This window comes from Schistocerca nitens, chromosome 3 (genome assembly GCF_023898315.1).
Source record: "Schistocerca nitens isolate TAMUIC-IGC-003100 chromosome 3, iqSchNite1.1, whole genome shotgun sequence".
Classification (NCBI taxonomy): domain Eukaryota; kingdom Metazoa; phylum Arthropoda; class Insecta; order Orthoptera; family Acrididae; genus Schistocerca; species Schistocerca nitens.
In genome coordinates this window covers 708,432,282-708,576,460 of record NC_064616.1, presented here as the reverse complement: position 1 = coordinate 708,576,460, position 144,179 = coordinate 708,432,282, and the positions used below count along the sequence as shown (strand labels likewise).

The 144,179-nt window shown below is 42.7% G+C and overlaps 1 protein-coding gene across 1 annotated transcript; it reads right to left on the bottom strand.

The window, feature by feature from the left end:
- Nucleotides 1–42,861: 42,861 nt before the first annotated feature.
- On the bottom strand, nt 42,862–120,714 carry LOC126249726 (uncharacterized). Its single transcript, XM_049951407.1, has 3 exons — nt 120,648–120,714; nt 64,332–64,475; nt 42,862–43,185 (listed from the first exon to the last, which is right to left on the bottom strand). Exons 2-3 carry the CDS (start codon nt 64,473–64,475, stop codon nt 43,090–43,092), a joined length of 240 nt encoding a protein of 79 aa, XP_049807364.1. The 5' UTR covers nt 120,648–120,714; the 3' UTR covers nt 42,862–43,089.
- Between the last annotated feature and the right edge of the window lie 23,465 nt (nt 120,715–144,179).

Below are 144,179 nucleotides of genomic sequence, written 5' to 3'. Positions count from 1 at the left end.
ACCTCTGACTTAAGCTTCCATTATCGCTGATTTTCCCTCCAGTTATTTCCGAATACTTCCCGTGGTGACAATGTTGACGTTATCCATTTCTACACATTCTTAAAATTCTGCATTCTGTTAATTATTTCATCATTGTAGAAGGGTGGGGGGAGAGCATACGATATTCTTTCCTCTTGTCTGATAGTTGTGCCTGGAGACCTAGTGGAAAAATGTGTGCTTGGAAAACGAGAGGTCGCAGGAACAAAACCCGATAGGACCACGGAAATTTTCAGTCAGCCTTTAATGTAGCCTTCATCTCTTAACAATGTGAAGAGTCCACGTTAAAGTGCAGGGCACTTTACACCGGTTGGACGACTGGTATAGATTAGGGACACACGAGTCACCGACGAGACGTTCAATTGAAATAGTTGGAGTCGGCCATTCAGTCACTCGATTATTAGCCTTGACGGAAATATGTTCCATTTACGATGTGTTCTGAGGTTGTACCTATGATTTTTACTTGTCTGATTATTCTAGTGGTGGTTCCCATAACTATATCAGTAGTTTTATCATAAATTCCAACTGAAGTGGCGCAGGTTAATTCACTGGACTCGTATTCTGGGGGACGATGGCTAAAATCCCCGTCCGACCATTCAAATCTAGGATTTTTGTGATTTACCTAAATCGCTTAAGTAGAATGCCCGGATGGTTCCTTTGAAAAGGTAAGGCCGTTTCTTCTCCTCATCCTTCCCTAAACTAGGCTTGCGCTCCGTCTCTGATGACTTCGTTATCGGCGGGATGTTAAATATTAATCTACCTTCCAAATTACTGTAACGCTGTGGTGTCCAACCTTTTGGCTTACGTGGGCCACGTTGTAAGATGAAGAGTATTTTTGGGCTTCACATAATATACTTAACACTAACAATAACTGCTGAAAGAAGAATAAAAAAAGGTGAAGTACCGTCGGAGGAATAGAGTCAACGCATGTAAGTAGTTTAGAATTAATAAATTTATGAGTCTTTATTATAAAAACATGGAAATAATTTGACGTTTTATGTATAAGATTGCATTAATAATTTCAGATATAATACTTCGAATTGTGGAAACCAATGCGTCAGTATCATGTTCAGTCGAAGTGATTACAATTCTCAGGGTGTTCTCAAAGTGTTCATCTCATATTTTTATTCTATTTTTACTCTCTGTGTGCTTTGCTCTTGAAAATATGTGTTCACAAACGTATGTGTTTCTAAACAAAACAGGCATATATAAAGCAGGACTGTGCAGCAAGGTACTCGTATAATTGTCTCTGGGCAGGTATGATTTGTAAATGTCCAACAAAATTATATGATTACATTTTTCTTTTAGTTTGTTGTCAGACTGCAACTTCAATACTATGCATTCCATCCGAAAATCCTCTGGCAACGTATCTATATTTTTTGTAAAAGGTGTCACATACCGTAAATACAAAAATTTTGATTATTTTTCGAAATCTTGAAATCAATGTTCAAATTCTTGCATCAAATCTAAAAGCATAGCTCCGTATTTCATCACATCTTTAGGATTACGTGTTGAACAGAAAAAAATTGTTTGCCTTAGTTGTGCTTCCCATAATTTCAGTTTCATTTGGAACACGTTTACTGTTTGAAACAATGTACTGACAAGTAGATTTCTACCTAGAAGACGTGTGTTTAAGTCACCTAAATGAGCAGTAAAATCTAGCAAATATGCTAAACGTCCCACCTAGCTGGCATCTTCCAGTTCTGACATAAATTTTGTTTTTGATATCACGAACAATTTGATTTCATTGATTATACAATAAAATCTTTTTAACATCTGGCCTCGACTGCGCCACCTTACTTCTGCCAAATATACAATATCACCATACTTAGTACCCAAACTTCTAAGGAATTCCTAGAACTGACGACGATTCAATTCCATAGGAAGCTGGCTCGTGGGGTGTCGAATGAAGAAATTGAATTCAATTAAAGCTCGTCCCTCTGTGCCGAGAATATACTATGGTAGAAATTGCACACGAAAGTAAGAAGATTTTTATGAAAGCCCATTATAAAGATGTTCATGTTCAAATGTGGTAGCCGGCCGCGGTGGTCTAGCGGCTCTAGGCGCTCAGTCCGGAACCGCGCGACTGCTACGGTCGCAGGTTCGAATCCTGCCTCGGGCATGGATGTGTGTGATGTCCTTAGGTTAGTTAGGTTTAAGTAGTTCTAAGTTCTAGGGGACTGATGACCACAGATGTTAAGTCCCATAGTGCTCAGAACCATACGAGCCATTTTTTTCAAATGTGGTTCTTATTTGTAGCAAAAGATATGATATCAAGTTAAATCTTTTACGAGGGCTATTCAGAAAGTAAGGAACTATAGGTCGCGAAATGGAAACCACAGTGAAAATCAAAATTGTTTTATTTGCAAGAGTTAGCTACACCTTCCAGCTACTTCTCTACACAATCGCCGCCAAGACTTAACCATCTGTCGTAGCGTTGTAGCAACTGTTCAAATCCCTCGTTATAGAAGACAGCTGCCAGTGCTGTTCGACAATTTTCTACTATGGACTGCAGCTTGTTGTCTGTGACAAAATATTGTCTTCATAGCCAGCGGTTCATTTGAGCAGAGATGAACCTCAGGGGTAGCCAATTAAGGGCTCTGTTGCGGGTGATCAAATACTTCCCATCGAAAACGCTGCAGGAGCATCTTCATTGCTCCTGCAGAGTGCGGCCGAGAATTGTCTTGTAGAACAAACCGCATGACAGTTATGTTATGTGGATTGCATAGCTTCAGGCGAAATCTTTCGCCAGGCCCTCACACTTCGCGGGAGACGCTAATTTCTAGCCATCTTTACGTTCTCACTGTGAGCTCAGAACTAAAAAGAGCGACATGATGCGATCGACGAGCGACCTAGACACAGTGGCCAACGCATGTGTGCAAAGCTTCATCAGATTTTCAATGTATTTTCCATTTCGCGGCCGATCTTTCCTAGCTTTCTGAATAATCCTCGTGTAAAAGAACTATGGTACTGTTAGCAGACATTGGTAATAGTTGCAATCCACATGAAGATTTTTAACTTCTACCGACTCATAGCGATCTGAACTATGATGGAAAAGGTTGTTTATCACAATTGTAGAGAAATAACACAGAATTTTCTTGTATTTTCCTAAATTAATTTCATGATACGCCTCTAAAGCTCTAGTTTCGCATTTGCAACTGAAATAGCAGTAAGATAACAGACCAGCGCCTCTGAGAGATTAGCCGTTTATAAGAACGAGACTCTGGAGGTTCAAGTACAGAACTGGTGGCTTTCCTTTTACTTTTTTTTTTACCGGTCGTGTGATGGACTCTTACTTCTTGGGCCGCTCTCACTCTTGCTAGTGGGCCGCTGGTTGGACATCCCTGCTCTAACGTCTTGATTAATAATGTACAGTATGGGCCGTCATCTTTAGACACAATCTGCTACATTATTACTCTTCATAATTTTAGGTACGCAGTTGGCGGTCCTTAGACAAAGCACACGCGGTGCGATCAAGGACGCTAAGTGTAGACCCAGAGGAAAGCTGAGGTACTGATGCTGAATCAGCTTTACGCCTCCAGTCCAGCGGAAAGATGAGACATGACAGATCGCCACTATAGGCGGGCACGACGCGTGGAGGTCTCCCTCTTTCACTTCCGGCCCTCTTAGAGACCGGGGTCTTTACTTGTCCCTTGCGAGTTTTGAAACACATCCCTGCTGGGATTCTGTCACCCTCGTCCGTATGCCGCAGCACCATTAGCTACTGAATATTCTCCCTCTCGTACCGTTTTCTGTCGTCGGGCTGACGCCTTGGGTAGGCACATTCTAGAGTGTCTTTGGACGAGTTTCCTTCTACTTCGTTTTAATATCGGGAAATTGATTTAATTCTTCCCAAATCTTTATAACTCACATGGTCTCTTTCATGTTGCTGACGTCAAATGCTTACAAAGGGTCAGTGTTTTGACCAGGTAGCCTCCTATTTTCGCATTTAGTATCAAAAGTGGCACTGTGCGTATATTAGCTGTTTGTGCTAGCCTGCGCAGTGTGACAGCCAGGGCAGGCAGTAGAAGAGAAGTCGCAACTTGTTAGGCAAGCGTCGTGGCTACGCATCAGCAGCGACCAGCAGCGCGGACGAGAGCCTTCTTTAAGGCGTGGACTGCGTTTTCGGTGCTCTGCCCCCAGCCATCTGTCTGAAAGCCGAGCGGAAGTCTGCCGCATTGCATCTCGACGCGTCGCTTCTCTCCGCCGAGCGGCTGAGCGTTGGAGTCCGTTCCGTAACGCCCTCACCATAATCTCTAGACTAGGTTGCTGTGCGGGGTTTCCCTCTGACAGTCTTCGCACTCGAGGTGCATTATTTCACTGGAAAGTCAGCTTACCACGTACAGTTTATTTTGATGTTTTCGGATACCAAAGGCGATGTGTTTTATTGTTAATTTTACTATTTTTATTTCAGTTTGAATGCTTTGTTTTGCTGTTTTCTTTTACGTGTTAATGCGACTTTCCTTTGAGAATTTTTAATTTCGGTAAAATACCTCAGAGACACTCCCATAAAGTAAACATTTAGGAAGCGCTGAGTATACTTTACGTTTCCGCGCGATCAGATAGGCGCATTCTCTGTACAAAACCTTCAACTGCAGGAACCACTACTAGATGCGAACGACAAACTTCTGTCGAAAAGTCCGGTTTAACCATCCAACCAACTGAGAAAGCCAATGTGTCCATATCTTATCTCATACAGAATGAACGAGTTCTGCTTTCAGTAGATTTGGGTGCTGCGTATGATTTTTTCCTGGGTTGCTTTATTCCGTAATTTGTGCTAAAACAGAAAATGTAAGAAGGTTTCTGCAGAACACCAACGATGGGAGTAAGACATGATCCTGGTTTGATCAGTTTCAGTTAAACATTGTCCGCTGCTCGTGGTCACGCGGTAGCGTTCTGGCTTCCCGCGCACGGGGTCCTGGGTTCGGCTGCCGGCGGGGTCAGGGATTTTCCCTCCCTCGAGATGACTGGGTGCTGTTGTGTCGTCTTCATCCTCATTATTCATCCCCATTACGGTCTGAGGAAGGCAATGGCAAACCACCTCCACTAGGACCTTGCCTAGTACGGGATTGCGGGTCTCCCGCATCGTTCCCCTACGCTTTGTTACGGAATACGGGACTTATTAAATATTGCATTCCTGAAATATACAGATGATGTAAAAGGACTTCTGGGTTCCATCCTATCCTTCAGGCACGCTCCGACGTCATGGGTGCTTGCCAGAAGGCAAGGGGGAATGATACACTGATAAAAAAAAAAAAAAGGTACGATATCTACACTGAAACAAAAATCAGCGGAAGAGCCCTATAATTTTTCAGATGGTATTTTTTAAGTAACTTGTCTGTCTTATGTTATGAGACCAATAAATAACAATACGAAATTGTAGGTCTGCTTAGCGATATGAAAGCTCGTAAGTTTAGCGTTTTTGTTAATCAGACCCACTAGAATATCTGCAGTACGCTGTTAGATTAGCGCTCATACGCGAAGAAGTGAACCAGTTTGTATCGGTGCCTGAGGGAGGCTCTATATTCACTTCGTGTTTTCATTTTGAGAGCACATGAAGCGATTCCTGGCCTGAAAGCCAGCATGTGCACGAATGTTGCATTAGAACTTGTGGCTGTTGTAAGACGCTCAGTAACCAGAAGACTTTTGGCAACAATGTGAAACTGGAAGAAAAATTTCGGAGCCCCACAGTGTACAAGGAATATATGTGATGAATTTCTTTGTCATTAAAATCATGGAAAATGGGGTGCAGTCCTTTTAGCAACTTTTCCGAACTTCCAAAAAAGTAGGCGAACTCGATTACATTCAGATACTTGGCAATTTTATTCAATGTAATTTTCTGACAAAGCCGAATGATAAACTAGTGAATCTACTAAAAGATGGTCAACAACAGCCGTTTTATGTCAACGTTGTATAAAATATTCATTTAGGCTTTTTCATACATTAAGTCATTTAGATAAACGTACCCATGTCGCTTCTGAATGTCGTCAACACACTTCCCGTTAGGTCGAAGTCTCGATCTTGTTTTATCTCTTGAAATCCAGGCAAGAACTTCCGTCTACGATCCATTCGCCACGCTACATGTCCCACCCGCCTCCACTTTCATTGCGCTCATAACTACGTATTACAGTTCAGTCTGGTTCCTGATACGTTTGTTCCTTATCCTGTGCCTCCTACTAATTACATATATAAATCTCAACATCGCTCATTGAGCATCTCTCAGTATTCAAACGCTTTTCGCATGAAAAGTCCCTGACTCACTGCCGTAAAAAACACAGAAATTGTAAACATGAAAGTGGTCTACTACAAATGCCTTATATGTTAAGCATCTCAGTGCTAGTTGTGAATCACTCACATGACTCAAAGACTCTATAGTCCCTGTTTTCGCTGCTAGAGAAATCTTATCTTTGGTTCAGTAGTGAAAAAGCATGTCTTCAAGCTGTACTTTGAGTGCGGAGCCTAGTCAGCCAATCAGGTTGCTTGGTATGGAGTTTCAAGTTCAAATAGAGCCACGTGGAGACACTCTTCCTCTTCCCCTGATCATCACCTGGAGCTGTTAACATCGTTCTGCTTGCCGGAGATTTGTCAACTGCAGACGTTTTGTCTTTCTTTATTACTTATATGCTAATTTCTAAGCTGTTTCACAGTTTGCATATCCATGTGACCAAGGTTAGCTTTCTTTAAATCGCATCTTTGTTTTAAATGTGTAAGGATTAATACTGGTTTTTCCTTGAGTCATCTGAGGCTGAGATCACTCTCCTACTGTCTAAATAGCACAACGGGGATTGAAAAACATATGGGATCAATTTCCTGCTTTTGTAAATAATTGGTATTGTACAACCACGTGGTTCGTTTGGAGGCGTTTATATACACTGAAGCGCCAAAGAAACTGGTATAGGCATTCGTATTCAAATACAGAGATATGTAAATAGGCAGAATACGGCGCTGCTGTCGGCAACGCCTATATAAGACAACAAGTGTCTGGCGCAGTTTTTACGTCGGTTACTGCTGTCACAATGGCAGGTTATCAAGATTTAAGTGAGTTTTAACGTGGTTTATAGTCGGCGCCGACCGATGGGACACAGCATCTCCGAGGTAGCGATGAAGTGGTGATTTTCCCGTACGAACATTTCAGCAGTGTACCGTGAACATCAGGAATCATGTAATACATCAAATCTCCGACATCGCTCAAGCCGGAAAAAGATCCTCCAAGAACGGGACCAACGAAGACTGAAGAGAATCGTTTAACGTGACAGGAGCGCAATCATTCCGCAAATTGTTGCAGATTTCAATGCTGGGACATCAACAAGGGTTAGCATGCGAACCATTCAACGAAACATCAACGAAATGGGCTTTCGGAGCCGAAGGCTCACTCGTGTACCCTTGATGACTGCACGACACAAAGCTTTACGCCTCGCCTGGGCCAGTCAACACCGACATTCTAGTCATTCTACGTGGAACAGTGATAGCATTCGCAAACAATGTCGGAAAACGAATAACTTAGACTGAATTAAGAGGCAAAATAAGAGAATATTTGAGCTCAGAAAGAAAAACAGATGAAAATTCCGTCGATGAACATGAAGCTGAGGCAGTAACTGAGAAAGAGTGAGACAGGGTTGTAGCCTATCACCATTTTATTCAATTTGTATTTTGAGTGAGCAGTAAAGGAATCAAGGAGCAAATCAGAAAGGGATTTCAAGTTCAAGGAGAAGAGATAAAACCTTTAAAGGTTGCCGTCGACATTGTAAATTCAGCAGAGTCGCCAAAGAACTTGGAAGATCAGTTGAGCGGAATGGACAGTGTCCTGAAATGATGTAAGTTGAACAGCAAAATAAGTAGTGATTGCAGCATGCAAACTAGCAATAGGAAGAAAAAATTTCTGAAACAGAGAAACTTGTTAGTAACCAATATAACTTTAAATGATAGTATGTCTTTTCTGAAGGCATTTGTCTGGAGTGCAAACTTGTACAGAAGTGAATTGTGAAAATGGACTGGGCAGTCAAGAAGAGAACAGAAGCATTAGAAATTTGGCTCTACAGAAGAATGCTAAAGATTAGATGGTTGATCAGATAACTAATGAAGAGGTACTGAATAGAACTGGGGGGAAAAGAAATTTATGGCAGAATTTGATAGAAACAAGGAACCGGTTGACAGGACAAATTCTGAGGTAATTTGGTAGTGGAGGATAAAAGGGGACATAAAATCTGTAGAACGATACCAAGGTTCGAATGAAGTAAGCAGGGTGAAATGGGCTTAGGTTGCAGCAGATATGCAGACTACATATGATAGACTACCGTGGATGCTACATCAAACCAGTCTTTGGACTGAAGACCATAACAACAGGACGATAGGTTCAATGTCGCTTTGCGTGGGACGGTATGACGGTAGTCAGGCATTCTGCGGTGTTGCTTTGGGTGGGGTGTTCCGGCTTGGGGGGTGGCACTATCAACAAACTGGTCTCCCGTTGCGAGAAATGTCCGTGGACACTACATCAAACCAGTCTTTGGACCGAAGACCATAACAATAGGACGATACCATCTGCGCTATCGTCATCTACATAATTTTCAATTACGCGATTAAAAAGGATGGTGCCTCACTAACTGATTATCTCATAACTGTGGTAATTTGTTTCTTTTTTAACTATTCAGCTATAAACTGATTTTGTTATGATGCCCTTTCACATGTACTTTTACCGATGTTTTATTTTTGAAATTTAATGCTATGTTCTGCTTCATGATATCTTCTGCAAAATTTAAAACTTTGTGCAAGAGGTGTTCCACTTTTTAAGGGAGGTGATAGTGTTAATCCGTATTTTTATGTCTTCTTGTTTTTCATGCCTTTTTTTATAAAAAAAAGAAGGGGTGTTTAGAAGTTTAAACGTCGTTCTACATTATTTTAAGATTGATTTCTCGTCATAGGTACCGGCACGGCACACCGGCACGTATCGTCACAAATCAGGCACTGTTAGTTCGGAAATTCTCGTTACATACTTCTAGGACTTGTAAAGTGGAATGGGTACATAATATTCTGAATAGGTATCCATGTCCGGAAACATTTCCGTTCTACGAAAGTTTGAATTCAGATGCTTAACTCATCCACTGCTGCCTGAGGAATTGAATTAGGCGTGACACGGTACAATTATTAGGTAACATTTCAAAAGGAAACATAACGAAACATCCATTTATCATATAAGCATATTTGTTTGTTGTTGTTGTGGTCTTCAGTCCTGAGACTGGTTTGATGCTACTCTATCCTGTGCAAGCTTCTTCATCTCCCAGTACCTACTGCAGCCTACATCCTTCTGAATCTGCTTACAAGGAAACCTCCCCATCGCACCCCCCTCAGACTTAGTTATAAGTTGGCACAGTGGATAGGCCTTGAAAAAGTGAACACAGATCAATCGAGAAAACAGGAAGAAGTTGTGTGGAACTATGAAAAAAATAAGCAAAATATACAAACTGAGTAGTCCATGTGCGAGGTACGCAACATCACAGGACAACGTGAGTTCAGGAGCGCTGTGGTTCCGTGGCTAGCGTGAGCAGCTCCGGAACGAGAGGTCCGTGGTTCAAATCTTCCCTCGAATGAACAGTTTAATTTTTTATTTTCAGACAATTATCAAAGTTCAGGCACTCACACATAATCAACTTCGCTCTCCAATATTCCAGGACATGTTCAGATTTGTTTGGACATATAAAGGATTTGACGGTCTACACACGGAAAAATTTGAAAACGTTGAAAACATATGTTTTGACACAGCACAGGGAAAACTGTGCGACTGTGAAACTGTTGCGTTCATTTGTTGCAGTTTATGGGACAAACTCTTACGTTTTCATCACTTTTTTGAGAGTGATTATCACATCCACAAGAGCCGGCCGCGGTGGTCTAGCGGTTCTGGCGCTGCAGTCCGGAACCGCGGGACTGCTACGGTCGCAGGTTCGAATCCTGCCTCGGGCATGGGTGTGTGTGGTGTCCTTAGGTTAGTTAGGTTTAAGTAGTTCTAAGTTCTAGGGGACTTATGACCTAAGATGTTGAGTCCCATAGTGCTCAGAGCCATTTTTTGAATCACATCCACAAGAAAACCTAAATCGGGCAAGGTAGAAGAATCTTTTTACCCATTCGTCAAGTGTACAGTTTAGGTGGGTCGACAACATATTCCGGTCATGTGACGCACATGCCGTCACCAGTGTCGTATAGAATATAACAGACGTGTTTTCCTGTGGAGGAATCGGTTGACCTATGACCTTGCGATCAAATGTTTTCTGTTCCCATTGGAGAGGCACGTCCTTTCGTCTACTAATCGCACGGTTTTGCGGCACGGTCGCAAAACACAGACACTGAACTTATTACAGTGAACAGAGACGTCAATGAACCAACGCACAGATCATAACTTTAGGAAAATAAAGAAAGTAAAATTTTCACTCGAGGGAAGACTTGAACCAAGGACCTCTCGTCCCGCAGTTGCTCACGCTAACCACGGGACCACGGCACTCCTGCGCTCACGTTCTCCTTGATGTTATATACGTTGTACATGGACTACTCAACTTGCATATTTTGCTTATTTTTTCATAGTTCCACACGACTTCTTCCTGTTTTCTCGATTGATCTGTGTTCAGTTTTTCAAGGCCTATCCACTGTGCCAACTTATAACTAAATCAGAGGGGGGTGTGATGGGGAGGTTCCCTTGTTAGTGTATTTATCTCTTGGTCTCCCTCTACGATTTTTACCCTCCACGCTGCCCTCCAGTACCAAATTGGTGATCCCTTGATGCCTCAGAACATGTCCTACCAACCGATCCCTTCTTCTAGTCAAGTTGCGCCACGAACTCCTCCCCAGTTCTATTCAATACCTCTTCATTAGTTATGTGATCTACCCATCTAATCTTCAGCATTCTTCTGTAGCACCATATTTCGAAAGCTTCTATTCTCTTCTTGTCTAAACTACTTATCGTCCATGTTTCACTTCCATACATGGATGGCTACACTCCATACAAATACTTTCAGAAACGACTTCCTGACACTTAAACCTATACTCGATGTTAACAAATTTCTCTTCTTCAGAAACGCTTTCCTTGCCATTGCCAGTCTACATTTTATATCCTCTCTACTTCGACCATCATCGGTTATTTTGCTCCCCAAATAGCAAAACTCCTTTACTACTTTAAGTGTCTCATTTCCTAATCTAATTCCCTCAGCATCACCCGATTTAATTCGACCACATTTCATTATCCTCGTTTTGCTTTTATTGATGTTCATCTTATACCCTCCTTTCAAGACACTGTCCATTCCATTCAGCTGCTCTTCCAAGTCCTTTGCTGTCTCTGACAGAATTACAATGTCATCGGCGAATCTCAGTTTCTTTTGTTCTCCATGGATTTTAATACCTACTCCGAACTTTTCTTTTGTTTCCTTTACTGCTTGCTCAATATAAAGATTGAATACCATCGGGGAGAGGCTACAACCCTGTCTCACTCCCTTCCCAACCACTGCTTCCCTTTCATACCCCTCGACTCGTATGACTGCCATCTGCTTTCTGTACAAATTGTAAATAGCCTTTCGCTCCCTGTATTTTACCCCTGCCACCTTCAGAATTTGAAAGAGAGTATTCCAGTCAACATTGTCAAAAGCTTTCTCTAAGTCTACAAACGCTAGAAACGTAGGTTTGCCTTTCCTTAATCTTTCTTCTAAGATAAGTCGTAGGATCAGTATTGCCTCACGTGTTCCAACATTTCTACGGAATTCAAACTGATCTTGCCCAAGGTCGGCTTCTACCAGTTTTTCCATTCGTCTGTAAATAATTCGCATTAGTATTTTGTAGCTGTGACTTATTAAACTGATCGTTCGGCAATTTTCACATCAGTCAACACCTACTTTCTTTGGGATTGGAATTACTATATTCTTCTTGAAGTCTGAGGGAATTTCGCCTGTCTCATACATCTTGCTCACCAGGTGGTAGAGTTTTGTTAGGCCTGGCTCTCCCAAGGCCATCAGTAGTTCTAATGAAATGCTGTCTACTCCCGGGGCCTTGTTTCGACTTGGGTTTTTCAGTGTTCTGTCAAACTCTTCACGCAGTATCATATATTCCATTCCATCTTTATCTACCACCTCTTCCATTTCCATAATATTGTCCTCAAGAACGTCGTCCCTGTATAGACCCTCTATATACTCCTTCCACCTTTCTGCTTTCCCTTCTTTGCTTAGAACTGGGTTTCCATCTGAGCTCTTGATATTCATAGAAGTGGTTCACTTTTCTCCAAAGGTCTCTCTAATTTTCCTGTAGGCGGTATCTATCTTACCCCTAGTGAGATAAGCCTCTACATCCTTACATTTGTCCTCTAGCCATCCCTGCTTAGCCAGTTTGCACTTCCTGTCGATCTCATTTTTGAGACGTTTGTATTCCTTTTTGCTTGCTTCATTTACTGCATTTTTATATTTTCTCCTTTCATCAATTAAATTCAGTATCTCTTCTGTTACCCAAGGATTTCTACTTGTCCTCGTCTTTTTACCTACTTGATCCTCTGCTGTCTTCACTATTTCATTCCTCAAAGCTACCCATTCTTCTTATACTGTACTTCATTCCCCCACTGCTGTCAATTGTTCCCTTATGCTCTCCCTGAAACTCAGTGCAACCTCTGGTTCTTTCAGTTTATCCAGGTCCCATCTCCTAAATTCCAACCTTTTTGCAGTTCCTTCAGTTTTAATCTACAGTTCATAACGAATAGATTGCGGTCAGAGTCCACATCTGCCCCTGTAAATGTCTTACAAATTAAAATCTGGTTCCTAAATCTCTGTCTTACCATTATACAATCTATTTGAAACCTTTTAGTATCTGCAGGGTTCTTCCATGTATACAACCTTCTTTCATGATTCTTGAACCAAGTGTTAGCTATGATTAACTTATGCTCTGTGCAAAATTCTACCAGGCGGCTTCCGCTTTCATTTCTTAGCTCCAATCCATATGCACCTACTATGTTTCCTCCTCTTCCTTTTCCTACTGTCGAATTCCAGTCATCCATGACTATTAAATTTTCGTCTCCCTTCACTACCTGAATAATTTCTTTTATCTCATCATACATTTCATCAATTTCTTCATCTGCAGAGCTAGTTGGCATATAAACTTGTACTACTGTAGTAGGCGTGGGCTTCGTGTCTATCTTGGCCACAATAATGCGTTCACTATGCTGTTTGTAGTAGCTTATCCGCACTCATATTTTTTTATTCATTACTAAACCTACTCCTGCATTACTCCTATTTGATTTTGTATTTATAACCCTGTATTCACCTGACCAAAAGTCTTGTTCCTCCTGCCACCGAACTTATATCTAACTTTAACCTATCCATTTCCCTTTTTAAATTTTCTAACCTACCTGCCCGATTAAGGGATCTGACATTCCACGCTCCGATCCGTAGAACGCCAGTTTTCTTTCTTTTGATAACGACGTCCTATTGAGTAGTCCCCGCCCGGAGATCCGAATGGGGGACTATTTTACCTCCGGAATATTTTACCCAAGAGGACGCCATCATCATTTAACCATACAGTAAAGCTGCATGCCCTCGGGAAAAATGTCCCCTGTAGTTTCCCCTTGCTTTCAGCCGTTCGCAGTACCAGCACAGCAAGGCCGTTTTGGTTAGTGTTACAAGGCCAGATCAGCCAATCATCCAGACTGTTGCCCCTGCAACTACTGAAAAGGCTGCTGCCCCTCTTCAGGAACCACACGATTTTCTGGCCTCTCAACAGATACCCCTCCGTTGTCGTTGCACCTACGGTACGGCTATCTGTATCGTTGAGGCACGCAAGCCTCCCCACCAACGGCAAGGTCCATGGTTCATTGTATTAACATGTTAACATATTATGTTGACATTATTCCAAAACAAAAAAGAACCCGGCATACTGTACGTACAGAACAGTATTGGTGCATTAAAACAGCGTCTCGATGTGGGGACCACCAACGTTGTTGCAGAGATTATACCTATGAAGGAAGTTCTGGTTCACATTCTCCATCGCACCTGGTGTCTCTTCACTCTCTAATGCAGCGGCCAGAACTCGTACCAGCAGATCTTTCTCTGTCTCTGCAGAAGTCTTTTAAATTAAACTTTGCATACGACTCCACAAAAAGTAGTGCATAAGAGTAAAATCCGACGAGCGTGGAGAGCACGCGGTTGGAACCACCTCGGCCTATCCATTGTTCACCATATCGTTTGTTGAGATGTTTCCGAACCGCACGTGTGAAGTGAGGTGGTTCACCATCACTCTGAAACCACATTTCCTGATGGACATTCAGTGGCACAGCTTCCAAGAGCGGATACAATACATTTTGTAGGAAGATCAAATATGCAGGACCATTAGCGTAAGTGGAAGCGGAAGTGGATGAGTTAAACATCCGAACTGAAACCGTCATAGAACGGAAACATTAGGTTTCTGGACATGGGTTCTTATTCAACATATTATGTACTCATTCCCATCTACAAGTCCCGGAAGTTTGTAGCGGGGTTTCCGAACACCCTATGCAGGGCGAACATTAATAAAAAAATGGTTCAAATGGCTCTGAGCACTATGGGACTTAACTTCTGAGGTCATCAGTCCCCTAGAACTTAGAACTACTTAAACCTAACTAACCTAAGGACATCACACACATCCCTGCCCGAGGCAGGATTCGAACCTGGGACCGTAGCGGTCACGTGGTTCCAGACTGCAGCGCCTAGAACCACTCGGCCACCTCGGGCGGCGAACATTAATAAAGCCGACAAACTTCAGGCTCGGATTGCTGACTGGAAATGGAGGTGGACGGTGTGCGCTCAACGACAACACATAGTCCCGTACACACAGTACAGAGCTGCATCGCATCCACGTCACAACAAATGTTCAAAGCGGCCTCCATGGGACTGCAGGTGATACGGATAGTAGCGGTTGTCATGCGGGATCATTATAATCGTGCTTTGGCTTACACTATGTTGGCTGACCACTTACCTGGAGCATACGCTAGGGTTCGTCTCAATATCCTGTAGAACTTGGTCCTTCAAATCTGTTGTACGCACAATCCGCCGCCTGCCTGTCGTTCGTTTTTCTAAGAGGACCCATCATCACACAAACACCAAAAAATGGCATCAAATGTTGTGTGATGTGGTTGTTGTTTGAGAGGGTACTTGTTTTGGCATAGCCGTGCTGCCTCTGGATCGTTTCCATCTGCTTGGCCGTACACAAACACCATCTCTGCTTGTTCCCGACATCAACACTGTACCATTCTGCTGCTTGCAGTACGCTGCATCGATCACACAGCCTGAAACACACAAGGAACACATGGCACATGGTCAGAGGAACTTTCATTCGTTAGCGCCATCTGCCGTGGGAACGATGCAACTTGGTTCAAATGGCTCTGAGCACTATGGGACTTAACATCTATGGTCATCAGTCCCCTAGAACTTAGAACTACTTAAACCTAACGACATCACACAACACCCAGCCATCACGAGGCAGAGAAAATCCCTGACCCCGCCGGGAATCGAACCCGGGAACCCGGGCGTGGGAAGCGAGAACGCTACCGCACGACCACGAGATGCGGGCAACGATGCAACTCCGGACACGTGTTCATAGGGTCTTTTTCCCACCATTTCCATTCAGGAATCCGTCCCTGCAGCCTGTCGGTTTTATTAACATTCATCCTATATATACAGGGTGTCTCACAATTCATGTTACACACTTCTAGAAGCTGTAGAGGGGACTTAGTAGATCAAGTTTTACATTGGAACCCATGTCCGGAAACGTCATCCAACGACGATACAGAGCTTTAGTTGTAGACGCTGGCACCTATAAATGTGCGTGTATACAGAGTGAGTCCGTGATTATATTACACTCTTTCAGTGGTGATGGAGAAGGACAAATGTGTCACTTTGAGGTAAGAGCCCTGTACCAGAAACGAACGAGTCGAAAGTTACAAGCGTTCACATACTTCTGACAGTGGAGTACATCCAGCGGTACTGTTGTTGCAAATGGTGTAGGGTAGGCAACTTTCATAGGTGGTAGTATGAACCAAAACCAGAAAAAATGTCTAGTAAACATGAGCTGTAAAATGCATACCTTAAGGGCTATGAGCACATGTTCAATAGAGGACATGTGTTACACATTAGCGAAGATGAACTAGTGCCCATAGCTCCTCAGGTATGTATTTTAGAGCCCTCTCTTACAAGACATTTTGTTTCTGCTTTGGTCCATATTACCAACTCTGAAAGTTGCTAGGCTACAATCTCAGCGACAACTGTACCGGTATATGTATTCTACTGTCAGAGGTATCAGAATAATTTTTGCTTGTAACTTCATCTCGTTCGTTTCCGGTACAGGGACCCTTTAAATGTTCAAATGTGTGTGAATTCTTAAGGGACCAAACTGCAGAGGTCATCGGTCCCTAAGCCTACACAGTACTTAACCTAAATTAAACTAACTTTCGATAAGGACAACCCACACACCCATGCGCGAGGGAGGACTCGAACCTCCTACGAGGGCAGCCGCCCGGACCGTGGCAAGATGTCAGAGACCGCGCGGCTATCCCACGCGGCACGGGGAACCTTACTTCAGACTGATAAATTTATCTTTCTCCAATACCTCTGAAAGCTTGTAACATCATCACGAAATCAACCTGTATATACAAAGTTCTAACAGCCTGTGTTTTTCAAAGCGCACAAGAGCAACTGGAAAACAAAATTGGTGAATACCAAGGTGGCTTTGGCCCCAGTAGACCCTGCACAAAAAAATTTTCACTCTAAAGACAGTGCTAAAATACAGTCAGAAACAGCCCAATAATTTGCATGTTTGTTGACTTTAAAAAGGCATACCCCTCAGCTGACCGAGAAGCACTTTTTGATGTCCTTGAAGAACAAGAGTTACATCCAAAAACCCTTAACCTCATCAAAGAAACATTGACCGTTACTACCTCCAAGGTGAAATTCATCGCTGAAATATCTGAGCCATTCCTGATCAACATTGGCGTCCGACAAGGTGATAGTCTGTCTCCTCTCCTATTCAACCTTGTGCGGAACAAGGTCATCCGCGAATGGAAAAAAGAACTGAAGAGTAAACACTGCTGGAAACCTATGCAGATGGAGCTGGTCAAGGATGACACAAGAATTTCATGTTTAGCTTTTGCTAATGAGTTAGCCTTACTAGAGATGAGATAACAGCAATCGAACTGGTTCAAACCCTTAAAGAATGTGCAGAAAAAGTTGGTCTGCAAATATCTTTCCCAAAGTCTGAGTTTATAGCCACAAAAACAGACTCCCAAAACTTGACTAGAAAATACGCTCATACCAATAGAGTCCCATATTTTAAATACTTAGATGAAGTCCTTGAACCTATGGGGCGAGTGAAAATAGCACGAAACATTCGCTTCCAGAAATTAAAGGGAGCCTAGGGAAGCACCTACAATGTCTACAATGAAAAATACTTGTCCAATAATACTAAAATTAGGCACTATAATACAGTATTAAAACCTGAAGTCCTGTATGCGAGTAAAACCCTGACATTCCACATGAAAGGTGACCTAGAAAACTTGTTAAAGGAAGAACGTAAAATCATCATAAAGATACTAGGGCCAAAGAAAACAGAAGAGGGTTTTAGAATTGACTCTCGCCAAACAACTGAGAAATTGACCAACCTTGCAGCACACATTAGAATAAGGCGATTAAAATTTTATGGGCATGTCTCTAGGCTTCCCAAAACAAGATTTACGCACAAAATTTTTAAATACATAGAAGGACTTAAAACTATACCCTGGATACAAGAGGTCAAAAAGGATCTATAAAAAGCTCAGATATATTATTCAGATATTTTGGACAGAAAGCTATTTGAGCAGAAAGTTGACAGATAGGGAGTTAAGTCAGAGAACGAAGCTTTGAAGAAAGCAGGAACAAAATGGACAGAGAAAAGGATGAGATCCCATGCAAAAACAATGAGAGCAGTGTGGAAAAAAGGAAAAAGAATCAAGAAGCTTTTCGTGATCCAGCGGGGTCTAATCGTACATAATAATAATGTTGTTGTTGTTGTGGTCTTCAGTCCTGAGACTGGTTTGATGCAGCTCTCCATGCTATTCTATCCTGTGCAAGCTTCTTCATCTCCCAGTACCTACTGCAACCTACATCCTTCTGAATCTGCTTAGTGTATTGATCTCTTGGTCTCCCTCTACGATTTTTACCCTCCACACTGCCCTCCAATGCTAAATTTGTGATCCCTTGATGCCTCAAAACATGTCCTACCAACCGATCCCTTCTTCTAGTCAAGTTGTGCCACAAACTTCTCTTCTCCCCAATCCTATTCAATACCTCCTCATTAGTTACGTGATCTACCCACCTAATCTTCAACATTCTTCTCTAGCACCACATTTCAAAAGCTTCTATTCTCTTCTTGTCCAAACTATTTATCGTCCATGTTTCACTTCCATACATGGCTACACTCCATACAAATACTTTCAGAAACGACTTCCTGACACTTAAATCTATACTCGATGTTAACAAATTTCTCTTCTTCAGAAACGCTTTCCTTGCCATTGCCAGTCTACATTTTATATCCTCTCTACTTCGACCATCATCAGTTATTTTACTCCCTAAATAGCAAAACTCCTTTACTACTTTAAGTGTCTCATTTCCTAATCTAATGCCCTCAGCATCACCCGACTTAATTTGACTACATTCCATTATCCTCGTTTTGCTTTTGTTGATGTTCATCTTATATCCTCCTTTCAAGACACTGTCCATTCCGTTCAACTGCTCTTCCAAGTCCTTTGCTGTCTCTGAGAGAATTACAATGTCATCGGCGAACCTCAAAGTTTTTACTTCTTCTCCATGAATTTTAATACCTACTCCGAATTTTTCTTTTGTTTCCTTTACTGCTTGCTCAATATACAGATTGAATAACATCGGGGAGAGGCTACAACCCTGTCTCACTCCTTTCCCAACCACTGCTTGTCTTTCATGCCCCTCGACTCTTATAACTGCCATTTGGTTTCTGTACAAATTGTAAATAGCCTTTCGCTCCTTGTATTTTACCCCTGCCACCTTCAGAATTTGAAAGAGAGTATTCCAGTTAACGTTGTCAAAAGCTTTCTCTAAGTCTACAAATGCTAGAAACGTAGGTTTGCCTTTTCTTAATCTTTCTTCTAAGATAAGTCGTAAGGTTAGTATTGCCTCACGTGTTCCAACATTTCTACGGAATCCAAATTGATCTTCCCCGAGGTCCGCTTCTACTAGTTTTTCCATTCGTCTGTAAAGAATTCGCATTAGTATTTTTTAGCTGTGACTTATTAAACTGATAGTTCGGTAATTTTCACATCTGTCAACACCTGCTTTCTTTGGGATTGGAATTATTATATTCTTCTTGAAGTCTGTGGGTATTTCGCCTGTCTCATACATCTTGCTCACCAGATGGTAGAGTTTTGTCATGACTGGCTCTCCCAAGGCCATCAGTAGTTCTAATGGAATGTTGTCTACTCCTGGGGCCTTGTTTCGGCTCAGGTCTTTCAGTGCTCTGTCAAACTCTTCACGCAGTATCTTATCTCCCATTTCATCTTCATCTACATCCTCTTCCATTTCCATAATATTGTCCTCAAGTACAGCGACCTTGTATAAACCCTTTATATACTCCTTCCACCTTTCTGCCTTCCCTTCTTTGCTTAGAACTGGGTTTCCATCTGAGCTCTTGATATTCATAGAAGTGGTTCTCTTCTCTCCAAAGATCTCTTTAATTTTACTGTAGGCAGTATCTATCTTACCCCTAGTGAGACAAGCCTCTACATCCTTACATTTGTCCTCCTGCCATCCCTGCTTAGCCATTTTGCACTTCCTGTCTATCTCATTTTTGAGACGTTTGTATTCCTTTTTGCCTGCTTCATTTACTGCATTTTTATATTTTCTCCTTTCATCAATTAAATTCAATATTTTTTCTGTTACCCAAGGATTTCTATTAGCCCTCGTCTTTTTACCTACTTGATCCTCTGCTGCCTTCACTACTTCATCCCTCAGAGCTACCCATTCTTCTTCTACTGTATTTCTTTCCCCCATTCCTGTCAATTGTTCCCTTATGCTCTCCCTGAAACTCTCTACAACCTGTGGTTCTTTCAGTTTATCCAGGTCCCATCTCCTTAAATTCCCACCTTTTTGCAGTTTCTTCAGTTTCAATCTGCAGTTCATAACCAATAGATTGTGGTCAGAATCCACATCTGCCCCTGGAAATGTCTTACAATTTAAAACCTGGTTCCTAAATCTACCATTATATAATCTATCTGATACCTTTTAGTATCTCCAGGATTCTTCCAGGTATACAACCTTCTTTTATGATTCTTGAACCAAGTGTTAGCTATGATTAAGTTGTGCTCTGTGCAAAATTCTACAAGGCGGCTTCCTCTTTCATTTCTTCCCCCCAATCCATATGCACCTACTATGTTTCCTTCTCTCCCCTTTCCTACTGACGAATTCCAGTCACCCATGACTATTAAATTTTCGTCTCCCTTCATTACCTGAATAATTTCTTTTATCTCGTCATACATTTCATCAATTTCTTCATCATCTGCAGAGCTAGTTGGCATATAAACTTGTACTACTGTAGTAGGCATGGGCTTTGTGTCTATCTTGGCCACAATAATGCGCTCACTATGCTGTTTGTAGTAGCTAACCCGCGCTCCTATTTTTTTATTCATTATTAAACCTACTCTTGCATTACCCCTATTTGATTTTGTATTTATAACCCTGTAATCACCTGACCAAAAGTCTTGTTCCTCCTGCCACCGAACTTCACTAATTCCCACTACATCTAACTTTAACCTATCCATTTCCCTTTTTAAATTTTCTAACCTACCTGCCCGATTAAGGGATCTGACATTCCACGCTCCGATCCGTAGAATGCCAGTTTTCTTTCTCTTGATAACGACGTCCTCTTGAGTAGTCCCCGCCCGGAGATCCGAATGGGGGACTATTTTACCTCCGGAATATTTTACCCAAGAGGACGCCATCATCATTTAATCATACAGTAAAGCTGCATGTCCTCGGGAAAAATTACGGCTGTAGTTTCAGCTTGCTTTCAGCCGTTCGCAGTACCAGCACAGCAAGGCCGTTTTGGTTATTGTTACAAGGCCAGATCAGTCAATCATCCAGACTGTTGCCCCTGCAACTACTGAAAAGGCTGCTGCCCCTCTTCAGGAACCACATGTTTGTCTGGCCTCTCAACAGATACCCCTCCGTTGCGGTTGCACCTGCGCTACGGCCATCTGTATCGCTGAGGCACGCAAGCCTCCCCACCAACGGCAAGGTCCATGGTTCATGGGGGAAGATAATAATAATAATGTAACAATTGTCTTCAGGTCAGACGTTTTTGGCTATAAAGATCAATGCTCTTTTCTGTGAGTCTGTGCTTCTGACGAGAAACTCAAGTGCACATTTACTTCGTGTCGATAGGCTAAATATCCTTTTGTGATTTTTCAGTGCGTTGTTAATTTTGCAGTGGTGTCTTGTGGCGTCAGACTTCTAACTTGGTTCTTTTCCCTCAAGTTTTAAAGGCAGTAACTATTTATTAGGTCCCGAAAGATGTTTTCATTATTTCTGCTATCTTCCAATGATTATGTGCCATTTTACAACGACTAGCATTTTTGCATAACAGTATTTGTTTGAATGAATTAATACTTCTCTAAACTAGTGATACATGCCACATCAACTAACTCTGTGGATTCATCTACACAGGTTTCACGGATTGTTAATTTGATTTGATTATTTCTTGGGTATGTTACGACACTATGGTTGTAAGTGCTTATCGATTTCCCATAACAATAATTGTGTTTCAACCATGATCGACTTCAATGTTTTTCTAATTATAGGTTGACATTGCTCAAATTGTGCCTAGCGAAGTTATTATTCTCCTACGGGCAAGTTTTACGTTGCCTTCGGTGTAGGTTGTTAACGGCACCTCCCGCTAACAAAGGCACCCATGTGCACGGTGCTTGGAGACCACAACTGGCTCGCTCGCTATGGGTTAATGCACCACTACTTCAATTGGACTGGCACGAAACGACTCCCTACCTTTTAGCATTCGCAATTTCTTCGCAGTAATATTACTAAAAGCGCTCGAATTTCAGCTGCTGTGTCGTTAACTTGGAACGTCTCCCACCTTTCACAGTACGACGAGGTACAATGGTTTTGACACTGGACCCGCATTTATATTTTCGCGCACTCTACTCGTGTATAGCATGTCTCCTGGCGAGCCACTCCCCTAGATTTTTTAATGACAAGGTTTCGTGCTGCTCCTGTAGTCCATCATTATGATATTTAATGCAAAAATCATTGGTTTTTCCTTCATTGATGGAGCATTTTCTGCAAGCACTTTCTGCTGAGTTAAACAGGCGAATGCGTCAGTAAGGGTGATAAACCTTTTTAATAGTGGCTGTTGAGGTTTTCTAAGGTGCCGTACACACATAGATGTCCTATAGTGCCGTTCGGTATTATATGATACGGTGGTTGTACACGCTGTGTGCTCTATCCGCTTATTTTTGTATTTTTAGGGGCTTTTATTTGTATTATCATCGATCCACCAATGCTATTTCGTATTTCCTTCTCATGCGCAGCATAGTAGCAACTCCATCAGGTATCCACGTTACACACAAAGCCCTGGATATCCCTTCTGTATTCAGTGAGGTTAATCCTCTACATCATACGGAGCATCTTTATGCACTACTCTGTCCTACAGGATCTCTAATACACACAAAAATAATAGCGATGAACCTACTTTCCCGTCGGCTAGTAGTTTATTTTCAGTCGTTTCTACATCAAAGATTTGGTACTTCATACCTAGTACGATTCAATCGGTTTATGTTATATATCCTCTATTAATAGACACCACGCTAATTGACGCTACTGATTCAGCTCAGCTGGTCATTAAATTAAAGGGGATAACGCAATACTTTATTTTTGTATAAATGGCGTTATTGAAAACCACAACTGTTCAGCTACATATGAACAGAGTCTGTCTGAACAAAACCGTGATTCTAATTATAATGTTCAGTATTTAATGTTCAGTATTTAATATTGCTAATATTCGCTCTCTTCTCAATTCCTTTCATATATAGGGTGCATTTGGTTGGTGGTAAGCGAGTGAAGTGGACTGTCTGGGAGACTACGTGAAGATTATTTATTTGTATTTCATTCGTCACAAAATTCATTATTAACTGACATGATCTTTTCTATACTATGTATATCGTTTTTCTGTTCTGATTTTTTGGTGAAATATTGGATTTAAGAAAGATGGGCACTTAAAATTCCCACTGCAGGTCATAGTTAACTTTTAAGTCAATACTGGTAATGACAGGGATCAATGTATTATTCACAGCTTTTCTACGGAAAAATAGGCCCACTTCATGTGATTCTAGTATTTTATATGTTTCAGGTAATATGTTACATATTTGTTTATACAGCTGATACTAATACCTGTTCATTTATTGCAGAGATACGTACATAATATTGTGTTATAGTAACTAAAAATGTGCAGACAAAGTGCAATGTTGCGTAACATTAGATGAACTTGATAATTAACTGTAATATTCGTACCATACACCTCCAAGAAGTGTTAAATGTATTAATATTTACTTATTTTAAATTATTTCTGTATTCAAGAGTTTCGTTACTTTTGATGAACTTTTGATTGGTGTACAAATATCTTTCCTTTCATTCTCTTTTATTTATGTTGCCATACTGTAGTTAAACACATTTATTTTACGTTTTTAAGAGGAATATTTAGTTATTCTTAAGCATCACAACAACATGTTCATCTTTTCAGTTAAGATCATACTGAAATCTGCAGCATTCGAAGTACACCCTGTGATCAAAAGTGTCCGGACACCATCAAAAACACTTCTTTCGTATTAGGTGCTTTGTGCTGCCACCTAATGCCAGGTAGTTTATATCTGCAACCTCAGTAGTCATTAGACATCGTGAGAGAGCAGAATGGGGCGCTACGCGGAACTCACGGACTTCGAATGTGGCTAGGTGATTGGGTGTCACTTGTATCATAAGTCTGTACGCGGGATTTCCACACTCCTAAACATCCCTAGGTCCACTGTTTCCGATGTGATTGTGAAGTGTAAACGTGAAGGGATACGTACAGCACAAAAGCGTACAGGTTGACCTCGCCTGTTGACTGACAGAGACCGCCGACTGTTGAAGAGGGTCGTAATGTGTAATAGGCAGACACCTATCCAGATCATCACACAGGAATTCCAAACTGCATCAGGATCCACTGCAAGTACTATGACAGTTAGGCGGGAGGTGAGGAAACCAGGATTTCATGATCGAGCGGCTGCTCATAAGCCTGTAAATGCCAAACGACGCATCGCTTGATGTAAGGACGATTGAACAGTGGAAAAACGTTGTGTGGAGTGACGAATCACGGTACTCAATGTGACGATCCGATGGCAGGGTGTGAGTATGGCGAATGACCGGTGAACGTCATCTGCCAGCGTGTGTAGTGTCAACAGTAAAATTCGGAGGCGGTGGTGTTACGGGGTGGTCGCGTTTTTCAAGGAGGAGGCTTGCACTCCTTGTTGTTTTGCGTGGCACTATCACAGCACAGGCCTACATTGACGTTTTAAGCACCTTCCTGCTTCCCACTGTTGAAGAGCGCTTCGGGGATGGCGATTGCATCTTTCAACACGATCGAGCACATGTTCATAATTCACGGCCTGTGTCGGAGTGGTTACACGACAATAACATCCCTGTAATGGACTGGCCTGCACGGAATGCTGACCTGAATCCCATAGAACACCTTTGAGATGTTTTCGAGCGCCGACTTCGTGCTAGGCTTCATCGACCGACATCGATACCTCTCCTGAGTGCAGCACTCCGTGAAGAATGGGCTGCCATTCCCCAAGAAATATTCCAGCACCTGATTGAACGCATGCCTCCGAGAGTGGAAGTTGTCATCAAGCCTAAGAGTGGGCCAACACCAAATTGAATTCCAGCATAACCGAAGAAGGGCACCACGAACTTATAAGTCATTTTCAGCCAGGTGTCCGGATTCTTTTGATCACATAGTATACGTGTCAGAACATTATATAGTCACGAATAACAGTATTATTATTTTTGACACTTATTTATTCGGTGGCTTCCTAGTCTGTCTGCCTGCTCGGTACAATTTTCCTAACTGATTTTAAATTAACTTCCCGACGAGCTTGAGACTTGAAATTTTAAACATAACTCAGAACTAGATGACAATGCAATACTCACCCGCTTTCTTGTCTGTCTGATCTTCCTAGCTCTCATAGCAAGACTACGGCGTCAACGTGAGCACTATACTTCTTAGGTAGCTGACGAGGGAGATTTTCACTTAAACCTAAACAATTTTTGTGAAACGTGGCTACGAAAAATTTCACACTCAAGACTAAAAAGCAGAAAATAATTATTTAAATAAAAATAAATTTTAAATATAACACGTTTTTTAAATTCGACGGGAAAATATAAAATAATTTCTCCTACCCCCACACAGGTTCCTGACCGCCACACAGGTAGTTTTGAAAATTTGTGATTGTTAATTTTTAATAATTATGAAAATCGTTGTAAGGTTTAAAACGAAAAAGCTGGGGTGCATGCAATACATAGCTGATGCAAGAGTAGTTCACCTCCTTAGTGTTAGCTATCGCATGTATCCCACGTTTGTCGTTTTCAACTTCAAAGTGTTTTCAGTATGGGGTTATGAATTTGGACTGAGATGGAAGAAATTATAGTGTAATGTTTAATCTGACTGAAAAAGTTTTATATTAAAATTGTATTTTTATTTAAATAATTATTCAAAAATTTACTCTACACTGTTGCCTGTCAGAAGAGATAGACGCTCAGCAGTCAAGGGTGTTGGATGTACAATCAGACGCCTATGCTGCTAAATAAGCTTTTCGACACGTTTGCCAGCTGCTAATCCGCCGGAAAGATTTTATCTACTCTGGTTTCTCCTTTATGCCCTTTAATTAAAAACACAGAGAAAGTAATTTAAATCTGACTTTTATTTTGTTCCCTGGCCTTATCCTTTGTCCTCACGGAGCCGCCTGCTAAACTGGATTTGGCAATGTTTGTGGTTGAGGGTGGCCGGGTGGCCTTCCTGCCGCCACCACCCCTCTGCCAGTACCAGCTTCCCCAAACGTTTAACATCGCCACTACACTCTGTGTTTGTGAAAAACATATTCACCACATCATTGGCAGATATTTCATTTGATCTTCCTGCACGTATGTGGCTCCAGCGTCATGGAACCTCAGTTCACTTTGCTCATCTTACTCGTGAACATCTGCGTCAGACACTGCTTGACAGGTGGATAGGATTGAGGAAGTCGTATTTCATGACTGGCTCGTTCACTTGATCTTACATCACTTGATTTCTTCTTGTGAAGTCATGTGACAAGTCTTGTGTGTGATGCACCTGTAGATGCTACAGAGCATCTGCTAGCAAGAATTGTCGTTACCTGCGACATAGTTCGACCTTCATCGGGGTTGTTTGAACGAATACGACAGAACTTTACGCGACGTCATACCGGCAAAGCCATTGGGAACACCACTTTGAACAATTATTGTGAATGTAACACGTTGTGTAGATAAACAAACTTATCATACAGTGATGTGTACTTGGACTTTCATCGTCGTCGGAATATCGACGATAAATTTGAATTTTCACATTTTCGTTTATAAAAAATGGTTCAAATAGCTCTGAGCACTATGGGACTTAACATCTGAGGTCATCAGTCCCCTAGAACTTAGAACTACTTAAACCAACTAACCTAAGGACATGACAAACATCCATGCCCGAGGCAGGATTCGAACCTGCGACCGTAGCGGTCGCGCGGTTCCAGACTGAAGTGCCTAGAACCGCTCGGCCACCCTGGCTGGCCTTTTCGTTTATAATTTTTTACTTAATCGTTTCCGGCCCTGCTTTCCGATCTCAGAATGATCCTTTCCCATCATCTATGGAAGTTTGGTTTATCAAATCTGAAAAACCTTATCTTTTATGTTTCTGATTTTCGCATAATTTCGAAAAAAAAAAGACGATTTCAATGTGAGTATTAGGTTGGTGCGTAAGATCGTAGAGGTTTTGTTTTGTATGTTGGTATTCCGGTTGCCACTGGTTCGTCTGTCGGTTGTTTGTAGTTCCCTATTGCTATCTGAGTTTACATATTGTCGTTTGGAGATAGTGAATGGAGCTGTGGACTAAAGAAAATAGAGTGCCAAGTATTTTCGATATATTCTTCAGTTGAATTTCAGTAGAGGGGTGGCAGCCACGGAGGCAGCCAGAAACATTCGTGCCGTTTATAAGGATAATGCCATTGGACAGAGCGCGGCAAGGAAAAGGCTTTCTCGTTTTAGGAGGGTCATTTTGATACTAGTGATTCTCCACGTTCGAGAAGACCTTCGGGGTTTGATGAAGACCATTTAAACGCATTAATCCGCAGTGATTCACGTAATTGTAGTCGACAACTCTGGCGATGTGATGAACTGCGATCATTCCACCTACGTGCGACATTTCCGTGCAGAGGGTAAGGGGGGGGGGGGGGGGGGGGTTTCAGAACTCGGATGTATGTGTACCGCAAGCGCGTGGCGTATGTGCATCTTTGCTTGCTCCTCATCTACTGGCTCTTGAACAACACCGAGCATTCTGTCCTGTATCGTTACAGGTGACGACGAGAAATGGTGTCTTTATGCTAACATAAGGAAAAGAAAGGAATGGTTGAGCACAAACAAAGCAGCAACTCCCCTTACAAAGACTTGCGTGCATCCACAAAAGATGTCATGCATCTGGTGGAACAGCGACGGTGTGGTGTACTACGAATTGCTTTCCCGGCATGAAACCATCACTGCTCAGTTTACTGTCAACACCTGAGACGTTTTGCAGACGCAATCCAAGAACGACGACCAGGAAGATTGAGTGAAGTGAGGCTGTTCCACGATAACACCCGCACGCATTCTGCTAGACTGGCAAAATACACTATACGGGAGTTGGGTTGGGAAGTCATTCCGCACACGCCTTACGCTTTTGATCTTGTGCCCTCAGATTTTCACCTCTTTCTCTCTCTCTCAAACAGCCTTCAATGAACTTCCTATCCGGATGAAAATGCACTCCAAACATGGCTCGACGAGTTCTTCACCTCAAAACTAAGTGATTTCTACAGTCATGAAATCGAAAAGTTATCCCAGCGTTTGTATACTATTTTAAATAGTGAAGCAGAATATATTATTGATGACTAGAGTCTCTGTTATGTGTATCTGTCGTGTTTACTACACTTGTAGGAAAACGCTACGAAGTTAGGCACCAATCCAATACTTAAGTCATGCCTTTATTCATCTACATCTACACACATACTCCGCAATCCACCATACGGTGCGTGGCGGAGGGTACCTCGTACCACAACAAGCATCTTCTCTCCCTGTTCCACTCCCAAACAGAACGATGGAAAAATGACTGCCTATATGCCTCTGTACGAGCCCTAATCTCTCTTATCTTATCTTTGTGGTCTTTCCGCGAAATATAAGTTGGCGGCAGTAAAATTGTACTGCAGTCAGCCTCAAATGCTGGTTCTCTAAATTTCCTCAGTAGCGATTCACGAAAAGAACGCCTCCTTTCCTCCAGAGCATTTCCTCCTGAAGCATTTCCGTAACACTCGCGTGATGATCAAACCTACTAGTAACAAAAGAATTGCTTCTATGTCCTCCCTCAATCCGACCTGATAGGGATCCCAAACGCTCGAGCAGTAGTCAAGAACAGGTCGTATTAGTGTTTTATAAGCGGTCTCCTTTACAGATGAACCACATCTTCCCAAAATTCTACCAATGAACCGAAGACGACTAGCCGCCTTCCCCACAACTGCCATTACATGCTTGTCCCACTTCATATCGATCTGCAATGTTACGCTCAAATATTTAATCGACGTGACTGTGTCAAGCGCTACACTATTAATGGGGTATTCAAACATTACGGGATTCTTTTTCCTATTCATCTGCATTAATTTACATTTATCTATATTTAGAGTTAGCTGCCATTCTTTACACCAATCACAAATCCTGTCCAAGTCATCTTGTATTATTATTCCTGGATATTCCTGGATTTTACCTTGTGAATAACAATGAGCTTCAGTTTCCTTATTAGCATTTATTAATTTTTTTTCTTCATATGGGGAACACAAACACAGAAACAAAAAAACAGACAAGTACGAGTAGGACTCGCACACTGAAGGTTCCGTACAAAGTTAATTATGTATATAAATAGTTCATATATAAGTTCTCATGAGTGAGGTTGCGGGTAACAAAATATGTGACGTAAATGGCCGTATTGCATCTACATCTACATCTACATGGATACTCTGCAAATCACATTCAAGCGCCTGACAGAGGGTTCATCAAACCACCTTCACAATTCTCTATTATTCCAATCTCGTATAGCGCGCGGAAAGAATGAACACCTATATCTTTTCGTACGTGCTCTGATTTCCCTTATTTTATCGTCGTGATCGTTCCTTCCTATGTAGGTCGGTGCCAACAAAATATTTTCACATTCGGAGGAGAAAGTTGGTGATTAGAATTTCGTGAGAAGATTCCGTCACTACGAAAAACGCCTTTCTTTTAATGATTTCCAGCCCAAATCCTGTATCTTTCTGTGACACTCTCTCCCATATTTCGCGATAATACAAAACGTGCTGCCTTTCTTTGAACTTTTTCGATGTAGCTGTATTACGATGCAGCAGTATTCTAAAAGAGGACGGACAAGCGTAGTGTAGGCAGTCTCCTTAGTAGGTCTGTTACATTTTCCAAGTGTCCTCCCAATAAAACGCAGTCTTTGGTTAGCCTTCCCCACAACATTTTCTATGTGTTCCTTCCAATTTAAGTTGTTCGTAATTGCAATACCTAGGTATTTAGTTGAATTTACGGCTTTTAGATTAGATTGATTTATCGTGTAACCGAAGTTTAACGAGTTCCTTTCAGCACTCATGTGGATGACCTCACACTTTTCGTTATTTAGGGTCAACTGCCACTTTTCACACCATTCAGTTAATTTTTTGCGAAATCGTTTTGCAGTTTGTTTTGATCTTCTGATGACTTTATTAGTCGATAAACGACAGCGTCATCTGCAAACAACCGAAGACAGCTGCTCAGATTGTCTCCAAAATCGTTTATATAGATAAGGAACAGCAAAGGGCCTATAACACTACCTTGGGGAACGCCAGAAGTCACTTCTGTTTTACTCGATGACTTTCCGCCACTTACTATGAACTGTGACCTCTCTGACAGGAAATCACAAATCCAGTCACATAACTGAGATGATATTCCATAAGCACGCAATTTCACTATGAGCCCGCTACGGTCGCAGGTTCGAATCCTGCCTCGGGCATGGATGTTTGTGATGTCCTTAGGTTAGTTAGGTTTAACTAGTTCTAAGTTCTAGGGCACTAATGACCTCAGCAGTTGAGTCCCATAGTGCTCAGAGCCATTTGAACCATTTTCACTATGAGCCGCTTATGTGGTACAGTGTCAAAAGCCTTCCGGAAATCCTGAAATACGGAATCCGTCTGAAATCCCTTGTCAATAGCACTCAACACTTCATGTGAATAAAGAGCTAGTTGTGTTTCACAGGTATAAGGCGCTGCAGTTATGGCTGTGCGGCTGGTCCCGGCGGAGGTTCCAGTCCTCCCTCGGGCATGGGCGTGTGTGTTTGTCCTTAGGATAATTTAACTTAATTAGTGCGTAAACGTAGGGACTGATAACCTTAGGAGTTAAGTCCCATAGGGTTTCACACACATTTGAACATTTGTATTTCACAGGAACGATGTTTTCTAAACCCATGTTCACTGTGTGTCAATAGACCATTTTTTTCGAGGTAATTCATAATGTTCGAACACAATATATGTTCTAAAATCCTGCTGCATATCGACGTTAACGATACGGGCCTGTAATGTAGCGGATTACTCCAACTACCTTTCTTGAATATTGGTGTGACCTGTGCAACTTTCCAGTCTTTGAGTACGGATCTTTCGTAGAGCGAACAGTTGTATATGATTGTTAGGTATGGAGCTAATGCATCAGCAGACTCCTAAAGGAACCTAACTGGTACAGAGTCTGGGCCAGAAGACTTGCATTTATTAAGTGATTTAAGTTGCTTCACTACTCCGAGGATATTTACTTCTAAGTTACTCATGTTGGCAGCTGTTCTCGATTCGAATTCTGGAATATTTACTTCGTCTTCTTTTGTGAAGGCTGTGTTTAGAAACTCTGCTTTGGCAGCACTGTCTTCGATAGTATCTCCATTGCCATCGAGCAGAGAAGACATTGATTGTTTCTTACCGCTAACATACTTCACATACGACCAGAATCTCTTTGGATTTTCTGCCAGCTTTGGAGATAAAGTTTCGCTGTGGGAACTGTTATAGACATCTCGCATTGAAGTCCGCGCTAAGTTTCGAGCTTCTGTAAAAGATCGCCAATCTTGGTGATTTTGCGTCTGTTTAAATTTGGCATGTTTGTTTCGTTGTTTCTGCAACAGTGTTGTAACGCGTTTTGTGTACCAAGGAGGATCAGCTCCGTCGTTTGTTAATTTATTTGGTATAAATCTCTCAATTGCTGCCGATACTATTTCTTTGAATTTAAGCCACATCTGGTCTACACTTATATTATTAATTTGGAATGAGTGGAGATTGTCTCTTAGGAAGGCGTCAAGTGAATTTTGACTTAGAAGCTTAAGTTTTTTATGCCGCCAGGGGATCGTAGACCTTTGTATCCGACATACATTTCAACGTCATACCTCTACCCGTTCGTGAGGAAAGAGGCTCTTAACAGACGGACAGGCGGACGGACAAAAATGTGATCCTATAAGGGTTCCGTTTTCACCGATCTCCCTAGAAATGGACAGAAAAACAATCACTGATAGCTTACATAGCTTGCAAGCGTCATGGCCGCTTCTGTACATAAACAGTTACAGTTAAGGACCATTAACTGCAATTAATATTGAAATAATTTCAAAAATGTATTAATTTTGTGGTTTGTAACTGTTTCTCAAATACCTTCACATAATAACAACCACTATCGCACTCAATAATCAATTGATTGAGATCAATCTAGTTGAGTTTCTTTGAAAACCACTAGGAAATCCAGTTTTAAAAATAGCACATGCATCTGAAAAGTGTTATATGTTTAACTCTGTTCAGAGAATATTTTGTTAGATACTTCCAGCAACTACCACAAGACTTCAGCTACAACCCGAGCTTCATTCAATTTCTGTGTCTTCCCATTGTTACGTTTAGTAAAGTACTCTATTAGGTTTTCTACACCTCATTCAATCCAGATCAAATCATCACGTAAGTCGTATAGGAGCTGAGGAGCCGGACCTGTGGGTTTACGTCTTTCTGGCGACACATTTTTCCCGGAAGAGACGCATTGTGTTAGTCTGCTTCGGTCTGTTTGTTATTCGACGCAGTAAAAGCAGAAACTGAAGTGTTAGCTATTTTTTCTTGCGATGGTGACACAATAGGTGAATGAAGAGACAGGCAGTACGGCAGGGGGCAGGAGAAGGGCGACGGTAACCGCTTTCTTGCACTTTCACTGGACCCCGAGTCACGTCTTCACGGCCGCCTCTTCCGCTCCCAGCCGCGAACAAAAGAATCGCACACAATTAACGCAGAAGTCGGCGGCCGCGCACTCCGTATTCTGCATTTGTAGAATACACGTACGTTCTCATGTTTTCTCTCTTACTCGTAGACAACGCCTGGAAAGTCCAAATTCAAAGAGCTGCGCTGCATACGGGGACTTCCGGGAGGCGAATGATTGACTGGGAAATCAAGGGTCAGTTTTAGTGTTTAGACGTTTATAAACACATACCAAACACTCAGTGTTGAGCGTATTTGATGGTGACTTCGCCAACGTAATCAGAAATGTCACACGGGTAAGATTAGTTGATTTTTCTGTATTTTTTTTCTTTTTTTGATTGACATTATGCCTGAAGAATCCATGATACTGGCTTTATGAAATACGATAAGTAAACATTTTGAGAACGAACGCCTTAGAGCACCAATGATCTTAAGTTACCTACAGTTTACAACAGTGCTCAGAGAGCTCATGCGTTGGAATTTCCACGGAATGAAACACAATGAAACAATTTTGTAGCTTATTGATAGGCCACCTAGAGTCGATAAGGTGCGCTGAGGACAGCTCACTGAATTCAAGGTAATTTCCTACATTAAAACTCTATTCAGTTCCGAACATTTCTGTTGCACACTTACTAAGTCACAAGAAATGTTCCAGGTTATGGTGATACGGTGTCTGACTCGCTGTAACCATGTTTATATGTTCAAGTGATGCCTAAGAATGAACGCTGTTCGTATCGATATTTATAAATGATCCGTTTCTACACGTCACAATGGGATGAAGGTGTAGTCCTCATTTTCAGTATAACTGTTGGTCATTTGTTGGTAAGTTTAATCCATTATTGTAATCAGGCTTTCATCGAAATGTATAAAATTTCGTCCTAAAATCAGATTATCAACGACTGATGGTGATTTTTCGTGTTGCTGCCGATATCAGCGATCGGTTTGTAATCACTGTGTCAGTCATACCCCATAAACAATAAGTTTACCAAAACATGTTTATGTACACTACTGGCCATTAAAATTGCTACACCACGAAGATGACGTGTTACAGACGCGAAATTTAACCGACAGGAAGAAGATGCTGTGATATGCAAATGATTAGTTGTTCAGAGCATTCACACAAGGTTGGCGCCGGTGGCGACACCTACAACGTGATGACATGAGGAAAGTTTCGAACCGATTTCTCATACACATACTGCAGTAGATCAGCGTTGCCTGGTGAAACGTTGTTGTGATGCCTCGTGTAAGGAGGAGAAATGTGTACCATCACGTTTCCGACTTTGATAAAAGGTCTGATTACAGCCTATCGCAATTACGGTTTATCGTATCGCGACATTGCTGCTCGCGTTGGTCGAGATCCAACGACTGTTAGCAGAATATGGAATCCGTGGGTTCAGGAGGGTAATACGGAACGCCGTGCTGGATCCTAACGGCCTCGTATCACTAGCAGTCGAGATGACAGGCAACTTATCCGCATGGCTGTAACCGATCGTGCAGCCACGTCTCGATCCCTGAGTCAACAGATGGGGACGTTTGCAAGACAACAACAATCAGCACGAACAGTTAGACGAAGTTTGCAGCAGCATGGACTATCAGCTCGGAGACTGTGGCTGCAGTTACCCTTGACGCTGCATCACAGACAGGAGCGCCTGCGATGGTGTACTCCAAGACGAACCTGGGTGCACGAATGGCAAAACGTCATTTTTTCGGATGAATTCTGTTTACCGCATCATGATGGTCGCATCCGTGTTTGGCGACATCGCGGTGAACCCACATTGGAAGCGTGTATTCGTCATCGCCATCCTGGCGTATCACCCGGCGTGATGGTATGGGGTGCCATTGGTTACACGTCTCGGTCACCTCTTGTTCGCATTGACGGCACTTTGAACAGTGGACGTTAAATTTCCGATGTGTTACGACTCGTGCCTCTACCCTTCATTCGATCCCTGCGAAACCCTACATTTCAGCAGGATAATGCACGACCGCATGTTGCAGGTCCTGTACGGGTCTTTCCGGATACAGAAAATGTTCGACTGTTGCCCTGGCCAGCACATTCTCCAGATCTCTCACCAATGGAAAACGTCTGGTCAATGGTGGCCGAGCAACTGGCTCGTCACAATACGCCAGTCACTACTCTTGATGAACTGTGGTATCGTGTTGAAGCTGCATGGGCAGCTGTACCTGTACACGCCATCCAAACTCTGTTTGACTCAATCCTCAGGCCTATCAAGCCCGTTATTACGGCCAGAGGTGGTGACGAACATCTGCATCCACGATGGTCTGGAACCACATTAGAGATTCAATTTCACAATGAAGCATGCACTAGGATTTATTCCTTCTTTTTAGGATAAAGCAGCACTGGACAAGTGATGCCGTTTTTAGGCTACGTTTGCTTTAGTATATCATGACCCGTTCGTTCACATTCTAATACCTGATGTTACTATGTAACGCCATTCAGCCTCATATTAAAAAATTGGGCTCGCATAATGAAAGACGGTAGTTCAAATCCTTATCCTGTCACCCAGATTTAGGTTTTGCGTTGTTTGCCTGTATTCTTAAAGTAGGTGCGTAGATGATTCTTCTGAAATGGACATGGCCGATTTACAGGGTGGTTATAATTAAACTTCCGCTACTTGATAGGGCCGCCCCCGAAAAATGACTGATCGTAGGACAACTAAACTACGTGGAAACATTTACAAGGACATGCGGAGGAGAAATAGCGAATAAATCATGGAATGAAACACATTTTAATTTTCATACGAGAAGGTAATATTTTTTAATTGTTTACCATGTTTACGTTCAAGATTAAAAACGTTGCTCAATGTGACGACCATCTGCATCCACAATGGCCTTGAACCTCACTAGAGATTCCATTCCACAATTGTTGGCAGCACTTTTCAAACGGTAAAATGTGCTAATCCCTGCTCATCTTGTCCAGAACCATGTTGATGTTTGCAACTGTAATACACACTGATACATATGTTTCAACCCTACGTCGCCGAACCACTACCGGTGCCTAACAGCAAGCCATGACACTAACACTACTAACAACGCAAATCCTGAAGTACACATTCTGAACATCATTCCTTAATGGTGGAAAAATGGCTCTGAGCACTATGCGACTTAACTTCTGAGGTCATCAGTTGCCTAGAACTTACAACTAATTAAACCTAAGGACATTACACACATCCATGCCCGAGGCAGGATTCGAACCTGCGACCATAGCGGTCGCTCGGTTCCAGACTGTAGCGCCTAGAAGCGCACGGCCACTCCGGCCGGCCTTAATGGCGGACGCCAATAGGGTAAATAGTGTCTGCACTGGCTCAAGTAGTGAAAGTGTAATTATAACCACCCTGTACTTCCTCATCCGAGTTTGTGCTCTGTCTCTAAGAGTCTCGTCGTCAACGGGACGTTTCTTCCTTCTTTGTTCCAACTTCAATATGAATGATCTGGCTATAATTTGGTAACAACAGCAAATGGAATCTTCTTTCCTCGAGTTTACTCTTCGAGTTATACCGAGGGTCTATGTAATAATAAGAATATTTGTGTTGAGAAAGACGTCAGCTTTGAATGAGGAACAGTAACGGTTCGTTTGGTGCTTAACTAGTAAGCTAAGTGCAAAGAGAAAGCGTTAAAGCTCATCTGAACAATGATTCTCTTCGTTCCACAGGAAACATCTCTGCTTTTTAATGTCACGTGTAGATATAAATGTCTATAGTGGGATGATGTAGGGTAAGAATACATCCGACAGTTATATAATATTTTAAATAAAGAATTACGAGGACGTCGTAAAAAACAAAAGTAGAAGAACATAGAAAAAGATACTATTTTGCCTTCAGATAGGTTACCTGCACTCAAATTCTCTCTTCAGTTTTCTCTTTGTGGTTCTTGTTTTAAATGGAGGATTCTAAGCTAACACTTGGTTCAAGAATCATGAAAGAAGGTTGTATACATGTAAGAACCCTGGAGATACTAGAAGATATCAGATAGATTATATAATGGTAAGACAGAGATTTAGGAACCAGGTTTTAAATTGTAAGACATTTCCGGGGGCAGATGTGGACTCTGACCACAATCTATTGGTTATGAAATGTAGATTAAAACTGAAGGAACTGCAAAAAGGTGGGAATTTAAGGAGATGGGACCTGGATAAACTGAAAGAACCACAGGTTGTAGAGAGTTTCAGGGAGAGCATAAGGGAACAATTGACAAGAATGGGGGAAAGAAATACAGTAGAAGAAGAATGGGTAGCTTTGAGAGATGAAGTAGTGAAGGCAGCAGAGGATCAAGTAGGTAAAAAGACGAGGGCTAGTAGAAATCCTTGGGTAACAGAAGAAATATTGAATTTAATTGATGAAAGGAGAAAACATAAAAATGCAGTAAATGAAGCAGGCAAAAAGGAATACAAACGTCTCAAAAATGAGATCGACAGGAAGTGCAAAATGGCTAAGCAGGGATGGCAGGAGGACAAATGTAAGGATGTAGAGGCTTATCTCACTAGGGGTAAGATAGATACTGCCTACAGGAAAATTAAAGAGACCTTTGGAGATAAGAGAAACACTTGTATGAACATCAAGAGCTCAGATGGAAACCCAGTTCTAAGCAAAGAAGGGAAGGCAGAAAGGTGGAAGGAGTATATAGAGGGTCTATACAAGGGCGATGTACTTGAGGACAATATTATGGAAATGGAAGAGGATGTAGATGAAGATGAAATGGGAGATATGACACTGCGTGAAGAGTCTGACAGAGCACTGAAAGACCTAAGTCGAAACAAAGCCCCGGGAGTAGACAACATTCCATTAGAACTACTGACAGCCTTGGGAGAGCCAGTCCTAACAAAACTCTACCATCTGCTGACCAAATGTATGAGACAGGCGAAATACCCTCAGACTTAAAGAAGAATATAATAATTCCAATCCCAAAGAAAGCAGGCGTTGACAGATGTGAAAATTACCGAACTGTCAGTTTAATAAGCCACGGCTGCAAAATACTAACGCGAATTCTGTACAGACGAATGGAAAAACTAGTAGAAGCCGACCTCGGGGAAGATGAGTTTGGATTCCGTAGAAATATGGGAACACGTGAGGAAATACTGACCCTACGACTTATCTTAGAAGCTAGATTAAGAAAAGGCAAACCTACGTTTCTAGCATTTGTAGACTTGGAGAAAGCTCTTGACAATGTTGACAGGAATAATCTCTTTCAAATTCTGAAGGTGGCAGGGTTAAAATACAGGGAGCGAAAGGATATTTACAATTTGTACAGAAACCAGATGGCAGTTATAAGAGTTGAGGGACATGAAAGGGAAGCAGTGGTTGGGAAGGGAGTGAGACAGGGTTGTAGCCTCTCCCCGATGTTATTCAATCTGTATATTGAGCAAGCAGTAAAGGAAACAAAAGAAAAATTTGGAGTAGGTATTAAAATCCATGGAGAAAAAATAAAAACTTTAAGGTTCGCCGATGACATTGTAATTGTCTGAGACAGCAAAGGACTTGGAAGAGCAGTTGAACGGAATGGACATTTTCTTGAAGGGAAGATATAATATGAACATCAACAAAAGCAAAACGAGAATAATGGAATGTAGTCGAATTAAGTCGGGCGATGCTGAGGGAATTAGATTAGGAAATGAGACACTTAAAGTAGTAAATGAGTTTTACTATTTGGGGAGCAAAATAACTGATGATGGTCGAAGTAGAGAGGATATAAAATGTAGACTGGCAATGGCAACGAAAGCGTTTCTGAAGAAGAAAATTTGTTAACATCGAGTATAGATTTAAATGTCAGGAAGTCGTTTCTGAAAGTAATTGTATGGAGTGTAGCCATGTATGGAAGTGAAACATTAACGATAAATAGTTTGGACGAGGAGAGAATAGAAGCCTTTGAAATGTGGTGCTACAGAAGAATGCTGAAGATTAGATGGGTAGATCACGTAACTAATGAGGAAGTATTGAATAGGATTGGGGAGAAGAGGAGTTTGTGGCACAACTTGACAAGAAGGGATCGGTTGGTAGGACATGTTCTGAGGCATCAAGGGATCACCAATTTAGTATTGGAGGGCATCGTGGAGGGTAAAAATCGTAGAGGGAGACCAAAAGATGAATACACTAAACAGATTCAGAAGGATGTAGGCTGCAGTACGTATTGACAGATGAAGAAGCTTGCACAGGATAGAGTAGCATGGAGAGCTGAATCAAACCAGTCTCAGGACTGAAGACCACAACAACAACAGCTAAATGTAATTTCTCAAAATGTAATAATACAGAAGATAGATACTCGCCCCGCTCGTTTCAGTTTCTTAACATTTATTTTTCAAAAAGCGCGGAAACATTCTTCTTTTTTGTCATAATTACAGTAGAGCTACATTGAAGCAAATGTTTTCGATGAATTTGGGAGAGGTATCAGAATTTGAGATCTATTACTTTACATAACGTTTCTAGGACCTCGTGCTCATTATAGTCTAACTATGTATTATGTATATAGCACAAAAAGTTGAGCGTGACTCTGTTGAAGGAACTGTCCCGGTAATTGTTTGAGATTATTTGGGCAATGATTTATCTTGGTGACCAAAAGGAGACGTAAACTCCATCGTCTACACTAATAATGTCAGTGTCACTATTCGCATACGATACACTGAAGAGAAACACCAAACAAATAACTATATCTGCATTTTGGGGAATCAATGTTAAGTGCGAGTCAGAGCATTTAAATTGTATCCCATGTAATCGTTGATGGATTTTTACTTGACTTTGCGTAACCTGTTGTTAGCCACTCTTTTCATCTTCACCGTCAAACTTAATGCAGGAAGCACAAGAAAATCCAAAGATACTCAATGAAAATCGATTTTTTTGAATTTTCTAGTCGTATTTTAGCAGCGTGCTCGACTATCTTCATGTTAATCTTTCAGTGTTGATTTTCAGGCTCTTCGACTATGCTCATTCACGTCACGCTTCTGTGTATACACTGGACGTTGCCTGTTCGGCAAATTCGTTAGCAATGCCCATTTTCTCAGAATTTTCCGTGTAAGGTTATTGTAATCAGTGTCCCTGCATCCTACAAATGAATCGAAACGTTTATCATCCAGACTGTAGCGCCTAGAACCGCTCGGCCACTCCGGCCGGCTGACCCTAAGTATTCGTTCCATTTCATATATTTAAGGTTGTTACTTCCACATGTTTGTTTCACATATCTGACTGCAGTTCTGACTCATTTTGTGAACAACTTCATATTTTTCTACATTAAGAGCAACTTACTAGTCTTAGCCTCAAGTAAGGAATGATCAAACATTATTATACTTTTTATCAGACACATTACGGCTTCATATGCGAAATTCTGACTTACAACTGACATTATTAGCGAATTTATTGAAATACACCATTGCCTGAGAAAAAAAGTGGAGCACCTAGAAGATACAGTTGGTTGTCTATGTAACTTCGTTCATGTACACACCATCATCGAGTATGTAAGTGATTACATTTCCATTTCTCTGTGACAGGTAGAACGGCTACCAGAGCGCATTAGTGTTGTTTGTGTTGAACGTGGTATCAGGATTGTATTGTGTATTGAACCGGGGACCTACAAGAGATGGAGAGGCTTCGTCCCCGCCATAGCCCTCAGTGGTTCACAACCTCACAACAGGCTACAGCAGTCCACTCAGCCCACCCCACCACCACCCCGCACGAAACCCAGGGTTATTGTGCGGTTCGGCCCCCAGCAGACCCCCCTCCCCGGAAACGTCTCATACCAGACGAGTGTAACCGAAATGGTTGCGTGGTAGAGTAATTATGGTGCATCCGTACGTGGAGACAGTGTTTGCACAGCAATCGCCGACATAGTGTAGCTGAGGCAGAATAAGGGGAACCAGCCCGCATTCGCCAAGGCAGATCGAAAACCGTCTTAAAAACTATCTACAGGCTGGCTGGCTCACCGGACCTTGACACTAATCCACCGAGCGGATTCGTGCGGGGGACCAGCATGTCCTCCTGTTCGGGAAGCAGCGCGTTAGACCGCGCGGCTAGCTGGGCGGGGTTTGTATCAGCCTTGGTAGGATATATTAGTCGACCACAATATTATTGCATCTGGGAGTGAGGGCGATCAGTCGGCTTCTCGTGAGTCAATGCGTAAAAATGGTTCAAATGGCTCTGAGCACTATGGGACTCAACTTGTGAGGTCATTAGTCCCCTAGAACTTAGAACTAGTTAAACCTAACTAACCTAAGGACATCACAAACATCCATGCCCGAGGCAGGATTCGAACCTGCGACCGTAGCGGTCTTGCGGTTCCAGACTGCAGCGCCTTTAACCGCACGGCCAGTCAATGCGTAATCAGGGTTGATAGTATATGGGCAAATGACCTGAAAGCATTGACAGTGCGATGCGTTTTGCATAGTCATCACTATAATTGTTGTGTAATGTCAACGCGCGTTTCTCATAGCACCAAGTGCAATAATATCGTCATTGTGTAGTATAAGGGGCGTGAAGAGCGTCAGATACTCAGTCTTCATTTATACAGGGATGTCGTGCACCCGTCCAAGACTGCGTTATCAGCACCTGACAATTTGAGAGAGCACCAAATTGTGGGTCGCTATTGGGCTGGCTGGACGAATCGTGCAATATCTAGATTTTTGGGGCGTTTGGACGTGACAGTGGTCCGACGTTGGAATTTGTGGGAGCGTTAGGGCGGATACACTCGTCGTCAAGGTTCGAGACGACCACGTCTGTCGACCACAAGGAGGGATCGCCATATTGTGCACCGAGCACCCTGTAACCCCTTCACATCTGTACCTGGCATCCGAGAGTCAGTAATGAACTCCCTGCAAGATTCTGTGTCATCACACACCATTGGTCGGAGACTTGCAGTAGCTGGACTAGGAAATTAGCCGCCTATGCGTAGGCTGTGGTTAACACCACAACACAAACAGCTGCGACTGAAGTGATGCCGTGACCGAGAAGCATGAACTGGGTATTTATGAGGTTGCATTGTGTTCAGTGATGGATCACAGTTCTGAACTAGCTGGATGACCATCATCAGGCGAGTATGGTGATGACCTCGTGAGAAGTCACATTCTTCCAGTGTTTAGGAGAGACAGACGTGTCACGTCGTGGGGAGCCACGGCTGATGGTGATCGATGTAGCTCTGACGGCCGAGTGGTACGTCACGGAGATCCTGCGTCTTCATGCGTTGACTCTCGTGCGACAGTATCGTGGTGCCATTTTTCAGCAGGACAAGGATCGTCCATATATGGCACATGTCTCTATGAACTATCTGCGTGATGTTGAGGTGTTCCTGTGCCCAGCAAGATGTCCTGATCTGTCCCTGATAGGACACTTTTGGGACCAGCTCAGACGACAGCTGCGTCCCTTGCCAGTATCCAGGATATCAAAGATCGGTTCATGCGTTAACTCCCATGCGGCAGTATCGTGGTGACATTTTTCAGTAAGATAAGGATCGTCCATATATGGCACGTGTCTCTATGAACTATCTGTGTGATGTTGAGGTGTTTATGTACCCAGCAAGATCTCCTGAGCTGTCCCTGATAGGCCATTTTTGGGACCAGCTCAGACGACAGCTGCGTCCCTTGCTAGTATCCAGGATATCAAAGATCAGTTGCAACAATTGTGAGCCAGCTCGCCCCAAGAGAGGATGCAACTGCTTCATGGTGCTCTTCCCAACCGCATCAGTGCAAGCATCCAGGCTAAAGGGAGTGCAACGTCATACTGGTAAGTGGGATCATACTCACAAATTCTTTTTAAATTTGACTAGATTGTAATCAGTGGAGTAACATCACATATCTTCTCAACCCCTTCTGCGTGCTACACTTTTTTGTCAGCCAGTGTTTAACACGGGCAGCAACTATCCTGTAGTACTTCAGTGGGGGCGCATTCAAAATTATGTCTGGATCTTAGGATGACACTCAAACCAGGATAGAAAACTTGCTAGATATCACATATAAAGGCGTCAGTAATCGGAAGCTCTTCGAAAATCCAGAAAATATCATTGTTCTTCACAAGTGTTTTGATATTACGTGTGAACAGGTGGAGCCTCAGTTATTTCATTTACGGTTACTTTGGAACCAAAATAGCTGTCATGGACGATGCGGTGTTTTCTTCAAGTAGATATTTCTTTTTTTAGCTCCAAACTTCGTCTAGAATCATGGGTAAAGGTATTACTACTTAATCAAACACAAAGAGTAAGTGCTGCGAAGATTAAAAATATGTTTTAGCATTTTAGCTTTAATAAATAAACCATACAGCACTGCTAAGTATTTTACAGGAAGCAATTCTGCAGTCAATCGCTGTCACGATTGTAAAGGGAGTAGGGGGAATACAATGGGTATATCATTACAAATCATAATGAGAAGGTTAAGGAAGAAGAGAGAGCGCGGCGGAAGTGGTGTGCCAACACTGGGGCGGCGGCGGCGGCGGCGGCAGGCGTCACTGCGCGTAGTCCAGCTCCGGCTCGCCGGCCAATATCCAGTCCAGGCGACGCGGGGGCGCCATGCGAGCACTCGGCCGCTCGCTCTCCACCAGCTGCAACACAACGAAATGGCCGCTGCTCTTACACAACCTGGACTAGGGCCAATCAGCGAACAATGGCGAAAACTCAGAATGTAACGCACCCTAAACAACTGAATCGATATCTGAGGAGCAACAACCAAAGCATATCTCAATAAGCTACTGTTTCGTAAAAAAAAGTCATCTTACAAATATTGTGTCTTGACAATTGTTTTATGATAAATACATGTTGAGGCAGCTAAGACAGGCCACTCCATATAAGTACACTACTGGCCATTAAAATTGCTACACCACGAAGATGGCGGGCTACAGACGCGAAATTTAACCGACAGGAAGAAGACGCTGTGATATGCAAATTATTACATTTTCAGAGCATTCACACAAGGTTGGCGCCGGTGGCGACACCTGCAACGTGCTGACATGAGGAAAGTTTCCAACCGATTTCTCATACACAAACAGCAGTTGACCGGTGTTGCCTGGTGAAACTTTCTTGTGTTGCCTCGTGTAAGGAGAAGAAATGCGTACCATCACGTTTCCGACTTTGATAAAGGTCGGATTGTAGCCTATCACGATTGCAGTTTATCGTATCGCGACATTGCTGCTCCCGTTGGTCGAGATCCAATGACTGTTAGCAGAATATGGAATCGGGGGGTTCAGGAGGGTAATACGGAACGCCGTGCTGGATCCCAACGGCCTCGTATCACTAGCAGTCGAGATGACAGGCATCTTATCCGCATGGCTGTAACGGATCGTTCCGCCACTTCCAGATCCCTGAGTCAACTGGGGACGTTTGTAAGACAACAACCATCTGCACGAACAGTTCGACGACGTTTGCAGCAGCATGGACTATCAGCTCGGATACCATTTCTGCGATTACCCTTGACGCTGCACCACAGACAGGAGCGCCTGCGATGGTGTACTCAACGACGAACCTTGGTGCACGAATGTCAAAACGTCATTTTTTCGGATGAATCCAGGTTCTGTTTACAGGATCATGATGATCGCATCCGTGTTTGGCGACATCGCGGTGAACGCACATTGGAAGCGTGTATTCGTCATCGCCATCCTGGCGTATCACCCGGCGTGATGGTATGGGGTGCATTTGGTTACACGTCTCGATCACCTCTTGTTCGAGTTGACGGCACTTTGAACAGTGGACGTTACATTTCAGATGTGTTAAGACCTGTAGCTGTACCCTTCATTGCCGGCCGTAGTGGCCGTGCGGTTCTAGGCGCTGCAGTCTGGAACAGCGAGACCGCTACAGTGGCAGGTTCGAATCCTGCCTCGGGCATGGATGTGTGTGATGTCCTTAGGTTAGTTAGGTTTAACTAGTTCTAAGTTCTAGGGGACTAATGACCTCAGAAGTTGAGTCCCATAGTGCTCAGAGCCATTTGAACCATTTTCTACCCTTCGTTCGATCCCTGCGAAACCCTACATTTCAGCAGGATAATGCACGACCACATGTTGCAGGTTCTGTACGGGCCTTTCTGGATACAGAAAATGTTCGACTACTGCCCTGGCCAGCACATTCTCCAGATCTCTCACCAATTGAAAAGTCTGGTCAATGGTGGCCGAGCAACTGCCTCGTCACAATACGCCAGTCACTACTCTTGATGAACTGTGGTATAGTGTTGAAGCTGCATGGGCAGCTGTGCCTGTACACGCCATCCAAGCTCTGTTTGACTCAATGTCCATGCGTATCAAGGCCGTTATTACGGCCATAGGTGGTTGTTCTGCGTACTGATTTCTCAGGATCTATGCACCCAAATTGCTTGAAAATGTAATCACATGTCAGTTCTAGTATAATATATTTGTCCAATGAACAACCGTTATCGCCGGCCGAAGTGGCCGCGCGGTTCTGGCGCTGCAGTCTGGAACCGCGAGACCACTACGGTCGCAGGTTCGAATCCTGCCTCGGGCATGGATGTGTGTGATGTCCTTAGGTTAGTTAGGTTTAACTAGTTCTAAGTTCTAGGGGACTAATGACCTCAGCAGTTGAGTCCCATAGTGCTCAGAGCCATTTGAACCATTTGAACCAACCGTTATCAATTGCATTTCTTCTTGGTGTAGCAATTTTAATGGCCAGTAGTGTATATCCAGAATGAGTAAATGCATCGAGATGCGGTTTTCGCAAGTTATAGTGGACAATATGACGAATTTCCCAATGTTCGCAAATAATTTTTATCGTTTACAGTCGCTGAATTATGGCACCGGCTTTTTTTTTCTAATTGAACCATACAGGGTGATTCAGTTCCCCCTAGCGATGGGTTTTACGCAACCCGCAACGTCTTCAAAAATTAGACACGAGATTTTTCATATTCTCTTGCCTGCTACATGTGAACTATTCGTCCCACAGAAAAAATGAACGGGACCTTTCTGCAGCATATTTAATGTCGTTAAATTTTATACTGAAATACGTTTTCACTGAAAGCCATGGTTTTCGAGTAATCAAGAAAAACGCGTTTGAGGGTCACATCTGTAAGTTTTTCTCGAATAATTCGAAAAATACGGCCTCTAGTGGAACTTATCGCAGTATAAAATTTGAGTACATTAAATTTGCTACAAACAGTTCCTGTTTATTTTTATTGTAGGAACAATGGTTTGCACATAGCGAGCGAGAGAATATGCAAATCTTGCATGTGGTATTTGAAGACGTTGCGGGTTGAATAAAATCCATCGGTACGAGCAGTTGAATCACCCTTCCGTGGAATTTGAAAGAAACTTCTAGGAGAAATTCTACGACATAACATATACGGGACTTGATCAAACAGTATCAAGATAACAGCGCCGAAAGCCATTGTCCCGCCATCAGGAGAAGAGGTTCCACAAACATACTAAATGTAAGCAAACACCTAACTCAGGTACGGTTCTCGTGTCTTCCAGTGCGCTAGAAGCCCACCAGTCTGTGTTCTGCTGTTGTAACAATCAGGTAACTTTAGACATTCACAATGTATGCGAAAAAGTGGATATAGTTTATGGCAAATGTCGCCGAACTATTAGAAAAGCTGTAATTCCGAAGATATGCCGCTGCCACAGTTATTGGAAGAAAATCCACTGGACATAAAGCAATCAGTGTGGTATCAACAACACGGATGTCCCTCCCATTCCACAGATGTAATGGCAGACCCTCTTAACAGAACATTTAGAGAGCATCGGAACGGTCGTTCAGAAAATCCAAAACGGTCTTCACATTCAGCAAACTTACCACTTCTATACTTTTATCTATGGCGAAATATAAAACAAGAGGTCCATTAGAAAGCACCGACGACTTCCGAAGGAATAAAATGCCTCTAACACGGGCTTGTGCTGCCGTTTTACTCCAGGTGAAAGTCAACGTGCAGTATTGTTTCTCCAGAATCACCTTACCGCGTGTAGCAATGCTCAAGGTCAACGTTTTGAACACTTAAATGACTACCGTGATAATAAACACACGAACCGTACCTTAGTTACGCGTTTGTTTACATTTAGTATAATAGGGCAGACGTTTGTAGAACCTCTTCTCCTGATGGTGGATAGTGGTTTGCGGCGTTATCATCTTAATATGTCGTTGAAATTCTCTAAGTAGCTTGTTTCAAATGCCACAGAAAAAAGTATATGGTTTCATTAGAAAATAAAGTCGGTGTCGTAATTTGGCGACTATAGACGATAAAAATTACTTGCACAAGTTTCGCCATATTGTCCGCTATAACTTGGTGAAAACCACATCTCGAAATATTTCTGATTCTGGATATATTTGAGGGGGGGGGGGGGCTGGACTCTGACCGAAATCACTTGTGCTGTTAAAAAGAAATATACAGCAGCTTCACGTGTCACAATATGCCATTTCTAAAAAAAATCATTATTAGTATCATCATTGTTATTAACACTACATGCGTGTTTATATAGTGGTTGGACAAAAATATAAAAACACCGCGAGAAAAGCATGTTTGCACATAAACGAAGAAGCTAGCCAAGCTTGCAGGTGGCGCTGTTGTATTTCACCACGAACGACACCTGCGCAATGCCCGCAATATGCTACAACTGTCAGTCGTGTTCATAATAGTGTTCTGTATAGTTATAAGTGCATTATTTCGGAACTAAGTGAATTCGAATGTGGACAAATTGTTGGTGTTCGTATGGTGCGTGCTTCCGTAACCAAGGGAGCCAAAGAGTTTGGTGTTTCAAGAGGCAACGTGTCGAACACCTATACTGCATACAGGAAAACGGAAAAACATCATCCGCTAAGTTAAAACGTGGACGAAAGTAAGTATTGAGTGAATGTGACAGACGGGCACTGAAGAGAGTTGTGACGAAAAGTAAGGAGGACGACAGCTGCAAGAACCACTGCAGAACTGACTGTCGCAGTCACGAACCCTGTCCAGCCCTAACACAGCACGAAGGAAGTTTCATAGGGTGGGAACTGAAGGACAAGCTGGAATTCCAAACCCACACATCCGTGAAATAAAAGGAAAACGTGGTGCCGAAGCAATAAATCCTGCACTATGGAACAGTAGAAAAAAGTAATATGGTCGAATTAGTCTTATGTCACACTATTTTCAAGTTATGGCCGAGTTTACGTCTGGTTACTTGAAATTGCCACTATTTTGGAGGAAGAATGGTACGAAATTTCGTTCAATACCATATAAGACCTGTATCATAGATTCTCAGACAACTGGAAGCTGTTTTGAACGCCAGCGGTTTTCCTACACCGTATTAGGCATGGTAATGTGTTGTGTTTTTTGTGTTTCCGTATTTCTGCCCATCCCCTGTAACTGCCATATGTATTCTTATTAACTACATACTATGTAAATTTTTTGTTTATCTGGTTGTATTCTATATATTACACATTTCACTACTTGTATTAATTACCTATGAATTTATTAGTTTTATACCGAAAAAGAAATACTATGGAAGTTGGATAAATGTTTATCAATATTCTTGCCACATCAGATTTGATTATAAAGACAATCTTCCAAGTAATTCCTCCGTAAAGAGTTAAATGTTCCACTAATAGACCATACGATACTGATCTTTATGTTAGTGCGCATATTTTCATCATTCATTCCGAAAGAGAGAGGTTTTAAACACGCTGACAAACTGCCTGTTAGCTTTTGCCTCTAGATATTCGACCGACGGTTGTTTGATGACTTTTGTGACTTTTCGAGAGCACAAGTGGCTGGAATTGTCAAAGTTTCACCCTCCACTGCTGAACACCAGAAAAATCATCAACAAACGTCGGCCGAAGAACCCAAGGCAGAAGCAACAGATAACTTGTCTGTAAGTGGCCACAAAAGCCTCAACGATTTTAAACACGCTGTTATTACATAGGGCTAAAACCATTTTGCAAATAAATTTGACACGACAAGAATACCGAGAAACATTTATCCAAGAATGTTGTTGTGAAAGTTGTTATATGAAATTCTATCTCAACTAGGTAATTATTTTTTTCTTTATTGTGATTTCATTCCGTGCCCCATATGGGGGAGGGGAAGGGCTGGCAGTGGCACAATCCGCCACTCTTCAACCGAGTGACATGACAGCTAATAAAAGGAGAAAACTATACATATAAAGGCGTTAAAAGGGGGACATAAAAACAGAGTAAGGGGAGACAATGGAGGAAAAATGTACACTGACACGGAGACATACATGATGGGGCAGTTAAAAAAAGTCGACACAAAGTAAAAAAATACAGTTGGCGATTCGTAGAGTACATAAAATATGCTGAAGTCACATGCATAGGTTAAAAGTTGGCCACAATACTAAAACACTCCGGAACAAAGAGACTTTAAAACCACTTTAAGAGACGACTATGTAATTACTGAAATTCTGTATAAGCTGATCTTGCTCCGAGGGTAAAAATGTTATCTCTATCACGAGGTACGAGATGTTCTAGCTTTCTGGCGCTTAACATCTTGGTGCGGGCAGGGAGTGCGTAGTCGGTCTCTGTTTAACCACCGCTTACGTTAGTCAGTTTTGAATGGTCTTAGCCGTAGGAAGCAGTAAAATGCACCTACGAATGTTAAAAATACCTCGAATGGAAGAATATGAATGCAAGCAAGCCACATTGATGTTCACTCCAAGGTCTGGTGATGAATGATTGAATTATATACGGTGGAGTGGATACGACATGGTACTCATTGTAAAGTCGTGTTGAGCTGCGACACGGCTTGCTTCGGACGATATAAAGATGCTTCAATCTGTTGACTGGAAGATACATTATATTTTTCAAGTATATTGAGGCGCGATCATTTATCGTTACTTTTGGTTTCAAAACGAGAGCTTAGTATTAGTTCTTTTTGATTGTCATATTTGGTGTAAAATGTATTTTGATCACACACTGCTTTATTTTTTCATACTTAATGTCTGCGATTGTGCTCTTTGGCAAAATCTTTATTTTCCAGGTTCATTTGCAGTATATTTGCATGCGTCTTCGTGTCACAGTAATACTTCAATTATCGCAGTTTCATTGTGGTGACTACAGTAAAGTTATTTTCGCGTAGTTAATCTTCTAACATGAGAGCCACAAACTACAGTAGCAGTTTCTTGAATGCTTCAATAGAAGGAATTCTCCTATTTGTTACCACTTCACGAAGGATCTTGATAGGAACACATAGTTATGAGTTTCTTTCTTCAGACCTTTGTAGAATGTTCTTTCAATAAAAACTGAAAAACGAATGATTTTCGGACGTATATTTGTCTAGACTTTTCTCGTTTTCTCGTTTTAAACTTCGAAAGTTCCCAAAAGTGTATTTCAGATACTGTATTTTCTTCTAGCAAATAATGGAATACAGAATGGCAAGCCATTGACATCCTCAATCAACTACGAACGATGGGACCACTACGTTAAGGAAATTGGCCTCTTATGACAATCGGCCTTCCAAGCTCAGATGATGTAATCGAATATATAGGGTGATTCCGCCAAATGGCGTTCAGCTGCAGAAACCCATCCCTGAGAGGATAAGGACTGTGGACAGACGGGAAACTCTAGTGGGTGGCACATATCCACAACTTCCCGGAAAATCTGAATGCGACCACTTTTACAATTGGAATGTCGTTCACAGTATCAGTTATACGATGAAAATGGTTTATTTCGCATACTTTTATACTTTGATGCCATTTGATATAATACGATATAACAACGAGGACTAAATGAGGTGTCCATTCCAGAATCTCATTGAAAACTATGCAACGAGCTGCAGATTATTATACTCGCATCGCTTGCTTATGAAACTTATACCCTGTACCTTGGTGGGCCCGTTATCCAAATTTGACGCTTTAGACTTTTTTCTGTGGGGAAATCTGAAAGACGCTGTGTACAACGACATACCAACTGCACCCGATGATATGCAACGACACACTACTGCAGCCTGCTCGGATATCTCTGCTGAAATGCTAGCACGTGTGCAGCAGTCGTTCCGTACCACACTGGAAGAGTGTATTGCCGCTGACGGTGGTCATTTAGAACACAACCTGTGATGGTCAGGTGTCTCGTTACTGGTCAGAATCCACATAACTTATGTTGTTCTTTAGCGCGTGCTATCACAGGTACTGAATAAGTGTCGGTGTGAGAGCTTTTCAAAATAAGATATCTCGCAAACGACTCACACCAAAAGACTACAATAAACACCATTGACATTCTAATTTACCCTACTTTTAGTTTGTTAATGTCAGTAAGCATTCTTCTGTTTAAAAACGTGTATGTTTGCACAAAAAATACACTTTAGAAGTATTATTACAATCTTGTGATTGACTAACAATACGAGCCCGTGACTACCACTCTATTCTGTGAAAACCGCACATAAGTAGCACTTTCAATTTCCGCAGTATTTGCGGTGAAAGTTTTAGGTGATCCACCTTGTATAACAGTTCAATGTTTTAATGTTTCCATTTCTTAAAAGTAAGGTTTAGATGTGGTTCATGACCTCGTCTCGTTGGTGCCGTGGTCTAATTGAACAGACAATAAAATAAATAAATGAAAATAACTTACTGCGAGTTTTGTAATTCGTAATTACGGTAGAAGTAGACTTTCCTTTCAAACCTACAAAAAGGAGCGGCTGTTACTTTCCTGATATCTCGGTTTATCGCAGACACACGTCACTAATAACAATGCTGTATAGTTCCTTAATTATATATGTGTCTCATTCTTTCTCAGACGTACACAGTTGACCTCTTGAAGCAATACGTTCAGGTTTTTATTCCAAAGACTTAAAAAAGAAGCACGGATTTTTTAGAAATCTGTCGTTTTAGGAGCCAGACAATTTTTAATCCTACTCAACGAATTGTTCTTCACAGAAACACAGAAACAAATTTCAGTGACTTGAGCCACATAGTGTTTCTGAAACTCCGACCTTTCGCTGTAAATACAGCTGCTATTGTAGCTTGCAATCACGTGGCAGAAAGGCATCCTCTCGACTACGTAATTCCCACATACGGCTGAATAGTGATTCGTATATAACTTTAGTAGGCAACCACATGTTATCAGTGAACTATGCTTTGGCGAATGTCGGCCAGCTGAAAGCGGCTGACGGTTGTAATCGCTATGTGAAAATGACTTTGCATATGCTCTTCTGTAGACAGTAAGTGTTATCACAGTTACGTTGTCATTTAACAGGTACAGGGGGCACGCTATTTCTTAACAGCAGCACAGCCTTCACTCCCCCCACTCTTCAGCAAATGATTGGCACGTGTCTGCAATACTGAGTTTAGTTTTCAGCGTCTCTGTGAGTGAACGAAATGACTCGTGTCGAATATCCCACACCTTTGTAGTCAAGGTCGCTAATGCACTGTACTTTAGTAACCGTCAACTCTGAGGTAGGAAGTAGACTTCTATTTGGTCATAACGGGTTTAAGATTTCATCCCTTAGTTCTTGATCTCTAAACTCTGTGCCAAATTTCTGGATTGGTTCAAATGGCTCTGAGCACTATGGGACTTAACATCAGAGGTCATCAGTCTCCTAGAACTTAGAACTACTTAAAACTAACTAACCTAAAGGCATCCCACACATCCATGCCCGAGGCAGGATTCGAACCTGCAACCGTAGCGGTCGCGCAGTTCCAGACTGAAGCGTCTAGAATCGCTCGGCCACACCGGCCGTCCAATTTCTGGATTAAATCATAAATAGCTCTGCAGTGTCTTATATAGAGAGTATGTGAGTGTGTGGTGTCTGTTCTTTCGGTCATGTCTTAAATAACAGACAACACGCATTCATATAACTGATTCGCCTGGATGGGCAATAGATCTGCATTCTTCACTGCGGATGCGGAAGTACGGCCAACCTCCTACGGGAATCTCAGAGTCGTAACCATGGACGAAGTGGAAAGGGGCTGCGGATAGGTTGCGCTCGGTGGGAGTGTAGGTTGGCCGTGAAGCGTGGCGAGATAGTCCGCGGAGTGGGCGCCGTAGTTAACGCACCTGCTTGATAAGCAAGAGATCCTGGGTTCGAATCCCAGTCCACTACATGTTTTCGCTGTTGCCGCTGATTCCGCCTAATGTCCTGGTGCAGCTGACACCAGAAATTCCTTTCCTTTCTTTTAATCCCCCCTCTACCCTCAATTTACATTATATAGAGACGGTCTATGTCATTATCGATGGCGAACCCACCGTCGGACGGAGACTCTTGGTGCTTTCAAGCGAATGAGAACGAAGGAATGATAAGTGTAGTTTAACGTCCCGTCGACAGCGTGGTCGTTAGAGACGGAACATAAGCTCTGATCACGAAAGGAAGGGGTAAGAAATCGACCATGACCTTTTCGAAGGAAACATCCATGCATTTGCATGGAGCGATTTGGTGGAACCACGGAAAACCTAAATGTGTAGGACTGGACGGGGATTTGAGCCGACTTCCTTCCGAATACGAGCCCAGTGTGCTCTCCACCCCATTCGGTTTGGAACAAATTGGCTACGAGCTATCGACGAGTAGCACCCCTACTCCGCATCATTAAAATAACAAGACAAAGAATACAATATATTTCGCAAGCGAGGGGCACTGAAAGAGCACCTGCATGTTCACGGACGTTCCCTGTGCAAAATCAAGACCAACACTACGAGAAATTCCTGTCTCATGGAAGGCGGTCGGCTGCTGAGGCTCCACAATCGCACTCACTCTTGCACTTTCTCGTCCGACTGACACCGACATCTACGCATATCTTTCTTCAGGTTATCAAAGATGTGAAAATTACACAGTGAAAGATCCGGGCTATAGGTAGGATGTTGCAGTGTTTCCAACCAAATCACGTAAGTGCAGTGATATCGTCCTCTGCGCGCAGGATATATCCAAACCATCGCAGACAGCTTTCTGGCATTTTCTTCTGGCTCGGTGCGACCCCGAAACGTTTCCCTGCAAATTTCTGAGTTGAAATAATTAATTAAACTTCAGAGACGCAGTACACCGGTGTCCAACATTAAAACAACAAACCACTGTTTCCCCGTCCTTGTGTCTAATTCACGATATAATCATACAAAGCGTCGATAGATGTCCGTACGTTCCTGTTCTGCACGGAAGATGGTGTTCTGCCCAACGGACAACCACGCCAACGATGACGTCAGGGCATCTGTCAAACGGGATAGTGTTTGCCGGGTAGTCTCACATCCACAATCGCTGTGTACACGGTTACAGGCGGTGAAGTACGGCACATTTATGACTCCTACCAGGTCCTCTGCGGTTGAGGGCAATGAGAAGAATGGAAGCAAGACAATGGGAAACTAATGTGGCCCTGTGACTTAATGTGAATCATTCTGTTGTTTTTCGGATGTGGCGACAGTTTATAGAGATCGAAACTGTATACCGAAGACCAGGGCGGGGCCGACCACGTGTAACATCAGAAAGATAGAACCGTTATTGGGCTGTAAGTGCACGACGGTACCGTCTTCGTACTGCACGGCAACTGGCATCTGGCCTCGCAGCAACCACTGTACGTGTTGTAGCGAGGCAATCGGTATACAGAAGGCTTCGGCAGAGTGGCCTTTATTGTCGGAGACCTGTGTGGTTCTGACGCGTCTTCACAGAAGGGAACGTCTAGATTGGAGCCATCAAAATGCTACCTAGCCGAAACATTGTGGAAAGAGACTGATATCGAGGACGATACCTAATGGTGTGCGCAGGGATTATGTTGACCACTCGAACACCTCTTCATGAAACTGTACTGTTAAATCGGCAAGGCTTAACTGATGTCTGGTGTCGTGACGAGATCTTGGGACCTCATGTGCGGTTTTTGCGAGGTGTTGTGGGCTCACACTTCGTACTGATGGACGATAATGCTCGACCTCATAGAGTAGGCATGGTTGATGTTTTCTTGGGAACGGAAGATGTTGCACGCATGGCATGGCCTGCTCTCTCTCCAGATTTGAATCCCATAGGGCACGCTGTATGCACTAGGGAGACGGGTTGCATCACGTCAGCATCCACCAACCACTCTCCAAGACTTGAGAACAGCGCTGCAGGAAGAATGGGCGTTATTGCCTCAACATGAGATCGATGGCATCATTCGCAGCATGCCCCGTCGTTTGTTAGGCCTGTATTGCTGCCAGAGAGGTCACACCCCATACTGAACGCATTAACCAGTTGTCATAATATGTGTATAAATCCATTAAGTTCGAAAAAAAGCGAAGAACATTTTTGTCTACCGCTATGCATACTGAAGTTGTTGCGTTCTGTGTTCTTTATATTGTTTCTACTTTACTATCATCTGATTATACTGTTTTGTGGCAAAATAAGCGCAACCTTGTAAAGTTTCCGTTTGTTGCCTTAATTTTGGACACCAGTGTAATACTGAAGTTTTAAATGTTAATTGTATTACTGCTGCGAACAGCTTTTCCTTAATGTAATTCTTGATGTTTTTCAAGCACAGGGTGTTTAAATACAAATTTATCCGGTTTCACAAAACTATATTGTAACATGAATAAGGATAGAAACTTAGAATGGATTTTAACTTCCGAGTCGAAACTAAAAGTTTACCCTGGCGCCAGTTGTAAACTGATAGTTGATGCGACTGCCGGTAGGGGTCTTCCAGTTGCAGCTTGCTCGCTCGCTCATTTACTGCCCAATGTGCGAGAACATGTTGAAAACTTCATTTTTCAACAGGACAGAGAAGCAGCGCACCTGCAGGTATATCATTTCGTAACAAGGAGCTGCCTCAACGATGTATCGTCAGACAGGGGCATGCGGATCTCGCTTTGCGCCATTGTCTTCCAAGGTTACATGACCCCACAGTATGTGATTTTTTCTGTTTCTCCTTCCAACAACTTTGTGTAAACGCTGACACCTCTTAGCTGCACCAGTGAATGCAGTGACTCCAGAAATGCTCGTATAAGAATGGGACTGGTTTGATTGTCGTCAGGATGTTTGCCACGCATCTGGTGACGAAAGTATGGACATTTGGGAAAGGTTAACTTTGATTCTGAACGGTTCAAATGGCTCTGAGCACTATGGGACTTAACATCTGAGGTCATCAGTCCCCTAGAACTTAGAACTAATTAAACCTAACTAACCTAAGGACATCATACACATCCATGCCCGAGGCAGGATTCGAACCCGCGACCGTAGCAGCAGCGCGGGGCCAGACTGAAGCGCCCAGAGCCGCTCGGCCACAGCGGCGGGCGATTCTGAACGCATTTGTAAAAAGTTCCCCAGCGATGTATGTATAGATATTTCCTTCTGAAACTGAATGGCTATTTTAAAAATAAGAACTCCGTAGTCCGATGCTTAATTTAAAATGGATCCCAAATTTAGATGGTCATTCATGCAGAAGAAACAGTTTTGTAAAATCGGGTGAAACAGTCCGTCCTCGTGTAAATCTATGATTTATAATTGCAGTTTTCCTTTTTTCTGTCATTATATAAATGCAATCTGTATGGATACTGTAGGCATCGCTTTTTACACGAATTAAATAAATAAAACTGTGCAAGAAATTATGAAAGTCACCCACACGACTTTCATTCACCACTTCACATGCTATGCTGAGGCGAATGATTGATTATGAATAGCGTACATAATATCATGGAAGTGAGATGTCAAGTTCGAACAAGAACTAATTATTAGCCATGGTATAGAATATTGGTCTTAATTTTAGCAGTTGCTTATATATGTGAGTGTAAGCCTTCTGTTCGACGTAAGTCCTACGTTAAGCAAATAATGAGGAAACTTCCTGTCATAACTGAAATGTAACAACGACACGCCGTTTAGCCGCCAGAAAGCTTGGAACTTACAGTTTCCACATAGCCTCTCCACAAAATACTACTCACAGTCTGACGGTAGTCCGAACAATGGGATCTACGTTTATATAGTCAGTCAGGTAACCAGTACCATATGGTATGTACTGATATATTCATCCTTCTATACTATATCAGTTTAAGGACAGACACATATGCAATCTTTGATCATGCTTATCTGTTTGCTGCCTATTCCCTGTCCTATGCGCTTTCAGAAACAAAGGAAGGATAAGGTTTAAATGGTTGACTACGAGATCACTAAAGACGGAGCACGACCTCGGATTGTATTAATATTTGGAAAGATATCGGCCGTGTTCTTTTCTAAGGAAGGATCGCAGCATTCGTTTTATTCAGTTTAAGGAAAGTACGGAATATGCAAACCTGAATGCCTGGAAGTTTGAACCCTGTCCCCTGCGAATGCGGTAGAGTATGCTAATCACTACAACAGCACACACGGAATGTGCAGTTTTATATGTCAAGCTTTCTCACTAGGTATGTAAGAAGATGTAGAAGTTTTATGTGTAACGAAAATATTGAAAAAATCAGAGATGTATCTTCAAGACTCGAGAGATAGAATCAATTTGTAAACTGCAGAACAAACGCACTGAAAGCGGAAGTGGTTCAACGTTGTGTAAGCCGACGGTAAGACATCTTGACCGGGTCGGTGCGTGTGAAGGGGGCGGGGAGGGGACGAGGGGGAGGAGCCTTCGCAGTGTGAATGTGAATTTGAGAGCAGCTCTTCCACTTGATGTCGTTGTTGCTCACATCATAACGAGAATTTATCTCAGGAAGTATGTACTATGCAGCTTTCACTGTCTCAGTAGTAATTTGTAATTCATATTTCCAAGGAGATGTCTACCAAAGCGTGAGTTGCTGCTCCGTGAGTTTCCCTTTGTTCACAGGATGACATCAAGTTCATTGTGACACTAAAGCGTTCACACACATCTGTAGGTGTAATGTGTGGTGTTGAAAATGCAGAAAGAATAAGCAGAATGCTACTGCAGGTCAAAAACCATTATTCTTTTTAGTTAGTACTCATTACTGATAGAGAAATGTAATTTAATGATACATTGCAGTCGTTGGGGCTGTTTCTTTGATCAGTCTCTAACATTGCCCATTTACCCACTATGTATTAACTCAGTTATTCTTTCTTTCTTTCTTTTTTTTTCTCTTCTGCCTACGACTCACTTGTAACCGAGTGATATGAAACATTGGCTAACACACTGGACTCGCATTGGAAAGAATCGGGGATTTAATCCCAGTCTGGTCGTCCTGAGTTAGATTTTCTGCAGTTTACAGACCTGTTCTTGCCCTATGAGTGCTTGTGGCCCTTCGGTATTGTCTTCGTCGTCCGCAGGACGTTAAAAACTAATCTTTGAACTTTCCTTCCTTCCGTAGGTAATACCGGTACTTATCTCATTGCTCTTCTCCGAATTTTCTCTATTTTTTCCAATAAACAAAACTCAGAGACAATTTCAAAATCAGGGACAGTATTCAGAAGCGTTAAGCGATGTGTTTCTTAGCCACTTCCTTCATGGATGAGTTACATTTCCTCAGTATTCTCACAACGCAGCTCAGTCTAGTATGTCGCTTCTCCTCGGAAAGAAATATGTGGACATTCCCTATGAATTCCTTCCGGATGGGTAACCCGTAATGTTTGACTGGTGTGTATGTTTTAATTACTTTACCGGTGACGATTTAGTTACACAAGAGCTTCAAGGGATTGGAAATAACAGCCAACTAGCTGTAAAATACAGGATTATTAAACCTTGACCATGGTTTCCACAGTTTCAAAACTGTCTTCTTCAAAAGGTATTGCAGTTAGAATCACATTAACTGTATCCAATGTGGGAGTCGCTGACTCTATCTAGTACATGTGCGTGTCATGCGCTTAATCACACAAGGTGGGGCCTTTTCATCCGTTTACGAGAATTGCATTCCGTTTGATGACAACGCCAATTAGATTACTTTTGGTTACATATATCGACAAACTATAGCCCTTAGACCATATGTTCATCATCTAGAGATGTTCCTTCATTTATTATACATTATTATTATTTATTAAAGTGCCATCGGCCTTGCAGCCGTGGTATCACCTGTTCCCGTCAGATTACGGAAGTTAAGCGCTGTCAGGTTTGGCTACCACTTGGATGGGTGATCGTCCGGGCTGCCAAGCGCTACTGGCAAGCGGGGTGCACTCAGTTCTCGTCATGCCAATTGAGGAGCTATTTGATTAACGAGTAGCGGTTCCGATCACAAAAGCTGACAACGGCTGGGAGAGCAGTGTGCTGACCACATGCCCCTCCATATCCGCACCCAGTGACGTCTATAATGTGAGAATGACACGGCGTTCGGTCGGTATCGTTGGCTCTTCCAAGGCCTGCTCGGATGAAGTTCAGCTGATGTGTTAATATAATCCTCCTGCATACTTGGTCATCTCTGAAATGCCCAAGACCCTTACTGGTATTGTTTAAGTGGTCGTTCATATATTTTGAAGACCAAATTAGGTACACAACAAATTCATGAGAATTGTTTACAATACGTCAAATAAAGTGTGCACTGTAGGATACCATGGTAACAATGAACTTACAATAAAATTGTTGAGCTATTTGCTCTTACATGGCATAGACCAGAGAGTTGGGCAACAGGTAACACCAAAGCTTACTTGCATTGGAAATACACTCCTGGAGACAACGCTGCAGTATATCTTACGCTGCAGTATATCTAGCATGGATCATACGCGAAATGACCCTGTACGTAGGTATGTGGATGTTGAGATGACAATAAAATAGATAATTAAAGCGAAACGTCTATTTCGGTAGGGACACCTACAAATGACGAACAGAAGTAGACGACTGAAAACCATATATGAGTGAGTACTTCCAGACAGGGGGAGTTGATTGCGTCCACCTAGAATCCAGTATGAGGGCTTTTGTGATGTGATGACTGAAACAGCAATACGAGAAGAAGAATGTAAGATAAGAGGATATACAAATTGTAAACGCTAACTGATACCTAGACATCTGGGCAGCAGAACTACGCTCTTAGTGTCTAAGAAATTTGCTGCTTAATAACTTTATCTTAAAATTTCGGATTCACTCAGTGAGCATAATATCATAATACAAACCGTCTAATTTTACAGAGTCGACGCCTTTTTGCATTAACTCCTTTCTCGCGACCATTTTCTTAACACAGAGAGATGCAGCTTTCTGCTTTTTCTGCTGTGCGCCAAGCACGTACACAACTTTCAGTGGGAATCTCTCCAGTTTTGCGGCGCACTTGCCATGGAAATTGCGATTAGTCACAAAAATGTTCAAACAGATCTTAAGACCTTTCTCTCGGGAGTAAGTGTCTAAAGCGTGCCGGCTGATTTTGCGTACGGTCTAATTCTACACTGATAAGAAAGGGGAAGGCAGTACTTTCGCAGGAGAAATTTCTTGCGCTGACTGCAGAGAAAAATGCTCAGGCAAGAACTGAGAGCGGGAGGTTAATCGGTTTTCCACATTAACTTCAAGGACACTGTGCCGGAAAGGAAAGGTGCGATTAAGGAAAACGAAAATAAACCATCCCATCTAATCAAAGGACAAGCGCATCGAGGTTATGGAATTGCTGTATGTTACGATGAAACTGACTGATTTTTCAGAAAATCTCATTTACAGGTTGTACTTCAAATGTACCTCTAACAAATAAAATTACACATACAAGTATCTCTGAAAGATTTTACTTATAGACTACAGGTTATACTAAAATATGAAAGTCTTGCATATTAAGAGAGTACGCCAGATTGAGCGTACGATTAAATGGCACAGCGACTGTTTTCATTTGTAGATCAAACTCCAGCACAAGCAAGGAGGAGACTGTGGTTTGTCTGAGGTGTTTTCCTTACTATCGAGGAGAAGTCGTGGGCATAACAATGATATTCGTATCGGAGCTTTGATTATGATGTGGACATGTATCAAGCCTTCTGAGTGTGAAGATCGGTGTTGGAGATGCAAGACACAGACATAAGATAATCTCGGGGGGACGTTTTGTAGCACTAAGTTTTTTACGTGTATCACGGGCACAGGTGTACCACCAAAGAATTTACGTAGGTAGGAGGACTAGAACGAAGTCACCTTGCCTTGTGAGGACTTATGGTTACAAAGGCTGATAGTAGCAGCCAGTAAAATAACATGCTTACTACACTGACCTCCAACACCTAACCTTTGAATGAAGTAGTGGTTCTTTCAAAGCATGACTCGCATAAGAAAGGAAAACTCTACCCCAAAATGTTGCAAACATGCTTTTAGTGCATCGAAATTCAATGATATTATTTTAGTGTTCTGCACTTGCACCACCTGAACGTTACCTTTAGGCGCTAATTTGAAGAATATAGTTAATATCGAAGCACGTTAATATACTGTGGACTACTAACTTCAGAGATGCGCTGAGTTCCTACGACTGAATTTCATAAATGTCATGACACTCCCATATGATAAAGAAAGACTCAATATTATATTGTAATGTTCAGTCAATACACACTGAAACTACAGATGACTGCACACGTAAATAAATTGTATAAAATTCAGAGCATACTTTAGACAGGCGATAAATTATCGTATCAGTTAGAGTTAAATCAGACGACATCAAGCTCCATCTCGTCACGAAACTCCTGGCTCTAATATATTAAAAGAGTCATGCCCTTTACTAACAAAATTTTAGAGTTCTCAGAAGAAAAGTGGTAATCATCCGGCAATGTTATTTTTAAACGACAAAGATGAAGTGTGGTATAGTCTCTAATGGGACGCTGATTCCAGAAGGGTAGGCAAGAATCGACCGCGTCCTTGAAGAAACCTTCCTAGCATGCGTCAGAAACGATTTTTAAGTAAACTACGAAATCAGCATGACCACTCTTGCTTAATACTTCGTTAACATTGGGTCACATTGCTCAGTTCCAGTTTTGGTTACGCATCCATGTATCAGCTAATATAACGGAAGCCCCGTAAACATCTACAGTGATAATGACGCTCTCGCCACAGCAGCGACAATGAAACTTCGTACCTGTTGGAGGCAGTCTAGAGGTTTGCTGGAGACAATAGGGTATTGATTTTACGAGGACTGGTATGATGTTGCTAATACGTCTTCGCCGTTAATGAAGCTGCAGTAATGAGCGACGCACATAGCTCAGGTTTCGGTTTTGCAAGAGGAAGAGATGTCTACAGCTAGCCAGAAAACCAGTAATAATCACTTCTCCTTCTTTTACATTTGTCCCGTTTCTACAGAGGCCCCAAATTCTCAACTGTTGCGTTTCTAAGATAAAATGTCCGCACCTTTTGAACTGCAAGCTTGCCAGCCTGTCTTTCTCTCTCAATCAGAGCTTAACTCTAACATAATCTATAGACAGGGACTACCACGTCTTGAATTTGTGTCTGCATACGACTTAAATCACTTAGCTACGTGGTTCTCTATTGTCATACACCTAGATGGTTATAGATGTGGCACAGAAGTGGACTGGCATTTGTTTAATGTGCTAGAGAAAATCTCCAAGCTACGTTTGTTCCACATTAACTTAGATAACGCAAAAAGAGATACTTCCAATAAACATGTAATTACCAAGCAAACATCCAATTGGCAAGATATATGTGAAGTAAAACAGAATATTCTCTACTTTACAACAAAGGAAATTATTTGGAGACCAATTAATAATGCATGGAAAGCAAGCGGATCCAAGGTGAAGAATACATAAACTATTCGTCGCAAGACACCATCACTGAATAGTAGTCGGGAACGGAAACTAGACCACAGTGAAGGGGAGTGACGAACAGTGACAGTGATTGTGACAAAGAACGGTAGAAATAATGCGAGATATGTGATTTCAGAACTCAGTGAGCATCTCGAACAGTGTGTTATTACAGTGGCAATCCTACGAAAGATATCTGAAGGAAGACAGGTGGTTGGCAGAAGCAAAGACAAGAACGTGATAATATGAAGAAAATAGCACCAAGAACATACGACATGGATTGTGGTGACATGGTCTGATGAAGTCATTCTTCACCTAGGGCTTCATATCTGTTCTCGGCTTACGGAAGTAAATTGAACACTACATCCACGAATTACGCAACATTCTCTAGTTGTGTTCGTTAGTTCCACACAGTTGCCCTCAAACTTGAGGGATATTTCTTTGCCATACTAATCAAACATAAGTGATTCAATTACTTTTAATGTCTGTGCGTTATCTGTATAGACGGATTACACAAAAAATATATATACTCATTAAAATTGTCTAGTACCCTGTTCGGCATTCACAATAAACTTAGCCTCTCTGGAGACCGATTCGTATAACTATTAAGTTGGTGTCAGTGGAATTTCATGCCTTTCCTCGCAAGAAGTTGCTCCAAGCCTGTGTGAGATGCTGGATGGGGACAACAGACTCTTAACTGTTCTGCCAGCGTAGTCAACAACTGTTAAATAATATAATACGGAAGATATTATTTGAAACCTGTTTAATACGTTGAATGCCACGAGGCAGACGGCGTCCACAGCAGAGCCTCATGCCTGACGTCTGGCGGTGAAACATCATCACAAAGCGTACGGCACTCAATATGTTAATGCCACGTGTCTCCACCAGTAGGTTCAAGTTTTATTCCACTGTTATGTTTGGCAGGCAATATTTTCATATGAAGTTTATACCCTGTCATGGCAGCAAAAACAGTAGCTCTGGATATCCCAAGGAGAATTTAATGTTCATATCAGGAGTGCACCAATTAAGGGGACACTAACAATTTGCCATTTCTCGAAGATTATAAGTTACGACGCGACGGTACAACAGTAAAACATTACCAAGATAACAGATGTTCTGGCAGCTTAGAAAACTTTTAGTGATGTGGTGTTTAGGGATGTTTTAGTGATGTTGGTTTGTAGAAAATAAAGTAACGCTCAATCACAGTAAGACACAATTTTTACAATTTCTAAAACACAATTCATCACAACCTGGCGTTCTAATTACACAGAATGGGCATATAAGTAGTGAGAACGAACAGTTCCAATTTTTAGGTGTTCAGATACATAGAAAACTGTCGTGGAAAGCCCATGTTCAGGATTTTGGCCAAAGTCTTAATGCTGCCATTTTTACTATTCGAACAGCATCTGAAGTAAGCGATAATTCGACACGAAAAGCAGTCTATTTTGCTTATCCTCATTCGCTCATGACGTATGATATTTTATTTTGAGGTAAGTCTTCCTATTCTCAAATGGTATTTTTGGCTCAGGAACGGGCGGTTCAGGCAATAAGTGGTGTAAGTTCGCGAATCTCTTGTCAAGCCCTGTTCATTAGTATGGATATTCTGACATTGGCCTCTTAGTGTATATATTCATTAACGTCACTTCTGGTGAACAATATGAGATTATTTCCAAGAATTAGCAGCTTGCACTCAGTTAATACTACGCAGAAATCCAATCTGCATTTGGATCGCACTTCCTTAGCTTTTGTGCAGAAAAGCGTGCAGTATTCTGCTGCATTCATTTTCAATAAAGCTACCACAAGAATTTAAAAATCTTAGCAGTAATCCACGCGCTTTCAAATCCAAACTGAAGAGTTTCCTCATGGGTCACTCCTTCTATTATGTCGAGAAGTTCCTTGAAAAATTAAGCTAATTCCTATATTACATTGTTGATTATGGTTGTATAAACTTATAACTTGTCGTCTTTTAGGAATCATAAACATTTTATTTTATCTATTATTACTTTTCTGTTGTAATTTCATGTACTGCCACGTTCTATGACCATGAATATTTGCTCCTATGGACGTAGACATGCATAATAAAAAATAAAAATACGAAGGGAAAATCAAGTACAAGACGACAACGTCAATGCGTTACCCGTTAGTAAGTAAATAGGCTACGAAAATTACCTGTTTGCTACATTTTTTTGTTCAGATTTGTTAGGTAAAAGTATGAAGATGGTCTTAAGTTGTTAGAAAATTCAGACTGCAACTTACATCGTTGATGAGGTCGCGTAGCCGATCGAGACGGTCTTCCAGGGAGGCGGAGCTCCTCCTAGTGGGCAGGTATCTGGCCTGCGCCACGCTCATCACCAGCATCACGACGACAATCAGCACCAAAGCCTTGCGCTGCGAAAACATCTGCAAACAACAAATACCGTCTAAGCTGTGGTACGCAACCTGAATGAGATTTTTCTATGAATGCTATAACAGACATTAACTACCGTCAAAGAAAGTACAAGAATTGCACAACACTGAGCAGCTGAGTCAGAGACAGCTCGCTAGTATCCCATGAGGTTTCAGTCTTGCAGTCGGATGACGTCGGCATCTTGCCACGATATTTCGGCTGATAACTATTCAGCCATCTTCAGGTGAGTTTTACTCTTTAACTCATTGTAAATCTTACATGAGGACTGCTGAATGGTTGTCAGCCGAAATACGGTAACAAGATTACGACGTTATCCGGCTGAAAGCCCGAAACGTCGTGGAATACTCATTATAACGGGAAAATGTTAAGAATCACAGCTTCCTAGTAGTGCGTAGTCTTCATTCATTCTAACATGGTGGCTGCTCGTATCGGCATCGATTCACAAGAGGTTGAAAGTGCTGTACTGATCCACGAGTGCTGAGCAGCCGTCAGCTACTCAAGGAAATTGGTAAAAGCAGGGTGCGAGGTGCAGGTACACCTCACAATAGTATATCAGTTGTGGTCATAATGATTGCGTTTACATGACCTACGAGTTTTAATCGAAATACTCTGATACAAACCGGGAGCTTGTGACGGTATATTGTTCCTTTTGCACTTGCGGGTACAAGCGAACAAACAGATGCACTTTACGTCTCAGAAGATGACGATAACGGTACTCTGCGACGAAAGTTGCAGGATGTATCATGAGTCCCAAATACGAGTAAGCTTCCTCCATGTGGTGATAACACGGCACTGCTCACCCGCTGCCACTAGAGATGTACAGGGTGGTCAGAATTAGTATGGAAAGCCTGTACGATGTTGCAGTGGAGGTTGTGCTGAGAAATAATTGTTAAGCAGAAAATTCGATACATTGCGCTGTTATTTAGCATTGAAGTTAGCCAATCAGGTCGTCGCGCGCAAATTCAAGCACCTTGCCAGAGACAGTGTCACCAAACTTGTTCTTCGTATGGTTTCCTCAAGCCGAACAAACGTTGCTCTGGCTCACGTAGCTTACATTTATCACTTTCAAAAAAGGCACATTTGCACAGGTAATGAGCGTCTGACAAGTGGTAACTCACAGGCCCACAGATGTCTTGGCATTACCGCATTTTAGTGCATGAAAATGCTTGAATTTGTCGCGCACAACGACCTGATTGGCTAACTTCAATGCTAAAAACTTCGGAAACAGCACAACGAATCAATTTTTTTTCTTAACAATTATTTATCATCACAGCCTCCCATGCAATACTCTTACAAGCTTTTCAGACTGTTTCTCACCTCTCTGTATAGCCGCATGTGCGTTTCTGTCCATCCTGGCGTCGTCGTGTACAAGTACGATTACTATGACTCGTTACTCTAGGTGACCTCTACCCATGCATTTAGGATGGAATGGTTGTTAATTATTACAGTACCAGTACTTCTTCCAGCACGCTTGACGGGAACAGGCTACTACCCGTTCACGCATATTTGGTCGCAGTACCGCTTGAACACAGCAACCTCTTTTTTCAGCAATACAAAATCTCAGCTCGTTTCAGTGTTGCTATGTGAAGACACAAAATTGTCGGCTTTGGTAAACATTGGGTAGGTCGTCCAGGACTTTTTGTTTGGAGAATTTGTTTTCCTGTATCAGGCACGAATAATGAGTCTCATAGTAAAGTGTTTATTGTTCATTCGAATGTATCATAATGGTGATGAGCCAGCAATTTAACGACGTAGAACCATAATCATCCACAACACTTAAGATGGCTTTAATAACCTATAACTAGAGTATGATTTATATTATGTACTCCCAAGACATTGCTGAAATCTCATATGTAACACGTGAAAAAGAATGTGACCATAAAGAAAATATATCTGATGTAAGTGACCTGTCAGTCTTCAAGGTATGTAAGGGAGGTCCTCAAACAACAAGTTTATTAATAGCATTGAGTTAGTCAACCAACAAGTTACAGAATTAATTCAGTTTAAATACGATAGTATGGTGATCATTTATGGATGAGTTCAGGTAAGAGGAAAAAATTATGTTTAATAATAATAATAATTTTGAACTATGTAAACTATACGTTTCAAACTAAATTTGTTCGGAAAAGAAAATGAGAAGCTGTCCAGAAGAAATTTTTGTCAATTTAGCTTTTAAATGTGATACATGTTTTATACATGGTCCAGTCACATAAATACGACCAGCGTTTATGTTCGACGTCAACGTGAAATAACCACGCACAAACAGCAGGTCGCAGCAATAGCAGTGGACGGCATATGCGAGGGGTGTTTGAAAAGTCCGTGCAAAACTAAAAACTACTTACGGGTTTGAGATAAAACTTTTTTATTTTTCGACATAGTCTCCTTTTAGACTTATACACTTCGTCCATCGCTTTTCTAATTTGTTGATCCATTCCGAGTAAGAGGAATTGTCCAAGTCTGCAAAATAGCTATTAGTTGCTACAATCTTCTCCTTGTTTGAATAAAATATTTGTCCCGCCAGCCATTTCTTCAAATTGGGGAACAAATAGTAGCCCGATTTTTTGCTGTGAATACTGTGAATCGTTCTGTTGTTTCTCGGCTGTGGCGACAATTTATAGAGACCGAAACTATATCCCGAAACAGGCACAGGGCCGATCTCGTGTGACATCAGAAAGAGAGGACCGTTATTTGGCTGTAAGGGCACAACAGTACCACCTTAGTACTGCACGGCAACTGGCATCTGACCTCGTAGCATCCACTGGAAGTGTTGTATTGAAACAAACGGTATACAGAATGCTCTGGCAGAATGGCCTTTATTGTCGGAGACCAGCTGTATGTCTACCTCTGTCGCGTCTTCACAGAAGAAAAAAATCTAGAGTGGAGTAGTCAACATGCCAACGATTTGGTGTGGAGAGTGCTTCTTGAGGGATTCGCATCTGGCGGGAACATGGAACACAATTTCGGGACCCAAACATTGTGGAAAGAGGCCGATTTCGAGGAGGATCCCTAATGGTTTGGGCAGGGATTACGATAACCACTCGGACACCTCTTCATATAATTGCACGGGTGAATTGGCAAGGTTCAACTACTCTCAGGCATCGTGATGAGATATTGGGGCCTCCTGTGTGGTTGTTGCGAGGTGCTGTAGGCTCAGACTTCGTACTCATGGACGATAATACTCGACCTCATACAGTGGAGGTGCTGTTTTCTTGGAAGACACGCACGCATGGCGTGGCTTGCTCGCTCTCCCGATTTGAATCGCATGGAGCATGTCTGAGATGCATTATGGAGATGGGTCGCATCACGTCAGAATCCACCAATCACTCTCCAAGACTTGCGATCAGTTATGCAGGAAGAATGGGCGTTTTTGCATCAATATGAGATTGATACCATGATCTACAGCATGCTCCGTCGTTGTCAGGCGTGTACTGCTGTCAGAGGTGGTCACACCCCATATTGAGCACATTAACCAGTTGTCGGAATGTGTGTGCAAATACGTTAACTTGGAAAAAACTAAGAACATTTTTGTCTAACGTTATGCACGTTGCAGTTGTTTACGTTCAGTATCCTTTACCTTGTTTCTACTTTACTATCACCTGTTTGTACTGTTTTGTGGCAAAATAAACGCAACCTTGCAAAATTCCAGTTTGTTGCTTTAATTTTGGACTCAGAGTATTTAGGTAAATCACGGAAAACCTAAATCTGGATGGCCAGATGGGGATTTGAAGAGTCGTCCTCCCGAACGTGAGTCTATTGTGGCGTTACTGATTCCAGTTATGCCACACCTGCCTGAGCCTTAATCTGAGAATGACTTGTATGTGTTATAATGTTGGAAGGCTATAAGATTTTTTGAACACATCTGCCATCTTTTGTTGCCGAAATTATCCTTCTCTCTGCTAACAGTTACATGCCTTCTTGCTCCCGGAAATATGTTACCTTCATAATTCTTTCTGTGACTTTTTGACTATTTCCGTTCCATTCTTAAATGCTAGAGATTTACGTAATTTAGCCGGCCGATGTGGCCGAGCGGTTCTAGGCGATACGGTCTGGAACCGCGCGACCGCTACGGTCGCAGGTTCGAATCCTGCGTCGGGCCTGGATGTGTGTGATGTCCTTAGGTTAGATAGGTTTAAGTAGTTCTAAGTTCTAGGGGACTAATGACCTCAGAAGTTAAGTCCCATAGTCCTCAGAGCCATTTACGTAATTTATACGAAAAGTATTTATGTATACAGGTGGTAACCTGCATTGTTGTCTTATAGAGAGCCGGCCGCTTTGGCCGAGCGGTTCTAGGCGCTTCAGTCTGGAACCGCGCGACTGCTGCGGTCGCAGGCTCGAATCCTGCCTCGGGCATGGACGTGTCTGATTTCCTTAGGTTAGTTAGGTTTAAGTAGTTCTAAGTTCTAGGGGACTGATGACCTCAGATGTAAAGTCCCATAGTGCTCAGAGCCATTTGAACCATTTTGTCTTATAGAGCGTACTTTTACCCATTCTTGTTCGATGACGACTACATTGTTTGTTAAATCAATGTTCATCTGCCTAAGTACCGGTATACTCTTGGCAGTTACATTTTTGAAATTGACGTATTCTTAATTTTTTATCGAATATGTTCTTCGCTATTACATATTATTATTAGATACTTTAAAATACTACAAACATTTTAGTATATATTGCTTCAAAGTTTATAATAAAATTATGCTGTTCAAAATTTAATTATTTACTCAGAAACAGCAAAGCAAGAAAAACAGCTCTCAGGATTGTTTTTAGTTCAGGTGGATACTCGTTAAATAAGCTATAGACGTCTAAAAACCTGTGGCATAAAACAGTTCTTGCTTTCATATTCAGCGTAATCTCTGCAATCACTTGGGGTAGTTTTAGCAATCAGAGAATATCTAAATGAAGCTAAATAGACCGGGACACGGATTGCAGTCCTCTCTAACAGGATTAAATTAGATTCCTTTATATTTATGAACAGTATTCGAGAGGAACAGATTGCAGTCACCACCCTACCAACCTGCTTTACATTTTTGTAGTTTTCCATGGGACTGCGGGTCTAGTTTCCTCAACAAGTCCAGGGTAGAGTCCTTCATACCCCTGTACCAGTGCTCCATTTCTAATGAACTCAAAGTATAACAGTAACCCTCATTTCTTTTCACGAAAGAAGACTACTATTCATTACCACGAAGCTCCTTTCCTGATGAAAATCCGCTTTGTGCGAAAAAGAAATCATTTCTGCACCATAGGTACCGTGAAGAAATAAAAGCGAATAGATAGTAATGAAAGAAATAGTTACTCTTCCTCAGATGAAATGTTCTGTAGGAAAGGTGATTAGAAAGCTTGGGAGACAGTAATCACGAGCCCATTCGCTTCGCGAGTTTCTGGTAGCTGGAGTCTGGAGAAGGCAGTGAGAGCGTCCGCAAGAAAATACGCCTGCCTCGAGCAGAGAATTTAGGTCTGCACTTAGCAACCTCCGGAAGATCCATTTCCTCTGCAAGCCGAGATTTTCCATAAAGTACTCCCGTTAAGTACGCTGCGCGCCTGGCACGTGTTTGCGAATGGACTACTACTGTTATCCGCTTCACTAAAGGGTTTTGACGAGTGTAATTAAGAGATGTAAGTGAATTAGGCAGCGTGCATGAGGAAGAGCAAATAACGTATAATGACGGATCTGCAGCACTGCTAGAAATTTAAGCTGTCCTCGAGCGAAGTGGCACGAAGCTGAAAAAGGGAACCACTAATGACAATGAATGCACTAGCTTCAGCCTCGTATTCTGCTTTACTACTGCATCCGGCATCTCTATAGGCTGACTAAATGTTTTAAGATAAGCTTTTTGCCATGAGTCCATGAAAAACTCTTTGATGATTTTGACCAACAACAATGGAATGTATGTTCTCATAATCCCAAATGTGCTTATTGCAACTTCTCATCACCGACAGAATTGAAGTAAGTCTTATGTTTGAATAACATATGCACGTAGAAGGCAGCATCATTAACATTCTGATGATGATTTTCATATTTCGTGTAGGGCTCAGCATCACACACGTAAACAACGAGGAACAATAAATGCTTGGAAGTAGAACAACAACTGATTACGTTTTGAGTACAGTGCATCACGTACTATTACCAATGTGCGTCACACATGACACAAATTCATTAATCACGAATTAAGAAGGTATGTTCCTTAATAAAAAATAGGCCCTGAGTACGATCTATCGGGATTCAAAATTTGTTGATGAGGTTACGAAAGACCTTGTGGATCGTGCAAATGATCCAGCGATAACTAAATAAATAACATTTTTTCAGACGCATACGCCTGGGTCAAGACGTACATGTTTCTGTATTATAGGGAACAGCCTACGTTTCATGACGAGGGTGGGAAGGAAATAGTGCGCGTGACGCCGGAACAACTGGTGCTTCATTACTACCGGAATGATAACGGTACCCTTATCACAAACGATAGATCTGAATAGATCTCCAAGGCACTAATTCTAAATGAAAGAATCTATGTTTGAATTTAATTATCAAATTACTTGAAAAAAAGAAAGAAATTTTTGGTAGTAGAATCAAAACAATTCTGACAGCATTGTTTCCATTAGAAAACATTTCCTGGAAATATCACACTTGTTCAAAGAGTTAAAGCTATTTAAAGCATTGTATAAAAAAACTGTCGCATAATGTAAGGTCTGAAAAAACAGAGAGTTAACAAGTTATATTCTGTAAATTGCTCCGAAGACTATATAATAAAATCTGGGAGAAGCTTCCTTCAGGGGCTCACGTGCGCCTGAAGGATTATTCACTTCGATGAGTATTGTAAAGCTACGCACAAGCACAAAAACTGCCACAAAAAGCTAGAAGAAAGTAATATTCTTCTATCTTTACGACCATAGTGAAAAATGAAATATATATTTAACAATGAAAACACAAAACTACTGATATTATAAAATATTTATTTATTTTGTGGAACGATAATCGGAATACAAGGCCATCATGACGCAAATGTTAAGAAGCTTTTGAACTACTCTGTGAAAGGTATTACGCACGTAACATGAATTGGGATTGTCACAGAGCAAAAATCAACTTTGACAGTCAAGTCATGATATAGTGAAAAACGCTGAAGTGTGAAGGGATGTGGGTGAAAAGATTGTTTGCGCTGGTGAGCCAAATTAGGTTACGGGTCCAAATTCTGTAAGAACTAAATAGAAACTTGCCGTTGATTCATATTATTAAAACATAAGACATCGCCTTGTGAAATATAATGTCTGCGAATCATATTGTGTTATCTATATCTCGATAGAATTTTGAATTTAGTTCTATACGAACAGTAAATCGTACAAAGCCTTTTACTACAACCTCTTAGACATTACAGCACCCTTAAAACTGTGAGATACACTAAGTAGGCTGAAAGAAACAAAAAGAATAAATCACGAAAATACTTGAAATAGAAAAACCAAAAATCAGAAACAATTTTCAACAGATGATACGCAAGATTCGTCAGTGTTATCTGAACATACTGACTACACGTTCTCATCTTTCAAAAACTTGCAGTATTACATCTCTCCCTTTAAGTGTGATTTTAAGTAGTAGTCTTGACGAAGTTGCCAGTTCACATTTGACCGAGCGAGGTGGCGCAGTGGTTAGCACACTGGACTCGCATTTGGGAGGACGATGGTTCAATTCCGTGTCCGGCCATCCTGATTTAGGTTTTCCGTGATTTCCCTAAATCGCTCCAGGCAATTGACTAGATGGTTCCTTTGAAAGGACCCTACTTCATTCCCCGTCCTTCCCTAATCCGATAAGACCGATTACCTCGCTGTTTGGTCTCTTCCCCCAAACAACCCAAACGCCCTGTTCACATTTATTTCTGATACACACATATCAAATATTTTGCAACATACACACATTCCTTCAAATGCCTCAGAAAATCGTGTGATTTACTCTGAGTTTGTAAATCCCCAAACAACGAAGCTCGAGTTTAATGTTTCTTCAAATACGAGGTCATCAGAAACGGATTGCCAGCTCAGTCGGGGAGGAGGAATCGGCTTTGTACGTATATATGGAACCTTGAAAATCAAATACTTGTACCAGGTCCTGCCAAATACGAATGCAGTGTCTTGACCACAAAGCGATTTTGCCAAGCCTAATGCGAGGCAGCGGCTAAACATTTCCAGTACACTATCTGATCATAAATATCCGGACATTAATATAGAGTGTGTCCATCCTCTGCCTTAATGGCGGCTTGAACTCTGCTGGGGACACTTCCAATGTTGTGTCCAAATGTGGAGAAATGGCAGCCCATCCCTCCAGCAGAGGCGAAACCAGAGACGGTAGTGATGTTGAGCGCTGGATTTTTGAGCGAAGTCAACGTTCTAACTCATCTCAAAGGTGTTCCATCTACATCTACATTTATACTCCGCAAACCACCCAACGGTGTGTGGCGGAGGGCACTTTACGTGCCACTGTCATTACCTCCCTTTCCTGTTCCAGTCGAGTATGGTTCGCGGGAAGAACGTCTGAAGGCCTCCGTGCGCGCTCTAATCTCTCTAATTTTACATTCGTGATCTCCTCGGGAGGTATAAGTAGGGGGAAGCAATATATTCGATACCTCATCCAGAAACGCACCCTCTCGAAACCTGGACAGCAAGCTACTCCGCGATGCAGAGCGCCTCTCTTGCAGAGTCTGCCACTTGAGTTTATTAAACATCTCCGTAACGCTATCACGGTAACCAAATAACCCTGTGACGAAACGCGCCGCTCTTCTTTGGATCTTCTCTATTTCTTCCGTCAACCCGATCTGGTACGGATCCCACACTGATGAGCAATACTCAAGTAAAGGTCGAACGAGTGTTTTGTAAGCCACCTCCTTTGTTGATGGACTACATTTTCTAAGCACTCTCCCAATGAATCTCAACCTGGTACCCGCCTTACCAACAATTAATTTTATATGATCATTCCACTTCAAATCGTTCCGCACGCATACTCCCAGATATTTTACAGAAGTAACTGCTACCAGTGTTTGTTCCGCTATCATATAATCATACAATAAAGGATCCTTCTTTCTATGTATTCGCAATACATTACATTTGTCTATGTTAAGGGACAGTTGCCACTCCCTGCACCAAGTGCCTATCCGCTGCAGATCTTCCTGCATTTCGCTACAATTTTCTAATGCTGCAACTTCTCTGTATACTACAGCATTATCCGCGAAAAGCCGCATGGAACTTCCGACACTATCTACTAGGTCATTTATATATATTGTAAAAAGCAATGGTCCCATAACACTCCCCTGTGGCACGCCAGAGGTTACTTTAACGTCTGTAGACGTCTCTCCATTGATAACAACATGCTGTGTTCTGTTTGCTAAAAACTCTTCAAACCAGCCACACAGCTGGTCTTATATTCCGTAGGCTCTTACTTTGTTTATCAGGCGATAGTGCGGAACTGTATCGAACGCCTTCCGGAAGTCAAGAAAAATAGCATCTACCTGGGAGCCTGTATCTAATATTTTCTGGGTCTCATGAACAAATAAAGCGAGTTGGGTGTCACACGATCGCTGTTACCGGAATCCATGTTGATTCCTACATAGTAGATTCTGGGTTTCCAAAAACGACATGATACTCGAACAAAAAACATGTTCTAAAATTCTACAACAGATCGACGTCAGTCTATAGTTTTGCGCATCTGCTAGACGACCCTGCTTGAAGACTGGGACTACCTGTGCTCTTTTCCAATCATTTGGAACCTTCCGTTCCTCTAGAGACTTGCGGTACACGGCTGTTGGAAGGGGGGCAAGTTCTTTCGCGTACTCTGTGTAGAATCGAATTGGTATCCCGTCAGGTCCAGTGGACTTTCCTCTGTTGAGTGATTCCAGTTGCTTTTCTATTCCTTGGACACTTATTTCGATGTCAGCCATTTTTTCGTTTGTGCGAGGATTTAGAGAAGGAACTTCAGTGCGGTCTTCCCCTGTGAAACAGCTTTGGAAAAAGGTGTTTAGTATTTCAGCTTTACGTGTGTCTTCCTCTGTTTCAATGCCATCATCATCCCGGAGTGGCTGGATATGCTGTTTCGAGCCACTTACTGATTTAACGTAAGACCAGAACTTCCTAGGATTTTCTGTCAAGTCGGTACATAGAATTTTACTTTCGAATTCACTGAACGCTTCACGCATAGCCCTCCTTACGCTAACTTTGACATCGCTTAGCTTCTGTTTGTCTGAGAGGTTTTGGCTGCGTTTAAACTTGGAGTGAAGCTCTCTTTGCTTTAGCAGTAGTTTCCTAACTTTGTTGTTGTACCACGGTGGGTTTTTCCCGTCCCTCACTGTTTTACTCGGCACGTACCTGTCTAAAACGCATTTTACGATTGCCTTGAACTTTTTCCATAAACACTCAACATTGTCAGTGTCGGAACAGAAATTTTCGTTTTGATCTGTTAGGTAGTCTGAAATCTGCCTTCTATTACTCTTGCTAAACAGATAAACCTTCATCCCTTTTTTTATATTCCTATTAACTTCCATATTCAGGGATGCTGCAACGGCCTTACGATCACTGATTCCCTGTTCTGCACATACAGAGTCGAAAAGTTCGGGTCTGTTTGTTATCAGTAGGTCCAAGATGTTATCTCCACGAGTCGGTTCTCTGTTTAATTGCTCGAGGTAATTTTCGGATAGTGCACTCACTATAATGTCACTCGATGCTCTGTCCCTACCACCCGTCCTAAACATCTGAGTGTCCCAGTCTATATCTGGTAAATTGAAATCTCCACCTAAGACTATAACATGCTGAGAAAATTTATGTGAAATGTATTCCAAATTTTCTCTCAGTTGTTCTGCCACTAATGCTCCTGAGTCGGGAGGTCGGTAAAAGGAGCCAATTATTAACCTAGCTCGGTTGTTGAGTGTAACCTCCACCCATAATAATTCACAGGAACTATCCACTTCTACTTCACTACAGGATAAACTACTACTAACAGCGACGAACACTCCACCACCGGTTGCATGCAATCTATCCTTTCTGAACACCGACTGTACCTTTGTAAAAATTTCGGCAGAATTTATCTCTGGCTTCAGCCAGCTTTCTGTACCTATAACGATTTCAGCTTCGGTGCTTTCTATCAGCGCTTGAAGTTCCGGTACTTTACCAACGCAGCTTCGACAGTTGACAATTACAATACCGATTGCTGCTTGGTCCCCGCATGTCCTGACTTTGCCCCGCACCCGTTGAGGCTGTTGCCCTTTCTGTACTTGCCCAAGGCCATCTAACCTGAAAAACCGCCCAGCCCACGCCACACAACCCCTGCTACCCGTGTAGCCGCTTGTTGCGTGTAGTGGACTCCTGACCTATCCAGCGGAACCCGAAACGCCACCACCCTATGGCGCAAGTCGAGGACTCTGCAGCCCACACGGTCGCAGAACCGTCTCAGCCTCTGATTCAGACCCTCCACTCGGCTCTGTACCAAAGGTCCGCAGTCAGTCCTGTCGACGATGCTGCAGATGGTGAGCTCTGCTTTCATCCCGCTAGCGAGACTGGCAGTCTTCACCAAATCAGATAGCCGCCGGAAGCCAGAGAGGATATCCTCCGATCCATAGCGACACTCATAATTGGTGCCAACATGAGCGACCACCTGCAGATGGGTGCACCCTGTACCCTTCATGGCATCCGGAAGGACCCTTTCCACATCTGGAATGACTCCCCCCGGTATGCACACGGAGTGCCCATTGGTTTTCTTCCCCTCTCTTGCTGCCATTTCCCTAAGGGGCCCCATTACGCGCCTGACGTTGGAGCTCCCAACTACCAGTAAGCCCACCCTCTGCGACCGCCCGGATCTTGCAGACTGAGGGGCAACCTCTGGAACAGGACAAGCAGCCATGTCAGGCCGAAGATCAGTATCAGCCTGAGACAGAGCCTGAAACCGGTTCGTCAGACAAACGGGAGAGGCCTTCCGTTCAGCCCTCCAGAATGTCTTTCGCCCCCTACCACACCTTGAGACGACCTCCCACTCTACCACAGGTGAGGGATCAGCCTCAATGCGGGCAGTATCCCGCCGGGCAACCACAGTCGTAGTCCGATCGGGGGATGCGTGGGACGAGCTGGCCGTCCCCGACAAACCCCCATCCGGACCCCCACAGTGCTGCCCATTGGCAACAGCCTCAAGCTGTGTGACCGAAGCCAACACTGCCTGAAGCTGGGAGCGAAGGGATGCCAACTCAGCCTGCATCCGAACACAGCAGTTGCAGTCCCTAACCATGCTAAAAACTGTTGTGCAAAGAACGTCTGAACTAATCTACAGAGAGCGCAAACAAATCGACACAAAATTTAAACGGTTATTAAAATACAAGATTGTCTAGTAAATGCAGTAATGCTGCTACTTGCGCACTGCTGACACACTGCTCGGCGGCGGAAGGAGACTACGCGATTTTACACTATTCAGGTACTAAAACGCGATGCTACAACTCTCAAATACTATAATACGCCCGAAATTTATGAATTAAACAATGCAAGTACCAAAAACACGCAAAGAAATTAAGAATTAAACTATGTAACAAATGAGTGAGCTAGGAGTATACGACTTGCTGCTGCAACTGCTTATCCAACGGCGGCAGGGAACACACTGGTTTCATCTCGGGACTCTTGGCAGATCAGTCCATTTCAGGAAGGTTTTTGTACAAAAACCATAGCTTCAGAGTTGCTGCTTTGTGACAGGGTGCATTGTCATATCGATACAAACCATAATCGTCTCCAAATTGTTCCTCTAGTGTAGACAGTACATAATACTGTAAAAGTGTTTATATCCTTCCGAATTTAGCGTTTTCTTGAGCACAATAAGGGGACAACATCCTAAACATGAAAAACACCCTCACACCTTAATACCACCTTCTTTATACGCCACTATACGGACTACATCTGAATACGGGTAACGTTGTCGAGAAATTTTCCAAACCGAGACGCTTCCATCGGATTGTCAGAGGGTGTAACGCGAGTCATAACTCCAAACCACTCATTATTCAATGATCCACTGTCCAGTGGCGTTGCTCTCTATACCACCCAAAGAGTTTCTTGGCTCTGATTACAGAAATGCGCGGCTTATGAAGGGGATCTCAATCATTGCACCCCATTCTTTTTAACTCCCTATGCACAGTCTTCGCGCTAGCTGCACTGCTGGTAACACTTTGGAACTCGCGAGTGATTCCTTCGGCTGATTCCATGCAATTTTTTATAAACACAATCCTCGACGATGCCTATCCGTCAGTACATGAGGTCTGGCTGATTTTTGGTTAGCTGTGGTTGTTCCTTTATGTTTCCATTTTACAGCACATCACCAACATTCGGCTTGGGCAGTTTTTGAAGATTTGAAATGTCCCTGATGAATTTGTTAGGCAGCTGAAATACAGTGACGAGTCCACGTTTGGAATCACTGATCTCTCCTGACCTACCAGTTCTGCTGTTACTGATTCTCTAGTGACACTAAAAGAGAAAAAAAAACCTCCCTGCCTCCTTTATGTTGGCTGGACCGCCTCTCGTGACATCTGGTGGGCAATTCGGCATTATATAGAGTCCTGATACTCTTGAGGTGGTTTACACTCAGCAAATGTAGAGTCAGGCCCTTGCAAGCTCTAGTTGATCTCATTTTCAGCTAATCTGTTTTTCTGCCTGAGTGACCAATGTAAAACTTACCACATTCAAGACGTGTAAATTCTACGCAATTTACTGTTGCCTAGTCCTCAGCTCGTGGTCTTGCGGTAGCGTTCTCACTGCCCGCGCCTGGGGTCCTGGGTTCGATTCCCGGCGGGGTCAGTGATTTTTCTCTGCCTCGTAATAACTGGATGTTGCGTGTCTTTCATCATCATTGACTCGCAAGTCGCCGAAGTGGCGTCAGCTGAAAAGGACTTGCAGTTTCGGCGGCCGAACACCTCGCATGGGGTCTCCCGGCCAACAAAGCCGTACTATCATTTCATTTATACTGTTGCCTAATAATTCAGCTTGTTAATTTCTGTAACGACGATAGTCACTTACTGCCTGATGATGAGCTCGAAAAACGAAAACCGGTTCATAAAATAAATAACGGCATTATATAACCACATTTTGCGATTTCATTGTCAATCATGAAATTTTCTACCAAGCATAGAGACAAGATTTCTTAAACTTCATAAAATACACAGTTTTGAAGATGAAGAGTCAAAAGTTTACTTGCATAGATCAAATATGTGCTCCAAACACTCTGTCTGAATGATAAACAAGAAACCGAAGCTGTCATCGAATTAGAGCACCTTTAGTCTCTGCACAGCGGTTCGGTTAAATCGTGCCTTTGGCTCAGTGCCAGGTGGAAATTTTTGCAGTTGCTACACGAGTGCTGAGAACGTAGGAAGTGAATTACGAAAATGGGTCGGCAAAGTACGAACAACGCTGTGCCATTTAATTTCATATTAAGCTTGACTGATTTATAAAAAGTTACAAAAGGTTTATTGAAAACATTCCCTACCCAGGACGCAATTGTTCAGATGGCACAAATCCTTAAAGGCAAACAGAAGAAGATGTGGTAGACGAACAGAAAGACGATAACCTCATGAAAGGATGATAATCTGGACAGAATGACGTGTCTTGTGATGTCAAGGTGTCGATTAACGGTAAGAATGATCAGAAGTGGTCACGCGTTTAACGTTCATAAAATTTCAGCACAGGGTTTGGACATGAGAAAAATGAGTGGGAAGATGATTTCCAAAGAAACTCTCCATCGAACAAAAGAACAACCGGACGAATGTGAGCCTTGATCTTTAGCAGGAATCAGAACTGTTCATTCGAGTTATTAAGATGAGGAATCAAGGGTTTTCGAATAAAGTTCCGAGACGAATGTCGGAGAGGACACTTCAAACTCCTCCCGTCCCAAGAAAGTGACAATCACCAAATCTAAAATCAAATCTACTTTTTTTTACAGTCGATAGACCGTCCACAAAGAATCTGTGCTTTCAGTGCGAAATATTAATAAAAAATTTTGAAAAACTCAGGAAAAGGGTGTCATTTGAGCGACTGGACGACGTCGTACGTACTTTCTCTGTTGACCATTCGTGAACATGGGACAGCGGCCGGTCAGATATTTAGCAAAGATAAATCACCAGACAGCCGTATGTTTTCAGAAGTTATTATTTTATTTACAAGACTAATTCCGGTATCTCATTAATATCATCTTCGGGCCTCTGTACATACCTTGTATAGAGAATCAGATGCATGCGTAACCGGAGCTATCAATACCTGGATTCCGTGAATTTTTTGCGGAGAGCGTACTTAGAAGACTTGTCAATAACTCCGCACTTGAATGCTGCACCAAGACAAGGCGTTCTGTGACACGGGAACTTTAGGTAAGAAGTAGCATTTCTGAAGCTTCTCAGCCCCCTTATTCGTTACCTCTCCGTACCTGTGTTCTCTCCTTGCTGCTCTAGCTGAAAAACAGGTTGAAATGGCGTCAAATAGGTACTTCTGGAAGTATCCGAAAGAGCGTAGTCAACGAGATGAAATGTATTCCAGCAGAAGCCTTGCGCAACTGATACGGAACCTAGAAACAACGCCTCCATCCCTATGTAAGTGTGAAAGAAACGATTTTAGGACAACAATCTTGATGTGTAAAAAGAATAAAATTCATCGTTACAAAACAACTGTCACATTAATCTTCTAATAAACTTCGTACTATGGCACATATGGTAATGACTTTAAATTACTCACTTTCGACAAGATACTGAGACATCCGTCTGTAGTCAGGCTCTAAAAGCAATGCAGGATACTGTTAATCGTTTCGTGAAAACTGAAGGATATGTCGGTATCGTATCCCTTATACTGACAAAATACACTCCTGGAAATGGAAAAAAGAACACATTGACACCGGTGTGTCAGACCCACCATACTTGCTCCGGACGCTGCGGGAGGGCTGTACAAGCAATGATCACACGCACGGCACAGCGGACACACCAGGAACCGCGGTGTTGGCCGTCGAATGGCGCTAGCTGCGCAGCATTTGTGCACCGCCGCCGTCAGTGTCAGCCAGTTTGCCGTGGCATACGGAGCTCCATCGCAGTCTTTAACACTGGTAGCATGCCGCGACAGCGTGGACGTCAACCGTATGTGCAGTTGACGGACTTTGAGCGAGGGCGTATAGTGGGCATGCGGGGGCTGGGTGGACGTACCGCCGAATTGCTCAACACGTGGGGCGTGAGGTCTCCACAGTACATCGATGTTGTCGCCAGTGGTCGGCGGAAGGTGCACGTGCCCGTCGACCTGGGACCGGACCGCAGCGACGCACGGATGCACGCCAAGACCGTAGGATCCTACGCAGTGCCGTAGGGAACCGCACCGCCACTTCCCAGCAAATTAGGGACACTGTTGCTCCTGGGGTATCGGCGAGGACCATTCGCAACCGTCTCCATGAAGCTGGGCTACGGTCCCGCACACCGTTAGGCCGTCTTCCGCTCACGCCCCAACATCGTGCAGCCCGCCTCCAGTGGTGTCGCGACAGGCGTGAATGGAGGGACGAATGGAGACGTGTCGTCTTCAGCGATGAGAGTCGCTTCTGCCTTGGTGCCAATGATGGTCGTATTCGTGTTTGGCGCCGTGCAGGTGAGCGCCACAATCAGGACTGCATACGACCGAGGCACACAGGGCCAACACCCGGCATCATGGTGTGGGGAGCGATCTCCTACACTGGCCGTACACCACTGGTGATCGTCGAGGGGACACTGAATAGTGCACGGTACATCCAAACCGTCATCGAACCCATCGTTCTACCATTCCTAGACCGGCAAGGGAACTTGCTGTTCCAACAGGACAATGCACGTCCGCATGTATCCCGTGCCACCCAATGTGCTCTAGAAGGTGTAAGTCAACTACCCTGGCCAGCAAGATCTCCGGATCTGTCCCCCATTGAGCATGTTTGGGACTGGATGAAGTGTCGTCTCACGCGGTCTGCACGTCCAGCACGAATGCTGGTCCAACTGAGGCGCCAGGTGGAAATGGCATGGCAAGCCGTTCCACAGGACTACATCCAGCATCTCTACGATCGTCTCCATGGGAGAATAGCAGCCTGCATTGCTGCGAAAGGTGGATATACACTGTACTAGTGTCGACATTGTGCATGCTCTGTTGCCTGTGTCTATGTGCCTGTGGTTCTGTCAGTGTGATCATGTGATGTATCTGACCCCAGGAATGTGTCAATAAAGTTTCCCCTTCCTGGGACAATGAATTCACGGTGTTCTTATTTCAATTTCCAGGAGTGTATTAACTATAGATTTCCCTTGTTGGCTGTTAATGTTATAAAAGGTAAACTGGGAAAGCGAATGTTGGTCTGAACAGAGCAGACCTTTTCTAGACGTCGCCCTGCTGGTGGAGGTATGCCATTCCCTTCATCGATCTCTGAACTCACCCAGCCAGTACAGAGGGACTTACGATTTAAGGTGGATACGAATGTGAAATTATTGCCAGAGCTGAAAGAAGCGATGTAAAAACTTAGGTCCTACAGATTTACAGTCTGGCCCCATCTCAATGAGCCATCTAACCTCACCGTAATGCTATACTAACAGATAAAAAACAAAGTTTCACCCTGAAGTTTAGAACTCAGTCGACTATGAAGTCATTATCATAATTTTGTGATCGATGAAAATGTTAAATTAATTGGTTGAAATTACCTTCACGTAATCCACGCGAGATGATTAGACTGAAAAGATGGTAAGGTTATGGAGAATTCTTTTTAATTAACAATCTGAAATGGACTTCGTCGTATTTCATTTGCTATGCGATAAAGCGCATAATGGAAATTATCTTGGTAATTTAAAATAGAGACTGTGAATTTGACTGACTAACATACGGCAAAAGACTCGAACATGTGTGGTTTTAAGTTACCTCTTATTTCACCCTGATTTGGAAGGATAAACAAATGTGAGTAGGTTTCAAAAAAGAAAAACAATCTCGCTGCTATTGTTCACATTTGTTCTTTCCTGGGGCGGCAGGGATACATGACGCAATAAGCTGACGAGACTCTGAGGAGGGGAAGCTGTCAGAAGACCGTTATACGCAAGATGGATGCGGGTCTCAGGGACGGGTCCAGCTGAATTACAGATTTGAGTTCTTTCGATCGATAAGCTGTACTGTCACCGTGGAGCTACTGCCAGCGAAGAAGCCTCACACCACACTCACGGATCTGAGGTGCCTCTCTTCTTCGAAAGCAATATCATTTCAAGTACAACGGACCTCGTAAACAATACAGAACTGCTGCCAGGGCTGATAATCTTGCTCGTTCGTCTCGAACCCTCCAGGACACGCTGCTGCGCACTCACTATAAAGGAATTCCGCTATTTTCCTAATTTCTAATTCAAAAGATTTTCTGGGGCGCAAATAGGTCGAAAAAATCTTCTGCATGGTTTCAAAGTAGCTTTGTTGCCTCGTAAAGCACAAGAGGCTAATTTGAATACCGCTTCGAGAAATCGTATGGGTTGAAAATGTGTTTAACGATGAAACCAATGACAGATTTGCGTATGTAGGTATATGATGACAATTGTAGATATGTAGAGGATAAGGAAACGCATGTGAACACACAGGATGGTTGTATGTAAAGTGCAGCTACTTAACGGCGGTCCAGTGTGGGTTGCAATTATTGTACGACAGCAAAACTTAGTAGATATGCTAATGCGTTAATGCGGAACCGATTCACGCTGGAAAAAAATTGCTTCCAATATCGGGCACCAGGTGCAAATCTGGCGCTGTACAGCATCTCGTCGGCGTCTGAGCACTATGGGACTTAGCATCTGAGGTCATCAGTCCCCTAGAACTTAGAACTACTTAAACCTAACTAACATAAGGACATCACACACATCCATGCCCGAGGCAGGATTCGAACCTGCGACCGTAGCGTTCGCGCGGTTCAAAACTGAAGCGCCTAGAACCGCTCGACCACAACGGCCGGCTCCGGTGGTCATATTGAACAAACTGTGTAAGCGGCGGTTAATGATAAAATCTTTTCTCATTTGCTTGACCTTCTCTGTCCACGTCCTGTTGCTAATCAAATACACATGGAAACATTTCTATATGTCTTTCATACATTCACAGCGCCAGCTTTGTACTTGGTGGCCAAAATCTTAACTATGTTTTTCTAGCGTAAATCGGTACCGCATTAATGCCTTAGAATATCTACAAAGTTTCTCTGCCACTCGATAATTTCAGCTTACACTAGATGTCTGTGAGTAGCTGCACGTTAATTATAGCCACCTGATGCGTATAACGCAGTTTGGTGTGGAAATTTTGGAAATTTGTGCTGCTGCTAAGGTCATCGGTCCCTGAACTTACACACTACTTAATCTAACTTAAACTAACTTAAGCTAAGGAACATCACATACACCCATGCCGAGGGAGGACTCGAGCCCACGACGGGGGTAGCCGAGCGAACCAAGACAAGGTGCCCCAGACCGCACGGCTACCCCGCGGTTTGGCGTGGAAGAGAGGAAGTATTGTGTGTTAAATGACGCCGGCAGTGAGGTCAGTGGACGTAAAAGTAGACCCTGACATGATTATAGACGATGCAATAATGCCGATGCTAAATACAAGTACAGTGTGCCATCTCTCCCGGTGCTGACACCAGAAACGGAGTATCAGCTCCTGTTGTAGCTCTAAATACTCTTGACTAAACCATCTTTTAAATTATTATAGTAATCGCAACTTGAAACGCTTGAGAACAGCACAAAGTTGTATATTAGTAATACAGGTACTGATAGACGCCTTCATTTTAGTAAGCCAGTAACTCTATAACACCAGACACCCTTACTGATATTCAAGGTATTTCTGTTTTAGCTGGAGTTGAATGTCCCACGAGACCAGAGTCTTTTTGAAGGAAGCATCCCAACATTCGACTGAAACGATTATTCAAAGCACGAATAAACAAGGTCTGGCATGGAATTAAGCCTTATCCTCCCAGAATGTGACTCGATTGTCGGAATGCTTGCCGATTACAAGAAATAATTTATATGTTTAAAAAGCAAATACGAAACGTCTCAAGTTGATCTTTAGAGACTACTCACCTTTAGGTGGGAAAAAGCATGAAGAAAGGAAACACGCGATGAGCAAATTTATAGGGTGAGTCATTTTAAATCGTGGTTTCTGGTAAGTCAGTATCTAAACGGTAAACAAGTACAATACAGACGGCTTTAAAAAGGTGGGAAGCGAGGTTTTTTATGAGGCCGCTGAGCCTTATATGAGATGTTGTGTGGATACGTACCCTTCTTTTTTCTTCGTACTTTAAATTAATTCCTTCTTCAGCCGAATAACAAATGAGAACATACGGGTACGATAACGTTGGTAAATTGTCTAACATTTTGTTGCCATTATTAGCAAGTCTGTTTTAAAAAATGGCGATTCAGCATCAGCTTGTCAGAACTGTGGCCTGTGGGATGTAATTCGTCCCTATCTGCGAATAACAACAACATTAGAACTATACAGTTTATTCTACAAGAGACAACCACAGTAAATTACAATTACGACGAAACAATTAATTATCATTACACAAGGTACAAAGCGATTCCTTAAACAAGCTCTGACAAATACTTCATTGGTTCCTATAATAAAATCTAGGGATTTCCTGACCGCTTTGTAAAGAAGACGGTGTACACTGCAACATTATTTTTTAATTGCAATTATTATTTTCTAGTGCACAAATTATTCACAAAATACAAAATAAAAATATACGGCCCTCTGTTTTAGTTGGGTAGTGCTGGAATGAAGTCCAGTTTTACCAAACGGTAGAAGACCACTTAAAGCACACGAACCGAATCTTACATGTTTATTGTCCAAACCCCACTGGTAATAATGATGATAACGGTGATAATAACAATAATAATGATAATAATAATACATATAAACCGATCTAGATGTTAGAGAGCAATAAAATATGATAAAGGAGAGGAAGGAGAAAAATGTGGGACTCGGAAGCTACATTTCAAGCAGCTGGGACACAGCTAAAACGTTAACAGGTTTCTGTCACTAGTTCCCTGACAACTTTTGCAACAATCATAGATCAATACAACATAGCAACAAATTTTTAAAAAGAGCTTCTTTGATCATACAAGAAAGTGAAACCAGTGGACTTTTCAGAAAGCAAGTTGCAGAAAAGAGACAACCGTTCTTTCTTCATTCGTTGCTTGGTCTCAATGAATCTAGGACGTTTACTCATTTTAAAAAGAACAACAAAGGAAGTACTTCAATTCTCATTAGAGGATCAATTTAATACTTGTCAGGAATGAATAAGAGTTGAAAAACAATACTAAGTAATGATAACTAAATTTAACAGAAGGGAACTTGTGTCCCGCGCGTCATCTTTGAGAATTCTAACCTGCTGCCTCCATCTATATCAACACATTCACCTTTTCGCACATCAGAAAACAACATATTATCTGGGTAAGTTTTATCTCCTTCACTTAACAGACCGTCATCAACTGTAACTTACCCTGCGCTCTTCATCCAAAACGAAAGTTGCAATCCACATCCCTACTGTCCAACTGTCGTCCTACCTACCTCTTAACATCTACATCGCATCTCTCAGTTCCTAGCCATATACATATGTATCCACCTTCGTTTCATATAACTTCCTCTTTAATCAAATCCGCGTCAACCTGCCAGGATTCCATTTGCCATGATTCATCATTATTGTTTTATATTCTAAAATTTGTTCGGCTTTTAATTATATTTAATCAGTGTCGGAGAGCGAAAGTCTGACAGCTGACACCTCATTCCAAAAAGCAAGAATGTAAATCACAAATAAATAATAAAAAAACAAAGCATTTTTTCTCCTGGTAATGTTCCAGTGCAGCTGATTTTCTGTTCTATTCCGCATCGATGAGGCGGCAAATATTGAACTGTTACGAGTGTAACGTGGTGCTACGTTTTTGTTGGTGCTTAATGAAGTAAAAGGATGGGCGACAGTGAGTACGTGCATCGCATGCACAGCATAAAAACATGGAAAAAAAATTTACGATGGTTCTAGTAATACTTCTAGCAGTTAAAGAATAGAATAGTCCTATTATGGCGCGAAGGAATGGTCGACTCGAATAAGCAATAAATTCTGTCTTTGCGCTTTTTGCTCCAGTTCGAAAAAGGAACCGTAGTTAGATGGAGACTGCTTCTGCATCAGTTGGTTACAGCTTGCAAGGCTGGTGTGTATGGGCCGTGACAAAGTTATAGCCAGTGTGATAGCGCGCTGCACTAATGTGCAACTAGCCGACCCAGTTCTCTAATGCGGCTATAGAAACGAGCATAAATTCCATCGCATCCAGTGAAATAGTGTTCTGCCAGTATAAAACACAGCTGATGCGATCATCAGGGGATAAGGGCTTCCACGTTTTAAGACGAATACATCCAGACGAAGAAAATACGTACTTAACTGTCTGCGTGTGCTGAATGACTCGAACGAATGGCTAATTCACCTCAGTTCATGAGTGTATAACTTTATGCGTCTGGAAAACTGCACTGCAACCGCGTTATGAAGAATGCTTTCTTTCTGTGCACAGTTATTTGTTCCTCTTTCTGTAGCTTTGTAAGCCGGCCGGGGTGGCCGAGCGGTTCTAGGCGCTACAGGCTGGAACCGCGCGACTGCTACGGTCGCAGGTTCGAATCCTCCCTCGGGCATAGATGTGTGTGATGTCCTTAGGTTAGTTAGGTTTAAGTAGTTCTAAATTCTAGGGGACTGATGACCTCAGCAGTTAAGTCCCATAGTGCTCAGAGCCATTTGAACCATTTGTAGCTTTGTAAACAGATTTACAGTGACATCCCTAGTTGCTTACATGGATGTCGGCACACTACATTCTGGAGTAATCAATTATCACTTTGCAGCATCTATCTGTACTGCCAATCAAAAGTATTTTTTTTGGAAATTTGTGGTAAGTTCCTATGGGACCAAACTGCTGAGGTCATCGGTCCCCAGGCTTACACACTACTTAATCTAACTTAAACTAACTACGCTGAAGACAACACACACACCCTCCTAGGGGGAAACCGCGCGGACCATGGCAAGGCGCCCCTGACCGTGAGGCTATCCCGCGCGGCTAATCAAAAGTATCCTGAAACTTACGCGATACGGAATTGACCATTAGATGTCACGAGAGGCGAAACCACCACCATAAAAGGAGGCAGGGAGTACTGTGTTGTCATGGGAGACGTAGCAACAGCGTAATGGGTCGGTCAGGAGATGTCAGCAACTCCGAACGTGGACTAGTCATAGAATGCTACCTGAGTAACAAATCCATTAGAGACATTTCAAATCTTCAAAAGCTACCCAAGTCGAATGTTGGTGATGACTAGAGACCGGGTCATATGCATTTGCATGCTGTATGTGCGTTTGCATATTTGGCTCCTTTGCACAGGGTATTGCGTATTTTAGCTAAAAACCAGTGACGATGCATATTTTCGCTCTACGTTTACAAAATTTTAGAAATTTTGACGTGCGGTCTCTAGCTCGATCTAATTTTAATGCCTCACAGATTGACTGCGACCTAGAACTGCCTGCAGTCACTATCCGAGAGGCCACTGCCTAACGAAATCATTACAGAAGAGGACAGGAACAGGCAGACATAGTCAATGCTCCTGTGCCCGCGCCCCTGGTTAATCACCTCCGCTGTAATACCGTACGCGTCGCAACAAATTAAACTACGCAAGCTTTTGTTCGCACGTCCATTGTTTCAGTTTAGCCTTTTATTTACTTGTAAACAGTTGAAAGTGTTTACGACGTGTAGTGTGTAAAGGGTTGTGCGCCATACTTCCCGAAAAATGAAACGTCGTTTCGTGAATAGCTGACTATCCTGGAACATTTACATATGACGGTATTGTTTTATACTGTCGAATTTGCGAGAAACACGTTCCGTGCAAAATAAAGTTTCAAATAGACCAGCATGTCAAGACAAGTCTTCATATCGCAGGGATGCAGAAGAAAGGACCACGACAACAACTTCTGACAACAGCAAGGTGCAGTAGCAAGGGTTTGTCCAAAGGTAACCAAAAAAGTCGGTTTAACATGGATGTATGTGAAGCATTCATTGCAAGCAATATTCCTCTTCACAAACCTACAAATACTATCCCCAAAGGCTTCCTACGCAAATATTGTTAAATCAAAATATACCAGATGAATCAACATTGCGTAAAAATTACATTCCGACAGTTTACGTAAATGTTCTGGAAGAAATACGCGATGAACTCAAGGACAGCATTATCTGGATTTCAGCTGACGAAACTACACACTTGTGGGTGGCTACATTGCAAATTCAATTGTTGGTGTTTTAAAAGAAGAGTCTCCTTGTAATTAGCGGTCTGCAAAGAACCTGAAAAAGTAAATCATTCTACGATCGCCAGATTTGTGAATGAGGGTATTAGAATAATATTTACAGAATCTTCTGCAGATGAAAGGGAGTTTGTGTTCATTTCAGATGCTGCTCCCTATATGATCTAAGCAGGAAAAGCCCTCCTAGTATTTTATCTCAATTTGATTCGTGTGACGTACTTTGCTCATGGGGTACATCGCCTTGCTGAAGAAGTACGTTCCACGTTTGTGAATGTAAATAAACTGATTTCATTCACAAAGAAAGTCTTTCTAAACTCTCCTTCTCGCATCAAGACCTACAAAGAAAAACTACCAAATGTGGCTTTACCTCCCGAAGCATTGATAACCTATTGGGGTACGTGGGTCGAAGCTGTTTTGTTTTACAATGAACATTTCGAGGACACTAGAGGGGTGGTAAATGACTTCAGTAGTGCAGAGTCTTTGGCAATTTGCCAGTGCAATGAAGCTTTTAATGATTCCGGTGTTAAAAAAGACATTTCTGTGATTAGCACTCATTTTTCCCATTTACCTGCAAGTATTAAAAAGCTTGAAACTCAAGGTTTGGCGTTGAATGACTCTATTCAGTTATAAAGCTATTCTAATGAACTCCTCATTGCCGGAGGTATTCCCAAGAAAACTTAAAGAAAAGTTTGAAAACATTTTAAACAATAACTCAGGCTTTGAACCCTTTTGCCAAATTTATTGTTTTATTAATGGGATGGGTGAACTTTTACCAGAAACATTAAGTGCCAACATAGCACTCAAAATCAAATACTGCCCAGTTACCTCAGTTAATGTAGAACGGTCCTTTTCTGCTTATAAAATTGTTTTGAGTGGTCGAAGACAGAATCTTACTACCGAACATTTGGATTAGTACTTGATGGTTTATGTTTACAATAGTAGAAAGATGTAAAATAAATTGTAAATGATGCTTTGGTCGAATAGTATTAATTAAAAGTTAATGTTGTTAAAAAATTCATGATTGTATGTTGTTTTTAAATAAAGTATTACAGAGTTGTTGAGCTTATCCCTCTGCGTGCGATATATCTCGAAGTTGGTCCTGTACGTATCGATTGTTAGGTTGCGACTGACTCACAGCGCATCCGCTTGTTACTGACAACAATAGCAAAGAAAGAACAATCCTTGAAACACGGTATGCGTCCCCATTTTGCAAATTTTTAGAAAATAATCCCAGAAATGCCCTATTCCTAAACGCTACCAGAAAGTATTCAGAAAATGATATCAGTGTTCTAAATGTACCGATTTTTCGAGTGGCCGGTACTCTTTCATGTAACTGATATGCACAGGTTCGACTGTGAGATATAATGCACGCAGTAACTACCATGTTTTTTTTATTATTTGATCTTGCATATTTCTATACTTTTCATGCATTTTTAAGCATTTTTCATGCATATTTGCATGCATATTTTAAGATTTTTATGATGCTTATAATTCGGTCTCTAGTGATGACATAGTGTGACACCCGACACCCATCTCCAGTCCCTGCCGGCTATGCTCTTTTTAAGACCAATGTTCTCACACGACGCTACATGGCTGCCACTAACGCACCATTCCTTGCAGCCACGTTGGACAGTTCACGCTAAACATTAACAAATCTAGAAACTTCATTCACGATGTCATCATGGCCACGTCCATAAACGATAGCCCTTTTCTGCCATTCTGTCACCACCTTACGTTGCTGACTCCATTCGATAGACCGGCACGTAAACATCGCTTCGCTACCATGACATTCGTGAGTGTCAGAGGGTCTCACGGTCCTTTGGTTTCAGATTTCTCAGATAAGCTAGCTCTCTTAACTTAGCGTAATATCATATGTATCCCGCAGTCTGGAGCAATATTCCACCACAGCTTGTAGATGATTTTTAGAGACAATCACTTTCATAGGTACTCTAAAGTTTTTCAGTATCTTAGCAACGAAGAGAAGCAAATTACTTACTTCAACTATAATTAAGTCTATGGGGAAGTCCCTTTTCATACTTATATGACAAGAGTAACTCTATTTGTGACGTATTACTCTTTCATAAAAGGCACGAGATATACAAAGACGGCTTGCAGCAAGTTTTAATACGAGACTTTTTACTAGCCAGACACATAAGCACTGTACAGGGTGGCCAGAAACAGCCCGAAAAGCTTGTAAGGGTGTTTCAGGGTAGATTGCGTTTATAAATAATTATTAAGACAAAAATTCGATACGTTGCGCCGTTGCTTAGTTAATTAGCATCGAATTTAGTCAATCAGACGCTGCGCGTTCAAGTGCAAGTGGTTGGCCAGATACAATTAGTGTCAGTTTTTCTCATAGCGTAGATGACAGCGCGCGAAACTGCTCAGCCTTTGGCTCGGATTCGATCCTTACTACCGTTCTATGTCCAATTTTTGTATCTCTCTCTTGTTCGGTCTTAGGAAACCAAACGAAGAACAAAAAATGGTTCAAATGGCTCTGAGCACTATGGGACTTAACTTCTGAGGTCATCAGTCCCCTAGAACTTAGAACTACTTAAACCTAACTAACCTAAGGACATCACACACATCCATGGCCCAGGCAGGATTTGAACCTGCGACCGTAGCGGTCGCGCGGTTTCAGGTTGTAGCGCCTAGAACCGCTAGGCCACACCGGACGGCAAACGAAGAACACGTTCTACGACAGTGTCTTTGGCTTGCCGCTTGAATTCGCACGCACACCAATCTGATTGGCTAACTTCAATGCTAGTTAGCTTGGAAAAGACGCAACATATCGAATTTTTTTCCTAATAACTATTTATCAGCACAGCTTACCCTGCAACACCCTGACAAGCTTTTCAGACAGCGCAGTTAATCTCGATAGATATGTAACATCTAATAGCGTGGATGTAACTACGCTGCGCCGTGCAGAATTCGCCGTCAAGTTTAGGATATCATTTACTATTTTTGCGAAAAGGTTCACTGCGAACTACGCTATATGCTGCATTATGGTACTCATTATTCCACGAACTATTGACTGCCGTTAAAAGAAGACATACAATTCCTTTAAAATACATAGATGCTTCTATATTTGTGTAGAAGAAAAGATTTGCGAGAATTAAACACAATAATATACCAGCCCCTTTTAGTGCTATCATTTGTAATTTTTTTCTTATCTCGAACCACTTTTAAACTATTAAGAGTGTCCATTTTACACGGGACGTTCTGAATAACTATGTCATCTGTAAAAAGTCTGAGTACCAACTAAGACTATCCACCAAGTCAATAGGATAAAAAAAGACCAATAGTCCGATCAGACTTTCCTGAGGCACACTCGAAATTGATTCTGTATCTTAAAGAGTCTGCATCAGGCACACAGAAAAATAAATTGCGTTCATTTTTATGGTAATACTTTCCTCGTGCGTAGATCATATAATCTGCTAAAATGCTGAGAATATTGTTCATGTTACTCGCCAAACTATTAGCATGAAAGTTTGGGGTGGTAGTTGAATCGTACATTCTTCTGTCACATTTTAATTTCTGTTGATGACTTCTATTATCCAATTTTTTATTTGTTTTTTACGATTACGTGTGGAGTTACCAGCGACATTCCTAATCACATGAAGTGTTAACTGGCCGAGGTGCAATACAAAGAATAATTCCCGCAGTGGAACCTAAAACGAGAAGATCGGACAGACTTCCAAGAACTGAAGCCATGTTCTAGCGCTGTGTCAGTTCAGTGCGTGCCGGTTTACGCAGGCGTGAGGCAGCAAGAAACGGGAGTGTGGTGTATCGTTGAGTTGTGGGCATCTGGCGGCGCGCCAGACGAAGGGGCAGAGAGAAGGATGTCGGCTGTCCGCCCATAACGCCGAGGGCTGCGCCGCGGAATCCTTTCTTCACCTTACCCAAAAAAAATGACGCTAGAAAAAACTGAAATGATGTTTCTCAGTTTATTCTAGGGACACATAAGGACGACTAACAACCGCATATTTAGAATAGAAATATAGTGGATGGAAAAAATTTACTTGACGGGAGAAAGAAATGAGGTTGCCTTCCACCGTGTGAAAGGACGTGCCACAACGATTGCAGAGAATCAGTAAATCGCAAAATGGGAGAGACTAACGGAAATGTGGGTTATTTCAATGCGTCACACAAGAGCATATCTCATCATAAAATTTGTTACTGTATATTGCGATCAACTTGTAAGTCTGCCCCGCATTAGGAGGTTAATGGCAAGGGTTCTGTATTTAACATCGAATACTATAGATAAAACTGGTAGGGTATACTTCGCCTGCTCGCTCTGGATTCAACTTCGACTCGCAACTGGGTTTTGAGTGCATGTAATACATCATTCCGAAGCCAGTGTTGAGGCCAATTATCATTACTACGGCACTAAATCCTTCGGAGACACTAACCGTTATCTGTTATTCGTTTTTGATAGTTTGAGAACACATGTCAGATGAAACAAACCGCCTGATTGTTAAAAATTCAGTCTTTAATAAAGCTTCAGTCTTTAATAAGCATGTTCTGCGGAATAGGTAATTGTTGAGCTTCAGGTATAATGTTGTTGTTGTTGTGGTCTTCAGTCCTGAGACTGGTTTAATGCAGCTCTCCATGCTACTCTATCCTGCGCAAGCTTCTTCATCTCCCAGTACCTACTGCAACCTACATCCTTCTGAATCTGCTTAGTGTATTCATCTCTTGGTCTCCCTCTACGATTTTTACCCTCCACGCTGCCCTCCAATACTAAATTGGTGATCCCTTGATGCCTCAGAACATGTCCTACCAACTGATCCCTTCTTCTGGTCAAGTTGTGCCACAAACTCCTCTTCTCCCCAATCCTACTCAGTACCTCCTCATTAGTTATGTGATCTACCCATCTTATCTTCAGCATTCTTCTGTAGCACCACATTTCGAAAGCTTCTATTCTCTTCTTGTCCAAACTATTTACCGTCCACGTTTCACTTCCATACATGGCTACACTCCATACAAATACTTTCAGAAATGACTTCCTGACACTTAAATCTATACTCGATGTTAACAAATTTCTCTTCTTCAGAAACTCTTTCCTTGCCATTGCCAGTCTACATTTTATATCCTCTCTACTTCGACCATCATCAGTTATTTTGCTCCCCAAATAGCAAAACTCCTTTACTACTTTAAGTGTCTCATTTCCTAATCTAATACCCTCAACATCACCCGACTTAATTCGAATACATTCCATTATCCTCGTTTTGCTTTTGTTGATGTTCATCTTATATCCTCCCTTTAAGACATCATCCATTCCGTTCAACTGCTCTTCCAAGTCGCTTGCTGTCTCTGACAGAATTACAATGTCATCGGCGAACCTCAAAGTTTTTATTTCTTCTCCATGAATTTTAATACCTACTCCGAATTTTTCTTTTGTTTCCTTTACTGCTTGCTCAATATACAGATTGAATAACATCGGGGAGAGGCTACAACACTGTCTTACTCCGTTCCCAACCACTGCTTCCCTTTCATGTCCCTCGACTCTTATAACTGCCATCTGGTTTCTGTACAAATTGTAAATAGCCTTTCGCTCCCTGTATTTTACCCCTGCCACCTTCAGAATTTGAAAGAGAGTATTCCAGTCAACATTGTCAAAAGCTTTCTCTAAGTCTACAAATGCTAGAAACGTAGGTTTGCCTTTTCTTAATCTTTCTTCTAAGATAAGTCGTAAGGTCAGTATTGCCTCACGTGTTACAGTATTTCTACGGAATCCAAACTGATCTTCCCCGAGGTCGGCTTCTACTAGTTTTTCCATTCATCTGTAAAGAATTCGTGTTAGTATTTTGCAGCTGTGGCTTATTAAACTGATTGTTCGGTAATTCTCACATCTGTCAACACCTACTTTCTTTGGGATTGGAATTATTATATTCTTCTTGAAGTCTGAGGGTATTTCGCCTGTTTCATACATCTTGCTCACCAGATGGTAGAGTTTTGTCATGACTGCCTCTCCCAAGGCCGTCAGTAGTTCCGATGGAATGTTGTCTACTCCGAGGGCCTTGTTTCGACTCAGGTCTTTCAGTGCTCTGTCAAACTCTTCACGCAGTATCGTATCTCCCATTTCATCTTCATCTACATCCTCTTCCATTTCCATAATATTGTCCTCAAGTACATCGCCCTTGTATAGACCCTCTATATACTACTTCCACCTTTCTGCTTTCCCTTCTTTGCTTAGAACTGGGTTTCCATCTGAGCTCTTGATGTTCATACAAGTGTTTCTCTTATCTCCAAAGGTCTCTTTAATTTTCCTGTAGGCAGTATCTATCTTACCCCTAGTGAGATAAGCCTCTACATCCTTACATTTGTCCTCTAGCCATCCCTGCTTAGCCATTTTGCACTTCCTGTCGATCTCATTTTTGAGACGTTTGTATTCCTTTTTGCCTGCTTCATTTACTGCATTTTTATATTTACTCCTTTCATCAATTAAATTCAATATTTCTTCTGTTACCCAAGGATTTCTACTAGCCCACATCTTTTTGCATACTTGATCCTCTGCTGCCTTCACTACTTCATCCCTCAAAGCTACCCATTCTTCTTCTACTGTATTTCTTTCCCCCATTCCTGTCACGTGTTCCCTTATGCTCTCCCTGAAACTCTGTACAACCTCTGGTTCTTTCAGTTTATCCAGGTCCCATCTCCTTAAATTCCCACCTTTTTGCAGTTTCTTCAGTTTTAATCTACAGGTCATAACCAATAGATTGTGGTCAGAGTCCACATCTGCCCCTGGAAATGTCTTACAATTTAAAACCTGGTTCCTAAATCTCTGTCTTACCATTATATAATCTATCTGATACCTCTTAGTATCTCCAGGGTTCTTCCATGTATACAACCTTCTATCATGATTCTTAAACCAAGTGTTAGCTATGATTAAGTTATGCTCTGTGCAAAATTCTACGAGGCGGATTCCTCTTTCACTTCTTAGCCCCAATCCATATTCACCTAGTATGTTTCCTTTTCTCCCTTTTCCTACACTCGAATTCCAGTCAACCATGACTATTAAATTTTCGGCTTCCTTCACTATCTGAATAATTTCTTTTATTTCATCATACATTTCTTCAATTTCTTCGTCATCTGCAGAGCTAGTTGGCATATAAACTTGTACTACTGTAGTAGGTGTGGGCTTCGTATCTATCTTGGCCACAATAATGCGTTCACTAAGCTGTTTGTAGTAGCTTACCCGCATTCCTATTTTCTTATTCATTATTAAACCTACTCCTGCATTACCCCTATTTGACTTTGTGTTTATAACCCTGTAGTCACCTGACCAGAAGTCTTGTTCCTCCTGCCACCGAACTTCACCAATTCCCACTATATCTAACTTTAACCTATCCATTTCCCTTTTCAAATTTTCTAACCTACCTGCCCGATTAAGGGATCTGACATTCCACGCTCCGATCCGTAGAACGCCAGTTTTCTTTCTCCTGATAACGACATCCTCTTGAGTAGTCCCCGCCCGGAGATCCGAATGGGGGACTATTTTACCTCCGGAATATTTTACCCAAGAGGACGCCATCATCATTTAACCATACAGTAGAGCTGCATGCCATCGGGAAAAATTACGGCCGTAGTTTCCCCTTGCTTTCAGCCGTTCGCAGTACCAGCACAGCAAGGCCGTTTTGGTTATTGTTACAAGGCCAGATCAGTCAATCATCCAGACTGTTGCCCTTGCAACTACTGAAAAGGCTGCTGCCCCTCTTCAGGAACCACACGTTTGTCTGGCCTCTCAACAGATAACCCTCCGTTGTGGTTGTACCTACGGTACGGCTATCTGTATCGCTGAGGCACGGAAGCCTCCCCACCAACGGCAAGGTCCATAGTTCATGGAGGTTGGTCAGGTATAATAGAAGGTGTATTATTCGATAAATGTGTGTGGGTGCAGTTTTTGCAGATGGATTCGGGTTACAATATACAGTTTACGTAAGAGGCGTTACTGAAGGATACAGTCTGACCCGCAGTATTGTTAAGTTGCTAAGTGACAGATATTTGTGAAATTCTTAACGAAATATCAGAGTGCTCGGAGAGAAAAGCTTATACGCTGACGGAAAAAAAATCACAACACCAAAAAATAGTTAATGAGAGTAATGAAATTTCGGGAATACATTTATGTAGGCAACATACATAAGTGATTACCATTGCAAGCTCACAGGTTAATATAAGTGCGAGATAAACAATAGCAAATCTGAAATTCTGGTACACTAATAACCGGTGTAATCGCCAGAATCTTGAATGCAAGCGTGGAAACGTGGATGCAATGTGTTGTGCAGGTGTCAGATGTTAGTTTGTTGGATGGAGTTCCATACCTGTTGCACATAGACGGTGAGTACAGGGACTGTTAATGCTGTTTGTGGATGGCGCTGGAATTGTCGTCCGATGATGTCTCATACACTGATCAGCTACACATTATGACCACCTACCTAATGGCCAGTATGTCCCCCTTTGGCACGGGTAACAGCGGCGACATGCCGTGGCATGGAAGCAATGAGGCCTTGGTAGGTCGCTGGAGGGAGTTGGCACCACATCTGCACACACAAGTCACCCAGTTCCCGTAAAGCCTGGGGAGGAGGGCGATGAACTCTGCCGTCACGTTCAATCACATCCCAGATGTGTTCGATCGGGTTCAGATCTGGCGAATTGGGGGGGGGGGGGGGATGGGGCAGCACATCAATTGGAACGGACCATTACGTTCTTCGAACCACTCCATCACACTCCTGGCTTTGTGACATGGAGCATGATCTTCCTGAAAACTGCCACTACCGTCGGGGAACATGATCGTCATGAAGGGGTGTACGTGGTCTGTAACCACTGTACGATACTCCTTAGGCGTCATGTTGCCTTGCACGAGTTCCAGTGGACCCATGGATGTCCACGTGAATGTTCCCCAGAGCATAACGGAGCCGCTGCCAGCTTGTCTCCGTCCCGCACTACACGTGTCAAGGACATGTTGGCCTAGAAGACGACGGATTCATGCCTTCCCATCGGCATGATGAAGAAGGTATCGAGATTGATCAGAACACACAACGCTCTGCCACTGCGCCAACTTCCAGTGTCGATGGTCGCGTGCCCATTTCAGTGGTATTTGCCGATGACGTGGTGTTAACATTGCCACATGCATGGACCGCCAGTTGCGGAGGCCCATAGTTAGGACTGTTTGGTGCACTGTTGTTCAGACACACTTGTACTCTGACCAGCACTGTCGTCTGATGTTAGTTCCGGCTCAGTTCGCCGCCTGTCCTGTTTTACCAGTCTACTCAGGCTACGACGTCCGACATCTGTGAGGAGAGGTGGCCGCCCAGCCCCAAGACGACGGGATGTGGTTTCACCTTGGTTTCGCCACTTGTCGAAGACACTCACCACAGCACTTCTTGAATACCCGATAAGTCGTGAAGTTTCCGAAATGCTCGTGCCGAAACTCCGCGCCATCACACTCTCCCTCGGTCAAACTCAGATAGATCACGGCCCTACCCCATTCTGCACACGGACAGCACGCTCACCGATACTACATGCACCGGGCGTGTGACTGACTAGCGGACATTCCACACCGGCCGGCCGGAGTGGCCGAGCGGTTCTAGGCAGAAGGATTGCACTTATGGCGTTGGCCCCGTCCTTGCATGACCTGTTTCCGGCCGCAGCGATGTCGGAGATCTGAAGTTCTACTGGATTCCTGACATTCACGGTACACGCCTGAAATGATCAGACGGGAAAATACCCACTTCATCGCTATCTCGGAGACGCTGTGCCCATCGCTCTTGCGCCGACTATATCACGAAACTCACTTAAATCTTGATAACCTGTCATTGTAGCAGTGGTAACCGATCCAACAACTACGGCAGACCCTTTTTGTGTTATATAGGCTTTGCCGACCGCAGCGCCGTATTCTGCATGTTTACATATTTCTGTATTTGAATACGCATGGCTATACCAGTTTCTTTGGCGCTTCAGTGTGTGAAACTTTATCGGAAAATTTCAAATTTGTTTTTTTCAGGAACCAACTTTCCATCGCCTGATGATATCACTAGTTGTTGACAGAAGAGGAGAGACAGAATCGCCGGTGGCTGTGGACGAGCGGTTCTAGGCGCTTCAGTCCAGAACCACGCTGCTGCTACGGACGCAGCTTCGAATCCTGCCTTGGGCATGAATGTGTGTGATGTCCCTAGGTTAGTTAGGTTCAAGTAGTTCTAGGGGACTGATGACCTCATATGTTAAGTCCCATAGTGCTTGGAGCCATATGAATTTAAAGAGACAGAATCAGTCGAGGTGTTCTCGTAGATCTAGGATAATGTCGGATAGTCTTAGGAAACATATATCTGTATGTGGAAGACGATTTTAAGATGTTGGCTCTTGATGTCGAGTCCTAAGCTCTTTGTCGCACTACCCTGCTCATGCCATTTTTTGGACGAGTAATTTTGAGTTTTATTGTACTTGTGAAGTGGGAATGACGAACTGTTCCCGCATTTAGTACGGATGCATTTCTCTCTCCTTTTCTGTTGTTACAACAACGGAGCTAGTGGCTAACCATCAGTCACTGCTACAATACGTTTCCTCAGAGTGTAGACAAGAGGTTTGTCACCCTTATCAGTCACGTACGAAGCCCTGCACCAGTAGAATGGCTGGAGAATATTTCTCGAATCTCGGCGATGTTTGGCCGAGTCCCTTAGGGCCGCGCCTCGCAGGGCAGCGTGCCAGTTGGCTACAGTCACAAAAATCAAACCTCATGCGATTCGTATCTCTCCTCTCTTTACGCTTGCTCACAATCTAGCAAATGAGATTTCAGTTTGAATTACAAACAACATCGGTTCAATTTAGTGCCAATTCGGCATTGTAATCCGAAAATATGGCTCAAAGCGATGTTACGATGGGCGTTCAGAAAGTAAGCTCCGATCGGTCGCGAAATGGAAACGACTATGAAAATCCGATAAAGCTTTGCACAGATGTGTTGGGTAGTGTCTCTAGTATAACCCCAGTTAGCATCACGTCGCTCTTCTCATTTCTGAGCTCGCAGTGAGTGCGTAAAGATGTCTAGAAAATAGTGCCTGCCGCCAAGTACGAGGGCCTGGTGAGAAATTTCGCCTGAAGCTATGCTGCTAACATTACATAACTGTCGTGCTGTTTCTTCTTCAAGACAATTCTCAGCCGCATTCTGCAGGGGCAATGAAGATGCTCCTGCATCGTTTTCAAATGGAAATGTGAGATTACCCACAATACAGTCCGCAATTGTCTCCCCCTGAGTTTCATCTCTGGTCACATGAACCGCTGTCTTTGAAGACAACATTTTGACACAGACAACGACGTGTAGGCCAGCGTGGAGAATTGGCGGAAAGCACTGGCGGCTGCCTTCTATGATGAGGCTATTGAAAAGTTGGTACAACGCTATGACAAAAGTCTAAGTCAGAACGGCGACTACGTAGAGAAGTAGCTGAAAGGTGTAGCTAATTGTTACAAGTAAAACATTTCTGATGTTCACTGTGGTTTCAATTTGGCAACCAATCGGAGCTTACTTTCTGAACAGGCCTCGTAGATCGTGTGATGTCATTGACGGAAGTGGTTTTGTGCGTAATACATGCCATGTTACTGAATTACCTCTTGCGGCGCCGGTAGGCAGAACACATACTCTTTTAACAAGACCGTATAATATACTGGTGCCGGCCGGAGTGGCCGAGGGGTTCTAGGCGCTACAGTCTGGAACCGCGCGACAGTTACGGTCGCAGGTTCGAATCCGGCCTCGGGCATGGATGTGTGTGGTGTCCTTAGGTTAGTTAGGTTTAACTAGTTCTAAGTTCTAGGGGACTGATGACCTCAGAAGTTAAGTCCCATAGTGCTCAGAGCCATTTGAACCATTTGAACAGATTCGTATTTGGGGAGATAGCGGTTCGAATCTCTACCAAGCCATTCACATTTTGGTTCCCAGTGATTTCGCCGGCCTGTGTGGCCGAGCGGTTCTAGGCGCTTCAGTCAGGAACCGTGAGACCGCTACGGTCGCAGGCTCGAATCCTGCCTAAGGCGTGGGTGTGTGTGATGTCCTTAGGTTAGTTAGGTTTAAGTAGTTCTAAATTCTAGGGGACTGATGACCTCAGATGTTAAGTTCCATAGTGCTTAGAGCCATTTTTCCCAGGGATTTCCTTAGATCAGGGGGCGTTCCATTGAAGAGAACGCATCCGACTTCCTTCCCTATTCTTTCCCAAGCCAAGAGTGTGCTCAGTCTCTCATGACCTCGTTGTCAACGGCACGTTAAACCCTAACCTTCTTCTTCTCTAATTACATGTCGTGAAAGACAGCCATACATGACACTAGATGAGTAGAACATGATGTACCGTCGCCATTAATGAATTTATATTAGAACTGAAAATACCTTCGAGATATGCAAATGGGATGTGTCCACTTGGTATAACACAAGTAAACTGATGCGGTAACATGAAGCGGAAAGAATGCGTGTATGATATTGTTATGAATGCTGTCTTTGAGACCCACATAACGAGAATTAAGTTCTTCTGGCAAACCCAGTCTCATTGGGAGAAGCGTCTGCGCAGCAAGACTTCGTATGGCCGAACACACACCGAGAGTTGCTCAAAGTTCTCTATGGGGGTTCAGGCCGATCTAAACTGGCCGCTTCGTATACAGAATAGTTCGCTGTTGCAGATACCCATGCACGTGACAATCCCAGTATGTTCAAATGTTGTCTCCTTTGTAATAGATCAATATCTAACACAGCTTATGTCAAGGAGTTCAGAGTCAGCGAATTAGTTTCGGAGTGTTTCATACAGATTTCCCTTTCTTTACATTTCAAGTCAATTATCAATATCATATTTATGTGTTGCCTGAGAGGGGGAACTAGCCTAAAATGACTTACCACTCCTGTTTGGATGTACTGTGAATGCATGCGATTTTCTTAGATATATTTTATTTATGCCATTGAATGCATAGAAGTAGAATACATGAGGACGCAACACAAAGGCAATTAATGGACAGAAATTCCTTCTGAAGCCAGTATCGCTAAATACTGTTTATTTCACGATGACTGAGTTCGACAGAAGCTTGCTGTCATCATTTGAGCTACAAAAGTAAGAAAGTACAAATAACATTTCATAATGCTCTAAAGAACAATTTTCCTAACGTTGGGTAATATGCAGCAAGTAAAATACATACCTTACTCGACATTTTAAAAATTGCTCTTCTACAGTGTTAAAAATTCTCCTTTTAAAGTTATTTATCATTTGTTACTATTGTAGATCAGATGATGACAACAAGCTTCTGTTGAAACCGGTAATCGTGAAACAAATAATATTTAGTGATCTTAGTTTCAGAAGAAATTTCTTTCTATTAATTACAAAAAAGGTTCAAAGGTTTAAATGGCTCTGAGCACTATGGGACTTAACATCTGAGGTCATCAGTCCCCTAGAACTTAGAACTACTTAAACCTGACTAACCTAAGGACATCACACACATCCATGCCCGCGGCAGGATTCGAACCTGCGACCGTAGCGGTCGCGCGGTTCCAGACTGAAGCGCCTAGAACCACTCGGCCCACCGGCCGGCCTCTATTAATCGTTCCCATCACATAATAATGTGTAACCTACACAAAAACAATCATTCAATGCCTCGCATAAGATATTATATGGTTTGAAAAACTCAGAAAATATGAAATATTGGGTTCATACGACAATAAGATGACAACTCGAGAATACAAACCATTACAATAAAGACAACTGCATCCTTTAGATCATGATACACACTGAAGAGTTCCTCCTAACATGCTCTTTCAGTGAGGACGTCAGTTCTTAGCAATGATGGTCTCAGTGATCTTACTTCTTCAAATTTCTGTTTCATGTCTTTTAATTTTGAGTCTTTCAGTTCGAGAGACCATTGTTTACAGTGACTTACTTCCTATTACTAATTTTAAACTTGTTAGAGTTACCGGCTGCTAGAGCGGGAGAATGATCTTTAAATGAAACTTGCTGTAGCTATTTGCTGAATTTATCAATAAACTATACGTCTAAGATCGCAAGTGTTCCGTATTTTTATTTCAGGGGTTTGGAAGGAAGAATAGAATTCAACATCCCATTTACCAAGCGGTCATTAGAGACCGAGCACAGACTGACACTGGGGAAGAATGGGAAAGGAAAATTGTCCGTGCTCTATCAAACCATCTGTCTCGACGTTCGTAAAAAGTGATTTAGGGAGAGCACGGTAAACCTAAATCTGAATTATCAGACGGGGATCTGACCACCGTCTTCCCAATTACGAGTCCAATATCTTAACTGCACCACCTCGCTCAATTATTTTTGTTTGCACTGTGTGATCAAACACATCTAAATTGATGAGTTAATGCTCAGTTCCATTAAACCAATGATGAGCACACTACTTTTAACAAATGTTGAAATCGAAAGAACGTCCAACTCATTTTCAACTTTTTTATCAATGATAATTGTAGTAATTTCAGTAGATGACGTAGGGTACCATTTTACCAAAGTTTATGATATGTCATTCTACCCAAGGATTCCTCGTTTATACACTAAATATGATCGTATTATTTCGAACACTTATAAAGCGAACATTACTGGAGCACTGACCAAATCAGTGTTTTCCATTGTACCGATATTTTAAAAATAATAATGTCGAGAAATTAAGAAGACAAAGAATAAATTTAAGCATTAACTACGCATTACTACAACAAGTTTTATTGCAGTATACTACGTGGTAACTACATCATCTGTATATATTCAATGATTGTAATTAATACTTTCCACACGGTCATTGGCATACACAACATGAAATGAAGCGACCTTTGTCCCCATACGATAGATGTTACGGTAGTGCCTGCGGCTTACTTCCCGTACATGATAATGTTATCCTTTCTCCATATCAAGAAGTCTCAAAAACAGTCGCAAACTTTGACAGAAGTGTAGTATACGTGTGTAATTTCTTTACCAGGTATGCTTCTAGACCGAAAACTTACACAAATCTAGAGACACCGAATCCACAAGGTAATGACTATGAACTGATATAAGGATATCGCGTTGTGGATGACACTAATGATGTATTCCAAACGAATCAAGTTCAAGTCTCCAAAGTCAGCTGGATTTGCGTAGGACTACATTAGTATCTGAGTAATGAATGCAAAAGAGAGTAACAAAGGTCTCGGCAAATACCACAACAGTAGTTCGAAAAGACCTAATTATCTCGTCTCATTACTTGGTCGCGTCTTGTGACTACTGCTCGTAGTATACGTCCGCTCCGAAGATTTGCGCGCGTGCTAGTGTTCATTGATGGGAAAGCCATTACCGAAGCGGGGTAAGCAAAGCTTTTGTGCCGCGTGTAGCTCATCTCGGCGCCAGACATCTCGTCTGTCGCCGAGCGCTAAAGCAGTCGCGGAGGGAGTGGATTTACGCCCTGCTGGGGCCGCGTCGCGCCACAGCCATTCCATGCGAATGTCTGCTGTTGCGCAGTTTTAAGAGCAGCATCAGATATTTTATACTCCTAGTTTTGTTCTCTGCCTGTAACAACTCGCAGTCGCTCGAAACAGCCTGCAAAATGTGCGTTCGACGTCCAAAATAATTTAGTCGAGCAAGAGCGGAACGGGTAGTCGGTGTCAGAGGTCGGAGGTGGATGAGGGAGGATCCTCTACCTTCCAAGTAGTGACCGAAAGGTGATCGCCAACACCATTCAGTGTTTACGGGGGTGACGTTTACTAGAGACGGAATAGGTTGATCACTTCACGAATCTCACATAATTAGTCACGATTCATATAAAGAAGCCGCCTCGAATACCACTTCACGTAATTAAAAAAAGAAAAAAAAACAGTGAGGACTGACGAACAAATTACCTAAGAGATATTACATGGTAATTTATTTTTACGTTGGCGGGAGAGACTTATGAAACAAAATTAAACGAAGCGACGTCTCCTGGGCATTGAAAACTTCGGATGAAATGAAAAGGAGATGGACAGGAAAGTATCCATCGTCAGAAACACTTCGTTATAGATTTACACCTTCAAAATAACAAAAAATAATCGAGATCTATAAACTATTAGCATGACAAATTGCCTATTGGTTTCTTTCTCGAGTTCTTCGGCCGATGTTTGACGACTTTTCTAACGTTCCGCCAGCACCAGTGGCAGGGATTGTCAAAGATGATAGCGACCAGCAGTGGAGGTGAAGCTTTGGCAATGCCAGCCACTCGTGATGGCGAAAAATCAGAAAAAGCGTCAAACGAACGTCGGCCGAAGAATGGTTCAAATGGCTCTGAACACTGTGGGACTTAACAGCTAAGGTCATCAGTCCCCTAGAACTTAGAACTACTTAAACCTAACTAACCAAAGGACATCACACACATCCATGCCCGAGGCAGGATTCGAACCTGCAGGATTCCGTCGGCCGAAGAACCCGAGACAGAAGCGGACAGGCAATATGTGAAAAAGTGACTACGAAAGCCATAACAATTTTTAACTATTAACATCTATGTGACTCGATAAAGTATATATACACTCCTGGAAATTGAAATAAGAACACCGTGAATTCATTGTCCCAGGAAGGGGAAACTTTATTGACACATTCCTGGGGTCAGATACATCACATGATCACCCTGACAGAACCACAGGCACATAGATACAGGCAACAGAGCATGCACAATGTCGGCACTAGTACAGTGTATATCCACCTTTCGCAGCAATGCAGGCTGCTATTCTCCCATGGAGACGATCGTAGAGATGCTGGATGTAGTCCTGTGGAACGGCTTGCCATGTCATTTCCACCTGGCGCCTCAGTTGGACCAGCGTTCGTGCTGGACGTGCAGACCGCGTGAGACGACGCTTCATCCAGTCCCAAACATGCTCAATGGGGGACAGATCCGGAGAGCTTGCTGGCCAGGGTAGTCGACTTACACCTTCTAGAGCACGTTGGGTGGCACGGGATACATGCGGACGTGCATTGTCCTGTTGGAACAGCAAGTTCCCTTGCCGGTCTAGGAATGGTAGAACGATGGGTTCGATGACGGTTTGGATGTACCGTGCACTATTCAGTGTCCCCTCGACGATCACCAGTGGTGTACGGCCAGTGTAGGAGATCGCTCCCCACACCATGATGCCGGGTGTTGGCCCTGTGTGCCTCGGTCGTATGCAGTCCTGATTGTGGCGCTCACCTGCACGGCGCCAAACACGCATACGACCATCATTGGCACCAAGGCAGAAGCGACTCTCATCGCTGAAGACGACACGTCTCCATTCGTCCCTCCATTCACGCCTGTCGCGACACCACTGGAGGCGGGCTGCACGATGTTGGGGCGTGAGCGGAAGACGGCCTAACGGTGTGCGGGACCGTAGCCCAGCTTCATGGAGACGGTTGCGAATGGTCCTCGCCGATACCCCAGGAGCAACAGTGTCCCTAGTTTGCTGGGAAGTGGCGGTGCGGTCCCCTACGGCACTGCGTAGGATCCTACGGTCTTGGCGTGCATCCGTGCGTCGCTGCGGTCCGGTCCCAGGTCGACGGGCACGTGCACCTTCCGCCGACCACTGGCGACAACATCGATGTACTGTGGAGACCTCACGCCCCACGTGTTGAGCAATTCGGCGGTACGTCCACCCGGCCTCCCGCATGCCCGCTATACGCCCTCGCTCAAAGTCCATCAACTGCACATACGGTTGACGTCCACGCTGTCGCGGCATGCTACCAGTGTTAAAGACTGCGATGGAGCTCCGTATGCCACGGCAAACTGGCTGACACTGACGGCGGCGGTGCACAAATGCTGCGCAGCTAGCGCCATTCGACGGCCAACACCGCGGTTCCTGGTGTGTCCGCTGTGCCGTGCGTGTGATCATTGCTTGTACAGCCCTCTCGCAGTGTCCGGAGCAAGTATGGTGGGTCTGACACACCGGTGTCAATGTGTTCTTTTTTCCATTTCCAGGAGTATATGTTTGTAGTGTGAAAATTTGAGTTTGGTGTAAATGATCTCTGTGATCTAATACCTGGCCACCAGTCTCAAGAGTACACGTCAAACCGAGCGAGGTGGCGCAGTGGTTAGACACTGGACTTGCATTCGGGAGGATGACGGTTCAATCCCGCGCCCGGCCATCCTGATTTAGGTTTTCCGTGATTTCCCTAAATCACTTCAGGCAAATGCCGGGATGGTCCCTCTGAAAGGGCAAGGCCGACTTCCTTCCCTATCCTTCCTTAATGCGATGAGACCGATGACCTGCTGTCTGGTCTCCTTCCCCAAACAACCCAACCCTCCAGTACACGCCAAAATGGATGTGCGACACTACTTCTTCATTAGTGAGCATGTTATTTACTTAATGTGCTATTTTCTATGACTCATCAACATGTAACCCTCTAAGTAACTGAATATTTTGTTGGGTACAATCGCGTTAGCAATAGCGCTGTGTTAAACTGTTCATCGATAGTTGTCTGGCGGCTGATTATTTTTTAGAAAAATCTGACTATTTCGGTAAAAAAAAGCATAATAATGCCAATATGTAAACAAAATTTCCAGAATTGCACAGTCTACAGGATAACACATCTCTCATTTATCTATTATTGTCTTAATGGGATTATTTCCAAACACGTTCTATCGTTAACAAGCCTGTTAATTGTGTGGGTGTCACACCAAAATGTTGGGAAGGGGATAATCAGTTGTTAGATATTGAGAAGCAAAGTGACGTTTTTCTTCTGAAAGAGTCATCCTGCGTGGGTAAAACACACCATGATCCAAAAAATTTCGGGAGTGCAGCAGACTTTTCTTCTTCTAATGTTGCCGCCGAATATCTTTCGGCCATCTTCAGAATGAACCGCCAGACTTAAGCTACATTAATCGTTCCGTCTTTTAAACCATACATCTCTTTGGTGGGTCGTTGATCGGAGGCAAAGAAGGAACGAATGATTAGGGTTTAACGTCCCGTCGACATCAAGATCATTAGAGACGTAGCAGAAGCTCGGATCGTTCCAGGGATGTGAAAGAAAATCGGCCGTGTCTTTTCAAAGGAAGCATGTCTGCGTGGACCGATTTAGAGAAATCACGGAAAACCTAAATCTGGATGGACGGACCCGGATTTGAACCATCGTTCTCCCGAATGCGAGTCCAATTTGCTAATGGTGGAAAATAGTATGCATAAATTGAATCTAAGACTACGTGGTCGGTTTATGTATCATCAATATATTAATATTACAGGATGACAGTTACTGAACTACACTCCTGGAAATGGAAAAAAGAACACATTGACACCGGTGTGTCAGACCCACCATACTTGCTCCGGACACTGCGAGAGGGCTGTACAAGCAATGATCACACGCACGGCACAGCGGACACACCAGGAACCGCGATGTTGGCCGTCGAATGGCGCTAGCTGCGCAGCATTTGTGCACCGCCGCCGTCAGTGTCAGCCAGTTTGCCGTGGCATACGGAGCTCCATCGCAGTCTTTAACACTGGTAGCATGCCGCGACAGCGTGGACGTGAACCGTATGTGCAGTTGACGGACTTTGAGCGAGGGCGTATAGTGGGCATGCGGGAGGCCGGGTGGACGTACCGCCGAATTGCTCAACACGTGGGGCGTGAGGTCTCCACAGTACATCGATGTTGTCGCCAGTGGTCGGCGGAAGGTGCACGTGCCCGTCGACCTGGGACCGGACCGCAGCGACGCACGGATGCACGCCAAGACCGTAGGATCCGACGCAGTGCCGTAGGGGACCGCACCGCCACTTCCCAGCAAATTAGCGACACTGTTGCTACTGGGGTATCGGCGAGGACCATTCGCAACCGTCTCCATGAAGCTGGGCTACGGTCCCGCACACCGTTAGGCCGTCTTCCGCTCACGCCCCAACATCGTGCAGCCCGCCTCCAGTGGTGTCGCGACAGGCGTGAATGGAGGGACGAATGGAGACGTGTCGTCTTCAGCGATGAGAGTCGCTTCTGCCTTGGTGCCAATGATGGTCGTATGCGTGTTTGGCGCCGTGCAGGTGAGCGCCACAATCAGGACTGCTTATGACCGAGGCACACAGGGCCAACACCCGGCATCATGGTGTGGGGAGCGATCTCCTACACTGGCCGTACACCACTGGTGATCGTCGAGGGGACACTGAATAGTGCACGGTACATCCAAACCGTCATCGAACCCATCGTTCTACCATTCCTAGACCGGCAAGGGAACTTGCTGTTCCAACAGGACAATGCACGTCCGCATGTATCCCTTGCCACCCAACGTGCTCTAGAAGGTGTAAGTCGACTACCCTGGCCAGCAAGATCTCCGGATCTGTCCCCCATTGAGCATGTTTGGGACTGGATGAAGCGTCGTCTCACGCGGTCTGCACGTCCAGCACGAACGCTGGTCCATCTGAGGCGCCAGGTGGAAATGGCATGGCAAGCCGTTCCACAGGACTACATCCAGCATCTCTACGATCGTCTCCATGGGAGAATAGCAGCCTGCATTGCTGCGAAAGGTGGATATACACTGTACTAGTGCCGACATTGTGCATGCTCTGTTGCCTGTGTCTATGTGCCTGTGGTTCTGTCAGTGTGATCATGTGATGTATCTGACCCCAGGAATGTGTCAATAAAGTTTCCCCTTCCTGGGACAATGAATTCACGGTGTTCTTATTTCAATTTCCAGGAGTGTATGTGGTTCAAATGGCTCTGAGCACTATGGGACTTAACATCTGAGGTCATCAGTCCCCCAGAACTTGGAACTACTTAAGCCTAACTAACCTAAGGACATCACACACATTCATGCCCGAGGCAAGATTCGAACCTGCGACCGTAGCGGTCGCGCGGTTCCAGACTGAAGCGTCCAGAACCGCTCGGCCACACCGGCCGGCACTGAACTATATGAGAAAAAGTAAATTAGTTACAAACTAAAGCGTACATACACTTTATTTAGCACGTAAACGCCACTATAGACAATCGGATTTAGGTTATGACATGTTCAATATGGTTGCCGCCATTGGCGATGATGTGGCGCAGGCGAATTGAGAAATCTGTAGTGTCGGAACATCGATGCTGTGATGACATCCTGAATAGCTGTTTTCAGCTCAGAAATGGTTTTGAGGTTATTGCTGTACACCTTGTCTTTAACAAAGCTCCACAAGAAGGAGTCTCGTGTGTTCAGATCCAGAGAATATGCCGACCAATCGGGCCCCATGTCACTGGCCTCTGGGTACCCCAGAGTCAGAATGCGGTCCCGAAAGTGCTCCTGCAGGACATCAAACACTCTCTGTCATCTCTCTTGGACGCCTATGTGCTACTTACGACAATTCTGTAAGGCCTGTGTGTTATAGGCAACTGTTAATATTACCATTGTTTGCCTTGATGTTGTGTCCTAAGATCCGATGATGGCGGCTTTAGTTTCACCGAAACCGGTAATCATGGAATACTAAGAATTCCTGCGATCTTTGCTACCAGTTTATTGTTTTACAAGCATCTAGATCGCTCCCACATGAGCATAATGTGATCCCTACAAAAAAGTATCAGACTTTTGTTCAGAGTGTACAGCGAAGGAGTCTCTCGTTTGAAAATTAAATATATCGAAAATGAAGATTGATAGACGAGTGCAACAAGGGCTATGTTTATCGTGAAAACTGTAAGAATTTTATACAGAACTTTCGAAATAGCCGGAAAAGTAGCTTACAGATGCCGATGTAATCTCTATTTGTAGTGCTTATAAATAGTGCACTGCAGACCAGAGCGATCATTTCCATTGTTGAAACGTGAGAGGAAGTTGGGACACCGAAAAAAGAGGTTGAAATCATGTACTGAACAACGCGAAGGATTTGATGTTGGCTGCATTTGGTTCACATATGAAGCACACTTCCACCATGCAGGTGGAGTCGTGAATAACCAGAACTGGTGAATATGGGGTTCTAAATATCCCTATTTGTGTGAAGCGAAATCACAGTATTCTCCCAAAGTTATTATCTGGTCATCAGTGTGCAGCAGAGGTATGATTGGCCCTTTTTTCATACGAGAAACGATCGTTGGAGGATCGACCTGTCACAGAGTGGTTCACGCAATATGGAGCCAGATTACATCTCACCGAACAGGTGTTTCGCTTTCTTGCGGAATACTTCAGCAGTAGTGTCATTGCGTTGGATTATTTCAGATTTAATGGCACCATGATGGACTGGCCTCCATATTCACCCAATGTGACTCCTTGTGACTACTTATTATGGGGCGCATTAAAAAATACTGTCTAGCGATACTGTCTAGCAGAACCATCCCACCATGTTGAACGAGCTTGAATGGCGATGTGTGTGGCATCTGCATTCGTTTCCGTTGAGACACTACAGGATGTGACTGCAAATTTCGTCCTTAGTTTGCGCCTTCACTGTACTGCGAGTGGTGGACATTTCGAAAAGATTGTGATGTGACTTCAAAGGCTGCTTGCACAGGACGAGATTAATTATGCACGTGATACTGAAGCAGCTTCATAGCGTACAGGGCCATATGTTTGCAGCTTTTGGTACTATTTCGAAACTACTGTATAAAATTCTTACAACTTTCGCAATAAACATACTTTTTGTTGCACTCGTGTGTCGATTTTAGCTTTTGAGATATTTAATTTTGAAATCAGGGTCTCCTTTGCTGGACACACTGTATAATCTTCTCTAGCTATACGCATTCTCCAGTCGTACGTACGGACGATCATAAAAATGTCGGGTATTGCGTAGGGACATAGCGATCCAGCTGATGTTGCAGTTGCTCTGGGGTTTCTGCTGTAACAGATGCCGCTGTATCATGACCCACACATGTTTAATGTGGAACAACTTCATTGTTAGGGAAATTGACGAATATCTTGGTTTGTGCACTGGGCAATGCCAGAAATACGCGCATGTCAATTTTTCTTCTTGAAAGAAGACGTTTCCCTGATGATCGATAACGGCTACAGAATTAGCGGTGTGATGTTGCGGCTATATCTTGCCTTTGGTACAGATTGGTCTTAACATGTTGTACTGTATGTTTCGATGAGAACCCACATTGCAGAACAAATTATTCTTGTTAGTTTATTTTGTTGAGTATAAATAAAACTCCTAATCGAGGTACACTGCAGAGTAATGAAAATAATGCATCAGACTTTCAAAATTGGAACCTGTCATATAAATACGAGTTGTATCATTTGTTGGAATGTAACGAAGGTATAATACAATTGGTTAAATTGATGATAAAGCCCTTACTTTATTTATTCACCATACTTTGAACAAAAGAAATGACATCTTATTATCACAAATCAAGATTTCAGCATACCACTTACCCTGAATATTAGTTATGTGTGACTTTTGGACAAATGGAGTCTTGGTAAGCAGAATTTCAATTGGTCTCCTTGATCACCTCATAACCAGGTGGCAACTGGTGGATTGAGTGTCGCACGGTGTGTAGCTTAACAGGCTACGTTGGATGGTGTTAGTATCTGCGTCAGATGCGGTGACACGCTTGGTAACTGCATACAGACCAGTCTGGATCAGAAATTTGTATGCAGTAACTCCCACTGACAGTAACTTTTTATATTCACAGTCAAAGCCTTCGCCGACCTCCAGCACAATTCTTCCATCATATTTGTCGAACCAGACTCTTTCCCTGCAGAAATAGAAGCTGACACATGTCATGTTAGGAACATAAGAGAAGTCTCCCACAGCGAGAGAACAAGCAAAATTCTTCCTTTCTTTTTTAACATGGCTTTTAGCAAAATATCACCCTTGACATCTTCTTGCTTTTGATTGGCTAGGTAGTGTTTTGAGCTCTGCCATTCGTGTTCGTCGATATCAGCATTCATAACTCTTGCGTAATGTACTCATTTCTCACGATACTTGCCAAAAAAATCAGCCTCTAAAATCAGTTTAGAGCAACGCTTACGTTCGTTGATATCTCTGCCTAGCATCTTTTCTTAGTGTGAACATTCGATCACCTGCTGTCTACCAACAAAATGGCCAATCCAAGCCTTATATACGCTGTAGCTTTCAACCGCTAATGACGCTTATTGCCTAGTATAAAGTCTTTTTCTGGTCATGACGCTTATCGCCTGGTATATAGGTTTTTTCCTATCCTTGAGCACCTCTACCAGTGCAGATATACCACAACGTTCTCCATATGTCATATACTCAACCGTGGCTCTTCTTCTGATGTGGTCATCCAGACGTGAATCTGTAAACTATTGGCGTCTGGAACCGTGACGACAGCCATATGCACATACCTTAGGCCACAGGGAAATACTGAGCTGCAGTTCACATTTCATGTCATAAATCGTAAGAAATGCGCTTGTCAACAGTGACCAGGCATTGTATAATGCTTAATAAACCAGAAAGATAGTTGAAACAACAGGCCACTATTTCAGAAGGTCAAATAAAGCCGTTTTGGGTTCATCATTTTCTTGTTCAGAACATGGTTCAGTCGTTGTCCACGGTATAGCACTTCAAAATTAAGGCTTTTTCTATACTCCGCCTGATCCCTTACATAAATATGGTGTTTCTAAAGAAGGGTATGTTGAGGTATTAATTTTTCCATTATTCACTAGTGTGTACACATAATTCCGGACCGAGCGAGGTGGTGCAGTGGTTAGCACACCGGACTCGCATTCTGGAGGACGACGATTCAAACCCGTGTCCGGCCATCCTGATTTATGTTTTCCGTGATTTCCCTTAATCGCTTCAGGCAAATGCTGGGACGGTTCCTTTGAAAGGGCACGGCCGACTTCCTTCCCCATCCATACCTAATCCGATGGGGCCGAAGACCTCGCTGTTTGGTCCCCTCCCCCAAAATCAACCAGTCAACCAACTATAATTCTGATAATCAGGGCTTCAGATCATTGGGATCTTTTAACTACGAGCTAAGACCCATTTTCTCACTCGCTCTAGAATTTTCGCTGAAGTTAATAATGAATGATCTTCCTCATGAGATCTCTTTGCTGAGTATATTTTTTGAAGTAGCTAATTGTATACTGTCTCAGACATTGGAAACAGTATATTCTATCGAGATTATAGAGGATTTGATAAATGCTGTATTATCACTTCTACGGTCGCAGGTTCGAATCCTGCCTCGGGAATGGATGTGTGTGCTGTCCTTAGGTTAGTTAGGTTTAAGTAGTTCTAAGTTCTAGGGGACTTATGACCACAGATGTTGAGTCCCATAGTGCTCAGAGCCATTTGAACCATTTTTTTGTATTATCACTTCGTAGCTCTTATATACTATCTTCAGCCAGACACTATACAGAGTGTATCACGGCCGACTTCCTTCCCCATTCATCCCTAATCCGATGGGACCGAAGACCTCGCTGTTTGGTCCCCTCCTTGGTTGGAGGAATTGGCGAATCGCTCAACATTTGAACATTGGTGTTGCCACCATTCGACGATGATGGTAGGGATGGGTGTAACACGGCCGAACACAGCGTCAAGAAGGATGTAGTAGACCTAGAGACACGAGAGAACGTCGGAAGCGAGCATTCGTCAGAAAGGCACTCAGAGCCCCGCGTTCATCATTATTATCGGTTCGACGTGTAACTGGAGTTTCGTTGACCACAAGAACCGTTAATAGGTGGCTCACAGAAAGGGGTCTCAGCTCACAGCCGCGATTGCGCCAACAGCCATCTCTGTACACCAATATGTCCGTCTGCATTGTGTTCGGGCACATTCGGCCTTGAATCTCAGTCACTGGCGAAGAATTGTCTTCAGTGATGAGTTCCGCTTCTAACTGAGCACCGATGATCAGCAAAGACGTGTCTGGAGACGCCATGGACTGTGGGTACCAAATAACCAGGAGTAATGTTCTGGGAAGCCATTTCACGGCAGGATCCCTTTGGTTGTCATCCGCGGCACTTTTGCAGAACAGCGGTACATCGACGATACTCTACGCCATGTTTTCTGGCTCTTCACGACAAGCCATCCTGGGCTTACGTTTCAGCAAGATAATGTCCTTCCGCACAAGGCGAAAATTTCTGCTTCGTGCTTGCCAAGCCTTTCCTCCGGCAGCAAAGTCACCGAACCTCTCCCCAATTGAGAACGTTTGGAGCATTATGGAAGGGCTGTCCAACCAGCTCGGGATTTCGACGATCTCAGGCGCCGGTTGAATTTGACACTATATCCATCAGGAGAACACCCAACAACACTGTCAATGAATGCCAAGCCGAATAACTACCAAAGGTAGACCAACTTGCTCGGTTACTGATGCTCATATCTTGAATAAATCATCCAGTTTTTTGAAATTGTAATCGTTTGTCTGTACATGTACATCATATCCATCGATTTCCGTCCCATTCGGATACTCCTTCGTGGTGCGTCGTGTTGTTTTTTGGAATGTATTTCATAGTTAGTACAAAGGCATTTGGAATGTAAACTTTTCGATAAGTCCACATCTATTTGGACTCAAATTTCACCCATGGCACTCTCTAGGACAATATTTCATACTGAAGTGTGTGGCGGTTCGTAACCATGTTTTCGCAATTATTTCGCAATCGGCTCGTTTGCGGACCCATGTGTATTGTAACATGTTTTATCTCACTATTTTACACTTCCTTTTTATTGTTGATTATGATATACCCTGCACAATGTTGACAATGAAGATAGCTGTCAGAGTAGCTGAGTACTTACCTGTTTCATTTAGGTCGTCTGTGTCAAAATAACTTAAAGTGAATGCCAGGAGGTTTCCTTTGGAAATACCATATCGATTCCCCTCCCCATTTCTCCATAGCCTGAGCTTTTGCTCAGTTTATAAATGACGTCCACTAAGGACGAGGTAATATGGCAGCCTGCGTTGTTGGTCGACATAATAGATTAGCACCATATGAAATAGCTTGGAAGAAATTGTATACAATTTGTGATTTGGACTATTGCATATTTAGGGCAACATAAGCAGCAACCGTTGCAGCAGAAAGTTTTTGGAACTAGAAGTATTGTCCTTTCTGCTGCTTTTCTACTGTCATATTCCAACAGAACAATGCCTGGTCACATATGTCGAAGAATGTGGATCCTTATTCCAAGATCGATGACTATTACCGCTTCCATAGCCTTTACATCAGCCGGACATGTTGCTCATCGAATATGCCGTTTTCGCTGACAAAATCTATTTGATAGAATCGAAAAACATCTCGGAACCCTTTTCTTTGCAGCTCGGCCTCCCGAGGTCAGTGTCGAACTCTGTGCACCGACTCGAAAATTAAATTGGTATATTACAACAAGGCTACATTCTAAAACGCATTTTGACCTGCTGTGTTCACCTATTCATTATCATAGGCCGGCACTGTGACGCGCCAAAATTCTCTTCATTCACGCCTGCTGGCTTGTATTGTTTCCCAATACGCTTCAAGCCACGGCCGCATGGTGAAGCTCAGGAACGCCATTGTTTAACTCGGTTTCCATTCCCATCAGTTCCATTTCTCTTCACGAGAAGTGATTTGATAGCGGATAGCGTGTTTCCGATGAGGTATGGCTCATGACTAATGTGTCAAGGCTCCAAGCGAAGTTATTTACGCATCGGAACATCGGTTATCATACAGTTTATGACGTCCTTACAGACATAAATAACCGTGTGCTACTTCGTCTGCACTCCCAACACATGTGGCATAAAATCCAACATGAAACGCCCCTACAAAAAACTCCTGAAGAGACTTTTAAATGTTGATCCTAGATGGAACTTAAATATTTTCGTCTGTCCACTTTAGACAAAAGGTGTCCCCTTTACTACAACTGTCCTGCAGATAATCTACTGATACTGTATGCCATGCCCCACAGTACCCTGCAGCGAGATATATTTATGAGATTGTCAAATTGTGTGTTCGAATATCCTCTGATACCTTATATTTGTATTACGCAAACGTAAGGGACCATTTCATAGTTTATTGATAATCAATAAAAATACGTTGCAGGTGTGTCATATAATGTGACCTATTTGACTGCAACACAGAATATTTTCCTCTAATGGAAAAAAATTCGTAAGGGTATAATGCACAATTTTACCATGTTGATAACATATAGTTATTCGAACTGGATCGGATTCATGTGATATTTTAATTCGAAAAATATTATTACTATGAAACAGCGCTATGGAAATAGCAGGGAACAGTTCCCGCATCGCCGGCCGGGGTGGCCGAGTGGTTCTAGGCGCTACAGTCCAAACCACGCGACCGCTACGGTCGCAGGTTCGAATCCTGCCTCGGGCATGGATGTGTGTGATTTCCTTAGGTTAGTTAGGTTTAAGTAGTTCTAAGTTCTAGGGGACTGATGACTTCAGACGTTGAGTCCCATAGTGCTCAGAGCCATTTGAACCAGTTCCCGCATCATAAATAAATAGTCTTCCCGTAATCGTGGAAGTGAGTAGCTTCACCCACATCATAGCTATTAGCAGAATGGCTTCTAGGTGTCTCTCAGATGTTGCATATCTGGTGCCGGAAGTGTGCCTCTGTGATTTATGACAAAACTGTCGTTGCATTTACTGTAGGAACAAATTGTGAAGGGTCGTTATTGAGGAGTATGCTTAATGTTGTGTAGTGTAGACATACGTAAGGGCACCAACAAACTTTTGATTGTGAAACTAAAAGAATGCATTTCTTTTTAAAAAAAGCAATCTAATAGTAAACTAATTCCGAATCTACAATCATGTCCGAACGCTGTGCTTTCAGCTATATGCGAGTAGACTACCATCATCATAAGTTCCCATAACGCTTCTAATTGTCCGGCTTTTGTACAGGTGCCTATAACGACTGCGTATGCCATTTGGAGAAAAGTTATTTGCCTACCTGGAATACGTCTAGAATGTGAAGAGGAAAATTTTCACTTAACATTCCAGTAATATTACCACTTTTGCCACTTGCCAAAGTAAACTGTGTCGTACGTAGTATTTCATTCGTGCTTGTACTGTACATGATTTGAGCTATAGCTGCGAATTCCCCGAACAGTTTCCATTCTGTGAAGTGTTACGTAGTTCGCCTGGGCGGTGTACACCTACGCACACTAAGTGGGGCAGTTGTTCTTCACTGTTATCTAATAGACTAAAGAGAAGTAAACAGTGTGAGCAGTGCAGCATTTTGCTAGGGGGACACAGCTTGGTAAGCAGCTTAAGTCGCCTTAAAAATATTGAAAATTCGACAGTGTTGTGGCCTTTCCCATGGGAAATCGGAATACTACTGTAGAGTATGCTAGACAATGAAACGTGCATGTATGGTTATAAGACCAGCGTTTCGCATGGCCTCTCTGGTAAGGTAACACTAGGCATTGCCTAGACGAAGATTAACCCTGGATTACTAAACTATCGTCATAATTTACGATTGCAGTTGGTACCAATGCGCGGTTCCCGCCAGTTTGGTACTGTCAGTATAGTGTGTAAAACAGGAAAATTTGTACTTATTTTGCATGTGACATGCCATTGGAGACCTTATAATTGTAATTATCTAGTGCACATACTATAAACTAAGTCGTACTGTAAATAAAATTTGAAGTAGTAAAATTTACTATGGTTTAGTAACAATGTAACATTTCCCCCTTTAGTGCCCTATAGCTAAAATTCATACCCATATCCACTGTTGCATCATAACCTATGACCTTTATGTTCCGGCCGACAGACCTTAGGGAGCATTTACTCAATTAATTCCGTCAGCCTTCTTGCTCCTTGTAAACCGGGGATAGTCGTCCAGGTCCCATCTCCTATGATTCGCGTAATCCCTTTAGAAGATATTTCTTGTATGATTTTCTAATTTGCAGGCTTTAAAACTATAAGTTACTCTAATGTGATTACAGGTAACCAACAAAATTACATTTTCTGTGAAACAAACTAGAAGAGTTATACCGGCTGACCAAAATCATGTATGTTAAAAAGTACGATGCGAAATCTCAGCTTAAGATTAAAGAGTACTCAGTCAGTGAAATCGAATATATTTCATCCCTTCCAGTTTATTGAACTAACATTATTTCTAAATTTAAAGCCATGACTTCAGTTTGAGAGCAAAAGCTAAGCACATCCACCTTCTTGCCACTGGAGAAGGAACCATGTAAGTATTGGCTGTAGCGAGGTAAAGAGATAATCAAAACAGCAGCTATGCTACCGGAACCACAAAATTTGCAATGCATTGTGCAAAAAATTAAATCTAACAAGGCCGGTTCATAGGGCTACAAACACCGCAATGTACCCAGTTTAAGAAACTCAAAATAATCAGCAGTATAAGGTGAAGCTTATTTTTCTAAAATATAAAACAAAGCACCATGAGTGAAGTATCGTGATTGTTATTTCAATGATAGCAGTTTGTTTTTTGTTTTACAAAAGTAATACAGTCTCAGAAGCAACACTGACAGCAATGGATAATTTTCTTTTTTAAAGAAAGAAATTTATTTTGCATCATAGTGTAAGTTCTTATACTAGTTTCGTGCAGAGTGCGGCTTCTGTAATTTACAGTTAAGTTCTTAAAGCAATTAAATATGCAAGCATTGGCTTCTGACGTGAATTTACTACTTAGTCTCTCTTTACGTCTCGATATGCAAGTCATTCCAGATCTCGAGTCTCAGCTGCTTCATTTCATAGTTTTTCTTGGAGATTTTGTAAACAGTACAATAGAGAGAAGCCACCCCTCAGCAAGCGAAGATGATGCGAGCGTACCCCAACTGCACTGGATGGCTGTAATATTGCATCTACGTTCCTCCCCTTGCATTAAATCCCTCTGATGTTGAGATCTGTTTTTAATACGACTATGGAAGCCAGTCAGCTTGTTATTTGTAGACACTCAAAGCAAAAATCCTGTGCTGTAAAAGCCCAGTTTTCAGGTATCCACAGCGAACATTAGCAGAAGAAACATCGTCGCAAGCTAGGAGCTGCTACCAGATTCTCCTGTAATGGACAGGGTGCGCGATTTGGTTTGAATACACCTGTCGCAGGTCGATATCAGGCATGTGATGTATGAGTAGAGTGCTAGGAAACCTTAGAAACGCCAAATAGATAAAGAGCATTTCCGTGAACTTTAGATCTAACTGTCTGATATCAAATGGTGCCGCGATCTTTCTTGTTTAGTAAAGTAATTGATATTGACGATTCCGCAAATTATGAGACCAAAATGAGTAAAAGTTGGCCACCGAAATGGCAAGGTGCAGAAATAGTGTTGCATGTGACCCAGCGCTTTCGGATTGCGTGGTCCATAGTCTCTGAAAGGTCTCTACCGGAATTAATTTATCAGTGAAGTTTAGTACGGATATTGCTCTTTTATATTACAGGAACAATAAACATGATCGCGCTGTACTGATTCTGTATCTTTATTTGTATAGTTTGGTGCTCCCTAGGTGACAGACATATTTTTAAAAAAGGAAAAAACGAAACGACAATCCTTCCGCACCATACAGAAACAAGTAAAATTTCAGTATCTGCTTTGGGAGAGACAAAACATATAATGTATACTGATTAGTAGCAATCAATTTCAAAACCATATGACGTAAGTTTCCAAATTATTTCGCTCTTCTCCGTGAAAGTAATATGGGTTACTGTCATACAGTAACATAGTAACTCGTTTCTAAATCCAAGCCTATCATTGACCGATACAACGAATCAACTGGAACGGCTTTAGTGTACAGTGATATTTTGTAATTTTGAAAATAACCACTCGTTAGGAACGTCGTGTACCGCAATGAAGACACGCCTATCGAAACGGGAAAAGTGAAATATTCCGAGCTAGCTATTAGTCAACCGTGTCATTATTAGTTAACAATTAGTAGTCTTACGAAGACGCGAAACTGTCTTACAGAAATATAGGATTACTGGCTTTCCTTTGCCCTACGTGTCTGTCTTTCACGAAAGCGACGAGTGCAAAAGGCACGAACCTGTGATATTTTGTAACTATTAGCTCGGTGAGTGCTGCCTCTAATGAAGGCTGGTGAAGCGACTACAGGCAGCAGCGTTGGCAAGTAAGCGCGCGGTTCCCGGACCTACCTCTGCTCGGTGTGGTCGGCGGACTGGGCTGCGATGGGCGGCGCGCTGGGGACGCCGGGTTATATAGGCAGCGCGTGGGCGATGCGCCGCCCCCGGGCCGCGCAGGCGCCGCCGCCGCCTCCGCCTCTGGCTGTGGCTCCACCGCCGGCGCCGGCGCCGCCCCCGACGCCGCCGCCGCCGCCGCTCGCCTCGCCTGGCCAGCAGTCACCTCTTCCTGGCCGCGACCGCAGTGCGGCGCCAGCCGGCGCAAAAAACAAAACCCCCGGCACAGGCGTCAACTGTTGCTGCGCTACAAGCTCTGCCGACTTAGCCCGCATCGCACTTCGGCTCAATCGTCCTCATTAACATTCCTCGTCCGTGCCTCGGCAATAATCGCGACACCAGACGCGTAAATAAAATACACACTTTTAATGAATGCGCATAATATCTCGTCACTAAATTAATCCCTTTTCATGGAACAGCATTTGGATATTGTAGTTACTTCCCGGAAGCCCAAAGAGGTTCTTATCTTTAAATTTTATGCTGCGCGCTCGTCGCACTGTACATTCCATTTCATCCCTCAAAGCACTTACCGTGTACTTATTAAATAAGCTGCGTTCGTACATAATGAATACGAATCTTGATGCGTAATTAAATAATCGCGAAAATATACGTACATTTCGGAGAGACGTGCTACGCCACTAGAGTTTAAAATTGCAGCACCATAAAGGAGGCGTGCAGCAAACATCAAACTGGCACGAAGAGTACTAGATTTCTGGATGTGTAAATGATAAGCACTTTTTGAATAAATGCACGATGTGGTTACGTAATCTACATTCGGTATATAAGGAAAGATTATGCAGCAGTTGACGCATGGTGCAGGGAATGGCAATTGAATCTCAATGTAGACAAGTGTAATGTGCTGCGAATACATAGAAAGAAAGATCCTTTATCATTTAGCTACAATATAGCAGGTCAGCAACTGGAAGCAGTTAATTCCATAAATTATCTCGGAGTAGGCATTAAGAGTGATTTAAAATGGAATGATCATGTAAAGTTGATCGTCAGTAAAGCAGATGCTAGACTGAGATTCATTGGAAGAATCCTAAGGAAATGCAATCCGAAAACAAAGGAAGTAGGTTACAGTACACTTGTTTGCCCAATACTTGAATATCGCTCACCAGTGTGGGATCCGTACCAGATAGGGTTGATGGAAGAGATAGAGAAGATCCAACGGAGAGCAGCGCGCTTTGTTACAGGATCATTTAGCAATCGCGAAAGCGTTATGGAGATGATAGATAAACTCCAGTGGAAGACTCTGCAGGAGAGACGCTCAGTAGCTCGGTACGGGCTTTTGTTGAAGTTTCGAGAACATACCTTCACCGAGTAGTCAAGCAGTATATTGCTCCCTCCTACGTATATCTCACGAAGAGACCATGAGGATAAAATCAGAGAGATTAGAGCCCACACAGAGGCATACCGACAATCTTTCTTTACGCTTACAATACGAGACTGGAATAGAAGGGAGAACCGATAGAGGTACTCAAAGTACCCTCCGCCACACACCGTCAGGTGGCTTGCGGAGTATGGATGTAGATGTAGATGTAGATCAGCAGTCTTTTCGCCATTAAATTCCAATCTATTCGCAGTGTCACATGAAGTGGGGGAATGTGAACTATTGATGGTGGTATGTCCATATGATAGGGATGTTAAGCTCGGCGGCAACGCTTGGTGTTATTCGAGAAGAGTAGGCTACGAGTCAGCAACATGTTTCACCCTCTCCGTTCTCTTATCATCCAACCCAAACAAACATGACACCAAACCACGTATGAGGGACAGCCAAATGAAAACCGAACTCCCGCCATAACGAAACCATGGAATGGTTCCAATATTAGATACGAGCTCCCAGGTGGATGCCATTTTCCTTGACTTACGGAAGGCGTTCGATACAGTTCCGCACTGTCCGCAGCTCGTGGTCGTGCGGTAGCGTTCTCGCTTCCCACGCCTGGGTTCCCGGGTTCGATTCCCGGCGGGGTCAGGGATTTTCTCTGCCTCGTGATGACTGGGTCCTGTGTGATGTCCTTAGGTTAGTTAGGTTTAAGTAGTTCTAAGTTCTAGGGGACTGATGACCATAGATGTTAAGTCCCATAGTGCTCAGAGCCAGAGAGTTCCGCACTGTCGCCTGATAAACAAAGTAAGAGGCTACGGAATATAAGACCAGCTGTGTGGCTGGATTGAAGAGTTTTTAGCAAACAGAACACAGCATGTTGTTCTCAATGGAGAGACGTCTACAGACGTTAAAGTAACCTCTGGCGTGCCACAGGGGAGTGATATGGGACCATTGCTTTTCACAATATACTATATAAATGACCTAGTAGATAGTGTCGGAAGTTCCATGCGGCATTTCGCTGATGATGCTGTAGTATACAGAGAAGTTGCAGCATTAGAAAATTGCAGCGAAATGCAGGAAGATCTGCAGCGGATAGGCACTTGGTGCAGGGAGTGGCAACTGACCCTTAACATAGACAAAACAAATGTAATGTATTGTGAATACATAGAAAGAAGGATCCTTTATTGTATGATTATATGATATCGGAACAAACACTGGTAGCAGTTACTTCTGTAAAATATCTGGGAGTATGCGTACAGAACGATTTGAAGTGGAATGATCATATAAAATTAATTGTTGGTAAGGCGGGTGCCAGGTTGAGATTCATCGGGAGAGTCCTTAGAAAATGTAGTCCATCAACAAAGAAGGTGGCTTACAAAACACTCATTCGACATATACTTGAATATTGCTCATCAGTGTGGGATCCGTACCAGGTCGGGTTGACGGAGGAGACAGAGAAGATCCAAAGAAGAGCAGCGCGTTTCGTCACAGGGTTATTTGGTAAGCGTGATAGCGTTAGGGAGATGTTTAGCAAACTCAAGTGGCAGACTCTGCAAGAGAGGCGCTCTGCATCGCGGAGTAGCTTGCTGTCCAGGTTTCGAGAGGGTGCGTTTCTGGATGAGGTATCGAATATATTGCTTGCCCCTACTTATACCTCCCGAGGAGATAACGAATGTAAAATTAGAGAGATTCGAGCGCGCACGGAGGCTTTCCGGCAGTCGTTCTTCCAGCGAACCATACGCGACTGGAACAGGAAAGGGAGGTAATGACAGTGGCACGTTAAGTGCCCTCCGTCACATACCGTTGGGTGGCTTGCGGAGTATAAATGTAGAGGTAGATGTAAAAGTGATCAGCACACGCGTTAAGACTTTTATCCCACTGGAGGGTAAGACGATCAATTCTTGTTTCATAAAACGCGCCCACTCTTGCACTTCCTCATCCGACTAAAACCGACGACCACGCCTGTCTTTCTTCAGGTCGCCAAAGATGTGAAAATCACATGTGAAATATCCTGGCTGCACAGAGGATGTTGCAGTGTTTCCCAACCAAATCGCTTAAGCGTAGCCTGATTGGCAGTGGGGGCCGGCGTCATCGTGCAACAGAATGATTCCGTCCGACAGCATTCCTGGGTGTTTGGCTTTATGGCGCGTCGCAGTTTCTGTGGAGTGTCTTCACAGCGCTGCGCATTGATCCTGGTTCCACGCTCGAAGAACGCGAAGAGCAGAAGGTCCCTGCAGTCGAAGGAGGTCATCATGACCTTACCGGAACTTGTGTGACCGGCTTTGGGTTTCTTTGGTAGGGTAGATGTGGGATGTTTCCACTGTTGGCTTTGCCGGTTGTCGGCAGGTTGTCGGATGGGATGACCGTGTTGCACGATAACGTCAGCCCCCACAATACCAATCGGACGAAGACTACACTTCAGCGATTTGGTTGGGAAACATTGCAACATCTTCCGTACAGCACTGATTTTTCACCGTGTGATTTTCAGACATTTGGCGACCTGAAGAAAGATGTGCGTGGATGTCGGTTTCGTCGGAAGAGGAAGTGCAAGAGTGGTTGCAGTTATGGATGCGTCAGCGGCCGATCGCATTCTACGAAACAGGCACTGCTCGTCTCGTCTCCTAGTGGGATAAGTGTCTTAACGCGTGTGGTGATTACATTTGAGTGGAAGCATTCCAAGTTCCCGTTGTGACGGGTTTTCGGTTTCCATTTGACTGCCCCTTGGGTTGGGGTTGTTTGGGGTAGGAGACCAGACAGCGAGGTCATCGGTCTCATCGGATTAGGGAAGGACAGGGAAGGAAGTCGGCCGTGCCCTTTCAAAGGAACCATAATGGAATTTGCCTGGAGCGATTTAGGGACATCACGTAAAACTTAAATCAGGATGGCCGGACACGGGATTGAACCGTCGTTCTCTCGAATGCGAGTCCAGTGAGCCACTGCGCCACAGCCATCTACACCTTCCGGATACGCTTAAACATCAACTCTCACACTTTGCGAAAGAACGGTGCCACTGCGCGCGAAGGATAGAAAAGCCTTTCCAAGCGGACAGCTTAACCTACCCTTCGGAGTCTCCCAGCCAGCCGTGTCCTGCGACTTTAGTTTCTTTTACGCCCTTTGAGCCGGGATGTGGTGGTACCACTTTGTCTTTTGAGACTAATCCCGAATCTGCGTGCAGCATTACGATGGATATCTCCGTGTGTGGGGGCACCTAGAAGAATAAACGTTACCAGTTGCATTCGCCATCGTCACACGTGTGCTCGTCACGTGTCATGATGGTATGGTGTGTCATTCGGTACACAGCACTAACACCGGTAATTTGGACAGCTGACGCTACATTTCTGTTGTGTTTCACCTGCTAGCTGTAGTCAACTTTGTCTCTGTGACGTTACCTTTCAACAAGATGACATGAGACGGCTTGCTCTCAGTGATGGCCTGACCTAACTCAATACGCCGGCCGCGGTGGTCTCGCGGTTCTAGGCACGCAGTCCGGAACCGTGAGGCTGCTACGGTCGCAGGTTCGAATCCTGCCTCGGGCATGGATGTGTGTGATGTCCTTAGGTTAGTTAGGTTTAAGTAGTTCTAAGTTCTAGGGGACTAATGACCTGAGAAGTTGAGTCCCATAGTGCTCAGAGCCATTTGAACCATTTAACTCAATACACAGAGTGTTCGACCGTTGCTCTGATCAGTACATTCTCCAGATCATTCATCCATAGAAAACATCTGGTCACGGGTGTACGCCACCACTCGCCAGCTTCTGCCACTGATGAACTCTGTCATGGAGTTAAAGCACGATGGAATAACATACCCGAATCTGTCAACCAATTTCAGTTCCACTCGATGCATAGCTGGGTTAGAACCTCTCCGTCTACAAAGTTTCGCATCCAATACACCCAAAATCACTTACAAATTTGATCACATATTCTTTCTACTGTGCTGTATATGCAGAATAAGTGAAATATGCTGCATTGTATTACAGTTTTAAGGGCTAAAAGTGTTATTTATCCTTACTGCTTTCTTAACACTATTCGCAACGCGCGATCAACTACACTGTAGCTGTAATATACGCAAATAAAGTGAGAGGTGGGGATCCGTGCTCCTCGGTGGCTCGTTACAGAACAACAAGGAAATACCTTCAGAAAAAGGAAAAACTTTGTGAAAAGCAATCACTAAAGGAACCACATAAAACATTGAGTCATGCAACAACCTTCATACGAAACAGGCTCAGTTTTATCCTAATGTGTTTCAGTGTGTTCTTTCAATACTCGATGCAGTTCGTAACAAACGTATAACTGTTCAGTGCGGGTACTGCTCAGAACGCTGATCACCATGACCACGGCAGAGTGTAAAGCGACGCGCGATCGACTCTCTTAAACGCCGAAGAATCCCTCGATTTTGGCGTGTTACTTCCGTGACTGTGACAATCCTGTCAAATAAGTCCCTGTGAGTATCGACCGGAGTCACATAAAGCGCAATCTTCACATGCTCTCAGGAGAAGGCTGCCTTGATGTTATGCCTAGTGGACGAGCGAACAATGGAACAGGACCACCGCGACCAGTTCATTGCTGTCGAGAATGTACATCGATATCGTTTCTCACATCGAGTGCAAAGTGTGCCAACGCCCCCTCATGTTGGAACCACATACCGTCGACATTTGCATTGGGTGGAGATGTTTCCGGTGCAGTTTAGATAAACTGGGGCAAGAAATCAAACGAAATACAAATACTCTGAAACGAACCACCGGAGACCACAGGTGTCTTGTATCAAAATACTCGGAAAATACCCATTTACAAAGTCCGAAATTTTGTGCGTGGGGATCGGATTCACTCTGTTTGCCAGGAGTGACATGATTCTTAGACAGATGGTGTACATGACTTTCCTTCCAATTTTAGGGGATATTAAAAAAAAAATATTTTCTACCATTTACAAATGACCCGTCACATTGTTACTAAGACAGGTCATATTTTTATAATATGCAGTTGTACATATACAGAGTGTGACACTTATCTGATTTCTTCTTATTTTTAATAAGGTTAACAATATTACGTATTGAATCTTGTGGGCTTAAAAGTGATTAAGAAAAGGAAATACTTAAAATTAAAAATTTACACACACACACACTCGCGCGCGCGCGCAAACACACACATACATCAAGAAACGTAAATACTTAATATTAACAATATATATATATATATATATATATATATATATATATATATATATATATATATATATATATATATATATAAATTGTTAATCTTAAGTATTTCCGTTTCTTAATCACTTTTTAAGTCTACACATATAAGATAATTTACTTTCAACCAAGACATGATGGTAAACACCGAACAGAAAAGCACTCCAGGAGGTACTCAAGGAGTAAAAATCCTTCATCGCTGGAAACAGAAATGCAACTAGGTCGTCGCATTCTGTAGAGCCTAGAACACCATGTAAGGAAGACTCGGAGCTTCCTACAACTTCTCGCATACGGCCTAAGAAGAAACATCTGCTAGGCACATTGAAAATCAACGCCCTACTATAAAGACTGGGAAACCCAAACGATTGAGGGATGTATTAAACAGACGCAACATACTCATATTAGCACTTCAGGAAACCAGATACGGTGACGAGAACGCATTTGAATCAGAGGCCTAGAGGATCTACGAAGGAAAACCGGCCATAAAGAATAAATTGAAAGTCGTATGCTTGGAACAGCTTTCATGGTTAAACGGAATCTAACAGAATCCATAACGCATTTTGCGTCCCCATCGGAGCGAATATCACTTCTCTCGTTTAGATCAGCAAACAAGAGCTATACCATCATAAATGCACATGCACCTACCAACAATGACAACAGAAAAAAAAACAGAAAGATTCGAACAATTTTGGGAGACACTACAAAATGAAACATCAAAAATTCCAAAGCACCACGTGCAACTACTCGCAGGAGACTTCCACGCACAGATTAGCAGACAAGAGAAATACAAGGCAACAATAGGAAATTTTCCTGTACACAAACGCACCAATAAGAATGGAGAAAGACTCATCAACTTCTACAGACAATTTGACTTAAAACTAATGTAACTTTTTCCTGGGAACTACCAAGGAGAAAGAAGACCAGGTCTTCTCTTAATTCACATTTAGGCTCCAATCAACTTGATCATGTAGCAATAATCAAACAAAACCATGAAGAAATCATGAGCGTAAGGGTCAGAAGAGGCCTAGGCATAGATTCGAAACACTTTTCAACAGAAATGAAAACAAAATTTCAGCCTAAAAGACCAAACACCAAAATTAAAAGAGTCCATAGAATTGACACAAAATTCCTGTCGGAGAACAGGAACGAATTCATTAAAAAGCTTCACGCAAAGTAAGAAGATGATAAACTGGAATGAAATCAGAGAAGAAATGATAGAAACGGTGACAGAACTAGAAAAACCACGAAGAAGAAGTAAGCATAGGCGGTGGAATAAGATACGTGACGAAGCGACAGAGCATAGACTAACTGCCGGCCGGTGTGGCCGAGCGGTTCTAGGTGCTTCAGTCCGGAACCGCGCTGCTGCTACGCTCGCAGGTTGGAATCCTGCCTCGGGCATGGATGTGTGTGGTGTCCTTAGGTTAGTTAGGTTTAAGTAGTTCTAAGTTCTAGGGGACTGATACCCTCAGATGTTAAGTCCCATAGTGCTTAGAGCTATTTGAACCATCTGAATAGACTAACTGCTTGGAAAAAACGGAACCCCTGCAAAAAGAAAAGAGACTGGAACACATTCATTGAGATCAAAAAACAGACATCAAAAATTATTCGAACAGAGAAACGGAAATATGACAATAAACGATTAGTGAAAATAGATAAAAATTTCAAACAGAACAACGCGCCGGCCGTGGTGGTCTAGCGGTTCTAGGCGCTCAGTCCGGAACCGCGCGATTGCTACGGTCGCAGGTTCGTATCCTGCCTTGGGCATGGATGTGTGTGATGTCCTTAGATTAGTTAGGTTTAAGTAGTTTTAAGTTCTAGGGGACTGATGACCACAAATGTTAAGTCCCATAGTGCTCAGAGCCATTTGAACCAAGCCAGAACAACGCTAGTGACTTATAAAAAGTTTTCAAAGAAGAAATAACAGGTTACAAGCCGATGAGCCTACACTTCAAAGATTCAGCAAGCAAATCGCCCCTACCAACAAGAAAAACAGCTGATATAATAAAATATTAGTATTATTCCAGCCAAAAATTAAACGCTACGCAACAGTAATTAAACCGGAAGCTCTTTACGGATCCAAGTGCCTAACATTGAATAACAGAGGTGAATAAGAAGAGCTGGAGAGGAAATAAAGGAAAATACTCAGAAAATCTTTAGGACCAGAAAAGAACAAAAATAACAAATGGACGAAGAGGAGAAATGAAGATCTATGTAGAAACAATTACAGATACAATAAGAAACAGGAGATTAAAATTTTACGTTCATATGTAAATAATGATTAACAATAGGCTAACGAAGAAAATTTTTAACTTCATTTCCAAATTAAAAAACACCACGGGATGGCTGGAAGAGACAAGAAAGAACTTGAGAAACTTAACGTCCCAGAAAACAGCGTACACAACAGATCAATACTGCAAAATTACTTGTCCAACAACAGAATTCACCAGAGGCATCAGCTAACGCATGAAGAAGTTCTGGGAAGATAAAAAGAAAAAGATTGTACTTTTGTCTTAGGTTCTAAGCGGTCTATTACTGGCCAAATTCAGTAACAAAGAAAAGTTAGGAATTTAGGAAGGTAGAAAAAAGATAATGACGTGTTATAACTTTTTGACATATTATAAATTCAGAAAAATTTTATAAAACAACAAGATTTTTGCATTTAAGAAGGAAGAATAAAAGATAATAGGAAATTACGTACGTTTGTATTAGAGGTCCCACCGCCCAGGTATCTCGTGTCAGGAATCGGCAAATCATCCAGCCTGCCACATTCGAGGTAGCATACAAAATATATATTTAATATTCATTTGATAGATTTATAGATACAGACGTTTATTTATATTACTGTTGTACTACATTCTTTGCAGGTCATATATGTTTTACACGAGGCGTAATCGGTGCATTATTTGTGTATCTTCGACTTAGTAATTTCTATGTGTTGTATGCATGGTTTTTGCGTGGTGTATAAGGTGAAACTTTCGCCAAGCAATATTATACTGTGTATATATTTGTGAACACTCTATATCGTCCAAGAGATCATGTTGAAATAAACTACATTATAAATATTAAGAATGAGTAATGCAAAAATAATTAAGGTGAACCGTTGTATATAACTGACACTCACAGATACGGTTACATCAGATTAAAGGAAGGTTCGTTGGCGTCAATTATATAATTATTACAGTTGCAGCATGGAAATGAAATACTCAGAATTACAGTATGCGTAAAGACATTAAAAAACATAGTAAACATATGTATACATTTTATGTGCATCATTAACAAAAAAGTAAAGCACCCAGAAGACATGGTTGGTTGACAATATAACTTCGTATACATCCACACCATGGGCAGGCATGTAAATGATTAGAGTTGTAACGCCTTTCGGCAAGTAGAACTCCCACCATAGTGCATTAGTGTTGTCCGTGTTTAGTGTTGTTGCCAGGCCTGATAGCATATACAGTAACAGGAGTGGGAACAGTTTCAGGTGTTGAGTGATCCCTGTGAAGAACGCGGTGAGGCCGCGTACTCGTATGAGACACTATTTTCAGCACCTGACAAGTTTCAAAGGGGCTTTATTGTGGGCCTAAATTTGGCCACCTAGCGACTCGTACAATATCTAGTTTTGTGGGGCATTCGGATGAGACAGTGGCACGATGTTGGACTGCTTTGAAACGTAAGAGCAGGCATACTCGTCGCCTATGTCTGATCTTGCCATGGGAGGACGGCCATATTGTGCATCAAGGAGATCGTAACCCCTTCCCATCTACGCCTGCCATCTGAGATCAAGAAATGGACAGCCTTCACCTTTGTGTGACAACCCGCACCCTTCTCTGGCAGTCTATCGAGGACAGTGGGGCAGCAGCTGTACGTAAAGTACTTAAATTATGAAAATTGAAACCAACAGCTGTACTGTAAATCAAACGTCGTTTATTCAAAACATGCTACTAGTTTCGACGCAAAGAAGAGTTATCTTCAGGTCTCAAGCGTAATCTGCCATTTCAGGTGTTGATGGCAGATTATGCCATTACGTTTGAATTACAATAGAGCTGTTGATTTCAATTTTCACTACCCAAGTACTGCCGCACCATTGGTCTAAGACTAGCAACAGTGGGACTAGGGCATTAGGACACTCTGCCGTTAACACCACAACACAAACCGCTGCGTTCGGAGTGGTACCGTGACGGGGAACATGGAATGATGACCAGATGTCTTATTGCGTTCATTGATGTATAGCGGTTCTGCTCTATCCAGGCTGACCAACTACGGAGAATATGGCGGCGACCTGGGGGAGATCTCATTTTTCCATTGTTTTGGAAAGATAATGTGATGTCGCTCTTGGCATCGTGGTGTGGGGGGCCATCTAGTACGACTGCAGGTCGCGGCTGATAGCGACAGAGAGCTTTGACAGCGCAGCGGAGCATCACGGACATCCTGCGTCATCATATGTTACCTCTCATGCGACTGTACCCAACAAAAGAAGTTCATCCACACATGGCACGTATCTCTGTGAATTGTTTGCGTGAGGTACGCCCGCGTCCAGCAAGATCTCCAGATCTGTGGTGAAAATTCGGGCATCAAATCCATCCCACTGCCAGTATCCAGTACATCAAGAGACCAATTACAACAGTTGCGGGCAAGCTTCCCTCAGGAGATAGTACAACAGCTCGATGATACACTTCCAAACCGAATCATTGCCTGAATGGAGGAAAAAGGTGGTGCAACGTCATGCTGATAACTGGGCTCATATTGTCCCTTTCTTTGGATATTTAACTCATTATTGTAACCTCTGAAATAACATCATATACTCCCTCAATCCGTGAGGTTTCATTTATTTTCCTCCTTCCCCTCTGCGTGCTTCACTTTCTTTGTAAGCAATATTTTATACACAAATCTAACATGTGTACTTATACATGTATCCATTTACATATACATTTTTCTATTAGTCAGTAAATCCACAAATTAACAAGTCACTGCACTGTTCTCTGAATAGTTTCACTGTAGTCGTATCATAAACTGACTACTGACTCAGTTGATGTTTATTTACGAGTTTAGCAATATTGCACAAAAGTTAGAAGAATAGATCGTAGGCTCATCGAAGATGCAAATCTCATAATGACTTAGTCTTTGTTCGTGGATGATGAACGAAAGTACTAAGAGCCGGCCGGGGTGGCCGAGCGATTCTAGGCGCTACAGTCTGGAACCGCGCGACAGTTACGGTCGCAGGTTCGAATCCTGCCTCGGGCATGGATGTGTGTGATGTCCTTAGGTTAGTTAGGTTTAAGTAGTTCTAAGTTCTAGGGAACTGATGACCTTAGAAGTTAAGTCCCATAGTGCTTAGAGCCATTTGAGCCATTTGAAAGTACTAAGAACAGTGGAAATCATATGGACCGACAAGCCCTAAAATATTCATGCTAAGCGTATATTAGACTAGTGTAATCGCCTGGTGACTAATATTTTGTCCTGTGAGCTACGCTAACTGATTCAGTGGAGGCGATTAAATGCTTAAAGATTCGCTGTAGTTAATATTGCATAAATTTGTTGACATTGATTATCAGTTTTAAATCATGAAGGGCATAAAATACTTCTAATAGTAGCTACGTTTTAGTTAGTGTGCTACATCGATCAGCAGAGGGGAATCTAACGGTCGCAAAGCGAGAGGAGGCTAGTAGAATACGAACACTAATGTTTGACCAGGTCGTAACGTTACTTCGATTACATTTAGTGTGCTGTTTCCGGCCAGTCTTCGTGTTTTAAACTGCGTTGTTCGGTGACGGTAAGATCCACACTATGAAGCACAACCCATTACAGAATAAAAATTCCCCCTGACAGCTACGGTCTGGAAGTGGACAGACGCTTTTTTCTCTTGTGGAGATCTGTGGAAGCTATAGATGGGGAAACGCTAGCACATTTCTCTTTACCTATGGGGGGCAACGAAGTCTTCCTCCTTACTTTTGCAGAATTTTCTGATAAAAAAAAATTGCATCTCGTCTAGCGCCCTCTTAGGTTCGTGGCTGGGTTTAGGACATTCTGTCATTAGATGCGTAGTAATTTATCTGTACACACTTACCTGACTACACAAAGTTGAGATCTAGCACGATGCCTACCACTCACATCATGAGTTATTCCCCGGAGCACACAAAAGACGCAGCCAAATGTAAGTGGTATAAGTGGCAGTCAGATGAAAACACGTCTTATGGGGAAAAAGAAAGCAAACTGTTAATTATTTCAAAATGATAAGCTGTTAATTCATTTATCCCGCTGTGAGGCAGAGCCGGCCGAAGTGGCCGTGCGGTTAAAGGCGCTGCAGTCTGGAACCGCAGGACCGCTACGGTCGCAGGTTCGAATCCTGCCTCGGGCATGGATGTTTGTGATGTCCTTAGGTTAGTTAGGTTTAACTAGTTCTAAGTTCTAGGGGACTAATAACCTCAGCAGTTGAGTCCCATAGTGCTCAGAGCCATTTGAACCATTTGTGAGGCAGAGCGGTCAGTGCCTTCATGGACACATTTTTGCGGTTTTCTACAGGACTATGATTGGACCCAGGAGTGCATCTCTTTGTTCGAAGCAAATTGACGGCCACGAAAGTCTTTCTTCAGGGCTCCAAAAATGTGGAAATTGCATGGGGGAGAGATTGAGACTGCATGGAGGATGTTTAAGCGCTTCCCATAGGAACTTCTGCAGTGCAGTGCAAACAGCAGTACGTGGACACTTCGCAAAAACTGAAGCTCGCCACCAAGTCCAAACTCCCACTTATGTTGACGGACGGCGGCATTCTGTTGCAGGATAATGTCCGCCCACATGTTGCCAACGTTGTTTCGACCACGCCAAAGAAGTTTCGCTGGGAAGCACTTATACATCCTCCACACAGTCCCTATCTCTCCCCATGCGATTTCCATATTTTTGGAACCTTGAAGAACGACATTCTTCGGTGCACGCCTGGGTACAATCATGGTTACGTAGGAAACTGTGAGCATTTTTCATGAAGACATTGACCGTCTTGTCTCACAGTGGGTTAAATTTATTAACGTTTATGGCTATCATTATTACTTTTTTCCATCTTTCTCGTTTTCATTTGGCTGCCTCCGGAGTGGTATGCAACAGAACAACCAGTTGTATTCAGTTCGAAGAAAGAAAAACGGTAAAGAACTTCTAAGTATGCCAGCAAACAGTATTTTCGTAAAACTAATTTATTGTTAATTAATTGTGAGATGATAATGATATTTAAATTTGTGGCTCGAATTAATATGTGGACGAAAATTATAGAATATATCAAGGTTATGGTCCAGAGTAACGTGCTTCGAGTTACGCCTGCAAGAAGTTAATGATGGTTGCAATAATAACACTTTTACGTTCAGCTGGGAGGACGCTGGGCTAATCAATAATTTTTTCTCATCTGCTTTATCTATAGTTATGTACGAAATCATTTATGTTTTGTAAAATCGTTCGGATGACGTCTTACTTCAAAGTTATAGTCTCTGATAATTTAAATCTGTGTCCCACTTGGCTTTCTCCATACTATTAGAAACATTAAAAGAGGTACAGAAGCGTGGGACGGATCCAAGGAAAAATTTTACTGCAACAATAATACTAAAATATTTCTGAGATTCTACTGTATCTCATAGAAACATATATCAAGACAAAAGGATAGAAAACCTTTCAGGTACTCATAACCCGCAGAGGGTAATGAAGTCATTTTGAACGAACATCACTGAAATCAAACGTGGAGATACTTGTTTTCTAGATATTAGATTTGCAAACAAACTTTCTTCTGAAATGATAGGTAAACTGAGCGGCACATACTCCGTCAGTTATTCAGAGGTTTCCCACAACAGCTGCTTGTATCGCCAAGCAGTACTTTAATGTGGACGATGGTAAATGCAGTTCCTTTTCCCAAAAATGAATTATTTTTACCAGAAAGTTAGCCTAGTTATTCTACCCCACGTTCTTCTGCTTTCATAATATGTTGGGCGGTGCCAACGAATTTATCGAATATGAACATAAAATGGATCTCTCAACCAACATAGAATGGTATCTCTTCTAAACAGTAGATAATCTGTCATTTACTAACGAATATTAAAAACAAAGTACTGACACATAACAACAAAAACTGCCATACTCTTTCAAAATCGAAGAGTTCCATGATTTTTTCAGTCTTACGCAAAGATTACACTCATTATATTCACCAAAAGAATCAAATACTTCACCGTTGGGTACGGGAGACTGCATAATCCTGTATCACTCACTGCCGAAGGCCTCATTCGAGAAGTTCTGCAAAATCCTTGGCATTAATGTGTATCGAAGTCGAACACAATGAGTGTTAAATGGAGCATCTCTTCCCATAGACCTAAATTAAAATCCTCTCTGTTTTCCAGTTTAAAATGAAGCGTCATTTTAAGAAACAGTAATAATATTACATTTTTACAAAGATATCGAAACACTTGTTTTGTGTTCGTTCTCGGTTTTTTTTCTCAAAGAAATGTATCGCTTGTTCCATTGATTGACAAAATTTATTTGACACTGTAACTCAGATCGTCAGAGGAAGAATATGAATAAGGGATGTTTCTGGCTAGACAAAAATTTCGCCAGTAGGCCATTTTAGAAGGGGAGAAAATTTCTATACAGCTACAATGTGCCACTCGACAGTTCAGGAAAATCTTCGAAAAAAGTAAAGGAATAGTACCCTATTGCAAAGTCAGTATCTCCACTGTAATATAATGCTTTAGACCTTCTCGTAGAAAGGAGCAACCAAGATGTTACTAATGCAGAACAGACGTAAAGAATTCAGTAGTATTAGCTCTCTATCTTGCCCTTGTTGAATCAGACTTCAGTCCAACAAATAAGTGTATAATAATTTCCAAACAGAGTAAAAGCGACGTTATTGTAAACAAATCTAGAGCAGAAAAGTAATTAATAGATTATGTTATTTGAAACGCGTATCTGTTTTGTACGAGCTGTAAATAAATAGTTGCCACTATTAAAGTTCCAACCCTCGTATAGTGTGTTCCAACACCGTGAATTAAATCGAAGAAAACTATTTGAGAAATAGCGAACATAGATTCAGAAAATATCATTCTTGTAAAACATAATTAGCTCTTTATTCTCACGAACTAACGAGTGCTATCGTTTGGGGATGTCAAATTGATTCCATACTTTTAGATTTCCAGAAGGCTTTTGACACCGTTCCTCACAAGCGACTTCTAATCATATTGCGTGCCTACGGAGAATCGCCTGATTTATGTGTCTGCATCCGTGATTTCCTATCATGAAATAGTTAATAGTTTCGTAGTAACTGACGGAAAGTCATCTAGTAAAACACAAGTAATATCTGGAGTTCTCCAAGGAACTGTTATAGGCCGTCTGCTGTTACTGATCTACATAAACGATTTAGGAGACCATATGAGCAGCCCTCTTTCATTGTTTGCAGATTATGCTGTCATTTACCATCTCGTGAAGTCATCAGACGATCAAACCCAACTGCAAGATGATTTAGACATGGTATCTGATGATACGAAAATTGGCAATTGACTCTAAATAATGAAAAGTGTGAAGTCATCCACATGAGTACTGAAAGGAATCCGCTAAATCTCGGTTACATGATAAATCACACAACTCTAAAGGCTGTGATTTCAACTAAGTATTTAGGGATTACAGTTAAGAATAACTTAAACTGGAACGTAAATGATAATGCTATGAGAAAGCAACCGAAAGACTGCAGTTTTTTGGCAGAATGTTTAGAAAATGCAGAAGGTCTACTAAAGAGACTACCCACACTACGCTCGTTCATCCTCTTTTGGGGAACTGTCGCGCGGTGTGGGATCCTCATCTGATAGGACTGACAGAGGACATCGAAAAAGTTCAAAAAACGGATATCTCGTTTTACATTAATGTGAAATGGAGAGAATGTGCCACGGATATCATACGCAGACTGGAGTTGCAATCTTTAAAACAATGGCGTTTTCCTTTGCGGCAGGATCTTCTCATGAAAATTAGGTCATCAACTCTCTCTTACAAATGTAAAAATTTTTCTTCGCGCCCACTCAGTATGGAGAAATGATCATCATCATAAAATAAGAGAAATCAGAGCTCGCTCGGAAAGATTTAAGTGTTCGGTTTTCCCGCGCGCTGTTAGAGTGTACAGTGGTAGATCAATAGCTTCCAGGTGGTTCGATGAACCCGCTGCCAGGCACTTAATTGCGAAATTCAGGGTAATACTGTAGATATAGATGTGGAACAACGTGGTCTGCGAACAGTCACACGGGGCTGTGCTTCAATCGCTTGAGGTATTCCCTAAATTACCTCTATTTGTGTCGATTTTATTCCGTTAAGAGCGACATGTTAAGTTCTATCTGCTAGTAAGCCCCTAATTCAATCACAAATCTGGTCTGGTACTCGATAAGCTCGTACTTTGTTCGGTAAACGGCACGGAACTGTATCGAATGCCTTCCCGAAGTCAAGTAACACATCATCAACCTGGGCACCATATTCTTCGGCGCTCTAAATTGGACTTCGACAGTTCAACCTGAGCCTTGCAAGATCTCTATTTGCGGGATTCGTGTAGAGCTTTACAGACTTTTTAGAAGAAATTCTCTTTTTTGAAAAAAAAAAAACGTAATAAAGCATGAAGCTAAATCATGTTGCATAATTTTACACCTCTTTTTTCCAGTCACTTGGTATTTTTTGTTGCTCCTGCGACCTATGGAAAACTGTTGTTGAAGATGAGCAAGTTCTCTCACATAAACTATCCGAATCTCGCAGATAAGTCATCTGATCCATATTCCTTTCCATTATTTAGTGATTTTAGTTCACGTTTTAGTGGCAGCACAGTTACTGAGCGAATGAAAAGTTGATTTTGATATGCTTACTGACTTTACGTAAGGTGATTTAGGATTTTTAGTCAAATCGGTTGCTAAAAGTTTACTTTTGAATTTATTGAACGATTCTGGCATTGCTGTCTTTAGGCCCATTTTGATTCGTTCAGTTTTTGTTTGTCAAAATATCTTGCACTTCATTAAATCTTTGGTGAAGCTCGCTTTTCTTTCGTAGTAACTTTATAATAGCGGCGTTGATGTTTCTTTCCATCCCTTACAACCTTTATAGCTACATACCGATTTATGAGGTATCGTATAATGTTTTTAAGTTTTATACTTTTCTGTTCGACATCTTCGTTCCCGGAGCTGAATATTTGGTAATGGCTACTCAGGTGCTCTGGCGTTTGGAACCTGTCACTCTTGCTAAGGAACAATGTCTCTCATAGTTATATTCTGAATTTTTTCTCACGGCACCAGCTGTAATCATCAGCCAGGTCCATGCGCAAGTACCATAGCTGCGTTGCATTAGCTTACTCAGCACCTACGTCATAAGTACCAACTTTGTGCCGCATTCTCGGTAAGACATTCGCTCATTGGATATCCAATGCAGGCCGCGGCGGTCAAGCGGTTCTAAGCGCTTCAGTGAGGAACCGCGCGACTGCTACGGTCGCAGGTTCGATTCCTGCCTCGGGCATGGATGTGTGTGATGTCCTTAGGTTAGTTAGGTTTAAGTAGTTATAAGTTCTAGGGGACTGATGACCTCCGATGTTAAGTCCCATAGTGCTCAGAGCCATTTGAACCATTTGATATCCAATTCCAGTTACCTATGAATTTCCTCAAATACCTTGTCCAGAAAATAAAATTCACCCCAATTACACTCCAAACTCATCTTCGATCTGAAATGAAATTACATTACTTAACTTGAACACCTTATCGTTTGGAATGAATAAGTATCTCCTTAACATAAACATCACCTTATTCATATTACACAAAGTTACTGTAATTATAAGGGCTTCAGTACACAATTTCCAACAGTCCTGCCGCATAAACTCCCCTCATTAACCAATGGTCGTCATGCATCCTTAGACCCTCATTGTCCCCCATGTGCCGGCCGGTGTGGCCGTGACGGTTCTAAGTGCTTCAGTTTGGAACCGCGTGACCGCTACGGTCGCAGGTTCGAATCCTGCCTCGGGCATGGATGTGTATGATGTCCTTAGGTTGGTTAGGTTTAAGTAGTTCTAAGTTCTAGGGGACTGATGACCTCAGAAGTTGAGTCCCATAGTGCTCAGAGCCATTTTTTGTCCCCCATGTTACAAACAAGTATAACCCTCAGGCCACCCACCACCGACCTTCACTTCTGTAATGAAGATGGTCCATGAGGTTACGTCTCAGTAGGTTGAGCGGGAACCTAACTACAATGCTGAATCCTAAATGCGAAGAGACTGTCGTACCTACAACAACACTGATCCCACATCCCTAGTCCTTCAATTTGCAGTATTCGCGGCGACTATTGATTATCTCATTACCCATGACTCCTTCATTTATCGTTACAGACAGAAGGTAGTACCCTGACAGTCCGAAGCCTATGTATATCGTTACCGTAAATATCTTACATAAAATTATTATCTAAGACACAAATGTGAAAACCAGACCAAATTATGTCGCAGCTTTCAGTCCACAACGCAATCTAATACGTGTAACTTCTCCCACCCAACTTACTCCCTCAAATTAAAAGCAAAACTCCGTCACACGAAACCTGCAACGAATTCCCCATCTGTCCCTTCAGCACACTATCCCATCGAAACAATTATATTGGTAATGTTCTCATCACTGAATACATCATTCATTTTACTTCACAGAGAGAGACGGCACAGTGGTAAGGCGCTGTACTCGTGGCGACGATGGTTCAAGTCCTCGTGCGGCCATCCATATTTAGCATTTTCGTAAGTTCTCTAAATCCCTTAAGGCGAATGGCAGGACGGTTTCTTTCGAAGGGAACTGCCAATTTATTTTCCCATCCTTTCTCAATACGAGCTTGTGCTCCGTCCCTAATGATATAGACGTCTACGGGACATTAAACCCTAATCTTCCTCCCTTCCTTCCATTTTTTCTCATACGTTCATCAAAATATCCATTCTTTTGAGCGATTTCATTCCACCAATTCTGTATTTCTCCTAAATGCCTCTGCCACATTTTTCCAGAACTAGTTACATTTCTCTATCTTCAGTCTAGATACCAATCTTACTGTGCCAATAACAGACACAATCACAATCAGACGCTATTCCTTTCTCAAATCCTAGAACAAAACCTTGAAAATTCTCTTCTCAAACCCTCAACATCAACTCCCCGCCTATATCTCACTTCCATCTCCTCCGTATGATTGCATGATCCGATTCCATCCATCCGTCTACCCATAACTGGTCATAAAGCTCCTAAACATCATCCTTCAGCCGACATGCTGAAACTCTAAAATCATCATCCGATATAACACCACTCTCCTAATATCACCGCCACACGGGGGTGGGGTGGGGGGGTGGGGGGGGGGGTAGCCGCATGGTTTGAAGCGCCTTGCCACGGTTCCTCCACGGTTCGCGCGGCTCCCCCGTCAGAGGATCGAGTCTTCCCTGGGGCATGGGTGTGTGTGTTGTCCTTAGCGTAAGTTATTTTAAGTTAGATTAAGGAGTGTGTAAGCCTAGGGACCGATGACCTCATCAGTTTGGTCCCATAGGAACTTACCACAAATTTACAAAGTTTTTCCAGTATCACCAGTTCAAGATGATCTGTTTACCAAATATCATTTATCAAGGATCCATATCTTAATGACTGTATTAACTACGCCTACAGCACTGAGTAATAGAAATGATAGTAAAGGAAGCAGAAAAACAGCTTCTGATGACAGTTTTTGTTTTTTGACGTCACAGTTGTTAATGACAACCTTGTCGTCTGCATTTATAACTACTGCTGTTCATTTTATATAACATTGCAAACTGCCGAGTGCAATAAGTCCCTGAATCGATTAATGTCTTAGGCTACAGTGGACACAAGAATGTAATTCGTGCCGTATGGACTGGCAAAGAGATAGTGTTATCAGAAGGGCTGTCTTTTGTAATTCTGATTAGAGCGACAGGCATATATTTCTAGATGACTGTGTAGGCTCTGTAAAGAAACATTAATGAATGGGAAGCGCTGTGTGTTGCTGTGTGTCTTTGATATAGTAGGTAATATCAACTGCTACGAATTCCGAATAAACATACCAGCAATTGCTATGTCTTATTGTGGAACGCAAAGCCATAGTCTTTCTTCAGCACACTACCTAAATTCAGCATGACATCGCTCGATCAGTTCTGCATACAACATCGAAGCTTTTTTTACTGCACAGCTGATAATGTCCTTTCTTGGCTCTCGTGTTGGATTAACATTTTTTTTTTTTAAATTAAAGAATTCCATACAGAAGACAGACAATATCTTACAAACGCATCATATTGGTCCTCTGAAGTAACGAAGATCTTATTGCAAGTCCGATACTGTAACGGCCTGAGGGTATACAGCTATGAGACAAAACATTATTACCATTGCTCTCCGCCAGATTTAATGACACATGATGCCGTTGCGGGCACATGTCGCGGTAAGAAAGCATGTAAGCTGAACAGAGACAAGTGAGTAATCTTTTCACCGACGAAACTGGCTGAAAATAGGAAAAGTCACTGACATAAGCGTCTTAACCAAGGAACAGATTGTTTTCCCGATGTCTGGGAACACGTATCTCGGAATCGGAGAAGCTGATCGGTTGTTCTCGTGCTACTGTCCAACATTTATGGGAAGTGTTTACAGAATGGCAGAATCACATGTAGGCGACAAGGTATTGGAAGACTAAGCCTAATCACAGAAGTGGAGGTCCGGGACTTGCCCTCTCTGTAAAGCGGAATAGGTGGCGATCTGTGGGACATCTGACGACAGAATACAATGCTGGATCAGGTACAAGTGTTTCGGAACACACCGCTAAGCGGTATTGTTGAATATGGGGCTCCGCAGCAAGTAACCCCCAAGTATTCCCATGTTCACCCAACGACGTCATCAATTACGATATCAGTGGACACAGGATCGTCGAGACTGGACCGTGGACCGTTGGAAACATGCGCCTGATTGCATGAATCACATTTGTTGTTACACCAGGTTGGTGGCCGTGTCCGAATACCTCGTAACCCAGGCGAACGGTTCCTCGAAACGCGCCGCGGACACAGGCCGGTGGGGACATTGTTAAGCTGCGGGGGGCATTCAGCAGGGCTTCCATGGGATCTGTAGCAGTAATCCAAAGCACCACGACGGCTGCAGGCTTCATGAACATTACTGACGACGACCTGCGTCCATTCATGGTGGATGTCTTCCCCAGTTGCGACGGCATCTTCCATCAGGATAACTCTCTGTGAAACTATATGGTTCCAGAGACCATTTTAAGTCTCAAACATCTATGATGTATGTATGCAGACTGAAGCGGCGAATGAAAATTTGTACCAAGACTAGGGTTACAACCTGGGTCGTCTGCTCACTAGGCAGAGCCCGAAGATCCCATAGAGACTGATAAGGAATAACTAGCACTAGGAACGAAGAGCACAGAGCGACGGGAAAGGCAGGTCGCTGTTACTCGATCTCAGCGTAAGAACTGACTGGCCCGACCTATCGCTACTGGCAAGAAAACAACTGAGTCAGTTTATATTAAAATGAAGAAATTCCTCCAGCTGTATTTAAGGTGTCGATTGTATTTTGGCAACTAGTTTCAACGTTGTAACAACGTCATCTTCAGGCCCACACACTTGTTGACGCCAACTGCGTGCAGCTGATACTAGAACTCAGTGGTGAGATATGGACGTGCTCCATGTGGAAGGTAGTTACTTCTAGCATCAGCCGCACGCAGTTGACGTCAGCAAGTGTATGGGCCTGAAGATGACGTTGTTACAACGTTGAAACTAGATGCCAAAATAAAATCGACACCTTAAATACAGCTGGAGGAATTTCTTCATTTTAATATAAATTTATACCAGCTGATGTCTCACTGTCCTCCATTTCAACTATGGATGTACGAAGAACTGAGTGAATGGTTCTGCGCATACGATTCTGTGCGCTCCATCGGCGGAGTAAAAGTGCTTATAACTGAAGCAGGGACCAGTAGACTTACTTTTTACAATTTCCATCTGGGAATCTTAAGTTTAAAATCGGTCGCCAGTTCCAATAGGACATTTATTTATTATATTCCTTAACCAATTAGTTATAGCTATCTTCAGTAGCGCAACTTCTCTGATTTAGTAAACACCAGTATTGTGCCATAAACAGTAGCTCCCTATCGTTATATTGGTACCAGACATATCTTCTCATTAGAAAACATAGTTAAACTTTTTTGTACTATTGTACCTACGGAGTCATTTCATAATTTCCGCGTTAAAATTTCGTGAAATAGTAACGAACCGAAGCATTTCTTTAACTATGGCACTAATACGAATACTACTGCACTCAACGGCTTTCGTAGTTTAATCCTAACTATACATGGAATAACGAAGCGGATTTTCACTTTAGTTGCCACATTAAAATTACCTGAACTAAAACATCACAGTACCAGTAAAACATTAGACAAGATAAAGCAATTATTACCTACAAATCGCATTCTTGCTACACGCAACATTCGTAGTATTAGGAAAGGAAAGAATAAATGGTAAATCCAGTGCTCAGTAATAAGACAAATTTAGCAGATTGTAAGATACACATGTATTGTTCTTTTGTAACACAACAAGCGAAAACAAATACAAGTCCAATATGAAAGATGTACGAAGTAACCTTATTACTGTCGAAAAATGCGATGCAGCTTCCAGTGAGCAGATTGAAATCCGTCCAAAGTAAACCATGCCACCGGCCAACACAATCATTATATTATCATTAACGTTCCCACCGTATTCAATTTGACCTTTCGTCACCAGATCGTAAAACGAGGTTCAGTATAGCCTCCTGTCCTCCGTATTCTTCCATCCGCGGCAATTTAATATTCATAGTCGGGGTTTCATTGCTTCGTGCTACTGCAAGCGTTTGAAGCTGACCTACTTGGACGATAATGAAACGGTAATTGCCTATGCTCACCCTAACCGCAAAGGCCCGGTGCGGCAAAAACAATAGTATTTCCCTTA

What these genes read in the sequence shown, in the direction of transcription:
- LOC126249726 (XM_049951407.1), bottom strand. Translation starts at nt 64,475, where the DNA reads ATGTTTTCGCAGCGCAAGGCTTTGGTGCTGATTGTCGTCGTGATGCTG. An exon ending in TACGCGACCTCATCAACGAT is followed by an intron (nt 43,186 to 64,331) that starts GTAAGTTGCAGT and finishes GTTGTGTTGCAG; the next exon opens with CTGGTGGAGAGCGAGCGGCC.